At 38.3% G+C, this 144,179-nt stretch overlaps 4 protein-coding genes across 5 annotated transcripts; 2 read left to right on the top strand and 2 right to left on the bottom strand.

The window, feature by feature from the left end:
- Positions 1-15,159: 15,159 nt before the first annotated feature.
- Positions 15,160-22,794, bottom strand: LOC121376701. The gene is made up of 5 exons (XM_041504495.1): positions 22,668-22,794; positions 20,110-20,326; positions 18,290-18,405; positions 17,022-17,118; positions 15,160-15,427 (listed from the first exon to the last, which is right to left on the bottom strand). Exons 1-5 carry the CDS (start codon positions 22,705-22,707, stop codon positions 15,265-15,267), a joined length of 633 nt encoding a protein of 210 aa, XP_041360429.1. The 5' UTR covers positions 22,708-22,794; the 3' UTR covers positions 15,160-15,264.
- Positions 22,795-29,042: 6,248 nt separating this feature from the next.
- Positions 29,043-50,017, top strand: LOC121380914 (geranylgeranyl transferase type-1 subunit beta-like). Of its 2 annotated transcripts, none has more exons than XM_041509948.1 (10): positions 29,043-29,140; positions 31,729-31,847; positions 32,404-32,528; positions 40,070-40,137; positions 40,696-40,847; positions 41,639-41,771; positions 43,012-43,057; positions 43,720-43,904; positions 45,902-46,010; positions 48,210-50,017. In XM_041509948.1, exons 2-10 carry the CDS (start codon positions 31,750-31,752, stop codon positions 48,365-48,367), a joined length of 1,074 nt encoding a protein of 357 aa, XP_041365882.1. In that variant the 5' UTR covers positions 29,043-29,140; positions 31,729-31,749; the 3' UTR covers positions 48,368-50,017. The 2 variants fall into 2 exon arrangements, with proteins under 2 accessions (XP_041365882.1, XP_041365891.1); XM_041509957.1 differs by lacking the exon at positions 48,210-50,017 and adding an exon at positions 47,486-47,863.
- An 11,126-nt stretch (positions 50,018-61,143) lies between these two features.
- Positions 61,144-66,836, bottom strand: LOC121380905 (40S ribosomal protein S15-like). The gene is made up of 5 exons (XM_041509936.1): positions 66,788-66,836; positions 64,774-64,877; positions 64,086-64,218; positions 61,775-61,876; positions 61,144-61,288 (listed from the first exon to the last, which is right to left on the bottom strand). The coding sequence occupies exons 1-5, from the start codon at positions 66,788-66,790 to the stop codon at positions 61,175-61,177; spliced, it is 456 nt and encodes a 151-aa protein (XP_041365870.1). The 5' UTR covers positions 66,791-66,836; the 3' UTR covers positions 61,144-61,174.
- A 2,126-nt stretch (positions 66,837-68,962) lies between these two features.
- On the top strand, positions 68,963-137,034 carry LOC121379397 (band 4.1-like protein 4). Its single transcript, XM_041507998.1, has 29 exons — positions 68,963-69,341; positions 78,866-78,970; positions 80,674-80,716; positions 85,214-85,295; positions 89,988-90,085; positions 91,394-91,514; positions 92,704-92,791; positions 93,902-93,990; positions 94,695-94,758; positions 96,276-96,367; positions 99,705-99,776; positions 101,775-101,893; positions 104,359-104,434; positions 105,456-105,542; positions 106,701-106,805; positions 108,207-108,269; positions 108,917-109,027; positions 110,251-110,289; positions 112,601-112,660; positions 113,150-113,209; positions 114,559-114,627; positions 117,086-117,166; positions 117,958-118,104; positions 118,878-118,953; positions 119,319-119,393; positions 127,264-127,433; positions 134,973-135,086; positions 135,480-135,732; positions 136,521-137,034. Exons 1-29 carry the CDS (start codon positions 69,198-69,200, stop codon positions 136,785-136,787), a joined length of 2,970 nt encoding a protein of 989 aa, XP_041363932.1. The 5' UTR covers positions 68,963-69,197; the 3' UTR covers positions 136,788-137,034.
- Positions 137,035-144,179: the final 7,145 nt, after the last annotated feature.

Below are 144,179 nucleotides of genomic sequence, written 5' to 3'. Positions count from 1 at the left end.
TTTGTTTTTGTTTAACGAGACCACTAGAGCACATTGATTTACTAATCATCAGCTATTGGATGTCAAACACTTGTTAATTATGACATAGTCTTAGAGAGGAAAACCAGCTACATTTTGTTCCATTAGTAGCAAGGGATCTTTTACTTGCACAATCCCATAGACAGGATACCACGACATTTGATATACCAGTCATGGCACTGGCTGGAACGAGAAATAGCCCAATGGCCTTACCGACGGGAATCGATTTTAGAAGGACAGCGCATCAGTTGAGAGATTTACCACTGCTGTGTCCCGTCCCCTGGGACCAAAGATGTCAACTGATAGGGAAGCAGTATACACTAAGATGTCATGCTCATCCACTTTATTTCGCATCGTTATGAAATTCATTCTTAATTTCAGTATTAACTCTGACATTTAACGTAGATATAACTATGCAGGTATGTATACCCACTTAAACTGTTTATTATAATAATACAGATAACAGCTGTTGACAATTTATACAGATTTTACATTGATCTTCAAGGTCTCGAGTCGAATGTATTTCCAGTAAGCTGAGAATGGGCGGATTTGGGTGGAGTATTTTATATATGCGAGTCTTATGGAATTAATGAATGTTTAACGACACCCCAGCACAAACCACACAAATACATGAATATGATGTTATATGGATGCAAACCGGCATCGGTGGTATAATGGTTAAGCAATCGGACATAAGGCTGGTAGGTACTGGGTTCGCATCCCGGTACCGTCTCCAATCCAGAACGAGTTTAACGACCCGGCAAGTAGGTGTAAGGCCGCTACAACGACCGTTCTCTCATTAACTACTAATATACTGTCCTGGACAGACATATAGTTTCAGTTAATTGAGCAAAAATCAGCCTGCCCCTCTGAAAACAAATGGGAGTCCGTACGTACGCCTATACGAAACTATCAATAAGTGCAATAAAATTTATGTATTTAGATATAATACTTGAAAACTATGTGGCAGTCGTGGACTAATTTGTCATGTAATAAATCTTCGTATTACATGCTATAAAATGTTTTAAATGTAAACTTGTTACAACAGAAAACAAATTTGACATTCCCATTGCCTCATTTATTTCAAATCTTGTTTTACGATTGGAAGAAAACAAAATGGTTAACTACGAAATCAATGTATTCAAAAATCCATATTGATTTACTGTGACCAGAAATGCATTGAACACAAATATTCATATTCTAGGCAAAGACACGTTTATTGTTATGTTTAGTGGTCATAAAATGGCCTTATTGGCGGGAAATGTCTTACAATGAACACAAGATCGAAAAGACTCAAATTCTTGCATATATGTTTAATCATATTGTCCCATTACTCTGCATCTTTCTTCAGGTGGGTCGATAATGACGTCAACAAATCCTCGAACAAAAGTCGCTTGAACGTCGCCACATCCAGACATCTGAGTGGCGATGTAGTCGTGAAAGCATGATCGAAATTTATAGAAAACCCTGAAACACAAATACAGTACTATTAAATAGTATGTATGGTAAAAAGAGTATTTACAGCAAACGTTGATTCTATGGTCAATGGATCTCAGTCATAAATACTACAGGATTGTATAGTGAAAGGAGTGTGTATAGTTAAACAAAAATACAAAAACAGTGTCTATGGTCAAGGAATCTCGATGCTGAAGGTTTCTGTAGCAAATGACGTCTTTTATAGTCAAATGATTTTGACGCTAAAAGATTTTATGGTAGTCTGTATGCCTATAATTATGAAAACATGAATGTTTCTCCAAAGAGATGCAAAGACATGCACAAGTTCAAAATATGAAATAGAGTTAGCTATCAATTTGGTCAGTGATGCATCGTATTTAGTAAATATAGCAATTCTTTCACAATTGCACAAAACAATAGACCATTTTTAGACCAAAACGCTTGTCCTTTCCTTTTTTGCGTGAAGATAAACTAAATTTATTCCGCACACACCACACACACCATACACACCACATCACACACCACACCACACCACACAACACCCCCCCCCCCCCCCCCGCCCCCCAAAAAAAATTGCTACATTTATTTTTGTGCTGGAGTGTCGTTAAAACATTCATTCATTCATCCGACATTAACGCCACTTAACACATACGCGGTGGGTTGACTTACTTGCATGTTGTGAAAGTTTCAAATTCTGATATCGTACAATGACCTGTTGTACGTGGTGGGTTGACTTACTTGCATCTTGTCACAGTACTCAAATCTGATCCATGACACTGATGTATTGCCTCTCGCATGGCATCATGTTCCCAACAGTTCAGTGCTGATTCTAGTACTGCAAAACATGATAAATCAGGTCAGTTCAATCAGTGGTAACAGGGAGCGGGGATGGGAAAAGGAGGGACATGGGAAGCAGCTTTGTAGAATGTTGTTTTGCAAGAAAGTGTCGCATTGTGATAAAATTTGTATTTTATTTCCGAGTCAAACCTACTCGAACATGATCTCCATTCTCAGTTGGATACCCGCAAACCAATTTTGGCATAACTATTTCAGGTACGGCGGAGGCAAGTAAATATTTGGGGTGTGGTGTGGTGGTGGGGGGGGGGAGCTAACTGAGATCGAGGACGAAAAGGAAAGTTTCTAGGGGAATTCGGGGGTTATGCTCCCCCGTAAAACAATTAAAACTATATGTCTTGAAATGCAATTTCCTGCATTATACAAGTAAAATTCATCTTTGCCATAGAATTAACAACCTATAATATTTTTTTTCCGAATTATTGTGGACTAGCTCCACACACACACACAGTCCCCCACCCGGTTCCGCCGTGCCTGTATTTAAACATTTGTCGACTTTGGACATTTTTGTATTTATTTCATTGCTTACTGCAAACCGACATTCTACGGAGCTTCTCATAAGCGTAAGAGACGCGGGGGGGGGGGGGGGGGGGGGGGGGGTTGAGCATTGCAATAAACAATTTTTATTTTATTTCTGATTCAAGCCTACTTAAATGTATGTTTCAGCATATTATTATTCTGAGCTTTCAAGTCCAGTGATTGGTAATAAAATTAATGTGAGTGTGTTGGGTGTAAAAAAAAATAGCTTCATCTGGGCAAAACAAAAAAATGTATGCAATTGAGCTTGAAACATGTGAGGGTACCTGTAAACAAAAGTATTCAAATTTTGTGCGGAACTAGGATAGTCATAGACGCTACCCGTTACCTCTGAAATGAGCAGCTTCACCCCTAATGTTTTCTGATTTACTTTAAGAGTGAGGGGTGGTAGTTTATGTCGATTAATACGCTGCAGTTAGGAGTTTTAGCCACATATTGTCATCAATAGGATTCGCTTTGGTAGTATACATATATGACATGATGAGGTATTTACTACATAACGCAATCCTTATGGTTTGACGTGGGTAACTGCTATCACTCACTTGTGCTTACGCAAAACGATTTCTGCGTGGACGTAACAATGCTCGCCATGTCAGACGCTGATATCTCTAAGTAATTGCCCATCACCGATTTTAAAACCATAAGAACTGCATAACGTTACAATAAAAGAGGCTGACTCTACCTTGCCTGCTGTTACAAAAGTAATTTCTGAGGAACACAACTGGGTTTGGATGTCTGGTGGCGAATATGTCTTCGCAGACATCGGTTCCTGTACACGCGTCTCCTAGGTAATCATCTCTGAAAAGAAAGGAAGGCTTTGTTTAACATTTTTTTTTTTTTTTTGGGTGTGTGTGTGAAAAGAGTACACACATTTTAAATGAAGTAAAAACTTCGGGGGGGGGGGGGGGGCTTTTTCTTTTTAAAAGCCGACCTATCCTACCTAATGTTTTTCAGTACGTTCTCGGAAACAAACAATGTTTTTAGGCCTGAGTCTCTAATATTTAAAAACACAAAGTGTCTTATTGGAAGAATATTATACAATTAGACCATTAGTTGTCTAGCATTACGTAAGTGTGACACATGGACTACTAGGTGTCTAACATTAGGTAATTATCGTACTTGTACCTCTAAGTATCTTATATTAGGTAATTGTGACATGTGGCATAATTGTGACATAGTTTAAAATAAACACCAAATATGTGTTATACATATATCAGGTGTAACTAATGTGAACATTAATCTCTCTCTCTCTCTCTCTCCACATATTCTTACGTCATTTGAATATCGCATAATGGCTGACTGGAATTAAAGTTACGTACACTGTTTACAAAAACATTTTGTATTAAGCTTGAGATTATATGATAAAGAGATTATTACCCTCATGTGTTTCGGTATCGTCAATATCATATATTATGAATAATAATGCCAGAGGCTCGCATAATATTTTTTTATTCCCAATATATGATACTGACTAAACTGTAGATACTTACCCGCAAAACGTATCTAGAAAGTCAGAATTGGCGAGCGCTGTGTAATTCGAGTCCAAGAACCTCTTCAAGAAGGTCTTCATTTTAGCTTCACAGCGAGGATGGGAGTGACAGAAATGATGTCCACTTCCGTCATGCTCCTGTGTTTCTCCTGCTGTTGTCTCGTTGACTTGCAACTCAAAGTCATCTCGTCTGAACAACGCATTACCAAGTGATACATTTGTAAAATAAATTGTAGTTGATGATGATAATAAAGGTGTTGGCGATGATTATGGTAGTGGCGAATATGAGAATGTTTGTGATAATATTGGCGATTGTAGTGATGGTTATTATGTATATATTATATGTTAACCGATCTTGGTTGCTGTTTTGTTAATAATTTCATTTTCTTTATAAAACGTAATCATTAAAATTAAAATTGTTACTGGTTATTGCATAAAACGTAAGCATATGTTGTTTTGACGCCAATATTTTCTAACCCAAGAAAGGAAAATATCACAAAATTACAGTTTTTGATACGAAGGTTAATACATAAAACATAAGAATATGTTGTTTTAACGCCAATATTTTCTAACCTAGAAAGGAAAATATCATAAAATTATAGCTATTGACACGAAATTTAATGCGTAAAGCAAAAGAATATGTTTTTTAAAGCCAATCTTTTCTGTCCAAAGAAAGCGAAATATCACAAAATTATAGCTTTTGACACGAAAGAAAGAACTTAGAAAAAGCAAAATTGCCCACCGATGGTGATCGATCCCAGACCGACCGCGCATCAAGCGACCACTTTACCATTGGTCTACATCGCGTCCCCAGAGGTAATATTTCATACTCTATGGTGTATACTACCAAATCAAATCCCATAGACGACGACTGTTAAAAAACCCGGCCCCAAAACCCCACAATAGAACAACAACAAAAAACTAACAAACAAATAAAATAAAACAAAACAAAACAAAACAATAAAGAAAAGGAAAAAACATGATATTTTCAACAAAATTAATTTTCGGCGCTTCAATTTGCTTGGTTAACCTAAACGTCAAAGCCAACAATCAGTTTCGATAGTCTAAATTTTAGTGCACGGTTTGAATCTAACTCGCGTATGTTGTGTGATTTTGTCGCTCGGTTTTATTTGATTTCTTCGAAGCAGCTTCTTCTCATTCGATGACGTAGGCAGATACAACATTTGGACTAATTTACCAATAGCACCACAATTAAAGGGACATTCCTGAGTTTGCTGCATTGTAAGATGGTTCCGACCAATAAAATATTTCTACGATTAAATTTACATGTTAAATATATTTTCTGGTTTAGAATATCAGTGTCTGTATATTCAATGTGTTTCTGGTCGTCTTAATATTTGTAAGAAGCCCAAACTGGATTTTGTCTTCAAATAATTTCGTACGTATGAAAAAAAACCCAATATTTTAGGATATAAAATGAAATTTAACCTAGTACAAATATTAGAATGATCAGAAACACGTTTAATATACAGCCACTAATATTTTGTGCAGAAAAATATATTTGATATGTAATTACAATCGTTACAAAGTCCCTGTTAGTCGATAACATCTTTAAAAAATTGCAGCAAACTCAGGAATGTTTCTCCCTTTAATACTGGTACATTTCTCCCTCAAACTCAAAATCTTTTCTTTTCTTTTTAAGCTTTAATAATAACGGCTCAGTGACGTTCTCATTTGGTCTGTCTGGATGTTCTTAACTGAATCAGGGCCCGTATCAATACCTATCTTGGTATTCATGGAGTTATTGATGGGTAACCCAAAAGGAATATTTTGAGATTTTTGTTTTTGATAATTTTAATAGAAGATTTTCAGTGTTTTTCACAAAACGTTGATGTCTATTTAAATGAAAATCTACATATACATTGTATTGTACTGTATTTCGATTCAGAGACTGAAATGATTGGACTGCCGGTATTAAATGACATGCTAATATCGAGTCATGTATTGACTGACATGGGCATGTGTGACTGAGACCTGGCTTTTAGATAGTTTACTTGTTTTGGCGGGGGGGGGGGGGGGGGGGGGTTTGGAGGGTTTTGGGTTTTGTGGGGGGTTTTGTTGGGTTTTTTTAATTATGTGTCCCTGGTCTTTTAGACATGTGATGATTCCGTTGACCTTTTTTACTATTTTCAAGCCAAATAGCTATATATTTAAAATACTATCAGAATTAACGTTTTTATTCAAAATGGCTGCCATATTTCCAGCAAACATAGTCACCAGCTACAATAGAAGAACATAATAGGCCTATACCGTGTTGCATAACGAAACGACTTTATGATCAAACACACACAGATGATAATCCTGAGGTGTTCTTCAAATCCAATCAATGAACCACTTGGATTTTCAATATGGCGGCCGTTTTTCAAGATCGCTGCTAATGTTCATGATTAATATGGGGTATATTATTTTCATATGTTTAGAGACATTCTTAACCTATCGTCTGATATGTAAAAAAAAAAAAGTCAATGTATGACAATCTCCATAAAACATGGTCACCTACTATTAGCATTATGGCATAGCAGATAACAAAAATCACATTTCAAATGATGATCCAATCATGAAACTGTGCATAAATGGTCTCATTAGTGAGTTCTTAAGTTCCAATCCATGATTCACTTCACATTCTAAAATTACCATATATATATACTCTTCAAAAAAAGAAACGCAAAAGGGTACAAATGGGTTATAACTCCGATTTTATGTTTCCTACCGGTTCATGCTTTGTGAATATAAGGTCATTGCATGTCCCAAACACATTCCCACGGTTACATTCGATAAAACGCAGCTACTGTACAATAAAGTTCCAAAATGTGAATATTCGCAAAAACGCAGCCACGTGCAAACCATGTCACCGCTGCACGTGCGTTGTCTGCACGTGCAACATGAACACCGACAGTATAAAAGTGCAGGGTGTTCGCTTGCCTGGCCTCTGTATCTGGCCGACAGTTGACAATCCAGGACTAGCCACGTCTCAGTGAACCGCAGAGAAACAATGCCATCGGCCGACTAGACGCAGGCGAATCCAGAACGGCCGTTGCCAGGGCATTCCATGTGTCCCCAAGCACCATCTCCAGACTGTGGGACCGTTACCAGCAACATGGATCAACACGTGACCTCCCTAGATCCGGTCGACCACGGGTCACTACCCCCGGGCAGGACCGCTACATCCGGGTACGCCACCTTCGGGAACGATCGACTACTGCCACCTCCACAGCCGCAGCAATACCAGGTTTGCGCAGGATATCCGACCAGACCGTACGGAACCGCCTACGTGAGGTAGGAATTCGTGCCAGACGTCCAGTTCGAGGTGTCATCTTAACACCACAACACCGTCGACTCCGACTGCAGTGGTGCCAGATTCATCGACAATGGCCTCAACTGCGATGGAGACAGGTGTGGTTCAGTGACGAGTCCCGATTTCTGCTCCGACGTCATGATGGAAGATGTCGCGTGTATAGGCGTCGTGGTGAACGTTATGCGGCAAACTGCGTGCAGGAAGTGGACAGATTCGGCGGGGGTAGTGTCATGGTGTGGGCAGCCATCTCACACACTGGCAGAACTGACCTGGTCCACGTGCAGGGCAACCTGAATGCACAGGGCTACATTGACCAGATCCTCCGGCCACATATCGTTCCAGTTATGGCCAACGCCAACGCAGTGTTCCAACATGACAACGCCAGGCCTCACACAGCACGTCTCACAACGGCTTTCCTACAGAACAACAACATTAATGTCCTTCCTTGGCCATCGACATCACCGGATTTGAACCCAATTGAGCATCTATGGGACGAGTTGGACCGACGCCTCCGACAGCGACAACCACAGCCCCAGACCCTGCCCGAGCTGGCAGCAGCCTTGCAGGCCGAGTGGGCCACCATCCCCCGAGACGTCATCCGTACTCTGGTTGCTTCAATGGGCAGGCGGTGCCAGGCAGTTGTCAACACATGCGGAGGCCACACCCGGTATTGACTCCAGATGACCTTGACCTTGGTGGTGTGTCCTATCACTTACTCACAATGGACTAGAGTGAATTGTGAACAATCCTGCAACATTTGGTAATTATCGGACTCGCCATTCAATAATTAAATCAATTCTCCAAATGTTACGACAATGTGGTTTTGCGTTTCTTCTTTTGAAGAGTATATATTAAATGTATAATTCGTTTTTAGTTGCTTCTTAACGAATATATTCCTATACCTCTAATATTCAGTTTGTTTTTATCATTTCTAATACGAATACGTCACTCTGTACTATCTTTCTTCACCTCAAAATAACGAGAAAACAATGATGAAGGCTACAGACACTATTCACTTATCCCCATCATCATAGCCATCACGGGAATATGTGTTCTTTAAAGATACCAAGAGGGCAAATAATTAATAGGTGGATCCGACCAGACGTGTTATTATTAGCATGGTCATGTGGGTACTTTCGATTGGACCCTAGTAATAACATAGCCTTGTATAATCCTTTCATTTTGTATCATGGCTCGAAATGTAAATCCAATATGTCTGCCCATTCATTTATCAGAAATATCATCATTTCAGGAGAATTTATTGTTGAAAAATGTGCGAGCCTTCACTCCTATGTCATTAAACACCATACTTGTTTTTTGCTGAATACATGCATAGCAGGTTTGCTTCAGTGGTAGGAAAAAAGAAGGAAATGGTTTATTTAACGACACACTCAACACATTTTATTTACAGTTATATGGCGTCAGACATATGGTTACAGACCAAACAGATATTGAGGGAGGAAACCCGCTGTCGCCACTTCATGGTCTACTCTTTTCGATTAGCAGCAAGGGATCTTTTATATGCACCATCCCATATACAGGATATCACATGTCACGTCCTTTGATGTACCAGTCGTGGTGCACTGGCTGGATCGAGAAATAGCCCAATGGGCTCACTGACGGGGATCGATCCCAAACCGACCGCGCATCTAACGAGCGCTTTACCACTGAGCTACGTCTCGCGCTCTTCATTTGTAGGTGTCTTAAAATCTATAATCAAGTAGGGACAAGTTGTATATTGCTATATGACAACAATGAAGATTTTTCTGATAAATCTTATGGCTGTCATCTACCATTTACGTTTTAAGGTCATGACAAGAAACTGCCACGGCTAAACCAGGCCGTAGCTAGTGGGCCGTAGCTCAGGGCCGTAGCTAGTGGGAGGGGGGGGGGGGCAAGGGGGGCAGTTGCCCCTCCCCCAAAAAAAATTCCGGAAAGCATTATAGAAACTTAAAGAAAATTCTCTTCTTAACTGTTTATGGAGTTTTAGACTATTAACTACTCAGTTGCCCCCCCCCCCCCCCCCAACAAAAAATCCTAGTTACGGCCCTGATGTTCCAATAAAAATAACCACATGGTAAAACAAACGATAGCACACGAGGTGGAGTGCATCTATCATTATCTACCCCCCCCCCCCCCCCATTCCAGTCGTGGATGAAGGAGGTATTATGGCAGAATTACACGCAATATGAGTAGTGAATAGAGTCTGTAGCCTTCTTTATTTTATTTTTTTAGTTTGGTTGTAAAAATAGTGCAAAATATCATCTTTATATTAGAAATTATAAACATTAAAATATCAAATCTAGCTAATTAAGAGACACATTAAACAGGCTGTTGACAAAAGAAGGTATTGGTTTATATCCATGATATGGTAATGTAGCTTGGTTATGGAACAAGGTATACTGGTACCAGCTTATGTTCTTTTATTGTAGCTGGTGACTATGTTTGCTGGAAATATGGCAGCCATTTTCAATAATAAAAATAATAAAAAATTCTGATAATATTTAAATATCAGAACTACTTTCAAAATGCTTTTAAATACTAATATATAAAAAGTCGCCGAGATAGCTAAAATCGGACACATTTGTTATTATACATACAACTAATGGACAATGGTTAGAGAAAAAAATTGGCGGCCATCTTGAACAATTACCATAATATTGACATTTCAAGTTGCTTATGGATTGAATTTGAAGAACTCACCAAAGAGATCATCTGTGCAAAGAGTCATGATTGTATCACCATTAAGAAACGTCATTTCCGTTACCTGCCCTGCCAATAGTCCTAGTAGTACGTGCCCATGTTGTGGGGAGGTTGTCATATATTGACCCCAAATATTTGCCACACCCACCATCAGAGACCTATTATGCATTTCATACGTTAGGTTTAGTATGTTTTTAAACATATAAAATAATATAAAATGACTAATATTGAAAACACTCAAGTGGTTCATTGATTGGATGTGACGAACGCCCCATTGAGAACATCTGTGCCAAGTTTCATGTTTCTATCATCATTTGAAAGGTTCTTCCGAGTATCTGCTAGCCTAGTAGTGTTATTAGTAGTTGACCCTGTTTTGGGGAGAGGCGACCTACTTCGACCACCGTATTTGCCACACCCACCACAAAAAGCCCGTTTACGAACACGTTTCTGTTAACATATATGATGAGGAATACAAAAAAGCAGGTCTACATAATGTCCTTTCCGGGTGGCACGTAGCTCATTCTGAAGCCAGTTTATATGTATTAAATTTAGCGAGGAAACCCGCTACATTTTTCCATTAGTAACAAGGTATCTTTTATAAGCACAATCCCACAGACAGGATAACACATACCACGGCCTTTAATATACCAGTCGTGAAGCTGGAGCTACCACTCGAGAGCAAATCTGACATTTGGACGGTTATAATCGTTCTCTGTCAGAGAAAGCTCTGTTGTGAAAATATTGAATTTCTGCCTACCACGGCAAAGATTCCCGCTCAAAAAACAAAACCACACAAACGTTAAATATCATTACAGCGATAATTTTCGAGATCGCCGGTAACAAATATTTTACATATTGACCACTAATACACATACTACAGAAAGAAACCCTACAGCACCCACTCACAACAATGTCCTGGCTAAATACGTATGTGCTGGCGGGTTTCTTTCTGTAATGTGTGTATAGTGATTAATATTGAACTCGAAAATGAACAATGTAATGGTATTTAACATAAAACATTGAGTTATTTATGCATTAGAATTTCTGGATATCTTTTTGCGTTATCGGTGCTAAGCACACATTCCGTATTTTCACTATAGAGTTGTCTCTGACTGAGAGAGCGATTATAGCCGTCTAAAAGTATGTCTACCTCTCGAGCGGCAGAGTACTTGAGTTAGCAGTCTTGGTGCACTGGCTGGTACGAGGTGTAGATCCCAGACGCATCAGTCAAGAGCTTTACCACTGGACTGTGTCCCGCACCCTGGGGCCAACGATGTCAACTGATAGGGAAGCAATACTGCAACCATGCGTTGGTGAAATGCCAAGGTCAGTGTGTGAATCTGATGCGAAGTTCCCAATAGTTTACATCCGTATTGACCTTTAATTTCCTGTCACAATCAACCTTAATGTACACTGAGATGTCAAGCTCATCCCCGTTACTTATTATATTATTTATATTCTTAATTGTAGTATTAGTATTAACTCTGACATTTAACGTAGATATAATTATGCAGGTATGTCTACCCACTTAAACTGTCTTACACGTATAGTAATACAGATGACAAGTTACATGAAAAGGTTGCATGTGGGCAGCTGTTTGACAATCGAATTATATTTCCAGTAAGTTGAAAATGGGCAGAGTTTACATCGAGGCCTCGAGTCGAATTATATTTCAAGTAAGTTGAAAATGAGCAGATTTTACATCGAGCCCTCGAGTCGAATTATATTTCCAGTAGGTTAAAAATGAGCAGATTTTACATTGAGGCATTAAGTCGAATTATATTTTCACCGAGTTGAAAATGGGTGGATGTGGCTGGAGTACTTATGTTGGTGTATCATATGGATGTAAACCGGCCTCGGTTGTACAGTGGTTAAGGCATCGGACACGAGGCTGGTAGGTACAGGGTTCGCATCCCAGTACCGGTTCCCACCCAGAGCGAGTTTAACGACTTAGTGGGGAGATGTAAGACCAATGCACTGATTTCTCTCTCACTAACCACTAAACCACTGTCCTGGACAGACAGTCCAGATAGATGAGGAGTATGCCCAGAACAGCGTGTTTAAACCGTCACTGGATAATAAGAATATAAATAAGTATGAACGAATGGATACAGATATGATATTAAAATTATCTCTGTTATTATTATAACTAGTTTGTTTGAATGGGAAAATTTCATCTTAATCAATGTAGACATACATAGTCCATGGGTCAGATACCGAAACCCCCCCCCCCCCCCCCCCCACCCGGGATTTTTGGAGACAAGTATTTTTAGATACCTCATTATATATGAATTTAATATCTGCTTGTCTGCAGCAAAAATTTTGGTAAATTAAAAAAATATCGCCATTTGAATGGGGGTACCGTTGCACATTTTGTGTTCTGAAAACACTATATTGAAAAATTAAATATAGTGATAAATTTGTCATCCATATAAATTTTTAACAGATATAAGGCCAAAATGAATGATATTCATCCTATACTAGATGTTAATAGTAACAAACCAAATAACAATGCAATATGTGGTATGAATAATGATATACTCATCGGCAAAAGTTAAGCAATGCCTGAAATGCACTATTTTCTATATTTACACATATTTTGGGCTGCTTGAACCTTTTACTATTAAAAATTGCACTGTATTTAATATATTGAGACAGCATTATTCAAATATGGTTCAGTATATCTGCCTATACTATACTCAACAAAATTAATTAAGGTCCAATAGATATTTTAGATTTTCCTTTAAATATGGGGGAAAATACAACTTCTTCCGTTGAAAGTTGTCACCATTGTGGCATGTTCTTAAACTTAATGACTTAAATAACAATTTTGAGGGAACACAATGACAAAAACCATTCTGAACAAATGTGTAACAAATACTTGCCTAATGCTCATTTCAATATTTTTCATAAGTATGTGAAATATCCAGTGTTTTTTGCGTGTATAACCAGTAAAAGTTTACTAAAACAATGTATAGAAGATATATATATGACCAAAACATGGTAAAATAATATGACAGTAACAAAGAATTATATTATAATATAAGAAAGTTTACTAGCCCTTAATTAATTTTGTTGAGTATATATGTACGTGCATCAATATTATGAATATGTCCCTCTTTACTAAACACCAGTGTTAAAAATTTAAAGCATCAGTTTTGTGTACCTACCATAATTTCTTTTGCCTTACATGTACAAGTCATCTATCTCACAGAAGTTCATCTTATACTAGTCTGTGTTTGTAATATTTTTAGATTTGCCTTTATATTTACATTGTGCTTAACTTATGCTCAAGTGTATATAATTAGTTTCTACATCAAATATGTCAAGGAAAGTTTTGACTTCCTTTCATATTCCTTTGCATTTTCATGCAATTAAAATATGCCTGTCATGTTCACAATTTCTGGTATTCTCCTTCTCCAGACTCTACTCTGGTTCCTCCATCAGTATGTCCATCAGCTCTCATGGTATCATATCACTATTTCATCTCTAGTGTGCCTTCTAAAATTTCTCAGCCATATGACAATTTGGTTGGGGAATAGCCTGGTATGCATGACCGATACCAAATGACAACTTGGCAATTTGTTCTCTTTATGTGCACTCTTAGAGCATTCTCAGTGAATACATACATGTAGAGTGGAGAAGGCTAATTTATACTCTATTGTAGTTCAATATTATCATCCTTGGTTTGGCAACAAACATTTCCAGATATTTCTCAAGTCATGATGTTTTTGTATGTTATTTGCACCTGCACTCCCATAGAGAAGGTATATGAAATTATCTGCTTCTTAAATATATGAACATCAATATGAATAAGTAGTGTTATTCAGATTAGGGCATTTTCATTTAATTCGGGCAAAAATCAGCCTGCCTGCTCGTTTGCCTTATAGAAGAAACCGATAAATGCAATAAGGTTTACGTATTTAGATATAATACTTGAAAACTATGTGGCGGTCGTAACTTTTGCATGTTCCTTATTACACTGAGTTAGTAGCCATTAAAACTGTAAATACATTTGAGATTCCCACTGCCTCAGTTATTTTAACTTTTGTTTTACGAGTGGAAGATGAAGAAGAAGAAAAAGGTTACATAGTATGTAAAAACGGCGCGTGCGTGCGGTCCGACTGTTGCTTATGATGCGTCTGCGGCTTGCGTTTTGGGCAATATATACTATAGTCGATTATTTCGTTGCGGCTGGCCGCATGCGTTATGCAGCCGTGCTCATCGTACGCATCCAGTCTACCGGCCTCGGTGGCATCGTGGTTAGGCCATCGGTCTACAGGCTGGTAGGTACTGGGTTCGGATCCCAGTCGAGGCATGGGATGTTTAATCCAGATACCGACACCAAACCCTGAGTGAGTGCTCCGCAAGGCTCAATGGGTAGGTGTAAACCACTTGCACCGACCAGTGATCCATAACTGGTTTAACAAAGGCCATGGTTTGTGCTATCCTGCCTGTGGGAAGTGCAAATAAAAGATCCCTTGCTGCCTGTCGTAAAAGAGTAGCCTATGTGGCGACAGCGGGTTTCCTCTAAAAAAAAAGGTGTAAGAATGATCATATGTTTGACGTTCAATAGCCGATGATAAGATAAAACATCAATGTGCTCTAGTAGTGTCGTTAAATAAAACAAACTTTACTTTTACTTTGCATCCAGTCTAGACGCTTTCATTGAAACTAATGTATTTCGATTGTTTGGGGTGTTTTGTCCGGACCGCATGCACGCACCGCATCCAATCTATATGAGCCTGAAGGGTAACCAGAAATGCATTCAACACAAATATTCATATTCTGGGCAAATGTACGTTTATTTTCTTTTTTACTGATCACGAAATGGCCATATTGGCGGAAAATGGGCTACAATGGCTACCAGATCGACGAGACTAAAATGCTTTCATTCATTTCGATGCATGCTTTCCATGAATGTGCACATCTCTTCAGGTGGGTCGATGATGACGTCGACGAATCCTCGAACAAATGTCGCTTGAACGTCGCTACATCCAGGAATCCGAGTGGCGATGTAGTCGGGAATGCATGCCCGAAATTTATAGAATCCGCTGAAACACAAAGTACTATTAAATAGCGTCTATGGTACAAAGAGTCTTTATAGCAAAATGCTGCCTCTATGGTCAAGGGATCTCAATCATAAATACTAAACGTTTTTATAGTCAAAGGAGTGTGTATAGTAAAAACAATGTACAAAAACAAACAGTTTCTATGGTGAAAGAATCTGGAAGCTGAAGGTTCCTTTGGTAAATGACGTATTTTATGGTCAATGGATCTCAATCATAAATACTAAAAGTTTTTATAGTCAAAGGAGTGTGTATAGTAAAAACAATGTACAAAAACAGTTTCTATGGTGAAAGAATCTCGATGCTGAAGGTTCCTTTGGTAAATGATGTCTTTTATGGTCAAATAATCTCGATGCTAAAATATTTTTATGGTAAAGATAGTCTGTATGTCTAAAATTATGAAAACAAAAATGTTTCTTTAAAAAGATGAAATAGTATGCACAAGTTCAAACTATGGAACACCTTCAGCCATCATTTTGGTCAGTGATGCATCGTATTTAGTAGATATAGAAATGTGTTCACAAACTGCACAAAACAATAGACCATTTTAAAACCAAAACACCTATCCTTTTTATTTTACGTCAATCCAAACTAAATTTATTGATAACACACACACACACACACATACACACACACACACACACGCACACACACACACACACACACGCACGCACGCAATAAGAAAAATAAGGAAAATCGTATCCTAGGATTGCTACATTTATGTGACACCCAATAGCCGATGTGTAATTTTGTGCTGGAGAGTCGTTAAACATTCATTCATTCATTTATTCATGCATTCTACATTAACGCCAGGTAACACACTTACATGTTGTGAAAGTATCAAAATCTCATCTTATAGAATGATCTGTTGTACGTGGCGGGTTGACTTACTTGCATATTGTGAAAGTATCAAATTCTGATCCCGTACAATAATCTGTTGTACGTGGTGGGTTGAGTTACTTGCATGTTGTGAAAGTATCAAATTCTGATACCGTACAATGACCTGTTGTACGTGGTGGGTTGACTTACTTGCATGTTGTGAAAGTATCAAATTCTGATACCGTACAATGACCTGTTGTACGTGGCGGGTTGACTTACTTGCATGTTGTGAAAGTATCAAATTCTGATACCGTACAATGACCTGTTGTACGTGGCGGGTTGACTTACTTGCATGTTGTGAAAGTATCAAATTCTGATACCGTACAATGACCTGTACGTGGCGGGTTGACTTACTTGCATGTTGTGAAAGTATCAAATTCTGATACCGTACAATGACCTGTTGTACGTGGTGGGTTTGACTTACTTGCATGTTGTGAAAGTATCAAATTCTGATACCGTACAATGACCTGTTGTACGTGGTGGGTTGACTTACTTGCATGTTGTGAAAGTATCAAATTCTGATACCGTACAATGACCTGTTGTACGTGGTGGGTTGACTTACTTGCATGTTGTGAAAGTATCAAATTCTGATACCGTACAATGACCTGTTGTACGTGGTGGGTTGACTTACTTGCATGTTGTGAAAGTATCAAATTCTGATACCGTACAATGACCTGTTGTACGTGGTGGGTTGACTTACTTGCATGTTGTGAAAGTACTAAAATCTGATCCCGTACAACGATCTGTTGCCTCTCGCATGGGACCGTGTTCCCAACAGTTCACTGATGATTCTAGTACTGCAAAACATGATAAATCAGGATAGTTCCATAAATGGTAATAGGGAGCGGAGAGGGGAAAAGGAGGGGCATAGGATGCAGATTTGTAGAGTGACTTTTTTGTAAGAAAGTGCCGCATTTGCATTTTATTTCCGATTCAAGACTATTCGAATATGATGTCTGGTCTCTGCTGAATACCCGCAAACCAATTTTGGCATTTCTATTTAAACATTTGTCGATTAACGGACTTTTGAACATTTAGTATTTTTTGCACAGCTTCTTATTTATAAATGCCCGACAAACGACAGGTCAGTGGGTTTGGCCCACTACTCCACCGTGCTCTCTCCTCCTCCATGCCAACTCCTCCCCCATGCCCACTCCATGTGAGTAGGGAAATGAACATCTGTCAGTGCAAATATTTAATTTTACCTTTAAATATTTCAAAGCAAATTCCTTCCGACCCCGCCCCTCCCCCCTCCTTCCCAATTGCAGTAAATTGTCATCATCCCATACGCATAGTCATCCCATACGCATATATACGCATATGTATATATATACACACACACATATATATATATATATATATATATATATATATACATATATATATACATATACATATACATATACATATACATATACATATACATATACATATACATATGCATATACAGATACAGATACAGATACAGATACATACACACACACACACACACACACACACACACACACATACATATATATATATATATATATATATATATATATATAATTATAACATGTTGCTGCTGGTGCTACTGTTTCTGCTGCTGCTGCTGTTGTCCTTCTTCTTTTTCTTTTTCTACCTTGGTATATTGAATTGACAATGCAATTCACACAAAAATGTATGTTTCCGCAAATTATTAATCCAAACTGGAAGAAGATGGATGATGATATGATGAGGTATTTACTACATGACGCAATCTTTATCGTTTGACGTGAGTGACTGCTCCCACTCGCGTGTGCTCGTGCAAAACGATTTCCGCGTGGACTAAAACATGCTCGCCTCACCATATGCTGATATTGCTAATTATTTTACACAAAATTTATTTGAATTTGATACTGAGACAAAGAGACCAGTTTATTGCCCACCATCGATTTTCAAACCATAAGCACTGTATAACGTTATAATGAAATGAAAAGCTGTCTCTACCTTGCCTGTTGTCACAAAAGTAATTTCTGAGGAATACAATTGGGTTAGGATGTCTGGTGGCGAATACGTCTTTGCACACATCGGTACCTGTACACGCATCTCCTAGGTAATCATCTCTGAAAGGAAAGGAAGGCTTTGTTTAACATTAAATGAGTGAAATACGGCGTTAAATATGTTACACTATTAGGTATCTAGTATGTGGTAATTGTGACACTTAGGTTACTAAGGCCTAAAAGAAACTGTGTTTTTGGTAACTCGACCCCATTTAGAAAAAGAACCAATACAATTTTGTTTAAAGCCGACTTATCCTACCTAATGTTTTTCAGCACATTCCTGGAAACTAATAATGTTTTTAGGCATGAGTCTCAAATATTTTAAAACACAAAGTGTCTAGAGGAAACATATTATGCAATTAGACCATTAGTTGTCTAGCATTACTTAAGTTTGACACATGGACTACTAGGTGTCTAATATTAAGTAATTATGGTACTTGGACTTTTAAGCGTCTTATATAATTAGGTAATTGCGACATTTGCACTTTTAAGTGTTATATTAGGTAATTGTGACATTTGGACTGTTAAGTGTCTTATATTAGGCAACTGTGACACTTGGAATTTTAAGTGTTATATTAGGTAATTGTGACATTTGGACTGTTAAGTGTCTAATATCAGGTAATTATGGTACTTTGACTTTTAAGATTCTAATATTAGGTAATTGTGACAAGTTGACTATTGCGTGTCTAATATTGGGTAATTGTGACACTTGGACTGTTAAATGTCTAATATTAGGTAATTAAGATACTTGGACTTTTTAGTGTCTTATATTAGGCAATTGTGACATGTGAACTGTTACGTGTCTAATATTAGGTAATTGTGACACGTGGACTGTTAAGTGTTTAATATTACGTAATCGTGACACTTAGACATGTCATAATGGAATGCACAAAACAACATAATTTAAATATGTGTAATACTGCAATGTAATTGAAGATGAATACCATCATATCACAATATGTAAGAAATATAATAGTCAACGTGTCAAATTATATGCATATCTAACTTTCCATAATTACCAATTTACAAGTATGAGTATGCAAGATTTTTTTTTATATATTATGCAAAACCAAAATCCAGCCTGTGCTGGTGCGGTATGCAAATTTGTTCACGATTATACATGTATTGCCCATAATTAGACTAATACTTAGTCCTTATTTAGTCATTTTGTTTCTTTCTTGTTTATGCATATGTTTTGCATCCAGTTCCGTATGTGGAATGTTTATATGCAATAAAGTTTTTATCTTTTATCTTTTATCTTATATCCGGTGTAACTAAAGTGAACATAATTCCTGTTCGTTCACTTGAAAGAATAAATAATTTAATGTAAACTTCCACATGTACAAACATATACTTATACTCATTCAGGATATGTCTGTCTGTCTCTCTGCCTCTCTGCCTCTCTCTCTCTCTCTCTCTCTCTCTCTCTCTCTCTCTCTCTCTCTCTCTCTCTCTCTCTCTCTCTCTCTCTCTCTCTCTCTCTCTCTCTCTCTCTCTCTCTCTCTCTCTCTCTCTCTCTCTCTCTCTCTCTCTCTCTCTCTCTCTCTCTCTCTCTCGTGTGTGTGTCTCTGTGTGTGTGTGTGTGTGTGTCTGTGTGTGCGTGTGTCTGTGTGTGTGTGTCTCTGTGTGTGTGAGAGAGAGAGAGAGAGAGAGAGAGAGAGAGAGAGAGAGAGAGAGAGAGAGAGAGAGAGAGAGAGAGAGAGAGAGAGAGAGAGAGATCGTAAAGCATCTACATTCATATTGTGAAAATAAAATATAGATACGTACGCGCAAAACGTATCTAGAAAATCAGAATTGGCGAGCGCTGTGAAATCCGGTTCCGAGAAACTCTTCATGAAGGTCCTCATTTTAGCTTCACAACGAGGATGCGAGTCGCAGAAAGGATGTCCACTTCCGTCATGCTCCTGTGTTTCTCCTACTGTTGTCAGGTTGACTTGCAACTCAAAGTCGTCTCGTCTGAACAACACATTACCAAGTGATACATCTGTAAAATAAATTGTAGTTGCTGATGGTAAAGGTGTTGGTAATGATTGTGGTGGTTGTAGGGGTGTTGGTGGTGGTGAAACGTGTGTGTGTGTGTGTCTCTGTATGTATGTCTGTGTGTGTATGTGTGTGTGTCTGTCTGTCTATGTGCGTGTGTGTGTCTGTGTGTGTGTGTCTGTGTGTGTGTGTGTGCGCGCGTGTGTGTGTCTATGTGTGTGTGTATGTATGTGTGTGTATGTATGTGTGTGTGTCTGTGTGTGTGTATGTGTGTGTCTGTGTGTATGTGTGTCTGTGTATGTGTGTCTCTGTGTGGGTGTGGGTGTGTCTGTGTGGGTGTGTGTGTGTGCCTCTGTGTATGTGTGTGTATGTGTGTGTGTCTCTGTGTGTGTGTGTGTCTGTGTGTGTGTGTCTGTGTGTCTCTGTGTGTGTGTGTATGTGTGTGTGTGTCTGTGTGTGTGTGTATGTGTGTGTGCGTGTCTCTGTGTGTGTGTCTCTGTGTGGGTGTGTGGGTGTGTCTGTGTGTGTGTGTGTATGTGTGTGTATATGTGTGTGTGTGTGTGTCTGTGTGTGTGTGTCTGTGTGTGTGTCTATGTGTGTGTGTGTGTGTCTCTGGGTGTGTGTGTGTGTGTGTGTGTCTGTGTGTGTGTCTGTGTGTGTGTGTCTCTGTGTGTGTCTGTGTGTGTGGTGTGTGTGTCTGTGTGTGTGTCTGTGTGTGTGTGTGTCTGTGTGTGTGTGTGTGTATGTGTGTGTGTGTGTCTGTGTATGTGTGTGTATGTGTCTGTGTGTGTGTATGTGTGTGTGTGTGTGTATGTGTCTCTCTGTGTGTGTGTGTGTGTGTCTCTTTGTGTGTGTGCGTGTGTGTGTCTCTCTCTCTCTCTCTCTCTCTCTCTCTCTCTCTCTCTCTCTCTCTCTCTCTCTCTCTCTCTCTCTCTCATTTTCATTATCATATTACATTTTCATTATCTTTATAAAACGTAATCAACAAAATTAAAATCAGTTACTGATTAATTCGTAAAACGTAAGCATATGTTGTTTTGACGCCAATGTTTTCTAATCCAAGAAAGGAAAATATCACCAAATTATAGCCATTGACACGAAGGAAAGATCTGTGTAAATAAACTATAAAATCCAAAAGATGGGATCACACCACTTCAATGTAGGAATCTTGTTCCATCAAAAAGTGTACATCTTTTCTTTATTTTGTTTTGTTGGAAGCAGGACTGAAGTTATTGTTAGGTTATTCAATGTTGAAATAGGGGTTAATTCCTGTAATTATGGTGTAAAAAGAGGGTTCATTCCTGCAACTAGAAATGAATATCGTGTCATGCAGTGTGTTGTTACTGAGTTTTAATAAGAGTTGTTCCCCTTTTAGGACCTATCGAGAGTCGTAATACAGTTTCTTTTGTTAAACTAAACCACCAGAGCGCATTATTAATCAACGGCAAACATTTGGTAATTTTAAGATAATCTTAGATAGGAAGCCCGCTATATTTTGCTATTAGTAGCAAGGGATCTTTTATATGTACTATCTCACAGACAGAATAGCACATACCGCGGCCAGTCGTGGTGCACTGACTGGAACGAGAAATAGACGAAGAGGCCCACCGACTGGGATCGATCCCAAACCGACCGCGCATCAAGCGAGCGCTTTACCACTGGGCTACGTCCCGCCCCAAGAAACCACGAGAGAACATTATTAATCCTCGGCAAACATTTGGTAATTCTGAAATAGTGTTAGACAAGAAGCCCGCTACGTTGTTCGATTAGTAGCAAGGGATCTTTTATATGCACCATTCCATAGACAGGAATAGCACATACCACGGACTTTAATGGTCTAAGATCGATCCCTGTCGGCGGGCTCATTGGGCTATTTATCGTTCTAGCTAGAGCACCAGAAACTTAAAGAAAAACCTCTTCTTGGTTTTAAGTATGCAAGAGCTGCAACATGGTATTTCAGAGCCTCTAGATTTCAAAATTTTCAGGGGAGCATGCCCCCGAAACCCCTAGTATCCTGGGCCTTCCATACTCGTTTGTTGCAAGAATTGATCTGCCGTCCCCAACCCCCCCCCCCTCCCCCACACACACACACACAATCCTAGCTAAGGCCCTGGCACCACGACTGGTATATTAAACGCCGTGGTATGTGTTATCCTGTCTGTGGGATGGTGCAAATAAAAGATCCATCGCTGCTAACGGAAAAATGTAGCGGGTTTGCTTTCTGTGACTATACGTCAAACCTACCAAATGTTTGACATTCAATAGCCGATGATTAGTCCATCAATGTGCTCTAGCGGTGTCGTTAAACAAAACAAACTTTAAACAACTGTTCTGCGATGACTTACCTGAAAGGAAAACACAACCCACAAACCACGCCAAGATCATGATCCAGCTGTTTTTGTCCGGTCAGTATAGTTCGAGATTTTACTAAATGTGTGGCGAAACTCACTTCGCTGCTGAGTGGTATCTGAGCCCATTTCCGCTCTTTATCATACAATGCGTGCTACTTATATTCAATTACAATTTGGGCTAAACGTGGGATGATTAATGCATAGATCCACAGGGATCGAAATTCTGCTGTTGCGACGGGATTTTTTGACCGGTCAGTATCAATTAAAAATTAATTCGGGGTGGGGGTTGGTCTATCGTTCCGGATCACTGGTAATTATTTTAAGTTTATATTCACACATTTGTTTGGGTCCAGTAACAGTGCCTATAGTTAGAGGCAGTACTCGTCATTCAGCAGAACTGATCTCCCATTGTCTACTACTCTCATAGTAGAACTACCTTTTTCCTTGAAAAACAGGTGATCATAATGACTGGATTATCAAATGAATGTGAACCAGGTAAAAAAAAAAAGTCATTGAAAAAAAGAGAAAAAAAAGTCACATGAAAAAAAAGTAACAACTTTTAATTAAAAAATATTGTTTCAATCATAAAAAGGAATGTTTTATTTAACGACGCACTCAACACATTTTATTTACGGTTATATGGCGTCAGACATATGGTTAAGGTCCACACAGAGTTTGAGAGGAAACCCGCTGTCGCCATTACATGGGCTATTCTTTCCGATTAGCAGCAAGGGATCTTTTATTTGCGCTTCGCACAGACAGGATAGCACAAACCATGGCCTTTGTTGAACCAGTTATGGATCACTGGTCGGTTCCAAGTGGTTTACACCTACCCAATGAGCCCTGCGGAACACTCACTCAAGGTTTGGAGTCGGTATCTGGATTAAAAATTCCATGCCTCGACTGGGATCCGAATCCTGTACCTACCAACCTGTAGACCGATGGCCTAACCACGACGCTACCGAGGCCGGTATATTTGCAATGAAAGACAGATCAAACACATTTTGTCACTGAGAGCTTTTGTCAATGTTCTTTGGTTTCAATGTTGCATGATGTTTGATGTTTGTTTTGCGAGTTGCATGTTTGCTATACAAGAACCCCTAAAACAGATTTTGTTACCGTTCGTATTGCTATGAAAACAATTCCATACTAAAGATACTTTTTATAGTGAAACACATTTTAATCTGGGAATTACATGCCGGTGACTTGAAGCCATTCCCAGGGTTATTATCAGATAAAATCCCAAATTCAGGTTTGTACTTTCAAAAATAAAAAGTCACTATTTTTGTTTAAATTATTACTACTGAAATGTTGTCTTTCTTAAATTAAAAAAAGAAGAAATTTGGCAAATTAATTCTTGAACCAAACAACAGCAAAATAAGTAATATATATATATATACATCCGCTGTAAACATGCCTACCTGTACAATGCATGTCCCATATAGGGAGATCCGCGAAAATAGTTACCTCACATATGCATTTGTATTCAAAATTAACTAGGGGTGGGACGTAGCCCAGTGGGAAAGCGCTCACCTTATGCGCGGTTGGCCTAGGATCGATTCCCGTCGGTGTGCCCATTTCGACTATTTGACCGTGGTATGTACTATCATGTCTGTGGGGTCATACTTATAAAAGATTCCTAGCTAATCTGTATTCTGTTTGTATGCAGGGGTGTCGTTAAACAACCATTCATACATAAAAGATCCCTTGCTGCCAAATGATAAAAAGGTAACCCTTCGCATGGCGACAACGGGTTTCCTCTCTCATTATATGTGTGGTCCTTAACCAAATGTCCGACGCCATATAACCGTATTTAGATTGTGTTAAGAGCGTCGTTAAATAAAACATTCCATCCGTCCTTAAAAGTTAACTAAGTTAATGTAAATGTATTTGTAGCTTACTGTTATCATGCATAGAGTCCATTGGTCTAACTCCACAATGGAAGAGTCAATTTGAATATCCTACCCTATTTCTCCAGCCAGTCGATGGCAAAGAGATAATGCACTTAAATTAATAGAGTTAATGCGCGTTGGCCACACACACAAAAACAAAGAAAAAGAATAAAGAAAAAGAAAAAAGAAACAAAAAGGAAATCGATTATCACCAATTTCAAACACCTCGTCAGCATCAACAATCTGCCTCATTGTGTTATAATACGTTAAGATGAGCTCCCACTAAAACCACTTCTAAAACGTCCCCAAAACGGTTAGGTCATAGGGCTTTACGTGCACATTCAGAGCAAGCTGTTGTAGCGCACGCCTGTCCTGGGTACAAGAGCCGGCCTTAGCCGGCTCCTCCGTCCAGGACCAAACTGTTTCATGAAAAATGTTTTTATCAATATTCATTAGCTGTTCCCTCATGCCTTTTTATATCGTTTTGAAAGCGTTTTAACGTTCAAACTCATTACGTTGTTAGTATTAAGTCATATTTTATTCCAAGATGCAAACGACTTAGTTAAAACACAATAGATCGTTCACATTTAATACCTAAACTTTTTCAGCTTATCCGTTTTAGCTGAAACGGTCTGAAAATTGTCCAGACACTCTTTGGTTGAAACGTTTTCACAACGTTATACTCGTATAACAGCACTGTATAGGAACGACCAAACATTTGTGTCGTTAAACACTTCCAAAACGGTTATCAAACGTTTGAAGACGCTTGTCACGGGGATTCTATAATACCCGTAACTGAATAAAACACGATTGTCCAAATATCTCTCCTAACTGTATATCTATTAGATCTCTCTGTAACGGGCAGTTCAAAACCGCTTTGGCTCGTCTAGGTATGATCAGAGATACGATCTTATATAAAGTATATATTATTATAGCACGTTTAGTTCACTACAAAACACAACAAAAACACAATACACTTTGGAATCTGTATTAACCTACGCTGATAAATGTACTGACGCAGTAGTTAATTAATAACAACAATAATAACAACCCAGAACTGATCACTTAATTAGTTAATCTCTAGGTGTCTAGTTTACACAACATGCTAATCATTTCACCGTGACACAACACCCACGCGTATGATAATTGAGAAACGCTTCCAGGGGAACTTAATTAATAAAGGAATTACAGCTCTATTCCTAACTGGTTAATTTTTAATTAACCCTAACTACTCATTCAGTAACCTTGTAACACAGAATTAATACTGGTACCTATTACAATAAAGACAATAACCTACAGTTTACCTAGGTCTTCTAGGATGACTGGCTAAGCTTTATATTACCAAATACTCGTATAATGTCTACGATTTACTTCGTCAGATGACCGAAGACACTGTTTAAAGAATATTGGTATAATACAGTATTAAAATATTTAAAGTCACATCAATCACATCAAGGTTATACAACAGAGCAGAAATAATATATTTACCAAAGTCCGGACGGACAACGTTCCCCCGGGATACCTTCCTATGGTTCTCCTAGATATCTCTAAACCCTAGCTATTTATTCAAAACTCTCAGAGACAGCGAATATTGCCTGGGGGTACAACGCGGTACCTCACCTATCATCTGATATTCCACCTCTTCCAGAGTCGGTATATTTTCCTCTGATCGTCAGACTGGCTGTCGCCATCGTCGTCAAATCACGGTTGTAAAAAGCGCACTCGCGGAGGTATTACGTAACTACTCGCCACATGGCCTCCGCACCTGGCTGGGTGTGTATTAGAAGGTACAGCTCGAGGACCGTCGCGCAGAAGTATTACGTAACAAGTTGCCCACCTGGGCTAAGTGCATTTGGAACTGCATACGGCCTTCTAAAACAATTAATATCGCCACAGGCGAAAAGAAATTAAGAGCATGTACCGTCACAACGCTGATGGGAACACCGCTTCAAAATGCTGACTGACAAACACAACCTCAAATACGTGTTCTGGTTTCAAGTGGTATGTTATGTAGGCACTATTGAGGACCATATACAAAGTACGTATGTGTCAGCAGAGTGCGATCAGTTTGGTGAATTAGCAGAATTCGCCAGAAGTGAAAACAATCAAAGGTACCCTTCGGTTAGATATTCAGAGGTCCACATACTTCATTCTTTGTTTTCATCATCTCTATTTTTTATTACATTATGTCACACGTAACGAAGTCGTGTACTTTTGTAAAACTGCTGTATTTCCTCGCCACATTTTCTCTTTATCTCGAACGCGTAAGCATATTTTGCTTGTCACAAGAAAGTTGATCTAGATGATCTCAATGCTTTAAAAACATCAAAACATAGTATTAAAATAAACAAAACAGTCAAGCTTGGATATTTGCTATTCTGTTTGTCGAGAGTTTTATCTAAGAGTTCAGCATTTCCGTTATTGAAAAATCGCGTGAATATAAAGTTGCTTGGCCATCATGGTTAAACAATGTCAGTGTGACATGAACAAAAAATCTTCCTATTAATATTCCACAAGAGGAGTTGAGCGAGTATGGAGGGGATATTACACAATATCAAAGATTTTGGTACAGTGGGTGTATGCTACTTAAAGTTATGACGTTTTGCGAACGTACTCTGTATTTGGTGTCTTGTGTCAGTAGCATGCTGACTAACATTAGGCCTACCATAGATTTTATTGGCCCTCGCAGGAAAATTAATTTCACAACCATGAATTTAAACGCTTGCAACTGCCACAGTCACTTAAGCACAATCAGTTGATTCACCAGTATATATCGGTAACCTGAGTAGAAACGATGCAATAGCAGGACACACGTTAACGTCAGCGTTTTAGATGTACTAATCAAAGACCCAGAACAGCGCAACATTTGTGATTCCTAGAGTGCCCGATATTTTTTATAGTACTACAAAACACTTATAGCAAAGCACAAATACATCTCAATAATTCAGTGATAGCTGCAATTTGTAATGAGAGGTTGCAACATCAAACATGCCTTTTGTCGTACCGGTACTGTAAGTTAAACAAACATACATTATGCGTTGACGAAAGCAATCTTCTTTAACAAAAAGAAAATAAATAAATAAATAAAGGAACAAAAACACAAAACAAAAATACACACATACGCAAAAACAAATAAATAAACAAACAATAAAGAAATCAACAACCGACTAAGAAATTACATTTTTAACTACTAAAACGAACTCCATCTGTTAAACATTGAAGTTTAAAGTCATAATATTTATGTTTGTCAGTGGTTTGACCAAATGTGGGTCTTTTTAATGTTTAACTAATTCTGGTGCCTATTTGTACTACAACTGCACAAACTTCTATTTATGAGCCACAAATATTCATCAATACTTGCATAGCTTGCTTTAAAGTTTAAACACACACACACACACACACACACACACACACACACACACACACACACACACACACACACACACACACACACACACACACACACACACACACACACACGCATGTGACCGGCCTCGGTGGCGCCGTGGTTAAGCCATCGGACATAAGGCTGGTAGGTACAGGGTTTGCAGCCCGATACCGGCTCCCGCCAAGAACGAGTTTTAACGACTCAATTGGTGTAAGGCCACTACACCCTCTTCTCTTTCACTAACCACTAACCAACTAACAACTAACCCACTGTCCTGAACAAACAACCCAGATAACTGATGCGTGTGCCCAGACAGCGTTCTTGAACCTTAATTGGATATAAGCACGAAAAATAAGTTGAAATGAAATACAGTCACAGTTTATCATCAATGATTGATGGCAATTAAACGTTTGATGTTTTGTTCTGTTCATGTCCTTCCGTACGTATCCGTTTTAATGGACCAGGAATCACCAGTTGACGCATAAATACTCTTTTATTTAGTATACAACTGTTATGCGGTATACACTAGATGTTAAAACCAGATAAGAATACACCCAATTTAAACGAAAGTTACAATTGTTAACGTTGACAATAAGAACATTTATGAAATCTCTTAAGTGGCGTGTGACCATGCACCTAGTAGACTACATGTTACTGTATTCAAAATTATATCCAATTTGTTTATTTCAACTTATTTTCGTGCTTATATCCAATTAAGGTTCAAGCGCGCTGTTCTGGGCACACACCATAGCTATCTGGGCTGTCTGTCTAGGACAGTGGGTTAGTTGTTAGTGGGTTAGTGGTTAGTGAGAGAGAAGATGGTGTGGTCTTACACCTGCCCATTCACCATTGAGTCGTTAAAACTCGCTTTGGGTGGGAGCCGGTACCGGGATGCGAACCCTGTACCTACCAGCCTTATGTCTGATGGTCACTTAGATTAAAGGTTAGGTGGGATACTTTTCACTGGCGTACTGGCTAGTGTCTTGATGTGCTGCTTATATATCAGTTTTATTAGTAAACGTTACCATTATCGGTAGGCCTACATTGGATTTAAAGTGTGTAGTAAGACCTAACGGGAGAGAACCCGTGCGACTTCCTGAAAGTGACAGAATGAAAGTTGAAAAAGAGGAATTAAACCAAACTTAGTTCAGTTTTTCCTCTTGAAAATTTAACCAAGAAGCATTCAAGTACGATGGGTTATTTAAAATGTTTTATTGATGGTATTAAGTGTCTAATCAAATTAACCTTTTAAAGAGATTGGCAATAAATGCTAGATACTACTGTAAGTTGCTCTATATTCAACTATGACCTAATTTCGAATTATTCTGTATTCATGGTAAACCGTAAAGTAATGGTAAACTATCTGTTTTAAATTTTTCTTGTGTTTTTCTCAACTATTGTATACCAAATAAAACAATCCACACTTATAATAATTACTGGATTTTGAAGAAAGTTTTACCTATAGTCCGTCCCAACCTCCATGAACAATGTTTCCTGAAAATAATTTCAGTTTGATTTGATGTAAGGAGAAAAGTAAAAGTGTTTTGCAAATAACAATTTTTTTTAAAAATTTTTTGTAATTATGAAAACAATATGTCCAGAAATAAATAACTTGTAGTACAAACACCATAGTAAGAAAATGGCACTTCCTGACTATACATTTATAGAAATTATTATTATTAGTTTGCAATTCTGTGTTTTATCAATAAATACATGTACTTATTTCTGGCTGAGAGAATGATCATAACTGTCCAAATGTCCATCTAGCTGTCCAATGGCAGAGTTCTCAGCCTAGAGTTAGTTTGTATTTCTTTAACGACATCACTAGAACACATTGATTTATTAATCATCGGTTTTTGGGTGTCAAATATTAGGTAATTTTGACATATGGTCTAAGAAAGAAAACCCATTAAATTTTTCCATTAGTAGCAAGGGATGTTTTATATGCACCATCCCATCTATAGACAGGATAGCACATAGTGACATACCACAGCCTTGATATACCAGTTGTGCACTAGCTGGAGCAAGAAATATTTCCCAGTGGGCCCAGACCAACTGTGTATCGAACGAGCGCTTTACCACTGGTCTACATTCCGCCCACGTGGGCTCTAGAGAGTGATCTGCTGCTCATCACCTTGATTTTACTCCCGGTTAAGACTGCAATGTGTATGCTGCTTCTTGTTGTGGTGCTGGAGTGAAAATCTCTCATGGGTATCTGCTGGTTTTCCTTTGAGAATGGTCATAAATACATGTACATGTAATTGGCATGTATCACTTGTGTATGGAATAAATTGAAATATCTTTTCAAAATGATTAAGATGACCACTTATGGTAGTCTTTTCGGCAGTAAAATATATCCTTAAAGAGACTGTCCTGAATTTGTTGCCATTATTTAAAGGGACATTCCATTTTAAGATGTTAATGACTAACATAGACTTTTTAACCATTGTAATTACATATCAAATATATTTTTCTGCATAAAATATTAGTGTTTCTGATCGTTCTAATATTTGTACTAGGTTAAATTTCATTTTATTTCCTAAAATATGATTTTTTCATACATACGAAATTATTTGAAGACAAAATCCAGTTTGGGCTTCTTACAAATATTAAGATGACCAGAAACACATTGAATATACAGACACTGATATTCTAAACCAGAAAATATATTTAATATGTAAGTTTAATTGTAGAAATATTTTATTAGTCGGAAACATCTTACAATGCAGAAAACTCGGGAATGTCCCTTTAAGATGTTGCAGAATAACAGAGATATTTATAATAGATCATACTTCATTTTATTCATAATATATATTTTGTTTTGTAAGTATGAAATTATTGGGAGACTAAGTCCAGTTTGGGCTAGTTAAAAACATTTGGACAATCAGAAACACACAGAATATAAGACGCCAGGCTTTCTGCTATAAAATAATTTAAGGGTACATTATTAATGAAACAAAACAGACAATAAGTGCCCCTATTAGGTGGTTATGGGTTTCAAATGTTTTACAATTGGACACTGAATATTTCTCATACCAGACAGCTAGTGCACCACGACTAGTATATCAAAGGCTGTGGGATGTTCTATCCTGTATGTAGTATGGTGCATATAAAATACCCCTTGCTACTAATCAAAAAATGTAGTGGGTTTCCTTTCTAAGACTAAATGTCAAAATTACCATATATGTTTAACATCCAATAGCCAATGATTAATAAATCAATGTGCTCTAGTGGTGTTGTTAAACAAAACAAACAAACATACCTGACCATTGGTCATGCCAGAGACGGGGTGTGAGACCTATAGACGTTCATGAACCTTAAATGGATGTAGGCACATTAATAGAGTTTAGGTTAGGATTAATTGTGATAATAAATTGAAAACACATATAATTGATCTCCATATACTGTAAACCAGATTAATATTGCGACATATTTTATTCGCGAATATGTACCTTAGCACTTTTTCGCAATGTTTACATTTCACGAATGATTGTTGTCATCTGTAAAAAATAATATGTCTGAAAATAATTTGTGAGTATAAATTTTGCAACTTAACATAAGGTTGGGCGCAAACGAAGCAAAATTAATACGCACACAATTCTTTCCTGGTTTACAGTATACCACTTACCGGTACATTATATTAAATTGGAGTAGATGTAGATCAGATATTGTCATTTGTTAATTTTGATATTTAATATAGGGTCTTATTTTATTTCTGTTGGTTATTTTAAATACCAGGTCTTGCAATTATTTTATTGGCTTGTTTCTGTTGCAGAATTGGAACAGTCTTCTCATCATGACTGAAAAGGATTTTTTGCGAGACAAGCATGTAAAGTTTTTTATACGCACTTTAAGAGTTCTACCATCCAGCCTATCATCACTAGACACTAACAGGTACTCGTAGGTCCATCATGTGAGAGCAGGTTATTTCTAGGTGATATTTTACATTTAACGAATCCTCTCTGGAAGTCAGTCGAGAACGGTCGTTCAGGTTACCAGGAGGTTACCAGGAGGTTACCGCATGTCAAGAAAGTCTTGAATGGCACTTACTTACAAAAACTATGGATACCACCTAAATTTCTATAATTTATGTGTTGGATTTTTTATTTTTTTTAAATATACATTTATTATCCCCAATGCTGTCAGACCATGTTGTGTGAAAGAACATCAGTGTGTTGTTAAAATGTATGCATACCTGCAGATGTACAATAATCAATGCAATCTGGTTACATTCATTACAATATAACGCCATCCCATCGGTCCAGATGTAGTAACAGGAGTTTGTTCAGTTCTCGATGAATGTAAAAATTACATCGTTAGGGAATGTCATATATATATATATATATATATATATATATATATATATATATATATATATATATATATATATACATACATACACACACACATGTATATAAAAATAATTGTGTAATCTCGTTTCATTTTTCAGAATGACAGTGGCCTTCTTTGCTTTGTCCGGGCTGGACGTCCTGGGTGCAATCAATGTACTGGAGGAAGAACACAAACAGATGATTGACTGGATTTACTCACTGCAGGTTTTACCACACGCCTCAGGTTAAACTGTTAAACACATCATCTTACTGCAGGTTTTACCACACGCCACAGGTTAAACTGTTAAACACATCATCTTACTGCAGGTTTTACCACACGCCACAGGTTAAACTGTTAAACACATCATCTTACTGCAGGTTTTACCACACGCCACAGGTTAAACTGTTAAACACGGCATCTGACTGTATTATTACTTGCTGCAACACTCCACAGATGGAACTGTTAAACACAGCATCTAATTGTAATAAATATTACTGACTGCAGGTTTTACCACACGCCACAGGTTAAACTGTTAAACACATCATCTTACTGCAGGTTTCACCACACGCCACAGGTTAAACTGTTAAACACGGCATCTGACTAGGTTTTACCACACGCCACAGGTTAAACTGTTAAACACATCATCTTACTGCAGGTTTTACCACACGCCTCAGGTTAAACTGTTAAACACATCATCTTACTGCAGGTTTTACCACACGCCACAGGTTAAACTGTTAAACACATCATCTTACTGCAGGTTTTACCACACGCCACAGGTTAAACTGTTAAACACGGCATCTGACTGTATTATTACTTGCTGCAACACTCCACAGGTTGAACTGTTAAACACAGCATCTAATTGTAATAAATATTACTGACTGCAGGTTTTACCACACGCCACAGGTTAAACTGTTAAACACATCATCTTACTGCAGGTTTTACCACACGTCACAGGTTAAACTGTTAAACACGGCATCTGACTGTAGGTTTTACCACACGCCACAGGTTAAACTGTTAAACACATCATCTTACTGCAGGTTTTACCACACGCCTCAGGTTAAACTGTTAAACACATCATCTTACTACAGGTTTTACCACACGCCACAGGTTAAACTGTTAAACACATCATCTTACTGCAGGTTTTACCACACGCCACAGGTTAAACTGTTAAACACATCATCTTACTGCAGGTTTTACCACACGCCACAGGTTAAACTGTTAAACACATCACTGTTAAACACATCATCTTACTGCAGGTTTTACCACACGCCTCAGGTTAAACTGTTAAACACATCATCTTACTGCAGGTTTTACCACACGCCACAGGTTAAACTGTTAAACACATCATCTTACTGCAGGTTTTACCACACGCCACAGGTTAAACTGTTAAACACATCATCTTACTGCAGGTTTTACCACACGCCACAGGTTAAACTGTTAAACACGGCATCTGACTGTATTATTACTTGCTGCAACACTCCACAGGTTGAACTGTTAAACACAGCATCTAATTGTAATAAATATTACTGACTGCAGGTTTTACCACACGCCACATGTTAAACTGTTAAACACATCATCTTACTGCAGGTTTTACCACACGCCACAGGTTAAACTGTTAAACACGGCATCTGACTGTAGGTTTTACCACACGCCACAGGTTAAACTGTTAAACACATCATCTTACTGCAGGTTTTACCACACGCCTCAGGTGAAACTGTTAAACACATCATCTTACTGCAGGTTTTACCACACGCCACAGGTTAAACTGTTAAACACATCATCTTACTGCAGGTTTTACCACACGCCACAGGTTAAACTGTTAAACACATCATCTTACTGCAGGTTTTACCACACGCCTCAGGTTAAACTGTTAAACACATCATCTTACTGCAGGTTTTACCACACGCCACAGGTTAAACTGTTAAACACGGCATCTGACTGTAGGTTTTACCACATGCCACAGGTTAAACTGTTAAACACATCATCTTACTGCAGGTTTTACCACACGCCACAGGTTAAACTGTTAAACACATCATCTTACTGCAGGTTTTACCACACGCCACAGGTTAAACTGTTAAACACATCATCTTACTGCAGGTTTTACCACACGCCACAGGTTAAATTGTTAAACACGGCATCTGACTGTATTATTACTTGCTGCAACACTCCACAGGTTGAACTGTTAAACACAGCATGTAATTGTAATAAATATTACTGACTGCAGGTTTTACAACACGCCACAGGTTAAACTGTTAAACACATCATCTTACTGCAGGTTTTACCACACGCCACAGGTTAAACTGTTAAACACGGCATCTGACTGTATTATTACTTGCTGCAACACTCCACAGGTTGAACTGTTAAACACAGCATCTAATTGTAATAAATGTTACTGACTGCAGGTTTTACCACATGCCACAGGTTAAACTGTTAAACACATCATCTTACTGCAGGTTTTACCACACGCCACAGGTTAAACTGTTAAACACGGCATCTGACTGTAGGTTTTACCACATGCCACAGGTTAAACTGTTAAACACATCATCTTACTGCAGGTTTTACCACACGCCACAGGTTAAACTGTTAAACACATCATCTTACTGCAGGTTTTACCACACGCCACAGGTTAAACTGTTAAACACTGCATCTTACTGCAGGTTTTACCACATGCCACAGGTTAAACTGTTAAACACGGCATCTGACTGTATTATTACTTGCTGCAACCTGCCACAGGTTAAACTGTTAAACACATCATCTTACTGCAGGTTTTACCACACGCCACAGGTTAAATTGTTAAACACGGCATCTGACTGTATTATTACTTGCTGCAACACTCCACAGGTTGAACTGTTAAACACAGCATGTAATTGTAATAAATATTACTGACTGCAGGTTTTACAACACGCCACAGGTTAAACTGTTAAACACATCATCTTACTGCAGGTTTTACCACATGCCACAGGTTAAACTGTTAAACACGGCATCTGACTGTATTATTACTTGCTGCAACACTCCACAGGTTGAACTGTTAAACACAGCATGTAATTGTAATAAATATTACTGACTGCAGGTTTTACCACACGCCACAGGTTAAACTGTTAAACACATCATCTTACTGCAGGTTTTACCACACGCCACAGGTTAAACTGTTAAACACATCATCTTACTGCAGGTTTTACCACACGACACGGGTTAAACTGTTAAACACGGCATCTGACTATATTATTACTTGCTGCAACACTCCACAGGTTGAACTGTTAAACACAGCATGTAATTGTAATAAATATTACTGACTGCAGGTTTTACCACACGCCACAGGTTAAACTGTTAAACACATCATCTTACTGCAGGTTTTACCACATGCCACAGGTTAAACTGTTAAACACATCATCTTACTGCAGGTTTTACCACACGCCACAGGTTAAACTGTTAAACACGGCATCTGACTGTATTATTACTTGCTGCAACACTCCACAGGTTGAACTGTTAAACACAGCATCTAATTGTAATAAATATTACTGACTGCAGGTTTTACCACATGCCACAGGTTAAACTGTTAAACACATCATCTTACTGCAGGTTTTACCATACGCCACAGGTTAAACTGTTAAACACGGCATCTGACTGTAGGTTTTACCACATGCCACATGTTAAACTGTTAAACACATCATCTTACTGCAGGTTTTACCACACGCCACAGGTTAAACTGTTAAACACATCATCTTACTGCAGGTTTTACCACATGCCACAGGTTAAACTGTTAAACACATCATCTTACTGCAGGTTTTACCACACGCCACAGGTTAAACTGTTAAACACGGCATCTGACTGTAGGTTTTACCATATGCCACAGGTTAAACTGTTAAACACATCATCTTACTGCAGGTTTTACCACACGCCACAGGTTAAACTGTTAAACACATCATCTTACTGCAGGTTTTACCACACGCCACAGGTTAAACTGTTAAACACATCATCTTACTGCAGGTTTTACCACACGCCACAGGTTAAACTGTTAAACACGGCATCTGACTGTATTATTACTTGCTGCAACACGCCACAGGTTAAACTGTTAAACACATCATCTTACTGCAGGTTTTACCACACACCACAGGTTAAATTGTTAAACACGGCATCTGACTGTATTATTACTTGCTGCAACACTCCACAGGTTGAACTGTTAAACACAGCATCTAATTGTAATAAATATTACTGACTGCAGGTTTTACAACACGCCACAGGTTAAACTGTTAAACACATCATCTTACTGCAGGTTTTACCACACGCCACAGGTTAAACTGTTAAACACGGCATCTGACTGTATTATTACTTGCTGCAACACTCCACAGGTTGAACTGTTAAACACAGCATGTAATTGTAATAAATATTACTGACTGCAGGTTTTACCACACGCCACAGGTTAAACTGTTAAACACATCATCTTACTGCAGGTTTTACCACACGCCACAGGTTAAACTGTTAAACACATCATCTTACTGCAGGTTTTACCACACGACACGGGTTAAACTGTTAAACACGGCATCTGACTATATTATTACTTGCTGCAACACTCCACAGGTTGAACTGTTAAACACAGCATGTAATTGTAATAAATATTACTGACTGCAGGTTTTACCACACGCCACAGGTTAAACTGTTAAACACATCATCTTACTGCAGGTTTTACCACACGCCACAGGTTAAACTGTTAAACACATCATCTTACTGCAGGTTTTACCACACGACACAGGTTAAACTGTTAAACACGGCATCTTACTGTATTATTACTTGCTGCAACATGCCACAGGGTGCAAAGCAGCACTTTATATTTACTCCCCAACTGGCTAGTGAATGAAAAAAAATACTAGCCAACTAGAAATTGTTACTCCACCAGATTCATCGTCTAAAACACGTTTACTTACAGGCGTAATGGAATTTCTCTGGAAATATGCAGTTATAGTCGCAGGTTTCTTGTTTCAGGTCGACATAACTCCTAAAAAATCCGTTTCCAAGAATCCAGAAACAAATCATCAATTAGGCCCTATTTTGTTTTACTTTCCTTTGTAAACCGTTTTTTAATTGGGTTACGCGATTCCGACAAGTATACCGACGGCTACAGTTACCGAAACTAGGACGTATTTTATTTATTTATTTATTTTTGTTCACGATATGCTATCGTTACCAACAACTTTCTCGAAAGTTTTTTTTAAATTTATTTAGCATATTCCCGCCATGTAACATTTAGCTTAACTTTAGGTGCAAACAAATTGGCTGTGAAGCAATTGGTCCAATGCTTTGTGAAAACTCATTTACAATCGGAAAACCCCGATGTGTCACGAGGCTTTCCAAACACCTCGATCGTCAAGTCGGCTGGAGAGCTCCGAGTGTGATATCCGCAAACAGAGCAAAATGCGGAAGTGTATGTTTACAGTTTCAATCATTAGTGTATGTGTCATCTGACTGATTAGTGAAATAAATGTTCCAGTGACAGCTTCATTCTGAAAAAATAATCTACTCGCCAAAAGGCTAGTGTTTTGCTAATTTAAATCGCCATAACAGAATTTCACTCGCATAGGCGAGTGTTTCACTCGCAGTATTGCGCCCTGCGCCACAGGTTAAACTGTTAAACACGGCATCTGATTGTAATATTACTGCCTGCAGGTTTTACCACACGGCACAGGTTAAACTGTTAACCACAGCATTTGATTGTTAGTCCCCTACCAGTCCAACCATGAACTTAAGACATAATTATGTAAATTTGTTTTCCAGATTTATTTTTTTAATTATTTTTAAATGACTCAAGGTATTGAGCTGAAAATGTTTGACTTTCATGACGCTTTACCCATTTTTCAAAGAGTTATGGCCCTTTAACTTAGGAGAGATGAAAATGTTTTGTGTCCATTAAGGGACATGTATTGATTTATTTTATTATTTTCCATTTCAACTTATTTTCGTACTTATATCCATTTAATGTTCAAGCACACTGTCCTGGACACACCTCAGCTATCTGAGATGTCTGTCCAGAACGGTGGGTTAGGTGTTAGTTGGTTAGTTGTTAGTGAGAGAGAAGAGCGTGTAGTGGTCTTACACCTACCCATTGAGCCTTTAAGAACTCACTCTGGGTTGGAGCCGGTACCAGGCTGCGAACCCGGTACCTACCAGCCTGTAGTCCGATGGCTTAACCACTGCGCCACCGAGGCCGATCATATTGCTTAACAGACAGGACAGCAGCATACATGTATACCCGTCATGAGCCACTGTTTGGAATGGAAGAAACCAATGGGTCCACTGAGGAGATTCAGTGCTATAGTCCTTGCACCTCAAGCAAGCGATTTGCCCACTGAGCTAAATCCTGTCCCTAATATTTTGAAAGTAAAACTAAATCTCACAAAATAAACAACATACATGTACCAAATTTTGCAGCCTATTACATGCACTGGTGTATAAACTGCACCCCTTGTTTTTAGACAAGTTCACACCTTCATTTGCACATAAACCGTACCTTTAAATAAGCCGCAAGTAAAACAAAGCCACAAACTTAATTACAGTTAATTGTTGTTTATATTTTAAAATTAATAATAATAAAGAAATCCATTCTCCCTTAAATTCAGACAATAAATAATTGTTGATTGTGTGGCTTTCTGTTTCATTTCACCTAATGGGTAAGTTTTGTAAACAAAACATGTTGACAAACCCCATTATTTTCACGAAAATATGAACAAGAACTTGGTAATGCATTTTTTGTTATCTTATATTGCTTATAGGCTGAAAAACACGGTAATAACCTAATATTTTATATTTATCATATAATATCTTACATTTTCAGTGCAATCAAAGTATGTGATATTTTTCAGATCACATACTTTGAGAATTTGATAACTTTGCAAATTAGATGTAAATTAGTCGAGGTCTTGGCACTAGGTTTATTGACCTTTAAGCAAACGTACTTGGGTAACACTCCATGATTGACGTATGCATTCATAGTCATCAAATAAAAACATTTCAATGGCAATTTGACACTGAAAGCTGTCCAGCGTTCAGAAAACAAAAAACATTAGGCATAACTTTATTTTGATGTAAGGACATCCAGAATGACGTCATTTGAGTTTGACGTCATTTCCATTCAAAAATACACCGTGCCACATATTCTTCCGTCATTTGAATATCTAGTAATGGCAGACTGGAATTAAAGATGCGTGTACAGTTTACAAAAACATGTTGTATTAAGGTTGAGATTATATGATAAAGAGATTATTACCCTCGTGTATTTCGGTATCGTCAATATCATATATTAGGAATAAAAATAATGTATTATGCTCGCCAGAGGCTCGCATAATACAATTTTTATTCCTAATATATGATATTGACGATACCGAAAAACACTGGTAATAACCTCTATTTCCTGTCCATTTCTTTGTGATGTGAGGAACGTTGTTTCATATTTATGGGGTGCGGCGTAGCCAAGTGGTAGAATGCTCGCCTGATTTGCAGTCGGTTTAGGGTGGGCTCATTGGGTAATTTCTCATTCCAGCCAGTGCACCACAACTGGTATGTCAAAGGCAATGGTATTTCACATAATGTGATATCCTGTCTGTGGGATGATGCATATGAAAGGTCCTTTGCTACTAATGGAAAAATGTAGCGTGTTTTCTCTCTAAGACTGTATGTCATAATTACCAAGTGTTTGACATCTAATAGCTTATGATTAATAAATCAATGTGTTCTGGTGATGTTGTTAAACATTTTTACAAACTTGAACTTTTGTTTTCTGTTTTTGTTTTTAGGGTCAAATCGACAGCAGTGTGGATTCCGTGGTTCGTCAACATTAGGTCACAGTTATATTCCCGAAACGGTAAGTATACGTTTCAATTTTTGCTCTATTTCTCACAAATTATAAATCTTAGATCAGTTGAAATTTGGATTATTGTTGCAATTACGGATGTTCGTCACAACTCATGTGAAAAAAACCACTAAATAAATATTTTAAGTAAAATTTTAATTGAATTTTGTTTTAAGTTTATTTATTTACTTCTTTGTTTTTCTTATCTTTCTTTTCTTAACATGCACTAAGATGGACCTCTTTTGATGCAACTGTCAGCAATTTTTATGATAGGCTAATCAATATTTTGAAAACAAAATGTTCCCTGAATAAAGTTCCAGTGCTTTGTACATATCGGGCACTTCATCTAACCTTTGCTTTGTGCCCAGTAGCTCATATTTTTGTTCATACATGGGAGTTGTGCTCTTTCATTTTATGCAAAATAGCATTGAACATTGGAAAATATGCATTTACCGTTCTCGATGGTAAAAAAAACCCACCAAATGTTTCATTAAAGCAAAATATTTAATGTTTTTGAAAAGTTTGAAAAGCACTGAATTTGTTGACCATTATTTATTTAACATATTCCAGGCTCGGGAAAAGCTCATTCCATATGACAGCAGTCACATCGCCATGACGTACACTGCTCTCGCCTCACTGCTCATTCTTGGCGACGACTTTTCACGCGTAGACAGGATGGCGATTGTTGATGGACTGGGCGCTCTCCAGCAAGATAATGGCAGGTTGGTTCCAGCTCGTTAAGATGCCTGGGTGTGTTCCAGACATTTTGTTGTTTTTTTATAATTAATGTGCGACTTTTTATTGATTACTTTTACTGGGTTTTTTTTTTCAGTCAACATCCATTAGAGACACACCATACATTTTTATGATCTCACACTGCAATAAAACGTGTGTTATCGATTTAAAGACATGCGATTGGCTGCTCCTAGGTGATGATTCTGTTGCCACAACCATACCATCCAATGAAATAAACATGATTGGAATGGATTGCTCTGTGATGTTTAAGTTAATCTGAATCTGTCTGCTATATGATGCATAAGTTACCAAGATAGCTTAACTGACAGCAAGCGTGGAGTACGACCATGTCAGAATGGAAATACTGCAGCTTCATTATTCATCTCAGTACCATCTTCTGTATATGTTTGTGATATCATAACAAAAATGCCTTTGTCTCTATGTTAAATGTTTGTGGCTAGCATATTTTTAAAAACAAAGACAACAGAAAAACAGAATAAAATTGTGTGAGTCTTTGAGGCAACATTCTGGCGCCAGAAAACCATGCAATAGAATCAGACATAGGCAAAACCCAGTGTCTGACACTGAAAGTAAATTATGTACAATTTTTAGTTCTCCTGTTATTTAATTCATATACATCGAAGTAATATTTAAAGTTGAATTTAATATGGTCAATGAAACCTACATGTTGCTCCTAAATCAGTTATTCCATGCTAAAATAATATTGTCACTTGATCACAAATGGTGAAACCTTCTTTCTTTAATTTCTTTTCTTTAGTTTCTGTGCCATGCCTGAGGGGAGTGAATGTGACATGAGATTTGTTTACTGTGCAACGTGCATCAGTTACATGCTAAACAACTGGAGTGGAATGGACGTAGAGAAAACCGTCAAATATATTCAAGCTAGCTTGGTTAGTGACGTACATGCAAACGTGTGTTTAGCAGTCAAGTATCAAAATGTGTCCTCTCTACTTGTTACAGATTTATACAGTATTAAATAAACTTCCATTTCTTATCATATTTATGTCCCTCGTGAAATAATTTTCAATTTTCACGAGCTTTAACAAGTGTCAATGAAAATTATTTCATGAGGGACATATCCTCTTTATTACCCAGGGGTGCAGAAAGTAGTCGCCCGCTCGCCAAATGCAAGCAAAAATTCTGACGGACGAGTTAAAAATCCAAAAACCAGTCCGACGGGCCATCCGTCTTTTTCTGACCAACTTTAAATTTATTTATGTATTTATTTACTTTAAGTTTGTAAAAACTGTAAATTTATTTATATCTTTATTTATTTTTATTTAATTTTTTACTTTGAATCCGCGACTCCGCATCAGCCATGTAAAATTCCAAAACATTCAAACATATGGCTCGGAATGATGACCAAATAGTTCAAATACACACCAATACGTTGCTGACTTCGGACTTCCGAACTGCGCATGCGCGACATTCTGGAAACAGGTTATAGCTAAAACGGAACCGTGTCAAAACGGCCCTAAACAAAAACATATTGTCCAAATTGGACAAAACTGAACCAAAATATTCTACCAGCCATCGGACTACAGTGTGGTAGGTACAGGGTTCGCAGCCTGGTTCTGGCTCCCACCCAGAGCGAGTTTTAACGACTCAATGGGTAGGTGTAAGACCACTACACCCTCTTCTCTCTCACTAACCACTAACAACTAACTCACTGTCCTGGACAGACAGCCCAGATAGCTGAGATGTGTGCCCAGGACAGCCTGCTTGAACTTTAATTGGATATAAGCACAAAAATAAGTTAAAACAAAATATATGGTTCTGCCTATGGGAAAGTGCATCATGTAAAACGACTCCTCACTGCTTTTTCGGTTCATTTGGCCTATTATGCAACAGCTGGCTTTCTCTCTGTTTCTCTCCCCTCCCTCAAACTAATTATACATTAGACACAAAATAGCCGTGGTTTAAAAATGTACTGAAGCATCGGTGAACAAATATTTGTTTTCTTGAAATTAAACCTTTTTCGTTTCATTTGTTTTGAACACTACTTGGTGAAGACTGATTTACATACCTTGTGACCATGTAAATATGTGAAATGATTAAAAGACGACAAATTTTTACATTTTCAAACCACATGCTAATGTAAGCTAACATCGCCCTCTTGTTTTTTTACAGACATACGAAGGTGCCTTGGCTCAGGGTCCAGGATTGGAAGCTCACGGTATGTTTTACATTTCTTTACACTTCCAATAAATTACAAGGGCAGATCACAGGGAGGAGACCGCGAGGATCTGCCACTTTAACAAAATCGAAGTGTTTCTTTTTTTAACCATTTATTTACAATTTTTATTTTACGTATGTCAAAAGCTTTTATTGAAATGCCATTTTCAGGTAGTCTATCTGACCGTTTGCCCTTGGTCCCCTCTGTAGAATATTTCCTTGGTCTGCCCTTGAAAGAACCATTTCAGCAATTATCTATCTCTATAAATTGGTTTGTTCACTTTCATACTTGTCAAGCACGGTGGAGCAGGCTCTAGCCCCCCCCCCACCCCACCCCCAGCATAAATTCTGAATCAAAAATATTAGTAGTAGTAAATGTTCACGCAATGATGAATTTTACTTGTAGAATGCAGAATTTTACTTGTAGAATGCAGGAAATTGCATTTCAGAACATCAAATTTTGAAAATTGTACGGGGGAATTTACCCCCAACCCCCTAGAAACTTTGCTTTGCACCCTGGATCTCGGTCATCCTCCCCCAATGCCTACTCAGCGCCCCCCCCCCCCCCATGTCTACTCAGCCACCCCCCCAATGTCTCCTTGCTTCCACTGTGCCTGCTTGTACTTGTATTTAGGGACTATTTGATATTTTGAATACCTGTAGGTGGCCCCACATTTTGCGGCATTGCCTCTCTGATCCTGATGGACCGACTGGACGTTGCCTTTACCCCCAGACAGCTGGAGCGGCTGAAACGGTGGTGCGTCTGCAGACAGCAGAGTGGCTTTCAGGGAAGACCCAACAAACCGGTGGACACGTGCTACTCATTCTGGGTTGGGGCTACGCTGCAGGCAAGTACATGAGGTTACCTCCCACAGACAGAGCAGGACATACCACGATCTTTGACGTATCGGTCATTGTGCACGTCATTCCTCGGTTGGTGTTTTATTTAATGACACATACCGGTACTCAACACGTAGCCCAGTGGTAAAGCACTTGCTCGATACGCGGTCGGTTTGGGATCGATCCCCATCAGTGGGCCCATTGGGCTATTTCTCACTCCAGCCAGTGCACCACAACTGGTACATTAAAAGGTTGTGGTATGTGCTATTCTGTCTATGGGATGGTGCATATAAAAGATCCCTTGCTGCTAATCGAAAAGAGTAGCCCATGAAGTGGCGACAGCGAGTTTCCTCCCTCAATATCTGTGTGGTCCTTAACCATATGTCCAACGCCATATAACCGTAAATAAAATGTGTTGAGTGCATTTTTTAAATAAAACCTTTCCTTCCCGCAGACAGACCAACACATACCACTATCTTTGACGTATCGGTCATTGTGCACATCATTCCATCAGCCTCAGTGGTGTTTTATTTAATGACACACACTCGACACATTTTTATTTACGATTATATGGTATCAGGCATAATTATGGCTAATGAGTCAACCACACAGATTAAGTGGCATTCTCACTATGCGATTTGTTGCACTGACTTGTCGCATGGGGTTTGTCGTAGTATGTATGGGGAGACATTATGTCATAAAATTTCATGACGTCAAACAAAGATCGTCAGTTTAAACATAGTTTGCATGAAATGTAAGTGCATACAAATTTCCACTGAAATAAAGAAAACATGAATGTAGACAATTTATTATGTAACAAAACAAATTACTGACCACATATAAACAATAATAGTTTTATGGACCCATAAAATCCAAACATTTTGACAGGTTCATAAATAAAAACCTGCGAGGTAATAAAACTGAACTGTTGAAGTTTAAATATGATTTGATTGGCTGAGGGTGTAGAATTTGTCATGCGAAATAGGACGTTCTAATCAGTACGACTCCGACATGACCTGTCATATAAGACTAAAGTATTTCCAATTGGGGTGTTCTCACAGTATGATTCAATCGTTTTCGACAAGTCAGTGCAACTAATCGCTTTATGAGAACGCCTCGTAATTCGAATTCGACAAGTCAGTGCGATTAATCGCTTTATGAGAACGCCTCGTAATTCGAATTCGACAAGTCAGTGCGATTAATCGCTTTATGAGAACGCCTCGTAATTCGAATTCGACAAGTCAGTGCGACTAATCGCTTTATGAGAACGCCTCGTAATTCGAATTCGACAAGTCAGTGCGACTAATCGCTTTATGAGAACGCCTCGTAATTCGAATTCGACAAGTCAGTGCGATTAATCGCTTTATGAGAACGCCTCATAATTCGAATTTGACAAGTCAGTGCGACTAATCGCATTATGAGAACACCTTGTAATTCGTATTCGACAAGTCAGTCCGACTAATCGCATTATGAGAACGCCTTGTAATTCGTATTCAACAAGTCAGTGCGACTAATCGCATTATGAGAACACCTTGTAATTCGTATTCGACAAGTCCGTGTGACTAATCGTATTATGAGAACGCCACGTAATTCGTATTCCACAAGTCTGTGCAACTAATCGCATTATGAGAATGCCTCGTAATTCGTATTCGACAAGTCAGTGCGACTAATCGCATTGTGAGAACACCTCGTAAAGAGAGAGGAAATCTGCTGCCGCAATGCCATTGTTTTCTCCTTGAAGAATAAAATTATATTTGTGAAGCTCGCATCCATAAAAGTTTTTATTAATCTCAGATCAGGCAAAGATTCATCAATTTTGGACAGCTCAGTTGAAAAATCTTAATTTGTTACGAGGACAGTTAGCAGGTGAAAACACAAAACATTTCATTTCATCATAATCATTTGTCACTTTATTCCATGTAGTACAGTACTAATTTTGAATTTTCACATAACACTACAAATAAGTTTTAAAAGAAGTAAATTAGCGTGTTTGATTTTGTTTCAGTTGTTAGACATGTTTGACAAGACTGATGCCAGGTTCAACAGATCGTACATCTTAGAAACACAATCAGACATCACTGGTGGATTCGCTAAGTGGCCTCAAAACAGTCCAGGTAGGGGTAAAGTATTTACCACAAGGTCACACTGGCACACCTTAATATTTCAATTCAGAAATAGTTTTAACTTTATTTGTTCATAGAAAATGACCAATTACGTTTTTGTAATGACTAGCTGTCAGGAATGAAAATGATATTGGAGATCTGAAACAATTTGCAGGATCTTATTAATATAGGGGTGGGGAAGTATTCGGAGAGATTATTGTGATTTGGGTGGGTTTTTTCAAAGAACACTGATATGAAAAGTTTTAACTTAACTTAGCTTAGAGTATTTTTACATGCCCCTATACTACGAAGGTTTCAGGCATGTCGATCCCGGGTCCGTTCTCTGGATAGCCAATGAGATGACCTGGGCCAGTTTTAAGGTAGCATTGGATAACATAATTCTTGAGAAATCCAAAGGTTCAGAATTTTTGTTGTACCTTACATTACATAACTATAAGGCCCACTTTCCATCAATGTGTTTTATCCAGGCACAGTAGAAGCTAGTAGACATTGGGGAGGCTGACAAATCGAGGGTACAAAGCTCCTAAGTTTCTAGGGGCGGGGGTTACTACCAATAATAAGATTTATTACCATTAATATTTTTGATTCAGAATTATTGTGTGGCTAGAGACCACCCAGCCTCCCTACCCTGCTCCGCCGTGCCTGTTACTGTGCAAAAAGTGTTCCCCTATCTATCTTCCTAAGTGGATTTCCATACCCAGTTTGATATTATTGCTGTATACTTCCCTAGAAAGGAAACAACTTCTATTACCGACGTTGGCTTACTGTACGAGATTATTAAGAAGAATATTTTCCTCGACAATGTTTATCCACATGTCTTGTCGTTCTCTTGTGAGCCTTGCGACTCTCTTTCCAGTAAAACCATCCATGTAATGTCCCTGTACATCAGATTGTACAAATACCTGCGAACATTCTGTGTTATGACGAAATTTTAATTGGTCAACTTTATTCCTGTACACAGAAGGCCCACATATGAAAAAGATGCTATGTATATGCACTGTCAGTTTGTGAGGAATCATGTTGATGGAAATTGAACCTAATGCAAGGTCTTGAAAGATGGGGTTTTACCATGAGCTTTTCTTCAAGGTTGCATGTAGGAACAGTTTTCAGAGGGCATTGAAATAAGTGAATTCTGATGAAATACAAAGGTGTTTTGTTGTTTGTTTTTGCTTTCTCTTGGGCATCATTACTATTAAATGTTTCCATTGCATAAATCTAAAGCTTGCACACATTCATTTCACTATTTTTGCAAATGCCCTGCATGGTTATTTTGGAGTTTTCAATACATAACTCTAAAGCTTGGCCACTTTGTGGCACTGTTTTTGCAGATACCTTTCATGGTTATTTTGGAGTTTTTATTAAATAAATCTAAAGCTTGTACCCTGTATTTGCAGATGCCCTGCATATATACATATACTTTGGAGTTTTTATTACATAAATGTAAAGCTTGTACTCTATTTTTGCAGATGCCCTGCATGGTTATCTTTGGAGTTTTCATTACATAAATGTAAAGCTTGTGCCCTATTTTTACACATGCCCTGCATGATTTGGCATTTTTCATTACTTAAATGTAAAGCTTGTACTGGTTTTGCTGATGCCCTGTATGGTTATTGTGGAGTTTTCATTACCAGTACATAAATATGTAAAGCTTGTGTCCTATTTTTGTAAATGCCCTACATGATTGTTTTGGAGTTTTCATTAAATAAATTTAAAGTTTGTACGCTATATTTGCAGATGCCCTGCATGGCTATTTTGGAGTTTTTCAAGGATTGTTATTTTCTTTTACGTTCATCATGGGGTATGAACAAAAAAAATCATACGCAAACTTATGTGAGAACAGCTTCACCGATTCACGCAGTTTGCAGATTTTTTTTTTTTTCATACCCAGATGAACATAAAAGAAATAACAGACAATACTTATAATTAAATTTGAATCATACTTGCTAATAATAACATTATGTTTGGTTCATAAACAATAACGCTAAGTAAGACAACTTGCCCATATAAAATGACATCATCAGATATGACATTCCCCGACGACATAATTTTTACGTTCATCGAGAATTGAACAAACTCCCATTGCTACGTCTGGACCAATGTGATGACGTTATGTGGTAATAAATGTAATGGAAATTTAATTATCATTACATAAATCTAAAACTTGTACACTTTGTTGCCCTGTTTTTGCAGATGCCCTGCATGGTTATTTCGGAGTGTGTGGATTGTCACTGATAGGAGAAGCAGGACTCTTACCTCTACATGCTGCTCTCAACATCAGTCAGAGAGCTGCTGATCATCTTCATGTCATCCAGAGAAACTGGTCAAATCCATCCTGTTTTCTCATCTAGCGATAACAAACAACAACGAAACCTCTATGAGGAAGGGTTTTTTTTGTTCAGTATCACATTGCGATTCGCTTTGTTCACAAGTTTATGAAATCGTTATACAAAGTTCTAAATCGTTGCATTTTAAAATTGATTACAAATTTGTTGCTAATCGGTTTTGAATTGAAAATGTTCTCCCACCTACAGAGAATAAATGACAAGACTCATCTGTTCATATTTTAAGAGCACCCAATGAGCACTTGTCGTTGGTTCTGTCGTCAAGTTCACGCCCTGGTAAAATCATGGTACTAAGAACTGTATAGATAACTAGTGGCTGAGGCATTGATACGCACACACTTAGGGCACAACACAAAGCACCAGCAATCACAAACTGCCTTGTTAAAATTCTTCGTTAAACTATGAAATTGTTCAGTTGATGTTGATGAGTTGTGACACTTCGTTTTTATGTTTCAAGTTTAGGCATTGTTAAAAGCTTTCTTGTAGGAAATTGGATAAAGTTTACTTGACCGAATGTAGAAATATTTCCACAATTGGATTGCAACTGTTTTATGTGTAACACATTTTACTATGTTTGTACTATCGAAAGATAGGCAGCAGGGGTGCAGAAATGGAAAATATTTCACTAACCCGCTGGACCAGAACTAACTAAAACTCACCAGAATTTCTACTAGTCCGGCAGCCTAGAAAATATACTTTTGTTTAGCAATATTTTAATATATATTTAATGACAAAAACATTAAGGACACTTCGTAAGTTATCAACATCACATGGCAAAAGAAAGAAATCAAACCCTAAAAGTTGATTGACAAATCAATACATGTTGAAATATTCTGATCAAGACGTTATTCACATTTCTTTCATATAGATTTACAAAATTTACTTATCGTTAACATACTTTCAACGTAAACGACAAATTTTTAGGAACTATTGACCTTTGACAGGCCCCGTTTCCTGGGAATTAGGCTAAATAAATAACTCATCCATCATAATTTTGACTTGCATTTGCTGAGCGCGGCAAGTACTTTCTGCACAGCCATAATTTTCTTCTCTCTTTGTTTTCATCCATTGCTTCCCAGCTGGCTGGGATGTTCGGATGGTGTATTCTAAACAAATGTTCAATTAAAACAACTTGTTTTGGATTAGCAGTTAGTGTTAAGTTATTAGTGGTTAGTCATTTTAAATTTATATAAAAAACCCACCTAATATTAGAGGTAATAAAAGTCACACAAATGGGATATTGCATTTAGCCTAGTTGCAATATGATTTCTGTTGTACGGTACCCATCTCACGGTAAGCTGTTATGGAAGTAGAACAGTTTTATTGTACACAACAATTTCTAGGGGTGAGAAGTCACTGAATGATCTCTATTTTACTGTGCCTGTCTTCAAAGTGATTGTAAACTGGATTACTATAATTGTGACATTCTTTTCACAAATTAGAACCATAGCCCATGTTTTCAACATGTAAATTTTGCGAACAATCGTTGGTATCTGCATGTAACAAAATGTACATATAAATATTTATTACCCATATGGTTAAAAATATTTTGGTACATATCAAAATGATACGTCCCACTAGAATGCCAAGTGGGACGTTACACTTTTGACGTCATACGATGACATCATTGATTGGCGTACTGCAACCTTACAGGAACGTCTATAGACATTACCTGTCCTCAAACAAGTGCACCTCCCCCCCACGCAAGTGGTCTGGTCCGAACATCCCAACAGCCAATGGGATGGCCTAAATTCTTCTACTGCATACTGCTCTCTAGTTCCGGTCACATGACTGTAACTTCCTTCTTTTTCTCTTCGCTAAAGGGTCTGGACGTCCTTTTGCTTGGCTCTGTTTGGAGTCAACTTTTATAAGACCTTTGGTTTTGTATTAGTGTTTGGGTGAAATGTTTTTCACCTTCGTTTTCATTAGCTTTCGTATGTTCTTTTCGCGTATTTCACTTGACTTCCAAGCGTTTAATTACATGAAATGTTGTTTATATTGCCGGTTGTCGTGTCGGACGCCATTTGCAAAATGGCGTCTGTGTTGACTGGCTTTGTGTTTGGGTGAAATGTTTTTCACCTTAATTTTCGTTAGCTTTCGTTAGCTTTCATATGTCTTTCGCGTATTTCGCTTGACTTGCCAAGTGTTAATTACATGAAATGTTGTTATATCGCCGGTTGTCGTGTCGGACGCCATTTGCAAAATGGCGTCTTTATTTACCGGCTTTGTATTTGTGTTATGGTTGGTTTTTCTTTCTTTTCACAGATTGAAAAATTACTATTATCATATCTGATAATGTTCAGGCGACTAGTTCGAGCGTGTTACGCTGGAAGAAGTTAGCCGGCGGCGACCCAGGTTGTCGTGTTCGTGTGGCCTCACTTCTAGATGCGACCTTTGTGCGGGCTTGTCTGATGTCGAGTTCGCGGCTTACCTGAAGGTGGTGTCAGCGAGGACCAAGAAGGTGGAATCTTCGAGGACCAAGAAGGTGGAATCTTCGCCTTCGATTGCTGACTCCGTGGCGGAAGAGTTACGTTCAATTCTACCGACCATGCTGGAAGAAACAATGGCGTCAATGGCGACCTTACCTAAATCGGCGAGTTCGGGGTCAGGTCCGGTTCCAGTCCCCTCTTCAGGGGGTGCGGCTTCTTCAGCTCCACCGTTACTTAAGACTTCGGATGACAGGCCTGCGGTCTCTACGCAGCCCTCTAAGAAGCCGGCTCATTCAGATAGACGCTCCACGGATTCCAAGGCTCACCGATCTTCGGCGGGGAAGTCCCCTTCGGCGCATCGGAGCCGGGACCGTAGCCGTTCCACATGACCTGTATGGCTCCCTACGGGTTCCATAGATCGTCAGCGCCAACCTTCAGTTGATGTGGCTTCCAAGGCCTCCGAGGGCTAGACGGGACCATCCACGGTCCGGTTTAACCAGCGGCTTCCATTACGGTACATCGATTGGCCTGTGCTCGAGTTCTACGAGACTTTGGTGATGAAGCGCCTGCGGCATCTGTCATTGAAGAGCCCGACTCTACGGACCATATGACTATGAGGGATTGCTTGGCGGCTGTCTACGACATGTTGCCGTCCTTGCCACATCCAACGACGATGTGGTCATCCGTTCCTTGGTATCCACACGGGACCGCCCACGGTCCGGTTCTCCGGTATCTCCATCGGGCCATGACCAGAGCGACTGGCCTGTTCACGGGTGCTACGTGACTTTCTGATGATGTATCGGTTCATGCGGTGCTGGAAGATCTGGATGCGGCGGACCACTTGTCACTGAGGGATTGTCTGGCTGTCATATCTGATATGCTACCGCCGCTGGCCCATCCACCGGTTTCAGCCAAGAAGGGTCCGGGTTCGATGATCGCCACGGAGGTTCCACCGGCAGATATCGGCATTCGATCGTTGGCTGCCACAGGCCCCCGTCGGTTTACACGGCTACCAGTAACTGGCCCGTGCGTATCGTTGTTCCAGCAAGCAGACGGAGCCCTGTAACGAATTGGAAAATTGCGTCATCGGCTCACCGTTCGGTACCGTCGTCCCGTGATCGATCGAAGTGGTGCAGTGTCCAGGGTTCCACCGGCTCCTGCCGGTCCGTGTACATCGTACCGTCCACACCAGTCGGCAGCTGATTCGGCGTTCAGGGTTACACCGGCTCCTGACGGGACCGTCCACGGTCCGTGTTTCCGATGCAGCCAGTACATTGGATCGAAGTGCCTGTGCCAGGTTACTGACCGATTTTCCAGATGATGCGTCGGCACCTTCCGTTATAGAAGATCCGGACGCAGTGACCCACATGGCTGTGACTGTTTGTCTCGCTGCGGTGTATATGCTTTCGTCACTTCACAGTCCACTCGCACCATTCTAGAAGGTTTCCGTTTGAGGACTGATCCGATGTCGGTTTACTTGAGTAGACTTCGTTTGTGCCGTTCCCCATTCGTCACAACGAACGTTGATCCCGTCTTCAACCTATCCTTCAACGGTGTGACGCCGGCCTTGGATGACGCTGTTTCCGGCGGGACCAGACGTCTTCCTAGAACTTACAGATTGGCACGTCCTGTCGATGGCTTCAGTTCAGCGTACATGTTGTACATGGCGACCATAACTCCTCATGTGCAGGATGCCAGAGGATATGCCTTGTTCTAGCCGTCGACTTTGATGTTGGTCTACCTTATATCTTCCGTGACGTCGATGTGCACTACGATTGCACACTATCGTCAACCGACTTGCCTGAAGCGATCCATTCTTGACTTTCAGCACAAGCCGGTAATCTTGGCAGACCTGTGGTCTACATACGGCTCTTTGCCGTGAAGGGGTCGACGTTACAAGCGTTCCGGGTTGGTGACGAAGAAAGTCTACTGGTCCGGTCACTTGTGTTGAGATCCCGTGCACCGATATTCTCTTGTTCGAGGAAGGTTCAGCGACATTCGGCAGATCGTTCTCTCTATATCCGGTGGCGATGCAAGACAGTCGCTACTTCCGCTGGTTCCGGAAGTTATCCAGTTGCCATCACGTGGTACGGGGGTTTTACCGTCACCGTTTTCCTATGGTTCATTGCGGCTTATCAACTCACTGACGTTTACTGTTGTTACCGCCAGAGTTCGTGACCGATGCTGTCTAGATGGTCTCTGCTGCTGTTTCGCACCGGGTGGTGTGACGGCCGTGGATTTTAGCCGGTTGCTGTTTTGCGTTGCTTCACTTCCAGGTATATCGGGCATGTAGCGTAGCGAGTTGCTACGCTGTCTTGGCTCTTGCCTGTATCACGGGGGTCGCTGTTTCCGATGTCTTGATTCCTGAATCACTCTATTACTGTTTCATGAAGTATCATTGCAAGAGTAATTTTGACGTCGGCGCAACATTTTATGCTTAGAGGTCGCGGTATCCAGTTTGTTTCTGAATCCATGCATTCAGTACAATAACGCAGATTTGCTGATCCGGTTACCAGTCGCCTTGCAGTCCAGTCCCTGTTGGTGGCTGTGGTTTCCAGATGAAGCCGATCTACACATCAACCTGTTGGAGATGTTGTCAGTTACGTCATCTTTCATTGGCGAGAGATGCTGTCAGGCGCCTCTCTCATGGTAGCCACAGACAGTACTACCGCGGTGGCTTATATCAACCGTCAGGGCGGAACCCACTCCAGCAGTCTGCTGCAGTTGACTTATCGTCTCTACAAGCTGGTTGACGAGATTCCGTTGCAACTTCGGGCTCGCCATATTCCAGGGGTTTCCAATGTACTAGTCGACACACTGTCTCGGCCGTCGTCTCCACAGCCGACGGAATGGATGCTCCATCCCGAAGCGTTTCGATGGGTGTGCGACAGACTTTGGACACCAAACATCGATCTCTTCGCCACACGATTCAACCATCAGCTGAGGGTTTACGTGTCTCCGGTGCTGGATCCCGAAGCTCTGGATCTCGACGCCTTGGCCATCAGCTGGGAACAGATGGACGCGTACGCTTTTCCTCCACGAATCCTCCTTCCAAGGGTGCTTCAGAGGTTTCAGCTGTACCATTGTCGCCTGTTACTCATTGCTCCAATGTGGCCATCCAGGATGTGGTATCCAGATCTAATACGTCTTGCCGATCCACATCCTTTACCGCTGCCAGACTGGGATCATCTGTTGCTGCATCCCACGTCAAGACTATACCATCCACGTCCGCAGTTGTTCCAACTGCACGCGTGGACTTTATCGCCAAGAGTTTGAGAAAGAAAGGTTTTTCTTCACAGTCTACGGCGGCCATTTTGAAAGCGCACAGATCATCTACTACTAAACGTCAGATGGCTTTGCTTTCACCGAGGGTGTTTCCGGCAAAACCTCAAACCTCAGACGATCCAGATACTTCGTCTTGCTGGGTTTTTTGGCTGTATCTGCGGACCACTTTACGATTAAAGGGGTCTACCATCGCTGGGTACGTTTCGGTCATCGCTACTGTTCGTGATGTCGCTACTGGAACGAAGTTATCGGGTATTCCTGAGATCCATAAGATGATCAAAGGGTTTCGCCTTGATGATCAAGTACACCGGTTTCGGCCACCAAGATGGGACCTGAATCTGGTGTTACGAGCGTTATCGACCGCACCTTATGAGCCGATCGAATCCTCTTCCCTGCAAGACTTGATGCGGAAGACGGTGTTTTTACTCGGTTTTGCCACGGCTGCCCGTGTCTCAGAACTCCATGCTCTTGATGTAGACTTGGTACGTTTTCACCAAGATCGGCGTGCAGTCAACTTGGGGTTACTCATGAACTTTGTTGCAAAGAATCAGTTACCAGACCAAGCGCCTCGTTCGTATGTTGTGCAGGCCCTCTCCTCTATCGTTGGTCCGGCGGACGTTGAGGACTTGGCGTTGTGCCCTGTCAGAGCCCTGCACCAGTACATCGAGAGGACCAGATCTTTTCGACAACATCGCAAAAGACTTTTCCTTTCCTGTAACCAGAGTCGGTTGAGGGACCTTACCAAGAACACGGTGGCCACCTGGATCCGGTCTTCTATCCTGACCGCCTATCAGAAGGAGGGTTTACCTGCTCCGTCTGCTTCTAATCCGCATGAACTCCGTGCCTTGGCTGCCACGATGTCCCTGCACTGCAACACACCCATTCAGCACATTATCACTGGTTGGTTCTGGGCTACGGACTCCATCTTCGCCAACTATTATCTGAGGGATGTCACCACAGAAGACGTTGAGGGGTTCCATCATCTGGGTCCGGTTGTTGCTGCACAGACTCTGTTGAATACAAGCCGTCCTCGTCGCCGTTGATGTCTGTCTGATTCTGGGCTGCATACCGAGATGTCCATCGAATAGACAGATGAGGATTGCTTAGACTTTTGTTCTTTTGCACAGTTCACGTACTGGTGCCGGAACTTTTGTCTCGATAACCTTTACCCTGCACTGCATGTGGTTATTGGTTGTCGTTATTGAACTAACAGATCTTTGGTGTACTAGACAGAAAACACTCGGGGGTCTTGTTTTGTTCAATGTTCTGACGGATGCACCTCATTAGGTTGTCGCTTGTTATTGAAAAACTATAACACTTCAATACGTGAGGGTTACCTAACACCTGCATCCCTGGTGGCTACGTCTTCCCACCCTGTCAGAACCAGCATGAGATGTGGCTTCCGCCTCCTGGTCCATGTGTTCTAGGAGCCGTACCTGCCACTGCTGACGGATGCCACCATTCTGGTTGTTGTTACTAACATCACCTGCATTGGTCTGTGACGGGCATCCCTAGGATGAGGGCTTACCAAGGTTGGCCTTATTCTTCCACTAGTCAGCCTCTTTCCGGTTGGGGAGTTATCACAAGCATCTACGGATCTCGGCACCCACCACCATCTGTTGAATGCTGCACTTGTTTGAGGACAGGTAATGTCTATAGAAATGGAGAAAACTTGAGTGTTTTCTCTTTTATAGATACATTACCTGTCCTCAAGATTCATCCCGCCCGGGCCTCCCCGCTTCCTGTTCTCCGTGCGATGCGCTCAGGGAAAAAGAAGGAAGTTACAGTCATGTGACCGGAACTAGAGAGCAGTATGCAGTAGAAGAATTTAGGCCATCCCATTGGCTGTTGGGATGTTCGGACCAGACCACTTGCGTGGGGGGGAGGTGCACTTGTTTGAGGACAGGTAATGTATCTATAAAAGAGAAAACACTCAAGTTTTCTCCAATTCCACAACTTGAGGTTTGATGTGAAAGATGCAAAATTTATTAGTCTTGGTTTACAGTAAGCTGTAATGGAAGTTGAAATATTTTATTGGACATTATTTTCTAATTATCAAAAGTCATTGAATGGGTTTTTTATTTTAAAAAAACCCACTATTCATGATTAGTTTACTGATTGTAGAACACAATGAGTTTCCGTTTCCACTTTATGATTTTATGCTGTTTTCTCTCTGCATTGAACATGCTAGCAAAGCATCTTTTTTGCTGTAATGGACTGTGAATGACATTAAAAATACACACTGTGAAATGCCTGAAATGCTGGTACTTTATAAGGACATGAAACGGGTAATAAAAATGTAAAACTGTAAAAATCCTATTCTCACCATAATGTGTTCACGTAACAAAGAAGTAAAACCAGAGACAAAGTATGTAGAACAAGGCTGAAACATACAAAGGATTCAGCTACAAAAATGAGATTTTGTCTGTGTATTTTGTTTAGTTGCAGCGAAGAATTCTAAGAAGTCTAAGGGAAATAACTTATTTTGCCCAGTGGCAGCTCATTAGTTTTAATATTCTCAAGTTATTATGCAAAGATTGTCTTAAATGTCACCCCCACCCCCACCCCCAGTGCTGGAGTAAATACTCAAATGAGGGCAAAAATTAGATATTCTGGCAAAATGTACTAACCTGAAGCTTTTTACCATGTATATCCATCATTCTACCATTAAAATTAGTTGTAATCCATGTAAAAATGTGTTTGCAAGCCATTTGCTAATGTAAAAAAAAAAAAGTTATGCAGATTCTGACATTTTCATTTAATTCGGGCAAAAACGTGCCTTTCCCCTCCAAAAATGGGAGCCTGTATGCCTATGAAGATTGTGTACAGAATCTGTTCATTCAGGTGCTTGTACAGTTGAACCCCCCCCCCCCCAAAAGTTTCTCCCCCCCCCCCCCCATACATTTAACGGGGAGCATGTGTTGACCCCCGCTATAAAATTTTATCGCCTGTCTAGACCCACCTGCTAAAATTCCTGCACAAGCACCTGTAATTTTTATTTATTAAAATAGAAACAACAAAGTGAGCACTATACATGTACTTGTCACTGGATTTAAAGCTGCTGAAGACTAAATCCCATTATTGGCTTAGACTTTCATTCAACTTTCTTATTTATCACTTTCTATCATTCTCATTGTCTTTATATAGGTTGGGGTTTTGGGGTTTCGTTAGGGTTTTTTTTAAAAAGACTTGAATTTCTCCCATGATGTTGCACGATTTTGATCCTGTTATATCAGTTTACTTTAACAGTTTCCTGTGCTGTCCATGACAAAATCTCGACATTCTCCACAGTTGCAGTTTCTGTGTACTTTCTTCAACCCACCTGGCATCCTCATCCTCATCCACTAATAAAGGTGGTCTACTCACACCATTAACTAATGGATCACTGGTAGGAGAGCAGAATAGTAATTGGTTAGTTGTCTTTTAGCAATGCCTGAACACTTTCTGATGTGGTGTGCCTGAACCTTGAAAGGATATAGGTATGTAAATAGTTTACATGTACGTCCAAGTCAGAGTCTTAAGTCTGATGCGGTGAGACGAAGTCCAGAGACAAAGCTAGTGAGAAATGGTAGGCCCAATGCCCACATATTAAAAAAATTATAATAATAATAAAACAAGGAACAAGATAAGGAAGATGACCAAAACAAAAAAACGTTCGAAGATAAATAGCTGCTGCCAGATTTGGAAGAAACAAGATAGAATTCAAAGGGTAGCAAGGCCATGAGAACATTCATGGATATTTGCCGGAAAGAAAGAAAATTATATATTATAAACTCCGATATTGGATCTTTCACGGTCTCTGTTGGTGTTATTTTTGTTTTATCTAGGCCAAAATCTGTAATTACTTTCACAATACATGTGACATTACCTACACAAGCTGACTATTGTTGTGCATTCATGTTTGAAAGGATGCCGTCTGTCCAAAACTGGCCTTGGTAGCGCAGTGGTTAGGCCTATGCCATTGGACTACAGACTGGTAGGTACAGGGTTCGCAGCCCGGTACCAGCTCCAACCCAGAGTGAGTTCTTAAGGACTCAATGGGTAGGTGAAAGTCCACTACACTCTTCTCTCTCACTAACCACTAACTAACCCAGTCCTGGATAGACAGCACAGATAGCTGAGGTGTGTGCCCAGGACAGCGTGCTTGAATCTTAATTAGATATAAGCATGAAAGGAAGTTGAAATATCTGTCAAAGGTAATTATAACGGTCCCCTACTGGACCACCTTGAAGGGCCTATAGGTTTTGTTTTCATCAGTCTATTCTATACAGCTTCCCAAACTGTTTTTTTAATGCAATGACTCAAAAATGTTACGCTGACGTTTTATATGTAGTATTATCATGTAAAGTTAAGACATCCAGTTGGAACGATTCCACATAATGATGTCCCAGACTTTTTCCTCTCTCACATTTTGTGTATATTAAGTTTATCATGTAGTTGTGCAGTGCCTCTAGATATCGAGCTGAAATTTTGAATATATCTTCATCATGTAGACTTATACATCTGGTCTCTGAGAATTGAAAATCTGCATGACCCATTTATCGGTTACGCAGAAATAAATCCATGTAACCCATTTCCTTTTTGCCTAACTAGTTATATACATGTAAATGGTGCTCGAAATTGTGTGTGAACCAAAAATAGGTTATGCAAAATTAGATTTGTGCGAGCAACGCGCGTAGGAAACCATGCTCCCAATTTTCAGAGGCTTGCACATAAAGTTGTTTTATGTAGATTTACCCATTTTTCAATAGTTTTGTCCCATGCTCTTGCCATGTTTCAAGATATTGAACTGACGTGTATCTACACATGTAGCTTTTATCACAGAGCTACAGATCAAGTTTGTTTCTTAAAATGTGGCCCCATTTTGACAGCACAATTGGTTGCGTACTGTAACTTCAGAGTGATGCAGTCCGCGTTACATTTCATCGAGGGCAGTAGAGCAAATGCATTATCACCCTCTCAGAAAGGTTATATTCATGTATTACAGATTCACATGAAAATAAAATGGACCCGGTAGGGGACATGTATTGATTTGGCAGTACTTTCAGAATGTTCACTATTGTCAGATGCAGTCGTAACTTATTAATATTAATTAGCGGTTAGTTTCTTTGCAGGTCTTTTTTCTTTAAGTTAGAACACATATACTTTAGCCATTGGATTCATGATCGATATTACTTGAATATTAAAATGTAAAAAGTAAATGTATATGACAAATTAAATATATTTTTATGAATTTCTGTTGGTTTAGTCTTTTTTCCAGACTGTCTAGCGTTAATGTATTTGACATTAATCACCAAACAATAGATATGTTAAAAAGTAAAGTTTGTTTTGTTTAACGACACTACTAGAGCACATTGATTAATTAATCATCTACTATTGGATGTGAAACATTTGGCAGTTTAGTCTTAGATAGGAAACCTGCTACATTTTTCCATTAGTATCATGGGATCTTTACAATATATGAACAATCCTCCAGACAGAACATACCATAGCCCTTGATATACAAGCCATGGGACACTGGCTAGAATTGGAAATAGCCCAAAGGGCCCACAGACTTGCGGGGGAGTGTCAATTTCAGACAGCACTTGACCCCGATATGTGTGCAAAAGGTTTAGGCAATCTTTTATATGAACCATCCCAGACAGGATAGCACATACCACGGTCTTTGATATATCAGTCGTGATTCACGGACTAGAGAAATGGCCCCACCGACATAAATTCTAAATGGACTGCATCAGGCAACCGCTTTACCTCTTGGCTACATCCCACCCTTTGTATAAAAGAAAATGATTTAACAATGCATTCAACACATTTTATTTACCCTTATATGGCATTGGACATACGGTCAAGGACCACATATTGAGGGAGGAAACCCGCTGTCGCCATTTCATGGATTACTCTTTTTCGATTAGCACCAAGGGATCTTTTATCTACACCATCTCATAGAGAGGATAGTACATACCATGGCCATTGATGTACCGGTCAGGCTTTGTATAGTCAGTATGTAACCAAGTGGTAGAGTGTTTGCCTGAAGTGCGATAGGTCTCAGGATCAATGGACTCTTGCAGCTTATCAGTAGGAATAACCTAGTAGCAGGTTTCCCAAATAGCTAAAGATTAATATGTGAGGTGGTGTCACTGAACAGCTCATCCTTTCATAAACCCCCCCCCAATGGATTGACAAAATGGATCAATCAGTGTGTGATGTTCACGAAACAAATAAACTGGAATTTTAGCACTTGAAATTGGCAAATGCTTCTACTCCCAACAATGTGGACACGTCTTTCCATCAGAGTTGGACAAATCCACTAGCCCGACGCTAGTGCTTTTTAACACAGGGCTAGAGACAAATGCATTTGATGGTTGAATGCATGGTGGCAGAATTTTTTTTAATAAGACTTCAAAAGTTTACATTATGCAATGCAATGGGGGATTTAAATGTACCAATCTTTATAAAAAAAATTGGCATAGGAGCATATCAAACATTGGAGTACATGTAAACAAAATTTTTTCAATAGGAGTCAAATTTATAAAATGGATCTTTCTGCCCAAATTGATTTAATAATCCATACATGGCATTGTAAACTTGTTTTTTTGTTGTTGACAGAATAGTGCAGCCATACCAGTGTCATCCTTTGCATGTTTAGAGATGCCTGAAAGTTGTTCATTTTAAATGGGTGCTGTGTTACATTAAGATACTTGCCTTCTGGCAATAATGCCATAAATGAAAAATCTCCATCAGTTTCAGCCAAATGGCCTTGCCCTTTAACCTGGCAAGACCTGCCACCAATGAACTAAAATGGTATCACAGCAACAAGCACATGACCGTGAAATCAGCAATGCAGTGGAGATTGATGTGGAGTTTTTAATAAATTCTCCATAGCATTTTTTGCCTTGGACTATGATCGATTTGGGGGTTTTGGGGGTTCCTTTTACAAAGGAAATGTTTTGGGTTTGTTTTTTTCACAACAGCATGTTTTTTGCCGTAGACATTTTCTTAATTGCAGGGGTTGTCACACCAACCAATGCATCATGGAACAAAACAAAAAAAAACACCACCAAAACAAAGTGACACTGAATGTTTGTTTATTTACATTCCTCTATTTGAGAGGGATGAACCGTGAGGAGTGGGTGGCTCCAATACCTGGTCGACCATGCTTCACCGGTTTGTAGGTGATGCTGAACTCCCCCAGGTAGTGACCAATCATTTCAGGCTGAAAATAAAACAACTCACAATATCAATAACCAGAAATGAAAGCACATACTGAACAATGGCTAACAACCTCATTTAACATCACGGCAAGATTATAAAACCCAAGATAAAAGGAAGTGTCAACTTTTTTTCATCAAAATACATATTTATTTTATTGCCGATAAAGTCTGCATCTGTAATGACACCATCACAATTAATTCTATATTGGTACAAACAAAAGGTTTATACAGAAATTACTACCTGAAACCAGCAAACAATATCCTAAGAATGGTCAACCAACACCAATTTTTTGGTGAATTCATGAATTCTTGATAAATCCCCTGGATACATATGACTCGAGCACTTACAGTTTTCAAGTAAAATTTTATTTATTGCTAACAATTGACATAAAATAAATATAAAACATTCAGATATGGCCACACAGGGAGCAAAAAAATGTATTTAAGAGGGCTAGGTTAAAGATAAAACTGATTACATAAATACCTACCTTAATTTCCACCTGATTGAAAGTCTTGCCATTGTACACGCCCACAATACTGCCAATCATCTCTGGAACGACAATCATGTCCCGCAAGTGAGTTTTGACAACCTGAAAATAAATAAAGTTATTGTTAACTAAGAATATTGTGAAATAAGACAAAACTATTGTTCTGAAAGTGCTGTTGTTTAAACCTGCTGCCCTTGATCATCTTTACATGACGAGAGTCCCTATTTGGCACTGTAGACACAAACAACCAGGTCTTCTGATGTTGCAAGTTACATCCTATACTGGCTAATGATTTAAAAAATTGATTGTGACTTTTGCATAATGACATTTCTGACCTATCACAGCTGTGTTAATATATAGAAAGACAGTAACATATCACAACATAATATCTTCTTCAAACATAGTTTGATACATTTGTAATCGACAAACAAAAATTCATTTATAATTTTGAAAAAACAAAAACATTATCAAAGCGTGGCAGTTTTGGTCAACAGCTAGGCAAAATTACTGACACATCCACCAATGGAAGGAGGAGGAAATATTTTATTTAACGACGCTTTCAACACACTTTATTTATGGTTATATGGTATTGGACATATGGTTAAGGACCACATATTTAGAGAGGAAACCTGCCGTCGCCACTTCATGGTCTACTCTCTTCAATTAGCAGCAAGGGATCTTTGATAAGTACTATCCCACAAACAGGATAGCACAAACCACGGTCTTTGATATACCAGTTGTGGTGCACTGGATCCACCGACAGGGATCAATCCTAGACCCACTGTGCATCAAGGCAAGTGCTTTACCACTGGGCTAAGTCCCGCCCCCCATATCCACCAATAGTTACTGTAGCACATTTAATCTCTAATCTCGTTTTCTTTGTGTCCTTGCCCATGTCTTACACTATATAAACATAAATGTGTTCAGTAAGTTATTAAATAAAACATTTCTTTCGGTCATCTCAAACAGGACATCACTGGATATAAATTGTATCCAACGGGAAAGAAAATAACAGATTCAGACCTTTGATTACCATTTCTATTTAATGTTGATAAACTTTGCGTAGACTGCACTAGATGTCAGCTAGTACAGAAGGATTGGATTATCATTTCTGTAGCAATATTTTTATAATCAGAGATATTTACGACAAAATATCACCAACTCCAAATTGCAATACCTTCAATAGTTATTCAACATGAAGTTACATTAAAGCCTCAAAATTCTCGAGACTTCATGATCCACAAGAACCCAGATATTAGCTTTAAACATACTTACTTACTAAAATCTAAAAATTCATAATGGAAATGTGTCATGGTTTGTACTAAACAATAGCCACTGTTGAGATACAAATTGCCATAGATCGGGAGCATCATTGATGGCACTTTTGTGCAGTCGGTAAAGCTCCTCAATGATAGCAAAATGTTTACACCTGGTGTACATTATCTACCCGTACATAACATTAGTACATAGGAAAATGATGTCTACATATAGCAAAATAATCTTTCAGGCGTTTATTTGTGGAAAAAGTCGGGTTTTAAAAATTGACGTGGCCTGGTTTTAAATTGCTGTTGGTGCATTGCAGTGATCATTTAATACTAACTCTAAACCACTGGCCTCAGACTACTGTAGACAAGTCCCCACCAATCTAACATAACATTATTTTATCTGCCAGCTTTATCAGAAAGTCAATATTGTTAACTTGATCCTGCACAAACAGCTCTTACAACATGACCCACCTAGTGTGTATAACCCACCACATTATATTCTTTGCAATTAACATTAACATGTCTTGTGGTTTTAATCAGTGAAGATATTTATTTACATGCACGCAAACTGATCAGAGTAATACAATTATTGATAACACTACGAGTAGTCAATATAATTGTGGATAGTCTGATATATTATAAATGTTGATAACCTTTGCGTAGACTGTACTAGATAAAAACTTGTACAGAAGGATTGGATTATCATTTCTATAGCAACATATTTTTTATCGATAATATTTACAAACAAAAATATTACCGACTCCTAGTTGCATGATGGGTAGTGTTGTACAAATACATTCTACACTGGAAAAAAGTTTGTTCATGTTAAGAAAATGATTTAAAATGGTTACTTGAAAGAAAATGTATTAAATGAAGAATTTGTAGTAGACACTGTGTAAAAATAAGCAACTGGCTATTTGGCAATGGACAGGGTGAGCTATGCGGTCTACAATCTGAGCTAAATCTCTATCCATAGAAAGCATTAAGATCAGTCTGGCAACTATTGTAGTCATATCCTACTTGACTATGACCACACCAAATATTACCTCTGGCTTTTCAAGTGGACCAGCTTCTTTCTTTGCCTTTCTCAGTCGCTTGATTAAAGCCAGTGGCTTCCTCTTGAGTCCGCGAGCAAATCGCCGGCGGGCACGGCAATGAAACAACTCCATTAGCTGCTCACTGGAAAAAAAAGTTCAAACTCAAAACAAATTTACAAGAAGGAAACCCTAAACCTAACCCACTTTCTTTAGGGGGGAGGCCCTATACCCCCTATTGCATTCAGCACACACATTGCAAAGATTTAATTTCACAGTGCCATACCCAAAAATTGTCTTTCTCGCAGAAACACTGTTACGGTGTACACCAAAAAGAAAACTTAACCCTAAATTTGAAGTGTAGGGGAGAAAAAATAGCAATTGGCAAACAAAATGATTGTTCTCGCAATTTTCATAGACCACTCTCATGAAATTTGAACGTGTTAACAGTTGCGGAAGACCATAAAGCTAAATTATGTCCCATTAATATGTGGTACACATTCATACCTCGACATATCGAGCAACTGGTTAAGATCAACACCACGGAAGGTATTTACAGAAGTAAGTAAATTGTTTATTTAGCGACGCACTCAACACATTTTATTTACGGTTATATGGAGTTGGGAGTGTTTACAGAAAGTCCTTGCGGAAGACCATGAAGCTAAATTATGTTCCAATAATATGTGGTACACATTCATACCTCGACATATCAAGCAGCTGGTCGAGATCAACACCGCGGAAGGTGTATTTACGGAAAGTCCTCCTCTTCTTCTTTTCAGCCAACTCTTGGGGATCGAGGTCGGCCTGAAAATATGTTCTTAACTTGTACACAGCATATAAAATAACTCAATAAATATGGGATCTAAACTGATAGGACTACATAGTTGGCTAATGTTCCAAATGAAAATCACAGAGGGATATTCATCCGGAATGACTTTGGAATATTCCTTCGAAATGACCCAACCCTCAACGAAGTGTTGGATTTGTTTAATTTGGAGCTGGATTCTGCCAGTCTCTGTTGGTAGAATTCATGTTTAAAGGGGTACCACACGTTTCGCCCCCACGTGCATAACCAGTTCACTCCCACAAAAGTACCAGTTATCCCCCCTAAAGATACCACTGTGTCGATGTGAATGTGTCATCTGGACCCATCTGTGTGTGCCAAGCTTCCTCTAGTGCAACCCTATATGAATTAATTAAAACTGGTGATTATATCGGTGCCCTGACTGATTCATGATCCGTCCAAATCGTGGAAAGACAACGATCCCTCCCCTTTAAGAAAAAAAACACATACGCATTTTAACATGCCTCTAAAGAAACAATACAATATTTAAAAGTAACATAACTGGGAGTTGGGGGTGAACGGACAAAAAATTTGGGGCAAACAGGTACATGAGGCGAACAGGTCAAACTGGGGGCAAAACGTCATGGATTCATGTTTAAGTGGCTAGGAAAAAGAAATAGCCCAGTGACTGACTGGGATAGATCCTAGACAAAGTGCACATCAAGCCAGTGCTTTACCACTGCCATTGGGCCACATTCCGCCCTAGTAGAGGGTGCATATTAAGTCACTACTTTTCTTGTCCATGTCCATTCGGACAAGTTCCGCCCTTTTTCCTCATGTGCAGTTTGTTGGGATGTACTTTAATGCAAACAAAAGCAGGGATTTACCGGACGCACAAAACTTGTGTATAGGACGCACTAAAACTTAACTGGACCCGCAAAAATAGAGATACTGCGTCCCGTGGGACGCATAAAATATCTGACATTTTCAGTAACCCTGTCCACTATCAAAGATCGATCCATTCTGTGTAACACACTATTTCTTTTCTACCTATAAACTGCGTATTCAAATGGGGATTCCCCATATCGAAAACAAAAAGTTTTAATCTCTGGGAACACTGCGTCTTTATCCTTTGCTGCGCTTAATCGGGTAAAGTTGGTAATTTCCGGAAAGAGATCGCAGATTTGTGATCATTCGGAACTTCTCGTCAACAGGCCGAACACAATCGGAAATTCCCAGACGAATAAAACAAATTGGTTAAATGTTGTGATTTGCATTAGCAAACAAGTAGCACAATTCATAAACATGGTATTGAGTGTCATTTAGCTTGCAGGAAATGGTTCAAATAATTATACAGATCAAAGTGAAATGTTGATTTTGAAAGAATAAACAATGAATACCGACACTGATTTCCCGAAAGGAAAAACAACAACACAGCTCGTTAAATTTACTTTAATGAAACATATAGTATACACATGATTTGTTGTCTGCAGCTCTCTGTCGTTTGTGTGGTTTTGGGACCCTTTGTATTTAGGTTAGGACCCCCAGAAAAGAAAGAGGGGTATAATATCCGCCTGTTCTCCCCCCCCCCCCCCCCACCCCTTATTATTTTTAGTTAGGAGTTAGGGGAGGGGGTACCGGGTGGATATTTTTCCGGTTTATGCATGTGCATTTTTTTTTTTTTTCATGTAAACAAACCGGTTTATGGGGTAGCCCGTTTTTACACGTTAAGCGATAATTGCTGTCAAGAACTAAGCAGTAACTAGTTTCCCATTTTAAACACCAAATACAAAATTTTTATATTAAAATATTTGCACGAACTTAACAAATAACATATATACATTAACTTTATTGATATAAAAATTAAATAATTTCATCGATTACATTAGATATTAAAACAATTAGTAAAGACTGTGGACTGAATTCTCACCATGTTGAATGTTTTTACCGGAAAGGACAATATTTAGCGGAACTCCTTGATGCGGCTGCGCGCAGGTAAGATACTGCATGAATACATTGATCTTATTTATTTATACCGTCTTCTTTTGTTAATAAATAATAAAGTTTTTTTTTTTTTTTTTGTTAACGACATCACTAGAGCACATTGATTTATAATAATAATAATAACAACAACATTATTATAATTATTGTTTTTGTGGTTGTTGTTATTATTATTATTATTATTATTATTATTATTTTAAACTTCACAGCAATTACACCCAGTTTAAAAAACAAAATACCACACTGACTAAACTTGCATATCGCCATTGCTCATTTCAGCCAGTATTCCAAACGGTGTAGAAAGGTCATGGTATGTACTATCTTGTTTGTGAGATGGTGCGTATAACAGATCCCTTGCTGCCAATTGAAAATAGATAGTAACCCGTAGTGTGCTGGCAGCGGCTTTTCTCAAATGTATCCTCAGCCGGATGATGATATGGTAAACATGTATCAAGTATTGCAATATTAGCAGATTGGGGAAGATGTGATCTTTATGTTGATTAGTGGCGGGATTTAGCTCAATCGATTGAGTGCTCGCTTGAGGTGCTTGCGTCGCAGGATCCAACCACCCCGGTGGATCCATTCAGCTGATTGGGGTTTTTTCTCGTTCCAACCAGTACACCATAACTGGATAAAGGCCGTGGTATGTGCTATCCTGTCTGTGGGAAAGTGCATATAAAAGATCCCTTTCTGCGTTATGACAATTGTAGTGGGTTTCCTCTGATGACTACGAGTCAGAATGACCAAGTGTTTGACATCCAATAGCCGATGATTAATTAATCAATGTGCTTCAGTGGTGTCGTTAAACAAAACAATTTTATTTTTTTATTTCATGTTGATCATTATATAAGTGTGTTAAATATTGATGTAAGCTATCTACTCATGAAAAAGCTTGATATTGCTGGAAGAGTTATTTGGGTAACCGGGATAAGAACACTGTTAAATGCATATGGTTTTGGATTTTTCCTGGGCAAGTCAAGGATGTTGGTGGTACATCCCAATTTGTATTTATGTCTAGACTGAGATTAGAAGATTGTGGGGGAAACAAAGAATTTTAGGAAAATTTAATGATTCAGCTAGATTGTTTTTCTATATACAGTGTGCGATTTTGAGGAGAGTTCGGGAGCCCGAGGCTCGCAAAAATCATACAGGACTCTCTAGCTTGGTTAGCATACCAGCCCACATAGCTCGTAAAATTATTTGTACAAATTAGATTGATTTTTCGAAATGGCACAGTCGACATATATCTCAAAATCCTGGGAAACCTCAGTCTTGAATAGCGATATTTTCCATGGTTTCATGCAAAACATTTAGTGTATCTTCTGTTCTACTGGAAACGCACGACAGGGCTCGCTTGGTTGGTGGCGGGCTCTAAAGATTTACAAACAGGAAGTCCCTATGACACTTACATTTTTAAAACCCAAATCGCACACTGTATTAGATGTTGAATATTATATGGCACATCAGTGCAAGAGAAAATAGACGTATACTATACCTATTGAGAATTCATGAATTACCTTTACGTTGTAATATTAGAACAAAACCTGAATCTTCAGTAGAAAACAAAATATGTCATATATGTAATAACAATTTTATTGAAGATGAGTAGCATTTTATGTTACTATCATAAATGATTTCTTGGATACGTCGCTCACATATTTAATTTTGCGTAACCTATTTTTCTTTCGCGCACTAAATTAATGACATCATTTACATTTACATAACGGGCTGCCACAAAACTGATTACTGAATTAGTTTTTGCGTAACCGATAAATGGGTTATACACATTTTTAATCCTCGGAGGTCTGCGTAAAGGGGTACTACTGGCTCTCAACAAGAACTTTGAGAGGTAGTTTTAACGGGTCAATGGATAGATGAAAGGCAACTACACTAGATGGCACTGTCTTACTAACAACTAATAGTCCAGATAGCTGATTTATTTATTTATTTATTTATTTATTTATTGTTAAATGAAATTTGATCCATAACATTTCAATAGACGTTTGTTTATAGATAAAACCAGAATGCGGGGTTTAGCCATCAGTATTTTATGAAGTTGCAAGGTGCGAGAGAACTCTCGTTTTGGAATTTACGGTGACAAGATTACGTTGATTGATCTCTGTTTACAATGATTAAAGCCGATTTTTGAAATCTGCACTCTGAAGTCAGGTTTAAAACATGATAAAACATTTCTGAGGTTTGAGTCTTACGAAATGGGTATAACTGACGATTCTCCAGAGAAACATGATAAGTTAAAGCGATAGTATCTGGCGCGGTTTTTGATTGTATGGAATTCTGCAATTTCTGGCCCATAGAATCGGTGACAGATTGTCCGTGCAATGTCTCGCCTAGCAAGACTGTTTCCTCGGTTATTCAGAAGCAACAAGGACAAAACAGGATCAAAAGATACAAGCAGCGACTCGAAGAACCCACAGTGTCTGGTTTTGTTCCTCGATGAGACGAATATTAACATCCCTTTCAAGGTTTGTAACTTTGTTGAAAGTTTGTAATAATTATTGTAGCCTGATAACTACTCTGCCATCTGAGAGCTAGAATGACATTTGGACGGTTACGATCACTCTCTCAGTCAGAGATAACTCGATAAAGAAAACAGAATTTCTACCTACCAATGTGTATGCAAAGATTTCCGCTCAGCCATTCGGATTTCATGTTAACAATCGTTTCCAGTACCATGTCGGTAAATTCACGGAACCAAAATTTTGTTTCCCATGATTATTACAATGTATATCGAGTACGACTATTAAATAATCAATAAAAAAAATTGATATATATTAATCACTAGTGTGTACACTCAATTAATACAGGAAGAAACCCACCAGTACGTACGTAGTTACCCGGAAGATTGTTGAAAGGGGATGCTGTCAGGTTTCTTTCTGTAGTGTGTATATTAATGGTTAATATGCGAAAATTTGTTGTTGGTAAACTTGAAAATTATCAATGTAAAGGTATTTATCGTCAAACATAGGGTTATTGCTGTGTTAGAGCAGTAATCTTTGCCTTAGTACCCAGTTGTAGGTATTAATTCCATGTTTTCACTTTAAAGAGTTATACATGTATATCTGACTGAAAGTGATTATAACAGTACAAATGTCTTCTAGCCTCTTCTGTCACTGTTTATAAATGGGGATAGGCCTAGAGCTAGACCACACAGGAAAAATAAAAATTGTGATTTCTTACTTAGAAATTCTAAAGATGAATCGATCAGTGTAATATACATTATTACTGGACAATTTGGTGCTTTCGAACCAGTCCAATGATCTTGTTGACCAGTTCTAAAAATTCAAATATGACACCCATGATTTGGCAACTTAGACATAAATGACATTGATAGAGTTTGCCAAAGAACATTTGCTACAGATCTATGCAAGTTTCCAAAATCGCTACACCTAATTTTTGCCCACACTCCATAACAATATTTGTTAGAATTAGTGTAAGTTTAGGGTTAGTGTTAGTTTTGCAGGCAGAAATCATTCCGGGCCGGTTGTCTGATGGGATTGAAAAAAATTGTGCAATTTAATCAAAACAGGCCATTATTAAAGTAATTTATTACAATAGACATAATTACAAAATAATAATTACACATCAAACTGGGAAGTTTCGGTGCAACTTGCATTTAGGATGGAACCCATGCCAGGCTTACCGTACACTTTGCCAAATCAGCCAAAATGCTAATTTTAATACAAAATGGCTACAACATTCAGTATATGGCTAATAAAATTTTCTTTAAATTAGCCACTTTTAAATAATTTTGAAGGAAATACTGTGCGTACATTGTAATACAGTGTATTTGAAAATTGGCTAAACCAAATCTGTTTCCATTGTGATCCGTGCAATGTTTATTATCACAGAATTAATCCTCGGCTAATTGAAATTTTTAAAACCAAAATGTCAAAATATTCCTTGATTGCATAAATTCTGTCTGTTTTCACTATTAAATTGTGTAATTCATTATAGATTTTGGGTTGGGTTTTTTCACAGAATAAATAGAACCGTGGTTTTTGCTAAGTTATGTACATTGTGCAGTATACTCTGAACACTACATTAAAAACTATAATCTTTTGACATAAATGCCAAAATGTAATACATATTTAAATCGGTGAATTTTTTGGCGAACAACCCCCCCCCCCCCCCCACCCCCCGGCAGTTTACAGACAAAGTTTGTTTTGTTTAACGACACCACTAGAGCACATTGATTAATTAATCATCGGCTATTGGCTGTCAAACATTTTCTGACTCATAGTCATCAGAGGAAACCCACTACATTTTTTCTAATGCAGCAAGGGATCTTTTATATGCACTGTCCCACAGACAAGATGGCACATACCACAGCCTTTGATATACCAGTCGTAGTGCACTGGCTGGAACGAAAAAAAAAAAACAATGAGTTGAATGGATTCAGGTGGTTCAATCCTGCGACGCAAGCACCTCAAGCGAGCACTCAACCTACTGAGCTAAATCCCGCCCCTGACAGTAGACAGAGAAAATATATACCGACATATGCATGCTTATGTCAATATAGGTCATTGTCTATGATGTCACGTGGTGTTTCCACATTAAAACTGTATTTTTAATTCACTTCACCTGAGCTTCAACTTCTTGTTTTACTGTGAAAACATCATGAATCAGGTATTGTGATATGTATCGTATCGTGAGATAGGTGTATCTAAAACCCCAAGTAGTAGTACTAAACCAAATAACTTCCGGCTGGGTCAAAGTTCGTTTGTGCACCAAACTTTTGATAAAGAAGTGAACACCACAAGTTGGTGATTGGTGATAAATGTGAGTGTATTGGTTGTAAAAAAAAATAGTTTCTACTTGTCAAAAATTTATATGCAATTTTATTTCATCTAGTACCACTTTGTCGAGTAGCCTTGTGCTTGAAACATGTATGGGGTACCTGTAAAGAAAATACTCAAATTTTGTGCGGAACTAGGGTAGTCATAGACATTACCCGTTATCTCAGAAATGAGCAGCTTGACCCCCAATTGTTTCTGATTCACTTTAAGGGTGAGGGTTGGTAGTATTTATATTTGTGGCGTTTATGTCAATTGATATGCTGCAGGTAGGAGTTTTAGCCACATATGTTACTATTGTTGTCAATGGGATTTGATTTGGTAGTATACACCCTATAGGTGATCTAGCTCAGCTAGCTAGTAGAGCATTGCTGAGGATCTTGAGTCATAATGATCAGAGTGAACCTAGTTGGTAGACCCATTCACTGATTGGAGTTTTTTCCCCTCCCAACCAGTGCCTCACAACTGGTAATATATCCATAAAAAGAAGTTTGTTTTGTTTAACGACACCACTAGAGCACATTGATTTATTAATCATCAGCTATTGGATGTCAAACATATGGTCATTTTGACATAGTCATAGAGATGAAACCTGCTACATCTTTCCATTAGTAGCAAAGGATCTTTTATATGAACCATCCCACAGACAGTATAGCACATGTATACAACAGCTTGTGATATACCAGTCATGGAGCACTGGCTAGAGCGAGAAATAGCCCAATAGGCCCACCGACGGGGATCGATCCTAGACTGACCGCGCATCAAACAAGCATTTTATCACTGGGATACGTCTCACCCTGGTAATATATCAAAGGCCATGGTATGTGTTGCCTGCCTATATGATAGTACATATCAAAGATCTCAAGATTGCTGCCAATGGCCAAATATAATGGGGGTTTTTAAGACTATTTGTCTGAATTACCAAATGTTTGACATCAAATCTGAATTACCAAATGTTTGACATCAAATCTAGCTAATGATTAATAAATCAATGTGTTCTATATATATACTGGTGTTATCAAACAAGACAAACTTTGAACATTGCAGCCCTCATAATTTGCGACAGTAATCAGCAGTGCATGTTGCTACAAAAAGCTGTTGCAAAATTAATCTGCAGCAGCTTTTTTATCATCAAATAAATTTACTTTCTTATTATTAAAATTTATACAAAATTGCCATCACCAGATGATCTGAATTTCGAAGGCTGACACTGAGACTGATTACAGTGGATAATTTACACGTATCATCGTGTATTCATCCAGTGTCTCAGATGCACTTGAGTCACTGTAGAAGTATTGAAATCTTATAAGGTACAATGTACAAGAATGCCTTTACATCAAGAACATGTATGTCCACTAACCCAGTTACAAAGCTAACCATGCATTTTATGACCCGTGTGTGAAAACAAATACAGAATAGGTTTAATGACCAGACCTCCCGCTAGCAAGTAGGGAGGTCATTTAATACAGTACTGTGTCATCCTTAACAGGATTCCTGTCCTGCCAACATTGGAAACTCTCCGAACATAAGTACCATATTTATAGTTTGTTTTATTTAACGACACAACTAGAGCACATTGATTTCTAATCATCGGCTATTGGACTTAAAACATTTGGTAATTTCGACATATAGTCTTAGACAGGAAACTGGATCTTTTATATGCACCATCCCACAGACACAGTGTTTCTGCCAGATGGTAAAATGGGTATGGCACTGCACCCAATTTTTTTGGCAGATTTGTTTTTTAACGTTAACCTTTTTCAAAATGAATTACTCTTTATCATTACTATATAATTTTCTTAACTCTAACCCTGAATTTAACCCATTTTCTTTCTGGTGGCTTCCCCACATACCCCCTGTTAACTGGTTGTATTTCAATTCCATAGCGCCATACCCTGAAACAATTTCCGGCAGAAACACTGAGACAGGATAGCACATACCACAGCCTTTGATATACCATTTGTGGTATACGGCTGGAACAAGAAATAACCCAATGGATCCACCAGTGAGGGTCGATCCTATTCCGACTGTGCATTAGGCAAGCACTTTACCACTGGGCTACATCTCACCCCCAAATAAATACAATATTTAACTAATCTTTTAGTTTTAATTAGGGACTGTTTGAACAGTTACATTTTAATGAGCATACATACACACCAATTTAAACACTTAAAGTTTGTTTTCTAAGTAACAACACCACTAGAGCACATTGTTTAATTAATCATTAGTTGTTAAATGTCAAACATTTAATAATTATGACAGTCTTCAGAGAAAATCTGCCAAATGTTTCCGTTAACAGCAAGGAATATTTTATACATGTGTGTATTTTCTCATAGCAACCTACATACATGTAACATGTTTCCTATGGGACAAACTGTAGTTCAGTGTTACGCCTTTTACAGGGATCACACTGGGACAAACTGTAGTTCAGTGTTACGCATTTTACAGGGATCACACTGGGACAAACTGTAGTTCAGTGTTACGCATTTTACAGGGATCACACTGGGACAAACTGTAGTTCAGTGTTACGCATTTTACAGGGATCACACTGGGACAAACTGTAGTTCATTGTTACGCATTTTACAGGGAACACACTGGGACAAACTGTAGTTCAGTGTTACGCATTTTACAGGGATCACACTGGGACAAACTGTAGTTCTGTGTTACGCATTTTACAGGGATCACACTGGGACAAACTGTAGTTCAGTGTTACGGATTTTACAGGGATCACACTGGGACAAACTGTAGTTCAGTGTTACGCAATTTAGAGGGATCACACTGGGACAAACTAGTTCATTGTTACGGATTTTACAGGGGACACACTGGGACAAACTGTAGTTCAGTGTTACGCATTTTAGAGGGATCACACTGGAACAATTGTTTTTCTTAAATAGCCAATTTTCAGATATTTGGAGTATTTCCTTGAACAGGGGCGGTGCAGGCAGTACAGCCATGGCCGCACCACTTTTCAAAGAGATACGGCATGGCCGTACCACTTTTGTATGTGTGTGGGTTATATTTGTTGTATCTGTGAAAATGTCCTTACAAGTAAGTTGAAAGGCGAGTCTGGCAACCATGAGTTGTAATTTTTTACACTGTGCTGCCCCTGTTGAAAATTATTAAAATGTGGGTTAATGTTGTACATGTAGCTACTTAATATATTAGCAGTTGGCTAATTTGGCAATATACAGGGTGAGCTGTGACTTTAATGCTCACCTGCAGGCTTTTAAGTTGTATCAGGGTATGTGGTGAGCCAGATGGGATATTTTTTTAATTTTAAAATAAATTGTAGTAAGAGAACTGCTGTTTAAAATTTGACAAAAGTGCATGTCCAGTTTCAAAAGATTTCAGACCCATCACCACCTGGTAGGGACACTTATAGTCTATATTGTTTGTTTTTAGTTTATACCCCTAAATTATTTTATGCCAGAAAGCCTGACATTAGATTTAAAAATAAAACAAACAACATGTTATATTTTCTTAGAAACGGTGTTAGTTCTTTTTACATGCTTAAAGGGACAGACCCTAGTTTCATCCCGTTTAGTTTAGTTAATCTACAAACATGTATCACATTTGAATAAAGTAGTGTTTTCCCTAGCTTGTTTTAGCATGGTGCAGCACCATGCCTCAATAACTAGTCTAACACCATCTTGCCTTAATCAGCACCATGCTGTCCTGAGATTAAAGGAGCCTTTTTCACTAATTAATTCTAAAATTGCCTTTATAAAATACCAAAAAAAGGTATTATTAATGAATAAAATATGCCTTTTATATCTTTTGCCATTCATTTATTAAAGCAAGCACATAAATTACATTAATGTTATTTCAATTAATTTTTGTGTATTTTTAATGAAAAACAAGTGCCCCGAAAATGGTGAAAATGCCCCAAAAGTGTTTGGTCTACCATGCCGTGCCTAATTTCTAGGGAAATCACTATAAAGTTACAATTGAGTAAAACTTGAGTCTGCATGCACGCGTGTGACTTTGAAATATTGAGATACCGACTCCATAATTGTTACTTCTCAGATGCACGTGCATTTTTAAAATTATGAGAAATGCATTTTGTGATATTAAACACCAGGATGACCAAAAACACTTTGAATGTACGGAAATTAATAATCTAAACTATAAAATATAAGTAAAGTATGATTTCTATTATCAAAAATGGCTATAATAATAAAAAATATGCCTAAGTGTTTAAAAACTAGGGTATATCCCTTTAAGAGCATGCAGAAGACATGAAGCTGAGGTAGATTTGTAAATACGGGCTGTGTCTGTTGGATTTATAAGTGACAGTTCCAAGTGGCGACCTTGTGTACATTTGTATTTCATGCCATTTAAAAAGTAATGGCTAGCTAAAATGTGTTTTCTTTGTGTATTCAGCAACTTTCGGAAAAGGTCATTGGTATAGAAGCAGCCAATTTTGCATACGTGTACATTTTCTGCTATATGTTTAGCAAGACCAAACTAATTGTAAATTATTTAATTGTATACATGTATATTATGTACATACATGTATACATTTGTATGTACACATGTCATTCCTCCTGAATAAAAAATTTGCATAACCAGAAAATTTAGCATTCTGTAACCTATATACATGTATATTGTTCTCTGTACACATGTATACAAATGTATACATGTATACAATTGAAGTAATTTACATTAATGTATACCAAACCAAACACATTTACACCTATTCCATCATCCTAGCTGGAGGACAATTACAGTTTACCTTTTCCCAAACAAACGGTTGAGCCAAATCGATAAATTAAAAAAAAGTATAGTCAATAATTGCAAGGTTTTTAGATTGGACCACAGGTCAGGCGATAAAGGCTGTGCCCAAAATAAGTACATGTATGACCAAAATAAGTACATGTATGACCAAAATAAGTACATGTATGCCCAAAATAAACAAGCCCAAAATAAGTACATGCATGCCCAAAATAAGCAAGCCCAAAATAGGTACATGTACATGTATGCCCAAAATAAGCAAGCCCAAAATAAGTACATGTATGACCAAAATAAGTACATGTATGCCCAAAATAAGTACATGTATGACCAAAATAAGTACATGTATGCCCAAAATAAGCAAGCCCAAAATAAGTACATGTATGACCAAAATAAGCAAGCCCAAAATAAGTACATGTATGACCAAAATAAGTACATGTACATGTATGCCCAAAATAAGTACATGTATGCCCAAAATAAGCAAGCCCAAAATAAGTACATGTATGCCCAAAATAAGTACATGTACATGTATGCCCAAAATAAGTACATGTATGCCCAAAATAAGCAAGCCCAAAATAAGTACATGCATGCCCAAAATAAGCAAGCCCAAAATAAGTACATGTATGCCCAAAATAAGTACATGTATGCCCAAAATAAGTACATGTATGCCCAAAATAAACAAGCCCAAATTACCCGGTACGTACAAACATGCTAACCTCAAGACATTTCACCTCAACATTTATGGAATGTAAAGCTATAATTAGATTAAAATAACTTGCATTATGCATTTCTTCACAAGCAATTAATAATTAACATTACTGCACCTAAAAGACCTACATGTAGGTGTGCTCAGAACAGACAAAAACCTGTTGTGCCCAAAGAAGTGAAATCTAAAGCCCTGTATTGGAACATCACTAAAATGTAGGTCAGGTCAGGTCATAGGGCTTTACATGCACATTCAGAGCAAGCTGTTGTAGTGCATGCCTGTCTTGGGCACAACAGGTTTTTGTCTGTCCCCCCACCCCTGTCCAGGTCAGGAAAGGGGGGGGGGTGTAATGGTGCTATGGAATTTTGAATGGAGCAAGAATTATGCCAAAAGAGAAAAGGTGCGCAAGTTTGATTGAGGAATTTGGGTGCAATTTTGAACGGTCGGTCAAAAAGAAAGTTCCGGAGTTAATAGGTTTTGACATTAGTTAATCAAGAGTAGCTCGTTAATTAGACCTCTACTAAAATATACATATATACATATATATATATTTACATACATTTGCAGAAACTGCATATATACATAAATGTGTGTGTGCGTGTGTATGTATATGTATACCGGTATGTATATGTATATACATGTATGCATGTACATACGTATATATATATATATATATTCATATATAAATATATATATATATATATATATATACACACACACACACACATGTATATATGCAGTTTCTGCAAATGTACATGACACTACATATAGTTAAAACGTTTATTTTGTTTAATGACAACACTAGAGCACATTGATTTTTTAATCATCAACTGTTGGATGTCAAACATTTGTTAATTTTAACATATTGTCTTGGAGAGAAAACCTGTTGCATTTTTCCATTAGTAGCAAGGAATCTTTTATATGCACCATCCCACAGACATACATGCGTATTAGCACACAAATACCATCTCCTTTGATATACCAGTCATGATGCAATGGCTGAAATGAGAAATAGCCCAATGGGCTCACCGATGGAGATTGATCCTAAACCGACCACGCATCAGGCTGATGCTTTACCACTAGGCTACTTCTTTCCGCTACATGTAGTTATTATATACATATGTATGTATTAATTACTGAATGGGGTGAGGTACCTGTATGTGTTAACTGTAAACATCAAAACAGTGTTTCTGCCAGAAAGAATTTTTTGGGTATAATGCTGTGGAACTGAATGCAACCACAGTCAACAGGGGGTATGGGGGGGGGGGGGGGGGCTCCCACAGAAAGACAATGGGTTAAGTTTAGGGTTAGGGTTAAGAAAATCATACAGTAATGATAGTAATTAATTTTGTCAAAAGGTTAACTTAAAAAAAATATTTAAAAATGCAACAAATTTGGGGTATGGCGCCATACCCATTTTACCCTCTGGCAGAAACCCTGCAAAACTAGGCAGTGATGCTGGCAGCAGTATAGGGAGTGAAACCTGGCATCTGTGTTTGCACTCACTTTTTTAACCATATTGTGCTCTCTCTCTTTTTTAAATTGTCTTTCTCCTTTTCTCACTATTAATTCCAATTAAAAAAACCAGAACAATAATGAGCATTAACTTCATTCAATGTCTGTTAAAGTCAAATTAAATCCTTGCTGAATTGGTGTGCTGTTATTACATAGTTTTTTTTTTTCTGTGGATGTTGTTTTTGTTTGGGTTTTTTCAATTTAAGTTAATGTAAAATGTTTGTTGTGGTTTCTTGTACAGGGAGGATGCAAGGGACAGTTTATCTTGGACCGAGTGATGGATCATCTCAATCTCGTGGAGAGAGAGTATTTTGGATTACGATACGTCGATTGTTCAAGTCAAACAGTAAGTGATTAATCGGCAGAATGTGACTGTATTATTGGCAGTATACACAGATCTACATTAGTGGCTTACAATTGCCTCGTACCAATTGTTAATTTTCACCAAAATTTACAACGATAGTAAGCTATGCTGTTTAGTGGAACGGGATGGCGATCGTAGAAAAAAAAAATTAAGGACACTATGGTTGGTATTTACAGCAATAGTAGTGCTAATATTACTTCGTGGAATGGTGCCCAGATGCTTAATGCACATATAGTATGATTTTTCTTTTCTTTTCTTTTAAAGGGACACACCCTAGTTACGGCTATTTGTTAACCATTACAGTGTTGTTTTTCACTATTAAACCCCATTTTTCACAAATAAAATTGCACTTTACTTACATTTTATTATTTAGAATACACATTTCCATTCACCTGAAGTGCTTTTTGGTAATCCTGATGTTTGTAAAACCACGAAATGCATTTTTTGCATTTTTTCACAAGACGTTCTGTCGAGGAAAAAACCGTTAAGCAAGCGAGGTCCAATCTATTTTTAGAGGGGATATTTCCATTTCAATGTCACAGATGTTGGTATATCACGTGACCGTTATCATTTTGGTTCGGTTTGTTTTCTCGTGCACGGTTCGCGCAATCAACATCCGATTTGTTGTTGTTCATTTGTGAGATTTTTCTTCACAATTCGTGAACATTTTCAGTAACAATAAAGTTCAGACAAGTAAGTGTCTCAATACAAAACGTTACAAACCCTTAAAACCAATAATTTTGCTAAGTCTAACCAGGACAGAACAGTTGGAACATGTCCAGGAGAGGTGAAACGAACGCACCCCAAGTCTGAAATTTGTCGTGACGTAGGCACTGTTGTGCTTCGAGCGACATCTACCGGTGACATCAGAATACTAACTTTCAAAAATTATTTCAAGCAATTGGGACATGGGGATTCCCATGGTATTTATCGATATAAAACCTGCTTTTTCATTCCATTTGATAAAAACGTGATCTAAGTGTGTTATAGGTTTGTAGATTAACCAAATTATAATTTATTTTCGCTGGATGGAACTAGGGTGTGCGGCTTTAATAATAGTCACACATTTTTTTCTTCTTCTTCTTCTTATATTTCAGTACATATGTGAATATTACCTACTACTAGTGTACTAGATCACTGCTGAAATAAAAAATAACTGTACATGTAGCGTTATATAACTATCAATTTTTTTTAACAGTATATATATTCAAGCATTACATTTTAGGAAGCGACGTCATAACATGATGTTGCTTCCCCAGTCCTAGCTCAGAATGTGCCTGTGAAATATGACGTTAACCTTCTAGTTGTGGGTAAAACACTTTGAAACGGTCCTTGTTATTCATAAAAAAAAATAACAATAAAATTATTACACTCGCGTGTGAGTCGGACTGATTTCACGAAACTCTTGTCAGTATTCATGTATTACCTTCGCTCTCGCTCGGGCAATACAGTAATCCTGACACTCGTTTAGTAAAATCAGTACAACACACAAGCTTGAATAATAATCTATGTATCGCATTGCAATTGTTTTTTCAAGTTTCAGAGATCGTTACAAAATGTTAAACAGTACAATGTAGTTGCTAATCAATTTTCAGTTGGTTAATAACTGTTGCTAATAAAAAAAATTAGAAAACAAAATATTCCCTGATGTTGTTTCAAAATGCATGTGTCTGTAAATGTTTCAGCATTGGTTGGATTGTAACAAGTCTCTCGCATCCCAGCTGAAAGGTAAGATGAAAATCTTCTTACTTAATTGTACAGTGAAACCTCTCGAAACTGGACCCGCTGTAAACCAGAATACCATCAAAACCGGACATTTTATCAGAGTTCCCTTAGTTTTAAGAACCAGTATATAACTGAACTTCTCTAAACCGGATCCCTCTTAATACCGGACATTTTCATTGGCCCCAAGGGTGTCCGGTTTATTGGGGTTTCACTGTACATGTAAATAGAGTGAAAACTGTCTAAACCAGATCATGTCGGGGACCTAATATTTGTTCCACATTTAGACAGGATCCGTTGTTTAGAGGGTCGTGTTTTAGACTAGAACATTTAGGATCATGAAACTTGGTTGGTTTTGACAGGATTCTGCTTTGATCAGGGTCCAGTTGTGGGTGGATGTGGGTAACTTTTGGCATGCTTCCATCAGAGAACTGTTCAAGCTCGCCTGTCGTGGGCACAACCTCTGACCTCACCAGAGTGTTCTGTCCATGACAGGGATGGGTCCAGGGTCACGTTTTAGAATTTAGAACATTTGGCATCATGAAACTTGGCCAGTTTTTACAGGATTCCAGTTATTTCAGGGTCCAGATTAGACAGGTTTAACTGTATAATGTGGGGTTTTTGCATAGGTCTATTCTTTTCTCTCTGTCTTTTTTTTTTTTTCTTTCAATTCTTAACTTCTGAAATCACTGGAACCTGGCAAAGCTATACTCTGTAGTTACTTACTGTACTTACACAATGTATCTGTATATAATGCAGTGGATGTTATATACTTTCAAACCCGGCCTTGGTGGTGTCGTGGTAGGCCATCGGTCTACAGGCCGGTAGGTACTGGGTTCGGATCCCAGTCGAGGCATGGTATTTTTAACCCAGATACCGACTCCAAACCCTGAGTGAGTGCTCCGCAAGGCTCAATGAGTAGGTGTAAACCACTTGCACCGACCAGTGATCCATAACTGGTTCAACAAAGGCCATGGTTTGTGCTATCCTGCCTGTGGGAAGTGCAAATAAAAGATCCCTTGCTGCTAATCGGAAGAGTAGCCCATGTAGTGGCAACTGCGGGTTTCCTCTCAAAATCTGTGTGGTCCTTAACCATATGTCTGACGCCATATAACCGTAAATAAAATGTGTTGAGTGCATCGTTAAATAAAACATTCCTTTCTTTTATATACTTTCAAAGTCGAGGCCTCTGAAATTTGAAAATCTCCGTGACCTATTTATCGGTTACGCAGAAATAAATCTGTGTAATCCATTTCCTTTTTTGCGTAGCCCATTACATCCATGTAAATGGTGCTTGAAATGTTACGCAAACAAAACATAGGCTACATGTATTCAAAATTAGATTTGCGTGAGCAACGCGCGAACAAAATGACCCTTCTTGTAATTTTCAGAGGCCTGAATTACATTTATGTATGTTTATTCTTTGGATTATTAATGTTATAGTGGTGTTAAAAACGGTTACCTCACCGTTTTATCATTTTGTTCAATGGCCATACGTACATGTAATATCATGTATATATATATCACACAGCAGACCTGATGTGTTCTTCCGTGAATAAATCAAAGATACAGAACACTGCTTGTCACTGGAGCATTCTGTGTTTGTGAATTATTTCTCAAGTCTGGATTACAGGTTAACAGTTCATGCATTGGACAGCTGTTGGATGCTGCTATACCACTTTTTACTGTACATTATCAGCATACCTACATGTGCACAAGTGAGGTTTTTTGGAGGTTTTTTTTTTTTTTCTTTTTTTTTTTTGCATAAAAACTCTTTACTGTCTGTGAGAAACAAGGTTTATTTACAGATTCTAATCTGGTTATCTACCATAAAAAATTTGACCGTTAGTTTCCTCCACAATGATTTGCATCATGTTCTTTTTTTTTCTTTTTTTGTTGTCAGTTTTTTTTTGTGGATTTTTTTTTGGTGTGTGTGTGTGTGGGAGGGGGGGGGGATTTTTGTTTTTATTGAATTTTTGTTTATTTTTGATTTTACTGGGAAACATCTGTGACAGTTGTAATATTTAGGAACACAAGGAAAATAATGTTTAATGATAGTCCAGCATATTTTATACTTCAAGAGAATTTTATATTATGAGAAACAGATATGATCTTAGAGAGGGGGGTGTCAGGGAGATGGGTGAGAAATACACAGATGTAGTGAGAGATATAGAGTGAGAGATACAGAGTGAGAGAGAGGAAGAGATAGATAAATAGAGAGAGGGAGAGAGAGAAACAAAGTGACATTGAGAGAGAGGGAGAGAAAAACCCCCACATAGTGACATTGAGAGAGAGAGAGAGAGAGAGAGGGAGAGGGAGGAAGAGAGAAACAGTGAGATTGAGGGAGGGAGGGAGAGAGAGAGACAGAGACAGACAGACAGAGACAAAGGGAGTGAGGGGGAGAGAGGGTAACAGACAGACAGAGGGGAGAGAGAGAGTAACAGATAGATAGAGGGTGAGAGAGTAACAGATAGATAGAGGGTGAGAGAGAGAGAGTAACAGATAGATAGAGGGGAGAGAGAGTAACAGATAGATAGAGGGTGAGAGAGAGTAACAGATAGATAGAGGGTGAGAGAGAGTAACAGATAGATAGAGGGTGAGAGAGAGTAACAGATAGATAGAGGGTGAGAGAGAGTAACAGATAGATAGAGGGTGAGAGAGAGTAACAGATAGATAGAGGGTGAGAGAGAGTAACAGATAGATAGAGGGTGAGAGAGAGTAACAGATAGATAGAGGGTGAGAGAGAGTAACAGATAGATAGAGGGTGAGAGAGAGTAACAGATAGATAGAGGGTGAGAGAGAGTAACAGATAGATAGAGGGTGAGAGAGAGTAACAGATAGATAGAGGGTGAGAGAGAGTAACAGATAGATAGAGGGTGAGAGAGAGTAACAGATAGATAGAGGGTGAGAGAGAGTAACAGATAGATAGAGGGTGAGAGAGAGTAACAGATAGATAGAGGGTGAGAGAGAGTAACAGATAGATAGAGGGTGAGAGAGAGAGTAACAGATAGATAGAGGGTGAGAGAGAGTAACAGATAGATAGAGGGTGAGAGAGAGTAACAGATAGATAGAGGGTGAGAGAGAGTAACAGATAGATAGAGGGGAGAGAGAGTAACAGATAGATAGAGGGTGAGAGAGAGTAACAGATAGATAGAGGGTGAGAGAGAGTAACAGATAGATAGAGGGTGAGAGAGAGATAACAGATAGATAGATGAGAGAGGTAACAGATATATAGGGTGAGAGAGAGTAACAGATAGATAGAGGGTGAGAGAGAGTAACAGATAGATAGAGGGTGAGAGAGAGTAACAGATAGATAGAGGGTGAGAGAGAGAGAGAGTAACAGATAGATAGAGGGTGAGAGAGAGTAACAGATAGATAGAGGGTGAGAGAGAGTAACAGATAGATAGAGGGTGAGAGAGAGTAACAGATAGATAGAGGGTGAGAGAGAGTAACAGATAGATAGAGGGTGAGAGAGAGAGAGAGTAACAGATAGATAGAGGGTGAGAGAGAGTAACAGATAGATAGAGGGTGAGAGAGAGTAACAGATAGATAGAGGGGAGAGAGAGTAACAGATAGATAGAGGGTGAGAGAGAGTAACAGATAGATAGAGGGTGAGAGAGAGAGAGAGTAGAATAACAGATAGATAGAGGGTGAGAGAGAGTAACAGATAGATAGAGGGTGAGAGAGAGAGAGTAACAGATAGATAGAGGGGAGAGAGAGTAACAGATAGATAGAGGGGAGAGAGAGTAACAGATAGATAGAGGGTGAGAGAGAATAACAGATAGATAGAGGGGAGAGAGAATAACAGATAGATAGAGGGGAGAGAGAGTAACAGATAGATAGAGGGTGAGAGAGAATAACAGATAGATAGAGGGGAGAGAGAGTAACAGATAGATAGAGGGTGAGAGAGAGAGAGTAACAGATAGATAGAGGGGAGAGAGAATAACAGATAGATAGAGGGGAGAGAGAGTAACAGATAGATAGAGGGTGAGAGAGAGTAACAGATAGATAGAGAAAACACTGCTGCTACACAGGCTACTCCTACCGAAAAAGCAATTTTAGGTGTATTGCACTTTACCAAACCATATTTTAATTGATTGTTAATTGATCATTGATCAGTTTGTGCAAACTGATGATTGATCACAAAATTTAAAGTGATTCCCAATGCTACGTAGTGTATTGCTCACTTAGTACACTGGATAGCTCACAACTAGCTATAATTAGGTTTTAGGAAAAAAATGTAGTTACATTAAAATGGCCCGCAGTGTACATGCAACAGCCATGGTATGTACTATCATGTGTGTGGGATGCTACATATAAAAGATCTCTTGCTGCTAATCGGAAAGAGTAGCCCATGCTGTAGCAGCAGTGGGTTTCCTGTCTTATTATCTGTGGTCTGATGCCATTTAACTGCAATAAAATGTGTTGAGTGCATCATTAAATAAAACATTGATTTCCTCCTCCTTCCTTGTAGTTATGTAATGTTCAATGCATGCTTTGCAGGTTGTAGTTTTCCCTACACCTTGTACTTTGGTGTGAAGTTCTACGCAGCTGATCCATGCAAACTGAAAGAAGAAATAACCAGGTACTTTTCTTGTTGTACATGTGTGTATTCTGTGCTTTTAAAATGAAATTAAAAGACAAAAGACTTAGGAAGGGGTTCAAAACAAAGGGTGTCGGTAAAAGATGCCTCATTTTATTTTTAGCAGTAGGATGTTTTGATATATATTCAGTACACCATACAAATTAATGTAAATTGATTGATGCAGTGTTACTGTAAGTGTATTAACACAAGTTGGTCTATTTTTTAAAACTCTGAAAGTTATGTTTACACCTGTGATGGCTTTACCCACACTCCACCACCAACTCACCACCACACCATCACACAAACATGATTTTTGTCCTATTTGTGAGCCATTTTAACTCATTTTAGTCTCCCACCAGTCTAACCGGAGGGGACCATAGGTTTCATCTCCGTTCCATCTGTCTGTCTGTCTGTATCTCTTTTCCACATATTATTTTCCAGACGTTTTTTTCACAGTGCCTTGAGATACTGAGCTGAATTTGTGTGTATATGTTTATTATGTACTGTTACAGATTAAGTCAGACATTCATCCATGGAGATTTATCAATTTTTGACAGTTATGGCCTTTGAACTTGGAAGATGTGAAAATATGTTTTCTGGTCTTCTTTTTCCAATTCCTCGAGATAATGAGTTAAAATGTTGTATATATAGCCTTATCATGTACTGTTGCAGATCATGGCAATTTACCCCATTTCCCCCTGAAGGTAGGGGATAAAAAATGTGTTGGGCCCAGCAGAGGACATGTACATTATTGCTTTAGCAGTACACTCGGAATGCATGTTTAGTTTGAATATTATATTTTAGACTTTGCCATTTAACGGCAATTATCACACTTGCTGTCCATCACTCCCTGAGACTAGTTCAAGAAGAGTACTTTTTAACTCCTCTTAATTAGCATGTGAAGAGTACTCTTTTTTTCTTTTTCTGGATAACAACATTTATTCATAAATTAGCATTACTACTAAACAGCTAGATATGGGTTTGCAAATTAACCACTACACATTTTTACATGGATTACAAATAATTTTGAGAGTAGAATGATGTAAATAATTTTTTATTTTTTTAAATTTATAACCCCAGATAAAACAGACAATATCCAGGTTGAAAAACAGTTTTTAACTTCTTTGAGCATGTTAAATGTTATGGTCAGTATCAGGGGCGTAGCCAGACAAATTTTAGTATTATGCACACCGCTTTATTGGGGAAACTTAATTACTGAAAAAGGGAAGAGGATATTTTATAGAAGAATTACCTCGACCTATTCCCAGATTGTTTTTTGCATTACGCACGTGCATACTGTGCGTAATGGACGCGACACCTTTGGGTACATGGAAGTATCTTAAATGGCTCTTCATAATCTTACGGGAGCAATTAATCACACCCATCAACTGTTTTTCATATCGACATCTGATTTTGTAAAACATTGATTGGACTATGGTATTGTATTCAGAGAATGAAAATGGTCGCATGTGAAATTCGTCTGTGGTTGTTTTGTTCCTACATACATGTATGTATATATCTACCTGTCATCCTTTGTTCTGTTGTAGTCTAAGTGGGGCCACTGTAACTGCAGGGTTTCCATTACAGTTTGTTTTTGTGAAGAGGCCATAATGCTAATCTTTCCTATCAAACCTCCATTTCCTTTTGTTGTCATTATCCCACACAGTTTGACAAATGTTTATTCACTGTGTGCAACTTCAGAATGGTGAATTTCTCACAGTCGCTCAGTATGAATATCTTCTATGGTAGTATAGACCTCACAATGAAAACAAATTGAGGGGAGCCAAAATGAATGCTCCCCATAAGTGGCAAGGTCTTAGTATCCAGGAATAGGAATATTTAGAGGGTTAATAAAACCAGCCTTGGTGGTGTCGTTGTTAAGCCGTTGGACATAAGGCTGGGAGGTATTGGGTTCGCAGCCCGGTACCGGCTCCCACCCAGAGCGAGTTTTAACAACTCAGTGGGTAGGTGCAAGACCACTACACCCTCTTTTCTCTCACTAACCACTAACAACTAACCCACTGTCCTGGACAGACAGCCTAGATAGATGAGGTGTGTGCCCAGGGCAGTGTGCTTGAACCTTAATTGGATATAAGCACAAAATTAAGTTGAAATGAATGAAAGGGCTAACAAAACCAAAACTGGTTATGTTTACTTTTGGCAACCATATGTAGAGGCCACTATTTTGCTTTTTTGTTTCTGATTTTGTTTTGCTGTTTTATATGCAGTTTTATTTGTGGGGGACATTTATGTACATGCCAGTGGCAGTGATGAAAATCTATAATATAATTTGAATAAATAAGCATAATTGCTCTCTCTTTTTTTTTAATAGTCTAGCTGTCCTAAGTGTGCTGCTATTGTAAAATGTTTGTGACTGACAGAAAATTTTAACGACTAAAAGTACATGTGAAATGCATGTTCTTGTTTAGAATATCAGTGTCTGTATATATACATACACAAAGTGTTTCTGATTGCCTGAATGTTTTCAGAAGCCAAGACTTTGAAAACAAATTGAGAAATCATCACATGAAAGAATGACAAGTTAATATTTTTTTACATATCTACCCAAAAATAGAAAAAAGAATGAAAAATAAAAGGTTTAATAGTTAAACCCAAAATATGCATAAAAAATAAAACAGCCGACCCATATTCTGCCTCTCTTCACCCACTCCTCAAAGTTTGTTTGTTTTTGTTTAACGACACCACTAGAGCACATTGATTTATTAATCATCAGCTATCAGATGTCAAATATTTGGTAATTTTGACATAAGGTCTTAGAGAGAAAACCTACTACATTTTTTCCATTAATAGCAAGGGATCTTTTATATGAACCATCCCACAGACAGGATAGCTCATACCACAGCCTTTGATATACCAGTCATGATGCACTGGATGGAACGAGAAATAGCCAAATGGACCCACCATGGGGATCGATACTAGACCGACAGTGCATCAGGCGAGCGCTTTACTACTGGGCTACATCCCACCCTTCCAATACTATAATTTACCTCCCAATAATTATGTATGTATGAAAAAAATACTTATTGGGAAACACTGAATATATTTATACACCTGTATTCTAAATAAGAAAATGTATTGAATATGTAATTTTAGTCGCCAAAAAGGTTCTGTTAGTCTGCAACAATTTATAATGTTAGCATTCATTCATTCATTTGAACTTATTTTCGTGCTTATATCCAAGTACGGTTTAAGCACGCTGTCCTGGGCACACACCTCACCTATCTGGGTTGTCTGTCCAGGACATTGGGTTAGTTGTTAGTGATTAGTGAAAGAGAAGAGGGTATAGTGGCCTTATTATTTCATTTCAACTTATTTTTGTGCTTATATCCAATTATGGTTCAAGCACGCTGTCCTGGGCACACAGCTCAGCTAGCTGGGTTGTCTGTCTAGGACAGTGGGTTAGTTGTTAGTGATTAGTGAAAGAGAAGAGGGTATAGTGGCCTTATTATTTCATTTCAACTTATTTTTGTGCTTATATCCAATTATGGTTTAAGCACACTGTCCTGGGCACACAGCTCAGCTAGCTGGGTTGTCTGTCTAGGACAGTGGGTTAGTTGTTAGTGATTAGTGAAAGAGAAGAGGGTATAGTGGCCTTATTATTTCATTTCAACTTATTTTTGTGCTTATATCCAATTATGGTTCAAGCACGCTGTCCTGGGCACACAGCTCAGCTAGCTGGGTTGTCTGTCTAGGACAGTGGGTTAGTTGTTAGTGATTAGTGAAAGAGAAGAGGGTATAGTGGCCTTATTATTTCATTTCAACTTATTTTGTGCTTATATCCAATTATGGTTCAAGCACGCTGTCCTGGGCACACAGCTCAGCTAGCTGGGTTGTCTGTCTAGGACAGTGGGTTAGTTGTTAGTGATTAGTGAAAGAGAAGAGGGTATAGTGGCCTTATTATTTCATTTCAACTTATTTTTGTGCTTATATCCAATTATGGTTCAAGCACGCTGTCCTGGGCACACAGCTCAGCTAGCTGGGTTGTCTGTCTAGGACAGTGGGTTAGTGGTTAGTGAAAGAGAAGAGGTTATAGTGGCCTTACACCTACCAACTGAGTCGTTAAAATTCATTCTGGATGGACTCTGGTACCGGGCTGCGAACCCAGTACCTACCAGCCTTATTTCCGATGGCTTAACCACTGCGCCACCGAGGCCGGTAATGTTAGCAAACTCAGGATAGTCCCTTTAATCGAACTGCTTTCCAACAGTAGTGAGTGCAGCCAGTTTTACCTACATGTGTTTCTGCCACAAAGAAATTTTTGGGTATGGCACTATGGAATTGAATATTTACAATGTGTGTACTGAATGCAACCACAGTCGACAGAAAGAAAATGGGCTAATTTTAGGGTTAAGGTTAAGAAAATCATACAGTAATGATAAGAGTTATTAATTTTGTCAAAAGGTTAACTTAAAATAATAAAATCTGCAAAAATATTTGGGTATGGCGCCATACCCTTTTTACCCTCTGGCGGAAATCCTGATAGTAATTATTACTTACATGATTTGTGTTGTAGATATCTGTTCTTCCTTCAAGTAAAGCAGGACATTGATATCTACATGTAGTAATTATTAATTACATGATTTGTGTTGTAGATATCTGTTCTTCCTTCAAGTAAAGCAGGACATTGATATCTACATGTAGTAATTATTACTTACATGATTTGTGTTGTAGATATCTGTTCTTCCTTCAAGTAAAGCAGGACATTCTACAAGGCCGACTACCGGTGTCGTTTGAGGAAGTCGTCGAACTGAGTGCATATGCTGTGCAGTGTAGGTCTAAGTATATACTTTCATGTATGGGTATAAAAGAAGTTAAAGTTAGTTTTGTTTACTGATACCACAAGAGCACATTGCTTTGTTATTGGCTATTGTGTGTCAGATATATTAGCCACAAGAAGTTATGGGCCCATATAAAATTTTACCTTTTTAAAAAATTCAGCATACCCATGAGACCCCTCACCCCCCCCCCCCCCCCCCCCAAAAAACCCAACAACACAAGTTCCAATATATTGGGTGTCAAACATTTGATATTTCTTACACTGTTATTAAATCCCTACTGGTCCAAGCATCTGTCTGTCTCTGTCTGTCCCTCTGTCTGTCCCACATATAGTTTCCCAGTGTCTTGAGATATTGAGCTGAAATATTGTGTATAGCGTTATCATATATACTGTTACAGATCAAGTAGGACTTTCAGAGTGATTTTCCCATTTGTGACAGAGTTATGGTACTTGAACTTAGGAGATAGGATAATTTGTCTTGCAGATTTTTTTTCAGCACTGCATGAATATATTGAGCTGGAATTTTGTGTATAGCTTTATCATGTTCTGCTATAGATCAAATTCAACTTCCATGGCAATTTACCCATTTTTCATAGTTATGGCCCTTCACATGTATTGCTTTTAATTAGCAGTACTCTCAGAATGCTCAGGGGGGGTTTCCAGTTCATACTGGCATGAACCAGAGTTTAAATTGGACTCAAAATATTGTTAGCAAGTTGGCAAATTTGGTCAAAAAATGTGTAGCCAAATATAAATTTTAATTAATCAGACGGCCAAAATGGCTTTTGGATCTACAAAGGGCATGTGATTTTTTTAAAGTAGCTTTCTGAAAAAAATAATATGAACCAGAAATAATTGTGGTCAATTCTTAAACAAAAGTATACATGCGTGTTTTGCTAATACTGTGAAACCCCTCTAAACTGGACACCTTAGGGACCAAGAACAATGTTCATTTTTAGAGGGATCCGGTTTAGAGAAGTTTAAGTTCTGTACTGGTTTTTTAAAAGGGACTGGGTAAAATGTCTGTTTTTGAGGGAATTCTGGTTTACAGATAGTCCAGTCTTGAGAGGTTTCACTGTACTAAGTGAGATACTGTATTACTTTTTCAGGGCTGGTTCTGTGTGAGCAGAAAATATCACACATCAAGCTTGAGCAGAACCTAAGTCACTGTCCACTGGTAGACAAACATCACTGCATAAAATCATTTAGCTAAACTCGACTAAATTTCCCCAGTTGTTTAAAAATTTGCAATTGGTGAATTTGGCAAGTGCTTCTTACAATAGCGTATATATTTTTTCAGCTGAACTCGGAGATTTCGACCCAAAGCGTCACACAGCAGGGTATGTGTCGGAGTTCCGGTTCGTGCAAAACCAGACGCAAGAACTAGAGGACCGAATCTGTGCAATTCATCGGAGGCTTGCGTACGTACATCTTAACCTTCAGGCTACTGGATTAATTTTTGACAAAAACCATGTTGAGGGGGGTACAAATTTATAACTTTTGCTCACATATTTTCACTTAAATGTTTATAAATACATAAATTATATTTTATATTTGAATCGGTAAGTATTATTTTTGTGGGGGTTACACATTTTTATGACATTTTAGATCAGTTATTGTTGATTAAAATTAGTCAAAAGAAAAAAGTTGTGTTTATTTTGGGGCATTTGTGGCCAGATGTCCAGTATTTACGTCCATCATTCCCAATAACTTTGTTTATCTGACCAGAATATTTTTGGGAAACGAACTACGATTCATATCCCAATATTTCGTGATTTTCATTGTTGGTAAAACGGTCAAATTTATTATCACAATCAGCTATTGATTCCTGAAAATTACTGTGACGTTCCGCAAATGTTGTCAAGTAACAATACTTGCCGAAAACTAAAAACCTAAAGGTACCATACTCTCAATTAATCTATTCAGTAGTCAGAAGGTTAAGTGAACTTTATCCAACCGTAACATGGTCAATCTTTTCTGGGGATAGTAAATATGTATTATTTTTTAAAAAGGAACAAGAAGCATTTCTAAAATGAAATATATAATAAACTAATATACAGTAATTTAAAAATTAAAATAATCATTAAAAATTAAGAAATAAACCTAAATGAATTTGATGCATGAGATTCAATATACATGTCTAGAATTAAGCTGTGTCAATGTGATTGAAATTAAAGGTGTGAACATTGTTACTTTACAAAGCTGTGTTTAGTAAAATGGCTTACACAGACTATTTCAATCTTTAACAAAAGTTTGATGGACTTCTTTTTAAACAGCAACCAAAAAGTGCCAATTCCTATACATGTTAAGTGAAAATAGGGATTATTTATGTACATAATATTATTTATCATATATTTAGCTAGCATATCCAGTGTAATCTAAGTATGTGATAGTTTTCAGATCACATACGTTCAGAATTTGTTAACTATAAATGAGATGTAAATTAATTGAGATCATGGCACTATGTTTATATCTAAAATATGATATTGACGATACCGATAAACACTCTGGTAATAACCTCTATATATTAGCTATATTTAAAAATGTAATTAGAAAAGTATAAAATGTTGACAATTCTATGTTTTATGCTGATGTGGTTTTTCTTTCCAGTGGTCAAACCCCCGTTCATGTGGAATACCGCTTCTTAGAGAAGGTCAAGTGGTTAGAAATGTTTGGAGTTGACCTCCATCCGGTTGTGGTGAGACACGTTTGTTGATGTATACCATTCACATATTTTGCTTTTCAGTTGACATATATCACTGTTACAGTATTAATTCTGTTTGGTCGCTCCAGCCAGTGCACCACGACTGGTATATCAAAGGCTGTGGTATGTGTTATCCTGTCTGTGCGATGGTGCAGATAAAAAAATCCCTTGTTACTAATGGAAAATGTTGCGGATTTCCATTCTAAGATTTAATTTCAAACTTACCAAATGTTTGACACCCAATAACTGATGATGAATAAATCAATGTGCTCTAGTGTTGTTCTTTTTGGATTTGCCAATCTTAAGGGAAAATGTTTCTGTCTAACAGATTCTTTTTGATGACTAAAATCACATACATGTATTTAAGATATTTTCTTATTTAGAATATCAGTATTCATTGAAACAAGGTATTTATTGTTTGTAGTAGCCCCAATAGTAACCTGCCAATAATTTTACATACAAATATATATTAACAAGTAAAATTAGCAAATAGCACACGACTGCAAACCCACTCGATATAAAGATATTGATATTCTAAACAAGAAAATGTATTTAATATATTATTGCTAAAGTTAAAGTTTGTTTTGTTTAATGACACTACTAGAGCACATTGATTAATTAATCATGAGCTACATGTTGTATTGGATGTCAAACATTTGATAATTCGGATGCATAGTCATCAGAGGAAATCCACTACATTCCTAATGCAGCAAGGAATCTTTTATATGCACTTTCCCATAGCCAGGAAAGCACATAAAACTGAGTTTTTTATTCTAAAACCCCAAACCTTGTCTTTATTTGTCATTTAACATGCAGGGTGAGGGTGCAAAATCTTATATTGCATTAATTTTGTGAAAGTAATAATAAAATGAAAACATAGTCCAGTTTTAATTCTAAATATTCATCTCAAATATTCCTGTTTTGCTTTTTTGATAATACTTTATGGATTTGGTATTTTCAAACTGATTGAAATGTACATGTAAGCTCAAAGAAACCAACCAATTGTTCTAATAAGTAATAAAGCTGGGTTTTATTAAAGTGTAATTTCTTTTTTGTTTTTGTTTTTTGTTTTGTTACATTGTTGTATCTATTACATTTTTACAGGGAGAGGGCAATGTGGAATACTTCCTTGGTCTGACACCTACAGGAATAGTTGTGTACAAAAATAAAACAAAGATTGGAAACTATTTCTGGTAAACCTTAAACGTTTTACTGTATATAATGTATCGTTAAGTGTGATTCGTGTCAACAAGTAGCTGTAGATCTTAAAAGTCTTACTGTATATAATGTATCATTAAGTGTGATTCGTGTCAACTAGCAGCTGTAGATCTTAAAAGTATTACTGTATATAATGTATCGTTAAGTGTGATTCGCGTCAACTAGCAGCTGTAGATCTTAAAAGTCTTACTGAATATAATGTATCGTTAAGTGTGATTCATGTCAACTAGCAGCTGTAGATTGCTTTTAAAGTGACATTGTGAGATGCTATGTTTTGATAGCATTGCTTTTTATTAGTTCTGTTTACGTAGTTTAAGTTTTTAAGAATGATAAACATATAAGGCCATAGGATTTCAAATTTTATGGAAAATACTTTTTCAGTCCCGTGCCTTGTGATCAGGGAAACCCATCGGAAACTGTTTATATTATTTTCGTAGAGTAGTCATAGTCAATATAATAATCATGGAAAACAAAATTTAATTTATTAATATTATATCATCAGAAATTTATTAATTATTCTCACATGTAATGATTAAAATATCTTTGAAATTTATAAAGCAAAAAAAAGAAGGAAAAAAGAAGAGGAAATGCTCTTTTTTTTTAAAGTCAAAAAATGAGAAAAATCCATAATATTGATACATTACCAACTGTTGTATTTCCATGTGAATTTGTTTTGCAGGCCAAGAATAACCAAGTGTGATTTTAAAAGAAAAATATTTATCATTAAAGTTCGTGATAAAAATGTAAGTACTACATATATATGTTATGTATTGAAATGTTGAATTTTTGTTTAGAAAATTATTGTCAGAGATTTAGGATAACCAAATATGATTTTACCTAGAATGTGATAAGTTGAAAGTTGACAGTTATGGACTGGAATGTTGTCCTGTCTCAAAAATGTATATAAACGAGCCCTTGCTGCTAATAGATGAAAGTTGCCAATGTGGTGGTAGTAAGCTTCGTCTTAAATTAAAATAAATGTTTATCGTTTGTTTAATTCTATATAGTATGTACCATCATCACATGGAGAGGCATTTTTATAGGCCTATACACCGCCTGTTTACAAATCCATGTCATTTACTGAATAAATATAGTTTTAAAGTTATAGTTTATAGTTCCAGAGGTGAAGGGTCGAATCTCCCAAGCAGACCAATTGGGGTTTTTGCCATCCCAACGACTGTTATGTCAAAAGCATGTTATTCCTGTGGGATGGTGCATATAAAAGATCCCTTGCTGCAAATGGAAAAATGTAGCAGGATTCCTCTGAAGACAGCATGTCAGAATTACCAAATGTCATATCCAACAGTCGATGATTAATTATTCAATGTGCTCTGTGGCGTCAATAACCTTCCGACTACTGCAGGCGAGATATCTCACCTAACATCACGCAAATTGACACATTGTACACTGTATACAGTGCATTCCCCAATTCTTATTTCCCATCACTTTGTACACGGCACTCACTAGATATAATGATATACCAACCGGAAATACATTACTTGGCAATAATGCAGCTTTAGATTTTCATTTTTCAATGGAAAATACCTAGGAATTTTGAGTTAAAAAATTGTTTTCGTCAAGTGGTATGTCGCAGTAATTTTTAGGAATCAATAGCTGATTGTGACAGCTAATTAGATAATAAATTTGACCGTTTTATCAACAGTGAAAATAGATATGCACAGTTATTGTGAATAATGGACATAAATACTGGACATCTGGCCACAAATGCCCATAAATAAATGCGAATTTTTAGATTTTTTGCCTAATTTTAGTCAATAATAACTGATCTAAAATATAAAATTTTGAAAAACCCACAAAAATAATACTTACCGATTCAAATATGAACTTTATTTTATGTACTAGTATTTATAAAAACATGTAAGTGAAAATATTTGAGTAAAAGTTATAAGTTTGTACCTCCTCAACATGTTTTTTGTCAAAAATTAATCCAGTAGTCTAAAGGTTAAACAAAAACAAACTATTCAAACAGTAGAAGCAGCTTGGTTGCATGATCAGAATGGCCTGTTTGAAATGTAAATGAATGTAATTTGTCATTAGATGTGTGTCATATCACCAGTTTTGCTATTACAATGAAAGAACAGTGTTTTATGGAGAAAAATTAATCTAACACTTAAACAGGACCGGTACATAGTCTAATAATGGTTTCCCCCCTAGGTTTAACATCAGCTCAAACTAAAAGTGAATGAGTTCCAAAATTCAGACATGGTATGGTAACAGTTTTCTATGTTATCTGTTTTAGAATGACGAACATACTTACGCGTTTGAGCTTCACACCAAAGATGCATGTAAACATCTGTGGAAGTGCTGCATAGAACACCATGCTTTCTTTAGGTAATGTTGATTTAATTTCCACTATTTACATTTCCATACACTTATAATCAAATTGTTCATTTACTGGACAAATTCGTGTATGTTCTTGGCTAATAATTGTTTTGGTAATTAATGTTTTGATCATTAAACTTTTGCACTCATATCCTTAAACTGTTGCAAAAGCAATGCTATTTCTTTGAACACTAATGGACTCACATCAAAAGTCTCTTTTGTTTTACTCAATCTAATAAAGCTTCTACAATTTAACTTCAAATGGTTATGGGTGACTACAGTTTATTTCTGTCACAATTCACTCATATCATACATGTATACATTTATTTTATGCCTTTGTCATTTGCACACAAAGACTTCATAACACAAGTTTCTTCCTGTCTTTCTGGTTCTTAACAAATGAAATACTTACCTGAAAATATTATTTTTAACCTTACTTTACACTTACATACAACTTTTAGTAACATCCTGGTTTTCATCTAATATTATATTTATCAGTGTGCGATTTTGGTTAAAAAAAAGCAATCAAGTGTCATACGGTCTCCCTGTTCGCAAATCTTTAGAGCTTGCCACCAACCCAGCAAGCTCTGCCGTGCATCTCCAGTAGAACAGAAGATCACTAAGTGTTTTGCATAAAACCATGAAAAAGATCGCTATTCAAGACTGTGGTTTCCCAGGATATTGAGATATATGTTGACTGTGTCATTTCGAAGAATCAATGTAATTTGTACAAATAATTTTTATGAACCATGTGGGCTCGTATGTTAGCTAAGCTAGAGAGTCCTTTATGATTTATGCGAGCCTCGGGCTCCCGACTCTCCTCAAAATCGCACACTGTTTCAATAATTTTGTAATAATAACTACACAATGCATTTAATCAACAATATTACTTAACAAAGTCTTTATTTCATACTTACTGTACATCTTCTTTTGAAGTGTATCCTGGTGTCAGCAAAAATCCATTACAATGTTCTTCTATTAAGGACTGTTCAAGAAATGTTTACATGAGAGTGTGTAAGGAGGTGTGGAGCAGTTGCCGTCCAGTACCCAAAAGAATCAAATTAAATCATTTGTTTTCAGTTATTTTATGGCTGTTTTACCATTAATCACATTTGAGGAATGGGGGAGCGGGATTTAGCTCAGTCGGTCGAGTGCTCACTGGAGGTACTTGTTCCAACCAGTGCCTCACAACTGATCAAAGGCCATGGTATGTGTGTTCCTGTTTTGGGGAAAGTGCATATAAAAGATCCCAAATAGCCAATGTGTATTTTTGTACTGGGGTGTCGTTAAACATTCGTTCATTCATAAAAGATCCCTTGCTGCATTAGGAAAACTGTACCAGGTTTTCTTTGATGACTACGAGTCAGAATTACCAAACGTTTGACATCCTGATTAATTAATCAGTGTGCTCTAGTGGTGTTATTAAACAAAAACAAATAAACTTTGATGAGTGGGTGAAGGGAGGCAGAATACAGGTTGGCTGTAATATTTTTTATGCATATTTTTGTGTTTAACTAAACCTTTTATTTTTATTTCTGTTTTTTATTTTTGGTGGGGAGTGGGGTAGATATGTAAAAAACAATTAACTAATAATCCTTTCATGTGATAATTTGTCAACTTAATGAGAACGTATAAAAGAAACAATTTTTGTGTCTTCCACCACACTCCCCCATAATTATTACTGGAACAGTCCTTATAAATTATGTTATATTTCTATCTAAACTATTTCTTTCGGTCTTCTTCTAAATGGTATGCTGGGTTACATCAAAACAACTTTCAAAAACCTGCTAGATATATGCTAATTGTAGAACCTAATTCCATGGTGACTGATGTTTCATTTTCAGCCAAATTTTTTAAATTTCAGATACCTGTATTGTGGTCACTGTTAAAGTGAAACCCAACAAACCAGTCACTCAGTAAACCAGAATTCCCACAAAAACATGTTTTTAACAGTTCCTTTCTAAATATCATTACAGAACATAACCTTTATAAACCGGACACCCCTTAAAACCCCATGGCTGTCTGGTTTAAATGGGTTTCACTGTATATCTAAGCATCATTTTGCTGTGATGACCATGTTCTACTTAATGCTGCAGCAGGGGCAGGATTTAGCTCAGTCGGTTGAGTGCTCGCCTGAGGTGGTTGTGTTGCAGGATCGAAGCACCTCAGTGGATCCATTGAACTGATTGGAATTTTTCTCGTTCCAACCAGTGCACCACAGTTGGTCAAAGCCATGGTAAACGTCTTCCTGTCTGGGAAAGTGCATAAAAGATCCCTTGCTGCTAATGGAACAATGTAGTGGGTTTTCTCTGACTATGAGTCTGAATTACCAAATGTTTGACATCCAATAGCCATGGATTAGTTAATCGATTTGCTCTAGTGGTTTTGTTAAACAAATTAAACTTAACTTCAATGTTGCAGTAAAATTAATCAAACTACCACAGGTGGCCTAGGATGGCTGTTTAATTGAACATGACTGATGTTGGCAAAAATGAACACAAACAGTCACAGTAAGTTAAATGGCCACCAAAGTTTACCACAGGTAATCTGAGAAGTTATTTGTTACATGAGCATTTAGTAGATGTAGTTTATGAGCCTAACACAGCAAGAAATGCTTGGATGCAATAGGGATACAATTACAGGTGCAGTGAAATCTGTCTAAACCGGATCACGCTGGGGACCTAATATGTATCCGGTTTAGATAGGATCCTGTGTTTAGAGGTCGCGATATAGAATTTAGCAGGGGTGGGAATTCTCCTCGGATCAGCTGTTTTCCTCTCATGGAACATTGCGTTTCCTCGCATTTTTATTGTTCTTTCCTCCAAAATGTGTCAGATGGCACAGATTTTAACCTAGGATTTCAAGAATTTCCGGGACCCCTCTAGATTTCCTCTTTTTTTTTTTTACAGATCATCAATTTCCACCCCTGATCTATAAAACTATGGTTTTCACATAATTCCAGTTTCCGTTTTTTACAGAATTTTGGTTAGCTCAGGGTCTAGTTTTTACTGGATTCTGGTTAATTCAGGGTCTGGTTTTCACAGGATTCTGGTTAATTCAGGGTCCAGTTTTCACAGGATTACAGTTTGCTTAGGGTCTGGTTTTCACAAGATTCTGGTTTGTTCAGGGTCCAGTTTTCACAGGATTCTGGTTTATTCAGGGTCCGATTTTCACAAGATTCCGGTTTGTTCAGGGTCCGGATTTCACAGGATTCTGGTTTGTTTTGGGTCCGGTTTAGACAGGTTTCGCTGTATTTGAAATATGTAATGTCAGTTACCATGGAATTGCCCACCAGCTTGTAGTGTCCTGTTCCTTATCTAACCTCACACCATCTCATTCTCACCAGACTAAACCAGGTGAATGATGCTCACAATACGGCTGGGAAAATGTTCAGACTTGGCTCTAAGCACCGATACAGGTAAGAGATGGAAGAAGAAAAAAAACCCCAAGGCACAATATTTCATGAGAACCATTGTTCTGTTCGCATGTTGGTTACGCAACTTTAAAATCACGAGAACCACCAATCGGTTACATGGTGAACAATTACATTCTAAAATTAAAAGTACCATATATCAGTAATGAAAGAGAAAATGAGTTTGTTTTTAACTACATTTTAACCAACAATGTAGCACAGAACCGTAGTTCAAGTGTATTAGGATTAGGTAGACCTAACTCAACGGTTACGAGAACTTTATTCACATAACTGAACAATTGGTTACCTAAGTAAAACTTATGTGAACTGACTTCCGGTTTCCTAAGATTTTGAAATATTGTCCCCTGAAACCCATCCCTAAACAGTGTTTGATAAATGTTTGAGAAAGTCACTGGCCCTCCCAGAATCTTTGGCTTGTACCCTATTTGCTATAGTAATAAAGTTAATGATTTCCAGTAGCCCAGACCAAAAATTCACCGAATGAGACCAAGGGCTAGTGGATTTGTCGAACCTGAACCTTAAAGCTCGAAGAAGATGTGTCCAATTTTCCAGTTAATAAAAGGTTCGCACACACTTGAAAAGGCCCTATATTTGAAAGGGTGCCTTAAAAAGTCCCTATTTTGATGATCTAGCCCTAAAAAGCCCTATATTTTATGGGCAAGTTCACAAAAGACCCTAAATTGGGCCACATAAGCCCTGAAATCAATAGACATTTTTCTTCTTCCTGAAACCTTAGATAAATTGCCAAAAATACATCGATATCTACTTTCATTTGTTGACCTCTGTGCTCACTCGAACATTGGTGTGTAAATAATGCCAAAGTGATACCAAGGATTCATTCGTAAAACCTTGTCAATGTTCTGTATTGTTCGTAGAAGGATTCATTCGTAACTTTGGGGAGCGCTTGATTGGTCATTCTAAAATTAAACATGTTTCTAAAATACTAATCAAGAGTCTTAATCTCAGTGCAAAACGGAATATTCTAAAATTATCTGAACTGAATCAGACATTTATGCCTATGTGGATTCTACGTATTTATGTTTATGAAAATGTGTCGGACAGTTCTCTGTCGATTCCGATGGCCCTCTCGAATACTCCCATTATTTTATCGAGTTCGAAGGTCATTGCAAATGGCAGACAGCAAAGTTTTAGTCCCTAAATTTTACTTACATTGACCATAAAAAGCCCCTAAATTTTGGTTTGAAATTTCTGTATGAACTATGTAATATATTGTATTAGATGTACTAAAACAGTAAATGAAATCAAATAGTGGAACCATCTAGATTTAAAATTGATTTTGTGGAATGGGAAAGTCTCTGCTTCTGACATTTTAATCCACAAGCAGATGTTAGAAATTGAAAAGCAGTTCTGGGTAGTACTAGACCAAATAACATCCGGCTGGGCCAAAGGTGGAGATGCACCTAACTTTTGATAGAGCAGTTAATAGTACAAGTCCTGCCATTAGTGATAAATGTGACAGTGTCTGTTGTGATAAAATGTCAGTAAATTCCTGTAATTTAATTTCAACTAGTGACAATGTACCAACTACCATAATTGTGCTTGAAACATGTACAGGGTCTTACTAAAAAAAACCTAGAAAAACCCCCAACATGACAATTTTTGTGTGGAACTAGGGTAGTCATAAACTACCCATTATGTCTGAAGTGAACAGCTTAACCCCCAATTATTTTCTTATTTTATTTAAGGGTGAGGGGTGGTATTATTTATATTCATGGTTTATATGTCGGTAGACGTTTTAGCTACATATGTTAGTACTGTAGGATATGGGATTTTATTTGGTGGTATACACCCTATATACTGCATGTACTGATATAAACTTTTACTCTCAGTTCATTCAATGTGTTAACTTTCTCCATGTTATTTCTGTGTGTGTTATTTGACAGTGGGAGGAAATGACTTGTTACTTCTTTATGTTAATTGTGTGTAACTTCCTCCATGTTAACGGTGTGTGTTATTTGACAGTGGGAGGAGCGACAGACAGAGTCGGCGAGATGACCGAGTTAGAGCGTCGTCAGCGAGTGTTCTGCGAGTACCAAGTCGGCGACAACAGCGACGCATCCACTCAGACAGTCGGTTAAACTGTGAGTTATGCAGCTAGATGTTTGTTTAGTTCTCTTGTCACAGCTAGTAAACTTTAGTCCGTCCCACATTAAATGCCTTTTTTTATACTATGGAATTAATTTACTACAAGCTATTTATTTCTGAGCTGATTGTTTTCTAAATTACACACACACCAGGGCTGCCAACCATTACGATTTATGCGGAATCATTACGATTTTCCATCACTTATTACGCCATTACGCCCGTAATCTGAAAGATTACGGAAAATCTGAGTTTTCCTGGGTTTTTTTGTAATAACCTACCACCCCTACGAATCACATAAATTGGACTCGCCCAACTAGCCGCAAATGCGCACGGAAGGTTTTTTGTGCGCGCAACGCACTTCGGGATAGACGTAGCTTGGGTCTCACTACACAGATCACTTCCGGGTGAGAGTTGATTGATGACAATCCACTATAGTTCCTAATTGTGGCACATGTTATGGTCCACATATTCACTTCTAGGAAATGGTGAAGAATTAAAACAATATGTATGTTTAATGGTAAGCCTTCTGGCTGTATTTTGCCCATGTTATTTTGTAATATTGTGCATCGACCTTTTGGGACATGGGTATATAGCGCAAGTGACAGCCGGAGTGAATCGGTTAATGAACCACCTGTTCGGACCGGTACTACAGCCAGATGCGGTCATATAGCAAAAAACTGAGACGGAAATGTTCACAATTTTGGAGTGAATATAAATGCTTATATAATTCTGTTAGTAATACTAGTGCATTTTGCACTTTATGTCGTGTTGATTTTTTTGTTGCCCATGGCGGGAAAAATTATTGCCAAAGGCACATCAAAACGAAGAAACACCAGGACATCGTTGAGGCCAGCGATAAAACAATTCATAAACAAATATCTGGATATTTTACACAGCAAAAGGGTTTATACGACGGGTCATAATTCATGCGAAAATGATTACTCTTTCCCGTTTTAAAATGTTGGCAGCTATGACACACACGTGTGTGTGTGTGTGTGTGTGTGTGTGTATGTACGGATGTATGTATGTATGTATTTGTTATTTCCAAAACACTTTTACTTTTCTTCTTATGTCAAACCAAATTGAAATTATTTTCGAAAAACATTTTTGTATGAGGATGAGACGGACTATAAGCTTTAATTATCTGCTTTAAATAAAATTAATTTTGAGATAGTACAAACATCAGGATGGCCAGAAACACATTGGATTTTCTAAAATTGATAATTTAACCCAGCTGTTTTAAATAATATATAATTTAACGGCAAAACGGTGGTTGTAAATTGCTGAAAATATTTTACACTGCCTGGTAACTGGTGTTAGTGATATTAAGAATCGCAATCCAGGTATCGGATACATATCATATCGCGATCTAGCCTGTACACCTGTACTATTTAGTATAAGATCATTATTTTGACACTAACCCTAACAGAAAACTAAAAGGTGAAATTAACTGCTTCTATATAAGCTAATCCTGTTGAATGACAGCAACAGGACAGCACATACCATGGCATTTGATTGGGAGGTGGGGGGGGGCGAGACGTAGCCCAGTGGTAAAGCACTCGCTTGATGCGCGGTCGGTTTGGGATCGATTCCCATCAGTGGGCCCATTGGACTATTTCTCGCTCCAGCCAGTGCACCATGACTGGTACATCAAAGGCTGTGGTATGTGCTATCCTGTCTGTGGGATTGTGCATATAGAAGACCCCGTGCTGCTAATTGAAAAGAGTAGCCTATGAAGTGGTGACAGCGGGTTTCCTCTCTCTCAATATCTGTGTAGTCCTTAACCATATGTCCGACGCCATATAACCGTAAATAAAATGTGTTGAGTGTGTCGTTAAATAAAACATTTCTTTCTTTTGTGAAAACATGCAAAATTCCCTTGCTACATATAGCAGGTTTCCTACCTTGATTGGGATAGGAAAAACCCAGAAGGGTCCACTGAGGGCACTTAATTAACACCTGAGGCGAGTGCCCTACCAGTGAGCTACATCCCAGGCTTTAAAGTGTACACCAAAGGAAACATTAATATAATTTTCATAAAATTTTGTTTAAGAAGGGATTGACACATGTTATTGAGTTGATATATTGAATATCATTTCACAGAACTGAGTACTTGCAGTGGCGCATCCAAAAAATCCATTTGGAGTGGGGGCCCCAATGACATGAGGTGGAATGCCAAGGGAACTTTGTGGGAGCTTTGGAGGGGAATTGTAAAAAAATGAAAAATAATGTGTAATAAAATTACAACTATCGCAAAATTTAGGAGGGCCCAGGCCCCTGCAACCCCACCCCCCACCCCCGATCCGCCTCTGGTTTGTAATGAAATATTCTAATTAAAGACTAACCATAAACCTGATTTGCATTTCTTTAAGTATTCAGTATATTAATAAAGTCATCCAGCTGATTGCTATTACTGTAGAAGCATGTGTTAATAATATGTTGTTATTGTTGTATTTTCCAGCTATGTATACAGAAGGCCTGTATATCACTGAAGGTGGACCGGTCACCATGGTAGTTGCCCCTGAACCTGTTAGACCGTACGTTTTTATTTTACTTAAACAAATTTATGCTTTCTTCCTTTTTTATTATTTGCAGGATGGGATTAGCCCAGTGGAAAAGAACTCACCTGATGGTTATGGGATTGATCCGAGTCGGTGGGCCCATTGAGCTATTTCTTGTTCTAGCCAGTGCTCCACAACTGGTATATCAAAGGCTGTCATATGCACTACCCTGTCTGGGGGAGGGTGTATATAAAAGATCCCTTTTGCTAATGAAAAAGAGTAGCCCATGGAGTGGTTGCAGCGGGTTTCCTCTCTAATTATCTCTGTTGTCCTTAACCATATGTCCAATGTCATATAACTGTTATTAAAATGTGTTGAGTCGGTCATTAAATGCATGTTTATTAAACATAGATTGTAAACTTAAGGCATGTAAATTGTATCACAAAGGAAATTAACAATAAACACAGTATTTTAGTATCTAGTATTTAGTTTCCGTCTGCGACTAGCAATTGTACCGGGCATATATTTACACATCTTTGGCATCTATTTGACTCAGAAAATTATATCATGTCAGGTCAGGTCAGGTCAGGTCATAGGGTTTTACATGCTCATTCAGAACAAGCTGTTGTAGCACACGCCTGTCATGGGAACAAGTTCTTGTGAATCAAGCCCTTGCGTACAAGACCGGAAAGGACAACATGACAGAAGATGGAGCATTTTAAGGACAAAAGAAAATGAAATATGTGTATTTTTCACTACAGTGAAACCTCGCAAAACCGGACCCTCTGTAAACTGGACATTTTTCACGGTCCTTTTTTAAAAATCAGAAAAGAACTTAACCTCTCTAAACCAAATACCTCTTAAAACCTGACATTTTACGTGGTCATTAGGGTGTCTGGTTTAGAGGGGTTTCACTGTATATTTGTTGTACTATAATAGAAATAAAAATTGTGGTTTAGTCGTAAATTTACGTTTACGTGCAAAACAAGGCTTACGATGTTTAGTGAAATTGGGCCCTGATTTTAAAATAGTTTGAACCCTGGTTTGTGTGTTGCAGTCCTCGTCACAGAAGTCTTCCTGAGCTCCAGGGTCGAGAATCTCCACGCAGTGTGCAGTCGGCTCCCTGGGAACACAACTACGACGGGTTAGTCCGCGGTCTCGTCTCGGCTCTTTTTAAATTTGTTTCAAGTTAATAATAAGTCTAAAACTCTTTTGAAATTTCATAAACCACCTCTTGAATTTTTATATTGATGTTGATCATCACTTCCTTTTTGTATTTATCATAGTTTGACTCCCAATAGCTGATGTATTTTTCGTGCTGGGGTGTTGTTAAACATTCATTCATTCATTCATTCATTATTTTCGCAAACCCTTAACTTCAAAATCAAATTAATCTGCCATTTGATTTTAAGAACTTAAATGGTCTGTCCTGAGTTTGCTGTCATTGTAGCATGTTTATGATATACGAAGTTTGTTTTAATGACTGAAATTACAAATTAAAGATTTTGTCTTGTTCAGAATGTCGGTGTCTGTTTAAACAAGGTGTTTGTTGTCTACCTAATATTTGCAGTAGCCACAAACAGATTTTACCTTCGATGTATAAGTTAGAAGGCATTAAGAGGTTTCTTCAGAAATAAGAAGGGGCGGAGCGAAGCGGAGCCCGTTCTTATTTCTGAAGAAACCTCTTAAGCTTTCTAACCAATTTAGACGGCATTTCATAGGTTTATTACTTGATATGGGTGGGGCAAGCGTCATTGCGTGTTCGCGCCATTTGTTTTGACGTCATTCGTACAACTCTTGGTGATGATGTCTGGCCAATTGTGTCGAAGTAATTTTGGTCACGTGACTTGTTATTAAGACGGCTTTTTGGTGTGTCTTCACGATTAAGTCGATCGAAATGCTGATATCGATTGGTTGAATTGGAGAGAAACTGAGGAAATGCAGTCTAAAATTTCATACGTACAAAAAAATATATATATTACAAAGTCAAATGAAAACAGACTGCTACAAACATTAACACACAACCACAAACACATTGAATATACAGACATTGATATTCTTAACAAGAAAAATTATTTTATTCTGTTTAGCAGATCTATTTAAAACAAATATTTTCAATATTTAAATATAAGCATGAGTAATAAAATAAGAAAAGTTTGTAACTTTTACTTTCAAATTAGACATTTTTGTCTTCAAAATTAGGAATGAATAATGACAGAGCATTTTACAAAATTATTGCATTCTACCAACCCAGATGATAAAAGCATATATCATCATTACGAAATGTTCTTTTTTGTTTTAGTGGACTTTATACTTGTGGCAAGGAGTCTCCAACGTCACAACGAAGTGACAGGATGTATTCGCGACATCCGAGTGACAGTGAAAGCGGCATCAGTCACAGACGCAAGTGAGTTCTTCTGCCCTGTATTTCAATTTATCCCGCAATCACTGTATTCATTGGCAAGATGTGATTACTAGATAAATCTCTGTCACTTGACATAAGCCTGACTCGACTCTTGTATTTCAGACTAAATTTTCAATACCCATACTCTAAATAATTTCTTTTAGTACAGTAAATGGAAATAAATTTTAGTTTTGCAATAACAATACAAAACTTGTATATTTGTTTATGAATTGGAGTTTAGAAACGCTTTTTAATGTGACAGAATGTAGCTAGCGTCTTAAAAAGAATGACGTCATGTATCTTGTATGATGTCATATGGCAAAAGCCATGCTAGGTTGACGATACTCAATCTGCGTTAGAATGGCGAATGCAGCAAGGCTCTGCCAGTTATTTCCTATATATAGTGTTAATATGTTTTGTGAAACAATCCTCTATTGTATGGTGTATGTAATCGTTTGTCTTTATATTATATATTTGTTTGACACCCAATAGCCAATATATTTTTTTGTTAGGGCTTCTAGAATTTTTATAAAATCCACAAGCCATAGGATTAGTCATTTTAAAAATTGACTAGCCATGATTAAAAATCCACTAGCCCTACTTTACTTTTAATTAAATACAATTTTACTAATAGTAATAATCAGATATGTCACCTAGAGAGGGAGATAGAGCTTAAAAACACTAAGATTGAGAAGGTAGGAGTGGGGCCAAATTAGACCTAAATGCAGCATTTGACAACTTTTTTTCACTATCCGTCGGGCATGGTAATAGTAGTTATTTACTAGCCTATCACTAGCCACGGGTGTGGGGCTACCATAATCTAGAACCCCTGTTTATTCTGTTGGGGTGTTGTTAAACATTCATTCATTCATTTGTTGTACTACATATTGTTCATTGTATAAAATTGTAATGTGTACCAAAGGCATTACAAAAGGAAATAGTAGACATAATATTAATTTGAAAAGTTCCAATGACAAATTAATTCTCTGCAGGATTTGCTGCCCAGTGGAAGCACCTTATTTAAATTGCTGCCTGGCTACTATCATAATTAAAATCATGAATATTTAAGATAATTCTGTCTTTGGTAATGGCTAGGGCTAGGGTAGGTCTGTATTGATAGCTACAAACAAAGATTTTATCAATGACTGTGTGACTTGTTTTCAGATAGGGGCGGGATGTAGCCCAGTGGTAAAGTGCTCGCTCGGTCTGGGATCGATCCCCGTCGGTGGGCCCATTGGACTATTTCTCCACAACTGGTGTAACAAAGGCTGCCATGAAGTGGCAACAGTGGGTTTCCTCTCTCAATACCTGTGTGGTCCTTAACCATATGTCTGATGCCATATAACTGTCATTAAAATGTGTTGAGTGCGTCGTTAAATAAAACATTTCTTTTTTTGTTTTCAGATATTTCCCCAGTAGAAAAGGTTCTGACAACGAAAGCGATGTGTCGGCCCCAAGGAGACGAAGGCAAGTTGTTACACACTCAAGATTTCTGTTGTCTACCTTTTTGCTTTGTTCATTGTTCGTTTACACTTCACTGTCCTCAGTTACAAATTAATGTTAGCAATTGTGTAAACCAATGTTCGACAAATGTTTGAGAAAGTCACTAGCCCTCACAGAAGCTTAGGCTAGTACCCTACGTATTATAGTAATACAGTTGGTATTGTCCACTAGCCCAGATCAAACATTCACTAGCCGGGACCGAGGGCCAGTGGATTTGTCGAACCCTGTGTAAACTGGAGTTACCTGACTGTAATTCTACTTAAAGAAGCAGTTCCATGAAATTTAATCATTATTTGTTGGAAAGATGCATATTATAAATAGGAATAAGCACATTTTAAAATAAAAACAGGGTGTGACAATTTTAACTGTTCTATGATTAAATATACTAAAATGTATTCTTTGTTTTCCAGCTTTTGAAAAAAAATTTAAGTTCATCAATTCCGGTATTAATAATATATATTTAAAAAAATAAAGATGTAATTTAAGAAATAAATGGTTATGATTAGCATAATGTTTTAATAAAGATTAATTTAAACTTTTACATTTTATAAATATTAATTTTTTGATGTAGTTAAATTAAATGTCTTATGTTTTTGTATTACTGTTTGTAGACGTGATGACAGTGGGAGTGAATCAGACGTGTCATACAGAAACGTTCTTCAGAGTCGGCGCAATCGAACATCCAACGAAAACAACATGCAGGACAACAAACGGGTTCCTCTGTAAATAACTAACATACATTCATATGTTAAACATCACAAGCATTAAGCATCACAGGGCACGTATAATCCTTCCAACAGGGAATACTTTTTCTCATACTATGGAATTTAATACAAGCTGGGGCGAGACGTAGCCCAGTGGTAAAGCACTCGCTTGATGCGTGGTCAGTTTGGGATCAATCCCCGTCGGTGAGCCCATTGGGCTATTTCTTACTCCAGCCAGTGCACCACGACTGGTACATCAAAGGCTGTGGTATGTGCTATCGTCTCTATGGGATGGTGCATATAAAAGATCCCTTGCTGCTAATCGAAAAGAGTAGCCCATGAAGTGGTGACAGCAGGTTTCCTCCCTCAATATCTGTGTGGTGCATAATCATGTGTCCGACACCATATAACCATAAATAAAATGTGTAGAGTGCGTCGTTAAAAACCCCACTTCCTTCCTTAATACAAGCTATTCATTTCTTAGACGATTGTTTTCTAAATTGCACACAAACATACATGTAGTTGGGGTTATTTTTGTGTGATTTCCAAAGTACTTTTACTTTTCTTCTTACATCAAACCAAAGTGAAATTATTTACTAAAAACATTGTCATAGGAGGTTGGGATGGACTATAGACTTACTAGTGTCCACACAAATCTTAGCCTTAAAATGTAATATTATATATTTAATTTTGTCCCGAAATGTACATTATTCCACCTCCAAATAGTCATCATATCCCACATGTTACTGAAATATTTGGATGTAATTGAATATTGTTATACAGCAGTTATGGTGAAAACATAATTTGTTATAACACACACCTATAACACACATAAGAGTGGTAGGTAATGACTAGGTTGCCACAACCATACTATCCACTGAAAAAAGCACATTTGAAATTGATTGTTCTGTTACATATATAAGTTAATCTGAAATTGATTGCTCTGTGACACATACATTAACTGTAAAATAGCTTATTATAGCTATAAATGAAAATATATTTCAAGTCGTAGAACTGTTATTTGTAGGTCAACTTTCATCCTACCCGGTCTTTAAGTAGTGTTACCGACCAAACTTAGTAAAAAGTCAACAACATCTATATCTTGAATGTGTTTTGTATTAAAATAAATGCTATCTTTGTCCATAAGGATATTTTCATTTAGTAATTTCTTCTCTCTGGTTTTTTGGGGTTTTTTTTTGTATCTACCATGGTTTCACATTGTATATTATTTAATTTAACAGGTTGTATCCATTTGCTGACAAGGAGAATCAACCTAATGGGTGAGTATATGTTAATGTGAAGATTGTAAATTGCAGTATCTTGTATCATTGTTGTTGACTGATATAGCTATTTTAAACAAACAAGCTTAACTTTGTTCCCATTGTATATTTGTATTTTTGTACAGTTCTTTTTACACTGTGTTTTAATTTCACTATTGAATTTTTATATTGATGGTTATCATCACATTATTTTTGCATTTACTATAGTTTTGACACCCAACAGCTGATGTATTTTTTGTGCTGTGGTGTCGTTAAACATCTAATCTAATCTAATCTAATGTAATTGTTCCCATTCTAATATTGTTTTTGACTAATGATGACTAAAATTACATATTATACATTTTCTTGTTTAAAATATCTGTTTACACAGGGCTTCTAGAATTTTTATAAAATCCACTAGCCATGGCATCAGTGACTTTAAAACTTAACTAGCCATGATTAAAAATTCACTAGCCCTACTTCACTTTAAGTTAATACATTTTTACTAAATAATGGTAATAATAAGATATGTCACCTAAACACATAGATAGAGCTTAAACACACTAACATTGGGGGGTTGGGTTGGGGGCAGGATATTCATATTTACATAATAGACTTAACTGCAACATTTGACCAAAAGATTTCACTAGCCGTAATGGCATGGCAATAATAGATATTTACTAGCCCAACATTGAATATCACTAGCCATGGGAGTGGGGCTACCATAATCTAGAAGCCCTGTCTGGCATGGCAATAGTAGTTATTTACTAGCCCAACATTGAATATCACTAGCCATGGGAGTGGGGCTACCATCATCTAGAAGCCCTGTCTGGCATGGCAATAGTAGTTATTTACTAGCCTAACATTGAATATCACTAGCCATGGGAGTGGGGCTACCATCATCTAGAAGCCCTGTCTGGCATGGCAATAGTAGTTATTTACTAGCCTAACATTGAATATCACTAGCGATGGGAGTGGGGCTACCATAATCTAGAAGCCCTGTCTGGCATGGCAATAGTAGTTATTTACTAGCCCAACATTGAATATCACTAGCCATGGGAGTGGGGCTACCATAATCTAGAAGTCCTGTCTGGCATGGCAATAATAGATATTTACTAGCCCAACATTGAATATCACTAGCCATGGGAGTGGGGCTACCATAATCTAGAAGTCCTGTCTGGCATGGCAATAATAGTTATTTACTAGCCCAACATTGAATATCACTAGCCATGGGAGTGGGGCTACCATAATCTAGAAGCCCTGTCTGGCATGGCAATATTAGTTATTTACTAGCCCAACACTGAATATCACTAGCCATGGGAGTGGGGCTACCATAATCTAGAAGCCCTGTCTGGCATGGCAATATTAGTTATTTACTAGCCCAACACTGAATATCACTAGCCATGGGAGTGGGGCTACCATAATCTAGAAGCCCTGTCTGGCATGGCAATATTAGTTATTTACTAGCCCAACACTGAATATCACTAGCCATGGGAGTGGGGCTACCATAATCTAGAAGTCCTGTCTGGCATGGCAATATTAGTTATTTACTAGCCCAACATTGAATATCACTAGCCATGGGAGTGGGGCTACCATAATCTAGAAGCCCTGTCTGGCATGGCAATAGTAGTTATTTACTAGCCCAACACTGAATATCACTAGCCATGGGAGTGGGGCTACCATAATCTAGAAGCCCTGTCTGGCATGGCAATATTAGTTATTTACTAGCCCAACACTGAATATCACTAGCCATGGGAGTGGGGCTACCATAATCTAGAAGCCCTGTCTGGCATGGCAATAGTAGTTATTTACTAGCCCAACACTGAATATCACTAGCCATGGGAGTGGGGCTACCATAATCTAGAAGCCCTGTCTGGCATGGCAATATTAGTTATTTACTAGCCCAACACTGAATATCACTAGCCATGGGAGTGGGGCTACCATAATCTAGAAGCCCTGTCTGGCATGGCAATAGTAGTTATTTACTAGCCCAACATTGAATATCACTAGCCATGGGAGTGGGGCTACCATAATCTAGAAGCCCTGGTTTACATACAACATGTTACTGGTCATTCTAATATTTTTAGTAATCCTCCTAGAAACTTTTTATGTTCAAACAAATATATAATAGTGTCATAAAGTAAAATCAGCATTCCGAATTTTGAAAACTTGACAATTTGTTTTTTAAATTGATAAATTAATTTCTTATAATAATAGACATTTTATTGAAAAAAAATATGTGGGTTTCTGCAGCTTTTGAAGTATTAAAGATACTTTGGCCACAAAAATGAAAGACAAAAGTACGTTAAGTATTTGAATTGTTTTGTTGCAGATCAATTCCGTCTTTACATTCAGCACCAGCAGGCGAGTTAAGACAGCGCAGGAGACGAAGGTATTTATTAGTAAAGTGATTAAGAGAATAAAAATAAGTGATGTAATTTTTCCGATTTTAAACAGCGATTGAGTAGGCCATTTAATTTGATTCTGATTTCTGATATACAAAATAAAGTAGTTTATTCATTGTAAAGGTTTTGTTTTCTATTTAAAATAATTTGGCTAAAATCGTATTACCTTCTATTTATATATCCCAAGATTTCTTGCATGTTGTGAAAAAATAGATTTAAAAAAATCCTCTTTTGATTTCAGTGGATAAAAATCTACTTTTGATTTCAAAGAAGAGTAAAGTAATAAAGACAATTTAACTTCATCTGATTTCTGATGCAAACAAAAGTAACAGGTTTTACAAAAACATGTTTTATTTTTATTTTTTTATTTCGCTGAGACCATATTACATTCTGTTTAAAATCAACCACCCCGAAGTTGTTTGTAGTGTTTCTTGCGTGCTGTGATTTAATGGATAAAAATGCACCTATGATTTCAGAAGAAGCAAGTCTCCTGGCGTGGGTAAACATTTCCCGAACGAGCTGAAGGAACGCATAGAGTAAGTGAATGCAATCTAAGAGTTGATTCCCTAGTAATAATGATGGATGCTCATTAAAGGGACATTCCTGAGTTTGCTGCAATTTTTAAGATGTTATTGACTAACAAAGACTTTTTAACGATTGTAATTACATATCAAATATATTTTTCTGCATAAAATATTAGTGGCTGTATATTGAATGTTTTTCTAATCATTCTAATATTTGTACTCTTGTTAAATTTCATTTTATTTCCTAAAATATTATTTTTTCGGACGTATGAAAATATTTGAAGACAAAATCCAGTTTGGGCTTCTTACAAATGTTAAGACGACCAGAAACACACTGAATATACAGACACTGATATTCTAAACAAGAAAATATTTTTAATATGTAAGTTTAATCGTAGAACTATTTTATTAGTAAGAAACATCTTATAACGTAGCAAACTCGGGAATGTCCCGTTAATAGACATATAATTTCTGTAAGGGGCAGGTCGTAGCCCAGTAGTAAAGCACTTGCTTGATCTAGGATCAATCCCCGTTGGTGGACCCATTGGTCTATTTCTCGTTCCAACCAGTGCTGCACAACTGGTGTAACAAAGGCCGTGGTATGTACTATCCTGTCTGTGTGATGGTGCATATAAAAGATCCCTTGCTACTAATGGAAAAAGTAGCGGGTTTCCTTTTTAAGACTGTATGTCAACTTTACCCAAATGTATGATATCCATTAGCCGATGATTAATAAACCAATGTGCTGTTGTGATGTCATTAACAAAACACACTTTTTTTAATTTCTTTAATGGCAAACTTTTGTGTAAACGCCTGCACTGATTCACACAGTATGTACATGTTTTTGGTGGGGGGTTTTTTCTTCAAATCTCAGTGAACCTAAAAAAATTAACAAACAATTCTTAAAAACTAGTTTATTGCAGGATTTTTAATAATTTGTATAAAACTGAAATAGCCTTTATTGGTAATGAACACATATATAATGTCATCTTCTGATATTTGACTACAACTTTGCAACACATTTTTTGTCTGGTTTAACGTAAATATAAAGTTAACCTTCGAATAAAAGTAGTTAGATGACTGTATTAATTTACATCTAATTTTATGATCTGAAAAATATCACATAATTTGTTTTGATTCAATACTTAATCAATCATATGATAAAATGTAATTATTAATGTGTTAAGAAAAGTAATTTGTGTGTATACATGTAGTCTACATCAAATTTGCAGTTATCAAATTCTAAAATTTTATGATCTGAAAAATATCACATAATTAGTAATTATATTTGATTGTGTTATGACTGTGTTAAGAAAATTAATTTGTGTGTATAGTGTAAGCATATCACTTGTTTATTTCAGATACGACCTGGTTGATACGGCCGGTATGTCGGAAGAACAGCTCCGAGACATCGCTTACGTGACTGTGGAGTAAGTTGTTTATTAGTCTCCTACCAATCCATCCGGAGGGGACTATTAGGTTTCATCTCCATCCTTATGTCTGTCCGTCCGCCCATCTATCTGTCTGCCCATTTGTCTTTCTGTCCGTCCTTCTGTCAGTTTGTCTGTCTGTCTGCCTGTCAGTCTGTCCGCCCATCTGTCTGTCTGTCCACCCATCTGTCTGTCTGTCTGTCCGTCTTTCTGTCTGTCTGTCCGCCCATCTGTCTGTATGTCCACCCATCTGTCTGTCTGTCTGTCCGTCTTTCTGTCTGTCCGCCCATCTGTCTGTCTGTCCACCCATCTGTCTGTCTGTCCGTCTTTCTGTCAGTCTGTCCGCCCATCTGTCTGTCTGTCCACCCATCTGTCTGTCTGTCTGTCCGTCTTTCTGTCTGTCTGTCCGCCCATCTGTCTGTATGTCCACCCATCTGTCTGTCTGTCTGTCCGTCTTTCTGTCTGTCTGTCCACCCATCTGTCTGTCTGTCCGCCCATCTGTCTGTATGTCCACCCATCTGTCTGTCTGTCTGTCCGTCTTTCTGTCTGTTTGTCCGCCCATCTGTCTGTCTGTCCACCCATCTGTCTGTCTGTCTGTCTGTCTGCCTGTCAGTCTGTCCGCCCATCTGTCTGTCTGTCCACCCATCTGTCTGTCTGTCTGTCCGTCTTTCTGTCTGTCTGTCCGCCCATCTGTCTGTCCACCCATCTGTCTGTCTGTCTGTCCATCTTTCTGTCAGTCTGTCCGCCCATCTGTCTGTCTGTCCACCCATCTGTCTGTATGTCTGTCCGTCTTTCTGTCTGTCTGTCCGCCCATCTGTCTGTCTGTCTGTCCGTCTTTCTGTCTGTCTGTCCGCCCATCTGTCTGTCTGTCCGCCCATCTGTCTGTATGTCCACCCATCTGTCTGTCTGTCTGTCCGTCTTTCTGTCTGTCTGTTCGCCCATCTGTCTGTCTGTCCACCCATCTGTCTGTCTGTCTGTCTGTCTGCCTGTCAGTCTGTCTGCCCATCTGTCTGTCTGTCCACCCATCTGTCTGTCTGTCTGTCCGTCTTTCTGTCTGTCTGTCCGCCCATCTGTCTGTCCACCCATCTGTCTGTCTGTCTGTCCATCTTTCTGTCAGTCTGTCCGCCCATCTGTCTGTCCACCCATCTGTCTGTATGTCTGTCCGTCTTTCTGTCTGTCTGTCCGCCCATCTGTCTGTCTGTCCGTCTTTCTGTCAGTCTGTCCGCCCATCTGTCTGTCTGTCCACCCATCTGTCTGTCTGTCTATCCGTCTTTCTGTCTGTCTGTCCGCCCATCTGTCTGTCTGTCCACCCATCTGTCTGTATGTCTGTCCGTCTTTCTGTCTGTCTGTCCGCCCATCTGTCTGTCCGTCTTTCTGTCTGTCTGTCCGCCCATCTGTCTGTATGTCCACCCATCTGTCTGTCTGTCTGTCCGTCTTTCTGTCTGTCTGTCCGCCCATCTGTCTGTCTGTCCACCCATCTGTCTACCCATCTGTCTGTCTGTCTGTCCGTCTTTCTGTCAGTATGTCCGCCCATCTGTCTGTCTGTCCACCCATCTGTCTGTCTGCCTGTCTGTCCACCCATCTGTCTGTCTGTCTGTCTGTCCTTCTGTCAGTCTGTCTGTCTGTCCTTCTGTCAGTCTGTCCGCCCATCTGTCTGTCCACCCATCTGTCTGTCTGTCTGTCCGTCTTTCTGTCTGTCTGTCCGCCCATCTGTCTGTATGTCCGCCCATCTGTCTGTCTGCCCATCTGTCTGTCTGCCTGTCTGTCCACCCATCTGTCTGTCTGTCTGTCTGTCCTTCTGTCAGTCTGTCCGCCCATCTGTCTGTCTGTCCACCCATCTGTCTGTCCGTCTTTCTGTCTGTCTGTCCGCCCATCTGTCTGTTTGTCCGCCCATCTGTCTGTCTGCCCATCTGTCTGTCTGCCTGTCTGTCCACCCATCTGTCTGTCTGTCTGTCTGTCCTTCTGTCAGTCTGTCCGCCCATCTGTCTGTCTGTCCACCCATCTGTCTGTCTGTCTGTCCGTCTTTCTGTCTGTCTGTCCGCCCATCTGTCTGTATGTCCGCCCATCTGTCTGTCTGCCCATCTGTCTGTCTGCCTGTCTGTCCACCCATCTGTCTGTCTGTCTGTCCGTCCTTCTGTCTATCTGTCTGCCCATCTGTCTGTTCCACATATAGTGTTTTTGACTTTTTTCTGTAATGCCTCAAGATATTGAGCTGAAAATTTGTGTTTAGTTTTATTATGTTCTGTTACAGATCAGGCTTGACTTTCATAGTGATTTACACATTTTTCATAGAGTTATGAGTTTTTTGGATTCCCCCGCCCCTCAAAGCCTTAAAATGTTTTAGCATTTTTAGGGTAACCAGACGCCATGTTGTAGATCAGTATGTAACAGTTGATTTTTCCATGTTATATTAATTGATCCATTAAGGATCTAAATTATTTTTCTCTTTTCACTTCAGAACAAAGGGTGAGCCATTCAAGATTCGATATTCACCAAAAACACGCCACAAAATCAAGATGGTTAGAAGGAAGAGTTTGGGGTTAGTATTTTAGTGATTTTAGTTTTAATAGATTTCTAGATCTTCAAACCTTTTTACAGTTTTAATAATGCTTTTATTTGAATTATGTTTGGAATATTTTCATATATCTTCGAGTTTTGTGTAAATTTACAGTGAAGACATTTTCCATGTTTGTTGTAACTGTCAAAAAACATCCAACTGTACTATATTTTTAATTTTCATATATCATTAACCAATGTAATGTTCTTTAATTTGTTTTCTGTTTGTTCCCTTGACTTAATTATCAGATTTCAAAACTATTACTAACATGTTTGAGGAAAATACAGATAAAAAAATAATAATAATGTTTTATTTAACGATGCACTTAACACATTTTATTTACGGTTATATGGCGTCAAACATATGGTTATAGATGCACAGATAATGAAAGAGGAAACCCACTGTCGCCACTTCATGGGCTACTCTTTTCGATTAGCAGCAAAGGATCTTTTATATGCACCATCCCACAGACAGGGTAGTACATACCACGGCCTTTGATATACCAGTCGTGGTGCACTGGCTGGAATGAGAAATAGCCCAATGGGCCCACCGACGGGAATCAATCCCAGACCGACCGTGCATCGAGCGAGCGCTGTACCACTGGGCTACGTCCCGCCCGTGAAATAAAGTAAATTTGGGGGGGAATGTCCCTTTTATATTGTCCAAGTTATGTAAGCAAATTGTAGCCACATAATATAGCAAGTCTTCTGTTATCATATTTATTTTATCTGCTGTTATTAATATTTTCATTTTATTTGTGTTTTTTATTTCAGGGAGACTGACAGAAATAAGAAACCAGACATTGATCAGTATGAAACACGGTCAACAGGTGGATACCAGCCATCCAACCAAAACAACCAGACAAACAGAACCAGTTACTATGAAAATAGTATGAATGCACAAAACACAGAAAATAACAAGTTGGTATTTTTGTGTCTTGTATGGTGTGTGTTGTGTGTATGTGTGTTGTGTGTGTTGTTTGTGTGTGTGCATGTTTATGTGCGTGTTTGTGTGTGTGTGCATGTGTTTATGTGCGCATGTGTGTGTGTGCGTGTCAGATTTTTAGTAACAAATAATAGTGTTGAATTGTTTAGTTAGTATTTTGATAATTTTAATGTTTCTGTTGACAGATTGATAGAATAGAAAACATAAAAATTATATAACTGATATGCAGTATTAAATGATGCAGAGAACACCCTGAACTAAGTATTAATATATGTTAAACCTTTGCTGAGGTTTAATCATATCTTTTTTCTTTTTTTAGCTTGAGTTAATAAATAAAATAAAAACAACAGTATTCAGTTTCTTTGGTCCTGCCAACAAATTATTTACAGTTAAATTTTGGACCTTAATGATTAATGATGCTCCTCACATTTTTTTTGATTTAATTTATGCACCTTTATTTTAGCAGAGCGAATTTTAAAGTCAGGTGAGGCATACAGAGGCGGATCTAGGAGTGAGGGCCCTAAATTTTGAGATAGTTATAATTTTATTATATATTAATTTTCATTTTTTACGATCCCCCTCCAAACCTCCCCCAAAGTTCCCTTGGCATTCCACCTCATGTCACTGGAGCCCCTCCGTAAATGGATTTCCTGATCCGCCACTGGCATGTTCCTGAAAAAAAAAATCATTTTTTCCCCTCCATTTTCTGTATCAGTTACACCAAGACTATTTTATGGATATTTTTCAGGCGCAACTATGAGAAAATCTCATCATCACCAGTCGTTCAGGCTCCACCGCAGTCTGCTCAACAGACGCGGACATCAGTACGTAAAACATTTTGATATTCTTATATTTATGCAATATCAAGTCATTAGTAAATATGAAAGGCTAACAGCTAAATAAAGGATCATTTTATTTCTTCATTCTTTTTTTAATTATTAAATGGTGTGTTTTCGGGACATTATGGTCTTAGCCAGGTTTGGTTCTCAGCCTGAGACTATTACTATTGGGTTTTTGCTAGATTTTAACTTTGCTTACCATTTTTAATAAATTATAAAACTCTAAGAATTATTTCCACTGAAAATGCCATAAAATTCAATGTTTTTAAAAATATTTCATATTTCATCAGTATGTTTACTTGGGGAAGGAGTGATGAAAATGTGATGGTTTCATTTTCATTTGTTTGCAGAGTTCGTCAGTTCGGCAATCTAACTACAGTCACATACAGTACAGCAGAGAGGAAAGACGGGTGCCAGATTACGAGGTAATCACTAAATATACTCGAAACAATTAATTAAGGTCCGACTGATCTCGGTGGTGTAGTGGTCAAGCCATTGGACTTCAGGCTGGTAGTTACTGGGTTCATATCCCACCTGAGGCATTTCTATAGACATTACCTGTCCTCAAACAAGTGCACCTCCCCCCACGCAAGTGGTCTGGTCCGAACATCCCAACAGCCAATGGGATGGCCTAAATTCTTCTACTGCATACTGCTCTCTAGTTCCGGTCACATGACTGTAACTTCCTTCTTTTTCTCTTCGCTAAAGGGTCTGGACGTCCTTTTGCTTGGCTCTGTTTGGAGTCAACTTTTATAAGACCTTTGGTTTTGTATTAGTGTTTGGGTGAAATGTTTTTCACCTTCGTTTTCATTAGCTTTCGTATGTTCTTTTCGCGTATTTCACTTGACTTCCAAGCGTTTAATTACATGAAATGTTGTTTATATTGCCGGTTGTCGTGTCGGACGCCATTTGCAAAATGGCGTCTGTGTTGACTGGCTTTGTGTTTGGGTGAAATGTTTTTCACCTTAATTTTCGTTAACTTTCGTTAGCTTTCGTTAGCTTTCATATGTCTTTCGCGTATTTCGCTTGACTTGCCAAGTGTTAATTACATGAAATGTTGTTATATCGCCGGTTGTCGTGTCGGACGCCATTTGCAAAATGGCGTCTTTATTTACCGGCTTTGTATTTGTGTTATGGTTGGTTTTTCTTTCTTTTCACAGATTGAAAAATTACTATTATCATATCTGATAATGTTCAGGCGACTAGTTCGAGCGTGTTACGCTGCAAGAAGTTAGCCGGCGGCGACCCAGGTTGTCGTGTTCGTGTGGCCTCACTTCTAGATGCGACCTTTGTGCGGGCTTGTCTGATGTCGAGTTCGCGGCTTACCTGAAGGTGGTGTCAGCGAGGACCAAGAAGGTGGAATCTTCGAGGACCAAGAAGGTGGAATCTTCGAGGACCAAGAAGGTGGAATCTTCGCCTTCGATTGCTGACTCCGTGGCGGAAGAGTTACGTTCAATTCTACCGACCATGCTGGAAGAAACAATGGCGTCAATGGCGACCTTACCTAAATCGGCGAGTTCGGGGTCAGGTCCGGTTCCAGTCCCCTCTTCAGGGGGTGCGGCTTCTTCAGCTCCACCGTTACTTAAGACTTCGGATGACAGGCCTGCGGTCTCTACGCAGCCCTCTAAGAAGCCGGCTCATTCAGATAGACGCTCCACGGATTCCAAGGCTCACCGATCTTCGGCGGGGAAGTCCCCTTCGGCGCATCGGAGCCGGGACCGTAGCCGTTCCACATGACCTGTATGGCTCCCTACGGGTTCCACAGATCGTCAGCGCCAACCTTCAGTTGATGTGGCTTCCAAGGCCTCCGAGGGCTAGACGGGACCATCCACGGTCCGGTTTAACCAGCGGCTTCCATTACGGTACATCGATTGGCCTGTGCTCGAGTTCTACGAGACTTTGGTGATGAAGCGCCTGCGGCATCTGTCATTGAAGAGCCCGACTCTACGGACCATATGACTATGAGGGATTGCTTGGCGGCTGTCTACGACATGTTGCCGTCCTTGCCACATCCAACGACGATGTGGTCATCCGTTCCTTGGTATCCACACGGGACCGCCCACGGTCCGGTATCTCCATCGGGCCATGACCAGAGCCACTGGCCTGTTCACGGGTGCTACGTGACTTTCTGATGATGTATCGGTTCATGCGGTGCTGGAAGATCTGGATGCGGCGGACCACTTGTCACTGAGGGATTGTCTGGCTGTCATATCTGATATGCTACCGCCGCTGGCCCATCCACCGGTTTCAGCCAAGAAGGGTCCGGGTTCGATGATCGCCACGGAGGTTCCACCGGCAGATATCGGCATTCGATCGTTGGCTGCCACAGGCCCCCGTCGGTTTACACGGCTACCAGTAACTGGCCCGTGCGTATCGTTGTTCCAGCAAGCAGACGGAGCCCTGTAACGAATTGGAAAATTGCGTCATCGGCTCACCGTTCGGTACCGTCGTCCCGTGATCGATCGAAGTGGTGCAGTGTCCAGGGTTCCACCGGCTCCTGCCGGTCCGTGTACATCGTACCGTCCACACCAGTCGGCAGCTGATTCGGCGTTCAGGGTTACACCGGCTCCTGACGGGACCGTCCACGGTCCGTGTTTCCGATGCAGCCAGTACATTGGATCGAAGTGCCTGTGCCAGGTTACTGACCGATTTTCCAGATGATGCGTCGGCACCTTCCGTTATAGAAGATCAGGACGCAGTGACCCACATGGCTGTGACTGTTTGTCTCGCTGCGGTGTATATGCTTTCGTCACTTCACAGTCCACTCGCACCATTCTAGAAGGTTTCCGTTTGAGGACTGATCCGATGTCGGTTTACTTGAGTAGACTTCGTTTGTGCCGTTCCCCATTCGTCACAACGAACGTATCCCGTCTTCAACCTATCCTTCAACGGTGTGACGCCGGCCTTGGATGACGCTGTTTCCGGCGGGACCAGACGTCTTCCTAGAACTTACAGATTGGCACGTCCTGTCGATGGCTTCAGTTCAGCGTACATGTTGTACATGGCGACATAACTCCTCATGTGCAGGATGCCAGAGGATATGCCTTGTTCTAGCCGTCGACTTTGATGTTGGTCTACCTTATATCTTCCGTGACGTCGATGTGCACTACGATTGCACACTATCGTCAACCGACTTGCCTGAAGCGATCCATTCTTGACTTTCAGCACAAGCCGGTAATCTTGGCAGACCTGTGGTCTACATACGGCTCTTTGCCGTGAAGGGGTCTACGTTACAAGCGTTCCGGGTTGGTGACGAAGAAAGTCTACTGGTCCGGTCACTTGTGTTGAGATCCCGTGCACCGATATTCTCTTGTTCGAGGAAGGTTCAGCGACATTCGGCAGATCGTTCTCTATATCCGGTGGCGATGCAAGACAGTCGCTACTTCCGCTGGTTCCGGAAGTTATCCAGTTGCCATCACGTGGTACGGGGGTTTTACCGTCACCGTTTTCCTATGGTTCATTGCGGCTTATCAACTCACTGACGTTTACTGTTGTTACCGCCAGAGTTCGTGACCGATGCTGTCTAGATGGTCTCTGCTGCTGTTTCGCACCGGGTGGTGTGACGGCCGTGGATTTTAGCCGGTTGCTGTTTTGCGTTGCTTCACTTCCAGGTATATCGGGCATGTAGCGTAGCGAGTTGCTACGCTGTCTTGGCTCTTGCCTGTATCACGGGGTCGCTGTTTCCGATGTCTTGATTCCTGAATCACTCTATTACTGTTTCATGAAGTATCATTGCAAGAGTAATTTTGACGTCGGCGCAACATTTTATGCTTAGAGGTCGCGGTATCCAGTTTGTTTCTGAATCCATGCATTCAGTACAATAACGCAGATTTGCTGATCCGGTTACCAGTCGCCTTGCAGTCCAGTCCCTGTTGGTGGCTGTGGTTTCCAGATGAAGCCGATCTACACATCAACCTGTTGGAGATGTTGTCAGTTACGTCATCTTTCATTGGCGAGAGATGCTGTCAGGCGCCTCTCTCATGGTAGCTACAGACAGTACTACCGCGGTGGCTTATATCAACCGTCAGGGCGGAACCCACTCCAGCAGTCTGCTGCAGTTGACTTATCGTCTCTACAAGCTGGTTGACGAGATTCCGTTGCAACTTCGGGCTCGCCATATTCCAGGGGTTTCCAATGTACTAGTCGACACACTGTCTCGGCCGTCGTCTCCACAGCCGACGGAATGGATGCTCCATCCCGAAGCGTTTCGATGGGTGTGCGACAGACTTTGGACACCAAACATCGATCTCTTCGCCACACGATTCAACCATCAGCTGAGGGTTTACGTGTCTCCGGTGCTGGATCCCGAAGCTCTGGATCTCGACGCCTTGGCCATCAGCTGGGAACAGATGGACGCGTACGCTTTTCCTCCACGAATCCTCCTTCCAAGGGTGCTTCAGAGGTTTCAGCTGTACCATTGTCGCCTGTTACTCATTGCTCCAATGTGGCCATCCAGGATGTGGTATCCAGATCTAATACGTCTTGCCGATCCACATCCTTTACCGCTGCCAGACTGGGATCATCTGTTGCTGCATCCCACGTCAAGACTATACCATCCACGTCCGCAGTTGTTCCAACTGCACGCGTGGACTTTATCGCCAAGAGTTTGAGAAAGAAAGGTTTTTCTTCACAGTCTACGGCGGCCATTTTGAAAGCGCACAGATCATCTACTACTGTGGCTTACAACGTCAGATGGCTTTGCTTTCACCGAGGGTGTGTCCGGCAAAACCTCAAACCTCAGACGATCCAGATACTTCGTCTTGCTGGGTTTTTTGGCTGTATCTGCGGACCACTTTACGATTAAAGGGGTCTACCATCGCTGGGTACGTTTCGGTCATCGCTACTGTTCGTGATGTCGCTACTGGAACGAAGTTATCGGGTATTCCTGAGATCCATAAGATGATCAAAGGGTTTCGCCTTGATGATCAAGTACACCGGTTTCGGCCACCAAGATGGGACCTGAATCTGGTGTTACGAGCGTTATCGACCGCACCTTATGAGCCGATCGAATCCTCTTCCCTGCAAGACTTGATGCGGAAGACGGTGTTTTTACTCGGTTTTGCCACGGCTGCCCGTGTCTCAGAACTCCATGCTCTTGATGTAGACTTGGTACGTTTTCACCAAGATCGGCGTGCAGTCAACTTGGGGTTACTCATGAACTTTGTTGCAAAGAATCAGTTACCAGACCAAGCGCCTCGTTCGTATGTTGTGCAGGCCCTCTCCTCTATCGTTGGTCCGGCGGACGTTGAGGACTTGGCGTTGTGCCCTGTCAGAGCCCTGCACCAGTACATCGAGAGGACCAGATCTTTTCGACAACATCGCAAAAGACTTTTCCTTTCCTGTAACCAGAGTCGGTTGAGGGACCTTACCAAGAACACGGTGGCCACCTGGATCCGGTCTTCTATCCTGACCGCCTATCAGAAGGAGGGTTTACCTGCTCCGTCTGCTTCTAATCCGCATGAACTCCGTGCTTTGGCTGCCACGATGTCCCTGCACTGCAACACACCCATTCAGCACATTATCACTGGTTGGTTCTGGGCTACGGACTCCATCTTCGCCAACTATTATCTGAGGGATGTCTCCACAGAAGACGTTGAGGGGTTCCATCATCTGGGTCCGGTTGTTGCTGCACAGACTCTGTTGAATACAAGCCGTCCTCGTTGCCGTTGATGTCTGTCTGATTCTGGGCTGCATACCGAGATGTCCATCGAATAGACAGATGAGGATTGCTTAGACTTTTGTTCTTTTGCACAGTTCACGTACTGGTGCCGGAACTTTTGTCTCGATAACCTTTACCCTGCACTGCATGTGGTTATTGGTTGTCGTTATTGAACTAACAGATCTTTGGTGTACTAGACAGAAAACACTCGGGGGTCTTGTTTTGTTCAATGTTCTGACGGATGCACCTCATTAGGTTGTCGCTTGTTATTGAAAAACTATAACACTTCAATACGTGAGGGTTACCTAACACCTGCATCCCTGGTGGCTACGTCTTCCCACCCTGTCAGAACCAGCATGAGATGTGGCTTCCGCCTCCTGGTCCATGTGTTCTAGGAGCCGTACCTGCCACTGCTGACGGATGCCACCATTCTGGTTGTTGTTACTAACATCACCTGCATTGGTCTGTGACGGGCATCCCTAGGATGAGGGCTTACCAAGGTTGGCCTTATTCTTCCACTAGTCAGCCTCTTTCCGGTTGGGGAGTTATCACAAGCATCTACGGATCTCGGCACCCACCACCATCTGTTGAATGCTGCACTTGTTTGAGGACAGGTAATGTCTATAGAAATGGAGAAAACTTGAGTGTTTTCTCTTTTATAGATACATTACCTGTCCTCAAGATTCATCCCGCCCGGGCCTCCCCGCTTCCTGTTCTCCGTGCGATGCGCTCAGGGAAAAAGAAGGAAGTTACAGTCATGTGACCGGAACTAGAGAGCAGTATGCAGTAGAAGAATTTAGGCCATCCCATTGGCTGTTGGGATGTTCGGACCAGACCACTTGCGTGGGGGGAGGTGCACTTGTTTGAGGACAGGTAATGTATCTATAAAAGAGAAAACACTCAAGTTTTCTCCAATGGGGGATTTTTCATGCCAGTACTAACTCTAATCTAGAGTGAGTTCACTGCTACACTCAATGGGGAGGTGTAAAACCACATACACTGAGTTTCACCCACTTCTCGGGGGCAATTATGAGCCTCTCCTGAATGTATGACCCCACACGGGGGATAATTGCCCAGTATAGTACTGGCATAAAAGCATAATTAGATAAAAATAGTAGATACAAATGTGATGTATGTCTGAACAATTTTTTTGTTATGTTTTGCATGATAAGATAGAAATGGAATATAGAAATATGTTTTTGATGTCTCACTGTCATAAGATGGAAATGGAATATAAAAATATGTTTTTCATGTCTCACTGTAATAAAATAGAAATGGAATAGAAAAATATGTTTTTGATGTGTCAATGTAATAAGATAGAAATGGAATATAAAAATATGTATTTGATGTCTCACTGTAATAAAATAGAAATGGAATATAAAAATATGTTTTTCATGTCTCAATGTAATAATATAGAAATGGAATATAAAAATATGTTTTTCATGTCTCAATGTAATAAGATAGAAATGGAATATAAAAATATGTTTTTGATGTCTCAATGTAATAAGATAGAAATGGAATATAAAAATATGTTTTTGATGTCTCACTGTAATAAGATAGAAATGGAATATAAAAATATGTTTTTGATGTCTCACTGTAATAATATAGAAATGGAATAGAAAAATATGTTTATGATGTCTCACTGTAATAATATAGAAATTGAATAGAAAAATATGTTTTTCATGTCTCAATGTAATAATATAGAAATGGAATATAAAAATATGTTTTTCATGTCTCAATGTAATAAGATAGAAATGGAATATAAAAATATGTTTTTGATGTCTCAATGTAATAAGATAGAAATGGAATATAAAAATATGTTTTTGATGTCTCACTGTAATAAGATAGAAATGGAATATAAAAATATGTTTTTGATGTCTCACTGTAATAATATAGAAATGGAATAGAAAAATATGTTTATGATGTCTCACTGTAATAAGATAGAAATGGAATAGAAAAATACTGTATATTTGATTGTGAAAAGCATGCATATATGTGGATAACAGGGTTCGCACAGGCCTGGAAAAGTCCTTGAATTTTGACGTAGTACTTGAAAAGTACTGGAATTTTGCAAATTCAGAAAAGGTCCTGGAAAAGTACTGGAATTTCATTAAAAACTACTTGAAAATTGCCGAAATGTACTTGAGTTTTTTTACAAGCAGAATGTCCCTCTTATTGATTAAAATCTGGAAAAATAATAAGTATTTGTTGACGTATTTCTCGGGTATTTGCCGTAATCAAAACCCGGAAGTGATATGTGTTGCTGCCGATATAGATAGACTGGCATACAAGTCCTTGTTGCGCTTGCTATATGCACCACAGTGTGAAGATTAAAGTAGACTGGGCTGCTGTCTACTGGAAACAGCGCATTACTAATAGTTGAACCGGTTTATGAGCGAGACAGGTAGCTTGAATGAGCGTCTGGAACACCTGAAGAATGTGTAAATGTGTGCTGAGAAACGGTCAGCTATAGTTAACTAGTGATGTGTGTGTGTTAAACTGCTTGTAACATTGTGCTAAAGACTACTTGAAAAACTGAAAAATATACTTGCAAAGTACTTGAAAAGTACTGGAATTTCTGTTCACCAGGTCTGTATGAACCATGGATAATGTGTACAATATAATTTGTTTTTCAGGTTATACATGATAGTCCGAGATCACAAACTTATCACTCGGATGCTCATGATAGCCCCAAATCACAGAACTATGGTCCCAGGTCCCATCAAAGTCCCCAAATTCCGGCGTCCCATCGACGAACAGAATCCGGAATCGGTGTCTATAACCAGGACAACTATGTTGCTAATAGGTATATTTTTATTTATAATATGTATGTATGTAAGAGACTGTTCAAATAAAAACTGTTGAAAAGAATATGGTGTACAAAACCACATTTTTCATGTATGCTTATAGAACAGAAGAGGCCGGGAGTTAGGTCAGTCGCTTGAGTGCTAGCGTCGCAAGATCGAACCACCTTGGTGGATCTATTCAACTGATTGGGGTTTTTCTAATTCCAACCAGTGCATCACAACTGGTCAAAGGCCGTAGTATGTTCTTTCCTGTCTGTGGGAAAATGCATATAAAAGATCCCTTTCTGTATTAGGAAAAATGGAGCAGGATTCCTCTGATGTCAGAATTACCGAATGTTTGACATCCAGTAGCCAATGATTAATTAATCAATGTGCTCTAGTGGTGTCATTAAACAAAACAAGCTTGTTTTTCACGAGTGAGGAGGAGAGTACCAATACAGAAAGGTTTGTTAACTCATCATTATGTGAATATCATAAAAATTAATATTCCTCCGATTATTGTAGTTGATGAAATCAACATGGACATGACAGTATATTTTAAAATATAGTCCTTATCATATTTATCCCACTACATCATAGTTATATATTATTACTGTGAAAACGTTGCTTCATAACTGGTGTAACAAAGGCCATGGTATGTACTATCCTTTGATGCTAATCAGAAAGAGTAGCCCATTGTGTGGCAGCGGCAGGTTTCCTCTCGTTATCTCTGAGGTCCTTAAGCATATGACTTACGCCATGAAACTGTAATTAAAATGTGTTAAATAAAACATACCTTCTTTCCTTTTTATTTCCGTTAAAAGGATTAGGCTCTGTGTTTGTAAAACCTTTAATAGTGTCTTGTAATCATGGCAACACCTATAAATTGCATGTGTGTGATGTCATTAAAGAAGGTAGGTACTGGGTTCAGATCCCAGTTGAGGCATGGGATTTTTAATCCAGATACCAACTCCAAACCCTGAGTGAATGCTCCGCAAGGCTCAATGGGTAGGTGTAAACCACTTGCATCAACCAGTGTTCCATAACTGGTTCAACAAAGGCCATGGTTTGTGCTATCCTGCCTGTGGGAAGCGCAAATAAAAGATCCCTTGCTGCCTGTCATAAAAGAGTAGCCTATGTGGCGACAGCGGGTTTCCTCAAAAAAACAGTGTCAGAATGACCATATGTTTGACGTCCAATAGCCAATGATAAGATAAAAAATCAATGTGCTCTAGTGGCGTCATTAAATAAAACAAACTTTACTCTTTTTTTCATTAAAGAAAATCTAGACTAACTTTTTATAAGCATAGGCACAAATATTTACGTCTTCCCACCTTTTAGAAAACTATGTATTGTTCGGCTAATGTGTTTGTGTTTTGAACTTTAGATGGAAGATGTATCACAAATACAAGAGGTAAGCTTGTGTTGGTGTTGTCGCTATCGTGGGTACAAGTGTGGTGATTGGTAACATTTAAGTGCCAATGTGACTTTCGCAATTTTGTTTTTATTTATGTACTGCACTTCAGTTATACAACACCTACAGATCAGTCAGATCATTTCTTCTTTTTTTTTAGATTGAATTTTTCATCACTAGTTTTCATGTATTAAAGGAAACATGTCACGTAAACCATATTTGGCACCAACCATGTACAATTAATTATAAATTGAATCACCTAAAAAATGTTTTTATAAAAAATAAATTACTTAAAATATGTCCATAAAAGAACCCCAGATACGAGCTCTTAGCGGAAATTGCCGATCTTTAATGAGCAGGGCAATCACGAGGTCCGTGACGTCAGAGACGCATCGCTTGATCTGAAGCCTTACACTTAAAAGCTTTAGTCCGTACCACTCATAAAGAATCTAAGACTTGCACAGCTTACCAAAACAATGAGTGTTCGTTCGCAAAACGTTTTGCCGTATCAATATGAGCTGTTAGTAAATGAAGAAAGACACACATTTACTTACAACAGTGATACTGAAGACAAAACGGATAGCGAGTCGGAGGGTGGAGAAACTGATGGTGCCAGACCAGACCGGTCGACCAATTTACAGCCCGGAGACAAAACCAAAACTCTGATGCTAATGCCGAGGTGTATACTGTTCATATTTAGCATAAAGATACACCTCGATATGATGTATTTAAATATGTAAAAAATATAAATGTAGGACAAACATTTTTTGGTTGTTTTTTTTAGAAAATATCGCATTTTTTATGTTCGGGCTGTACATAATAAAATCTGTATGCACAGTGTAAACAAACGCTCTAATTTATGACAAGGCGCTTCACTTTCATTAACCTGGCTTGTAAAACAACATAAATGACTTGAGAGTATAATCAACTTTTAAACTAAATATATTTCTATTTGCATCAATAGAACGAAATGGGGTTATAGTATTTTTCTCTCATAAAAAAAAGTAGCATATTATTAGGCCTATTGGTAGGGTGCGTTAGAGTAAAAACGACCACTCACGTGATAATTTTCTTTTCTTTGGTACTACGTAATTGGTCAGTTTTGTAATTTTAGATGGGGAAAGTCTACTTAATCAAGGGTTTTACAGCATTATTTACAGTAATGAATCAGGGCGGCTGATAATGTCCATTAACATTGTACTATAGTCGCGACAGGTTACGCCACAATACCCTGTGATCTTAAAAAAACTGGCACGTATTTTGTACGTATGTCTAGACCGTGGTAATCACTTACCTGGTCGATACCCTGCAATATACACCTGCCAATCAGGAATCACATGTGCAGGCCACAGAAAGAAAGGACCAATTAACTAAAACAACACTCCGATTCTCAAGTCAGCCCGTGGATGAAACATAATAGTTATTTCGACACCGACAGTAGTGGTTTATTTTGTATTGAACTTCGTGTTGCTTTGGGGCTTAAAAACATTATTTAAAATTATTATTGTTTTCTACACGTTTTTTAAAAACATATTTAAATACATCGTACTGAGATTATATCCTCATGCCAAATCCCATGTTTGTATATATGCCATATTTAATTACTTATTGACGTTTCCTTCTTCGGACGGTGAATACAGATTTTGTTATGTAGGCCTACAGCCCTAACATGAAAAATCTTTTTTTTTCCAAAAAAATAAATAAATAAAAAATTCTACATTTTTGTTTTAACATATATAAATACATCATGCTGAGGTGTATCTTTGTGCCAAATATGTACAATGTACACCTCGGCATTCGCAACCGAGTACTGTTTTTGTCTCCGGGTAACGTTAGGGCTCCGGGCTGTAAATAGGCCGACACCAAAGTACTATGCGGTGTTGGTGTCCAATCTTTTCTTTTGCGATAAAATACACGCGTCTTTCTTCGGATACAATCCTTTGGAAAACCGTAAAAAGACAATCCCGATCGTTTAAACTGTTTATTTTTACACCCAAAGGCCGCGCCGGACGGCACTGTTGGACTGAAAAGATCGTAAGCCCCTTACTCCATATATAAACAGTTAACAACAATGGAAGAGTACAGCGGCTCTGACGTCACTTCCCTTTTTTTCCGAACGCTCACGAAGAAATATGCATAAATCGTACTTTGATACTGATGAGCGTAATTTCTTCATTTTAAGTTAACTACACGTATTTTATTGTTATAAAGTTATTTGTATATTATTTTTATATCATTTTTCTTTTAAAATGAGCTATAATATGGTTAATTTAATTTAATTTTTAAAATTAATTTTATTATTTGGGGTTTTTTTTAAACTTTCATTGAGTGCAACTATAGTTGATAAACATTTTATTTCATTAAATTTGGTGGGGTTTTTTTTTCATTTGGTGGAGAAGTTAAATTCTTTCCTTCTTATCAATTATGTTCGGTTTTTAATAAGACAATAAAGTTTTATTTTTAACTGAACAATTAAGAAAGTACTTTTTTCTTCTGCTGTTTTTTTAAAATTACATCACAACTTCTACGATTGTCCATTTGCTAGTGTGAGTGCTCTTACAACTCTATTCTTGTCATCGTATAACCCATTAGTTGTTAATCTGTGCTTCCCCGTCGCAAGTCAGGAGTTGGGGAAAGTACAACACAACCATCGAGTTGGCCAACTTTGTTGTAACAGTCGACAGTCTGACTCTAGTATTAGTCGCCCAAAAGGCTCTTGTTAGTAGAAAACATCTTACAACATATTGGACTGGTGGGGGTGGCACGCAGCCCAGTGGTAAAGCGCTCAGTTGATGCGCGGTCGGTTTGGAATCGATCCCTATCGGTGGGCCCATTGGGCTATTTCTCGTTCCAGCCAGTGCACCACGACTGGTATATCAAAGGCTGTGGTATGTGCTATCCTGTCTGTGGGATGGTGCATATTAAAGATCCCTTGCTACTAATGGACAAAAATGTAGCGGGTTTCTTCTCTATGACTGTGTCAGAATGACCATATATTTGCCATCCAATAGCCAATGATTAATAAATCAGTGTGCTCTAGTGGTGTCATAAAACAAAATAAACTTCTTTTATTGGACTGGTAGTGTGGGTCAGTCTGAGTATTTTGGTCTGTCTATCTGTATTAGAAAATAATAAAATTTGAATTAAACTAACTAGAAATGCCGGTGCAAATTAGGAAAATTCAAGAGTTTTAACTAGAATGTGCCAGCTAGTCAATAACAGAGTATTAAAAAAATAAGATATAGAGGATTCGTCACAAGTGTTTTTTTAATATGAAAAATATCAACCAAGTCTATGTTAATCGGTATTTATCGAAGCTCTGCCAAGACAAATACCAATCAACTAGACGAGGTTGATACTTTACATATTAAAAAACATGAGTAGTGAATTCTATTTATCTTATAACACATCAAAAATAACATTTTAATTAAATTTTTAGTAAATCACAGTAATATGACGTCATCACGATTAGCACAAATTAGCTTGATATCACGGATTTTGACTATATCTTTGAAAATGTTACTCTCAGGTATACATGTCTTGTTGGCTTGTAAGCAAATGATCCATCCACAACAACGCATTACCTAGAGACTTTGCAACTTTGCATACCATTATTAACTGCGTTAATACACTAAATGACCACATGGGTTTATGATATGGATATCATGGGTAAGTTATAGGATAAAAAAATATATGTTCTGAATAACATTGCTAACATTTTAGTTTGGCATACAATGAACTAGGGATGTTTGGGTTGTCCTGATGTTGAAAGTTATTCTTGAATGAAATAAAAATGGCTTCTTTTAAAGTTTTTATGGCATGTTTGCATGTTATCTTTTTGGGTTTGAAGTATTCAGTTTTGCCATTATTGGACAATATTTTAATAAATATAATTAATCTTAAGTTGCTTTTTTTGTAAGTTTTTATTGTGGCTTAGCATAGTGTGTAAAATTACTTTCTGTTTAAAGTTTGGTTGCTCATTTACTGGTGGCTTTTTGAAGTGGTGTTTCGGACCAGATAATGTGTTTATTTTAGATGCATGAGCTTTAATGGTGGTTGTGACTTTGGTCTGTCAGGGCTCAAAATTAAGAATCTGTTACCCATGGCAATTTTAGAAAACAAAATGCTGGAAGTGAAAGGATCCACCAACAACACTTGCTATTGTTTTTAAGTGGCTTTTGCAGCAAAGAAACATGATGCAAAGGTTATTTTGCTGTATGTAGACATATTTCGAGGGCAGGATTTAGCTCCGTCGGCTGAGCACTCACCTAAGATGCTTGCATCACATGATTGAGCCACCTCGGTAGATCCATTCAACTGATTGGGTTTTTTCTCATTCCAACCAATGTACCACAACTGTGAGATAGTGCATATAAAAGATTCCCATCCACCCCAAACCCTTTTCCTGTCCTGGACTGAGGAGCCAGCATGGGCCGACACCTGTGCCTATGCCGGCAGCTTGTTCTGAATGTGCATATTAAACCCTATGACATGACCTGACCTAATAGAAAAATGTAGCAGGTTTCATCTGCCGATGATTAATTAATCAATGTGCATTAGTGGTATCGTTAAACAAAACAAAAAACCTTTAACATATGTATTTCAAATGTGTAAATGTTAAATACTGGCAGATACTGTACACCAGGTGTGTATGAAGAGCTCAGGCCCAAAAAACGATAAACGCCATTTTATCCAAAAACCTACTTGTACTTCTACTATCATTACTCAGTTCAAAGCATTGTGTTCTGATTTTCATACTCAGGTTTTTTTAATTCTGTCCTTTATTTACGTTACTTATTTCAACTTAAGATCGCACATTGTGGACTTGATATGTTTTACATAGAAAGCATAACAAAAAAAACCTCTTTTGCGGAAAATTACTAAAATGAAAAAATATCAATTTTTGCATCTAAACTCTTCATATACTACTGTCATTGAGAAGCTTTACTGATGACAGTAATTTTTATTCAGCGGCACAAAAGTGCCATTGGTGATGCTTATGACCTACAGTAGTTTATAGCTCAGCGACGACAATTGCCGTTATTAAGTTCGAACCCTGGTCTGTCACATGTGAAATTGTTCCTAACATGAACATAACATATCAGGTTTCATATGTAAATCATATCTATTTTTGCCACCCAATAGCCAAGATGTATTTTTGTGCTTGGGTGTTGTGTTATTCTGCAAAGAGCTGGGATGTAGCCCAGTTGTAAAGCCTTCGCCGGAAGCGCATTCAGACTAGGATCGATTCCAATCGATGGGCTATTTTACATTCCAGTCAGTGCACCACGACTGGTATATTAAAAGCTGTGGTATATGCTACACTGTCAGTGGGATGGTGCATATAAAAGATTTCTAGTTACTAATGAGAAAATTTAGCGGGTTCCTCTCTAAGACTAAATATCAGAATTACTAAATGTTTGACATTCAATAGCCGATGATTAATAAAACAAACTAACTCTTAATATTGTGGAAAATATATCTATACATCTATTCGATTCTGGCATACCTGTATATAGGACAGGGTTTGCATGTCGGTATATACAACAATCAATCTGAATTAATAAAAATAATAATAGTAACCGCAAGAGAATTTAATTATCAATATAAGTGCTACATGGGTCTTCATAACATTACTTAATTACATGTAGCTGCTCGCCATGACATTACAGATGGGATTAATTCATGACATTACAGATGGGATTAATCCATGACATCACAGATGGGATTAATCCATGACATCACAGATGGGATTAATCCATGACATCAGTCAAGAATGAGTACTTGCCTGAGGTGCTTACAACATGGGATCAAATCACCTTGGTGGACCCATTCTCTGATTGGGTTTTCCCCCATCCCAACCAGACACCACAACTGGTATATCAAAGACTGTGGTATGTACTGTCCTGTCTATGGGAAAGTGCATGTAAAATATTCCTTGCTACTAATGGAAAACTGTAGCGTGTTTTCTCTGATGACTATGTGTCAGAATTACCAAATGTTGGACATCCAATAGCTGATGATTAATCAATCGGTGTGCTCTAGTGGTGTTCAATAAAACAAATTTGTAACTTTTGTCCAAGAACAGACATGAAGATTAAAGAATGCTCTGATGTTGTTAACTGTATGTTTCATATTTTTTCAGAACACATGGTGTTAATGATAGCTACATGACAGAATCTGCCGACAGTGAGAAATGGAGAACACAACCCCCTCCTTCACCGACACACCAACGCACGTCTCAGTACAACACTCAGAAGTAAATATGTCACAGGGTTCTAAATAAAATATCCCACCACCCACTTTCACACTATACACCAGCGCACATATCAGCACAACACTCACAAGTAAATAATATGTCACAGGGTTCTAAATAAAATATCCCACTACCCCACCACCTACACCCTTTAGATGACACTAGCTCACGTCTTGGTACAACACTCACAAGTAAGTATGTCACAGGGTTCTAAATAAAATATCCCATCACCCACTTTCACACTACACACTAGCACATCTCAGCACAACACTCACAAGTAAATAATATGTCACAGAGTTCTAAATAAAATACACCAACCCTCTTTAGACAACACACCAATGCACAGTAGATATGTAACAGGTTTCTAAATAAAATATAAAACTTTTGTATTTTCAGTTACCAGTCACCAAATTATGCACCTTCTAGGCAAACGGTGGAGGTTCAGCAATATTCCTCATCGCATGTGTCCAATTATAGTTACCAACATGTGCCCGAGGGTCCGAAACACACGCCCCCACAGATATCTCAGCATTCCTCTTCTCGGTATGTGCCAGAGGGGCCGCAGTACACAGCACCGCACACAGCACCACACACAGCACCGCACACAAGAAACTACAGCTCAGTGCAGCAGCAGTCATACAGGCAACAGGTGAGTCATATAGCTGTTTATATAGCTGTGCAAACATATTTTTAGTTCCCTGCCGGTTCTGTTCATCTGTCTGTCTCAAATATAGTTTTTCAGACTTTTTTGTTCGCAATTCCTCAGAATATTGAGCTGGAATTTTATATACAGCTTTATCATGTACTGTTACAAATCAAGTTAAATATTCATAGCGATTCCCCCATTTGTGACAGAGTTATGGCCCTTGAACTTAGGAGATATATATTTTTAAAAATCAGGACTCTTTTTTTTTCAGTGCCTCAAGATATTGAGCTGACATTTTGTATATAGCTTTATAATGTACCTTTATAAATCAAGTTTGACTGAAGGTGATTTACCAATATTTCACAGAGTCATGGCCCTTAAACTTAGGTGATAGGAAAATTTGTTTTGTGGACGTTTTTATGGTGCAATGTCTCAAGATATTCAGGTGAAATTTTGTGTGTAGCTTTATCGTATCCTGTTACAGATCAAGTTTTACTTCCATGGCAATTTACCCATTTTTTTACAATCATGGCCCTTGAACTTAGAAGATAAGAAAATTTATAGTGTTCAGTTGGGGGGGGGGGGGGGGGGGGACATATCTATTGCTTTAGTAGTACTCTCAGAATGCTTGTTAATTTATTTATTTATTTATATAAATTTATCAAAATCATAAAAATGGATTAATCATAGACTGCTGGACTGATTTTGCCAAATTATAGTGAAAAAAAACCCCACTTCTCAGACCTTTTGTTTATCTATTTAACATTTGTTTATTTTTATTTATTTTCCAGTCATCTGCTAGTATTGGAAACACGAGTCACAACAGCAGCACGGTAACCAGCCAGTACAGGTCACAGAATCAGTCGGGCATGACCACCAATCGCTACTCCTCGCCAAACATGTCATCCATGTCCCGCTACTCCGGACCGAACCGTCCGTCCCCGGCGACCAGCGACAAGTCGGGACAGAGGAGTCTGGGTGGTGGCACGAACTCTGAAACGATTAGTCAGCTCCTGCGGTCATCGGGGTACAACCCAGACCTGTGCACAGAGTTGTGATGTCTGCTAGTGGTTTACATATGTGTGTGTGTGTGAGGGGTGTGTGTGTGTGTGTTACAGTCGCAGGCCCACGGAACCAGGGGAAGGGGTGATGCTGGTGGTTCTCATTGTGTGTGTGTTGTTACAGTTGCAGGCCCATTGGAACTGAGGGGAACTGTGTGCCTCTCCCCATTTCACCAGGCTACAGTCCAGATCTATATACAGAGTTGTGATGTCTGCTAGTGGTTCACAACGTGTGTGGGATGTGTGTGTGCATGTTACAGTCATTGGGGGGGGGGGGGGGGGGGGGGGGGGGAGAGACACTGACCCTCTTCCCATTTCACCAAGACATAGTCCTGATCTAAACACCAAGTTGTGATGTCTGCTAGGGGAGGGGACAATGCCCCTCTGTTTCACCAGGATATAATTCTAATTTGTGCACACACTTGTGATGTCTGCTAACGCCAAGTTGTGATGTCTGCTAGGGGAGGGGACGATGCCCCTCTCTTTTTCACCAGGATACAATCCTAATTTGTGCACTCTGTTGTGATGTCTGCTAACGCCAAGTTGTGATGTCTGCTAGGGGAGGGGACGATGCCCCTCTCTTTTTCACCAGGATACAATCCTAATTTGTGCACTCTGTTGTGATGTCTGCTAACGCCAAGTTGTGATGTCTGCTAGGGGAGGGGACGATGCCCCTCTCTTTTTCACCAGGATACAATCCTAATTTGTGCACTCTGTTGTGATGTCTGCTAACACCAAGTTGTGATGTCTGCTAGGGGAGGAGACGATGTCCCTCTCTGTTTCACCAGGATACAATCCTAATTTGTGCACACACTTGTGATGTCTGCTGGTAGTTTTCAGTGTGTGTGCTGTTACAGTTGCAGTCCAGATATGTGCACAAGAGTTGTGATGTCTGCTGGTAGTTCTCAATGTGTGTGCTGTTACAGTTGCAGTCCAGATATGTGCACAAGAGTTGTGATATCTGCCAGTAGTTCACAATGTGTGTGCGTGTGTGTGTAGTTCACCATGTGTATGTGTGTCGTTACAGTCTCTGGCCCATAGGAACTGAGGGGGAGGGGGAGGGGGAGGGCTGCGTCATCTTTTACTTTCATTAGGATACAATCCACATCTGTGCTCGAGTTGTTATAGTTGCTAGTGGTTCACAATGTGTATGTTACAGTTGTGTGCCCATAGGAACCGAGTGTGTGTGTGTGTGACTGTGCCCCCTCCCCATTTCACCAGGATTCAATCTAGATATATCCACAGAGTTGTTCACATTGTGTGTATGTTGTTACAATCGCAGGCCTGTAGGAACCAAGGGTGGGTGGGTGTGACTGTGTCCCCTCCCCATTTCACCAGGATACAATCCAGATATATCCACAGCTGTTCACAATGTGTGTATGTTGTTACAGTCGCAGGCCTGTAGGAACTGAAAGTGTGTGTGTGTGACTGTGTCCCCTCCCCATTTCACCAGGATACAATCCACAGAGTTGTTACCAATGTGTGTATGTTGTTTCAGTCACAGGCCCATAGCAACTGATCCCATCTCCATTTGATGACCATAAAAAAAAAATATGTCTCTACTATATATAAGAACAGGTGAAAATTGTTATCCAAACACTATCATTTTGTTCTCTAGATGTGAGGATTCAATATTTGACATCGGTTCCAGGCAGTGTAAATGTATGCCATCTCTCGGGTGATACAATGTAATGAAGATTAATCCTATCTGTTGTTGGTACTCACTTCAAAGTTTTATCAGCAGTTTACTACAACAGTTATAGAAAATTTAACCTTAGACTTGCTTCAAACTATAAGAGAAAAATTAACCATAGTCTCATTTTACCAACATTACTTGAAAACAATATTGTCATTTACATGAATACATTTCCATCCACTCTGTAATACTGACAGTTCAGTATTCAATGACCATGCATTTGCTTGATATGCCCATTGTTGCTTTTTTAAAGCCACTAACACTGGATGAAAACTTCTTTTGAAACTTGCCTTTAAAGTTCTATTCACCATCTGAGATTATGCAGGTGTTTAGACACCGCACCAAATTCACAGTGATATTTTGAATGTGTCCAAAATCAGGACACTCCTATTATCACATTAAGTATAAACATATTAACTGTTATTTAAACCAATTCACCTCAAAACCATTGACATATTAAGCCTCAATTCAGCAGATGAGAGACTAGTTGCTACCCCCACCCCTCCACTACCAACTGTTCATTACCTTATTGTACTGCAAAAAAAAAAAAGAAAAAAAAAGAGGAAAAAGACCTTGCTGTGCTTAAAACAAAACTAAGCACTTTGCCCAAATTACTGAGATCTGAAGTCCTGTTATGATTCCAACACTTTGGTTAACAGTAGTGTAGCTGCATAATAAAGAATGTATTTGTGGCTTTAAGACCTGCAACAGATTTTCTCCAGCAATTGTTTACCTGTGTACTTGGTTCTGAGAACATGATGATGGCTGGGTTAAAATGTCTGGTGTTAATTGTGTATTGACACTAGTTCAGTATGCTTGTGTGTTTTTTTTTGTCTCATGGATAACATTGAAAATGGACGGAAGTAAATTGTAATGATAGAAGTTTGTCTCAAAGAGTGCTATATTTGTGTACATTGTCATAGCTTGTTTGTATTTTATAGACGTGGATGTATATGTGTAAATAATTAAATTTCCATTACATTAATTACAACATAATGTCATCCTATTTGTCCAGACGTAGCAACAGGAGTTTGTTCATTTCTCAATGGATGTAAAAATTACGTCGTCAGGGAACGTCTATCTGATGACGTCATTTATATGGGCAAGTTGTCTTATTGAGAGTTATTGTTTATGGACCAAAAATAATTCCAAATAAAGTATGAAGTTTTAGTGTTATTATTAGAAAGTATGATTCAAATTTAAGTATAAGTATTCTGTTATTTCTTTTACGTTCATCTGGGTATGAACCAAAAAAATCATCCACAAACTTATGTGAGAACGGCTTCAATAGATTCCCAAAGAAAAGTGTTAACATTCAGTTTTGAACATTGACCACAACCACGTTCCTTTGTTTTCTATAAAATTAATAAACAAAATATCATTCTTAAGAATTATTCACAATATGCCCTTGGCTTCAGTCAATATCAGTTTCTTGGGTCCATAAAATCTGATATTACCCTCACTGATAGTCGGTAATTCATTAATATACTTTGAAATTCAGAATGTTTTTAATTTTATTTTTTAATTTTTTAATTTTTATTTTTTGAAATAAAATTTTACTTTTTAAATATCTTGAAATATCTCAAATACAACTTGAATGCTATTTGCTCAATAAAATTATGAAGTCACTACTGCTGTTAAGATTCATCACTATCACTAGCGATCACTAGACATGTATGTCACTGAAGATAAAAACCAAATACAACCAAGTTGATGTAAACTTTTAAAGGTGCAGACGCTAGTTTCAACTCGTAAAAATGGACACTAAGTTTAGTTAATATACAAACCTGTAACACATTTGGATAAAGTTACAATAGAGTGAAACAAGAGTCTGTGACGTTAAAACTGGAAAATATCCTTAAAAAATTGATTAGAACTCGAATCAATAACCGTTACTTCTCGGACACACATGAGTTTTAAAAAATATGAAAAATGCATTTTGTGATATTAGAAACATCAGGATGACCTAGAACACTTCGGTTCTACGGAAATTGATAATCTAAAGAATGAAATATAAGTAATGTTTGATTTCAGTGATCATAAATAGCTCTAACAGTGAAAACTATGCTGTAGTGTTTAAACACTAGCATCTATCCCTTTAATGAGTGCACCTGGGTAATTATGAGACTGAGTGAGTTGTGTGTATGTGCAAGTGTATAGCCACTTTTTTTTTATTTCCTGTAACATAGAGCTCTATTCTTGCACTAGTTTTAGGTGCTAAGAATGTATTCTACAACGATACAAATTGTATTGTATCATAATATACTGATATGTAAAAATCGCTACACATGATGGGCACCCCTTTAAATATTTGACCAAAGCATATTCACATTTTTGTTGATCTCCAATTATTATGACTGTATTCACTGTGTGTATTTAATGTACTGGAAGTAATAATACTACATGTATGCAAGTGTAAGTCTGTACTATTTATTTAGTATTTATTCAGTGTAGGTTGAAGGCAAATGTTTGTGATGGACATTTAAAGAAATCTTGTAAAAAAAAAAAAAAATCATTTAATTTTCAAAGAACATTCAGCTTTTCTCACCATGCTAATTGCTTCCTGTAAAGTGCATGTATTAGAGATCTGTGGCAAATTTTATGGCAGAATTTTCAGATTTGTTTTGATTTTCATATGCAAATAACTGATATGTATGTTCAAAAGGGTATTCGATTACCAGTACAGTAATTGGTTTAATGCTAAACAGTTTTGGCAGCAGTATAATATGCAAATACCCATTGTATTCTATAAACCAGTTTGGCTATTTGAATTCGCCAGACAGTAATTAGTTTAATGCTAAAGTTTTGGCAGCAGTATAATATGCAAATACCCATTGTATTCTATAAACCAGTTTGGCTACAGTATTTGAATTCGCCAGACAGTAATTGGTTTAATGCTAAAGTTTTGGCAGCGGTATAATATACAAATAACCAATGTATTCTATTAACCAATACGACTATTCGAATTCACCAGACAGTAATAGTTTTAATGCTAAACAGTTTTAGCAGCAGTATAATATGCAAATAACCCATTTATTCTACAAACTGATATGCAATTTAGTGGATTTGACTGTATTTTAACTTTAACTGTGAAAGATTGTAATGTAATCATGTATTAATGTTTTTAAAGATGATTAATTAATCATATAATGATATATCATCAAACTACGTCTTGTTCTGCTTCTTAACAGAATTGTGTCCATTTATTATTTATAGCTGAGCAAGATCAAAATTAACATTTATAGAATACATATTCTCATCCCATTCACAAATGTGTTCATGTATACAAACAGAACAACAGTTTAACATCTGTACTATAAGTTCACACATTCGTATTTGCTTAATACTAAATAATTATTATGAGTATGAACATTCCGTGTCAGTGCTATTTGCAATTTACATTGGAGTTATTGGTATGAGGGGCAGTCAAAAAGTGTGTAAAACTAGCTAGCAAAAGCGACAATAAACCGTATAATTCTACATTACTTTTCAATAATATCATCCTTGATCTCAATGCATTTGGCTCGATTATCTTTCAAGCTCCTGAGGGGTGGGATTTAGCTCAGTCAGACGAGTGCTCGCCTGAGGTGCTTGCGTCGCAGAATTAAACCATTCAACTGATAGGGTTTTTTCTTGTTTCAACCAGTGCACTTTCCTGTCTCTGGGAAAGTGCACATATTAGATCCTTTTCTACAAATGGAAAATTTTTGCAGTTTTCCTCTTAAGACTAAATGTCAAATTAACAAAAAATTTGACATCCAATAGCTGATGATTAATAAATCAATGTGCTCTAGTGGTGTCGTTAAACAAAACAAACTTTTAACTTTTAAGCTCCTGATGCCAGCAAAATAGACTTCTTCTGGCTGACCCATCAACCACCATTTTGCAGCCTTCAAATGTTCATCTTCTTCAAACCGAGTGCCACAAAGGAAGGCTTCCAAATTCCGGAACAGATCATCACCAACCATATACTTTTTTTTTAGCGTTTTTCACCTTCCTTGGTGACAAGCTTGATGACAGTTCTGTGTTCTCATCATCGTCATTTCCTGTAACGCCTAATGGCATTTAGGGCAGTGACGACGGTCCTCCACGCCGGTCTATCCCTTGCCAATCTCTCGATGGTGCCCCAACTGTGTCCTGTCTCCTTCATCTCTATTTCCACTGTTTGGCGCCATGTTGACTTTTCTAGTCTTGTCAAATTCATGGTTTCAGAGGCTGGCTAGGTGAAGCCACAATGTGTAAAAATTCAAACAAGAAGAGTTGGTGTTACTGATAGGACAGTAACTGTTGAACAGCTATATGAAAGAACAATTTTTAAGCTATTAAAAAACCCCTCAAACATACATTTAGAATACTAAACGAGCTTGCCTGTCATACCATTTTTATGAAATGAGTGAACAGTTTTGGTATCTGACGAGTGAAAGCAAATCAAATACCAACACTGTTCAGAAGTTTCATAAAAATGTGTATGACAGGCAAGCTTGTTTAGTATTTTATTTATTACAGAATGCAAACAATTCGGAATGCAGAAGTATGCAGATGTTGGGACCTACTAGTACTACATGTTAGTTTTCTGCGAATTGGGTCAGGAAGTGATCTACGTCACACCAATATTACACTAGATATTGAGTAATTGTTGTGACATGAGCAATATCTTACACTGGTGTGTAATAAAATGGTGCACTAAACTTTGTTATCTAGTTCTATAAACCTTTTGACTGCCCTTCGTATATGTGGAATATTGAATATTCCCTCCAACTTCAGTATATTTAAACAAAACAAAATGGCTCACATTATTGACTTTTTTCATATTTTGGGTGCACAAGGCAAATATGAAGTATGATTTTTGGCAGATTTTTATTCTTTTTGCAATTTTTCTATTACTATCAGTGGCTTTAAGAGCATAAATGTGCAACTGCTTTAAGCTGATCTGTGAATTTTGACAATCCTGATGGATATTTAATTTTACACTTTTGTATGGCATTTTGTCTTGGCAATTATAAAAGACAAACTGTTGGATGAAGTTTACTTCACTACTATGTTCGGATGCAATAAAATAAAAAAGCAACATCATTTTATAGAATGTATTGAATATTTCCAGTGATTTTGCAAAACCAGTTGATTGAACTTGAATGATTGTCTGTTTATGGTCTGCCTGTATTACAATTGTCATACTCTTTTATTTATATACTACAATGCTTTAATTGTTGGTAAGGTATTATCAAGAACTTGTAAAATATTAGTTTTATACTGTTATACATGAAATAAAACAAATTATTAACTTGTAATGTTGGTTACATTTTTTGTTTGTGGTAAACAATTCGTTCCATGGTGTTGGTGTTTTGATATTGAATTTGTTTGATACTGACCATGATTAATATAAGTTGTAGAAGCATCACGAGGGGTATATGGCTTTTTATGTACCCTCTGTGTGTTCTTTTACCCCGAGCCGAAGGCGAGGGGGTAAAAGAGCACACAGAGGGTACATAAAAAGCCATATACCCCGAGAGATGCTTCTACAACGAATTTATCTTGCCGACATGTTAAACCATATAGCCAAATAATCAAAATAACGCCAGAAAATAATTGTTAACAATTTATTAACGGAGCCGTACCACGCGGACGCGAACGAAACCACTTGCCAGTGACGAAAAATAGTTCCGTCGATAAACGAGTTTTTAACTTCAAATGTT

The sequence above is a fragment of the Gigantopelta aegis genome, chromosome 2 (assembly GCF_016097555.1).
Source record: "Gigantopelta aegis isolate Gae_Host chromosome 2, Gae_host_genome, whole genome shotgun sequence".
Taxonomy (NCBI): domain Eukaryota; kingdom Metazoa; phylum Mollusca; class Gastropoda; order Neomphalida; family Peltospiridae; genus Gigantopelta; species Gigantopelta aegis.
The sequence above is the reverse complement of the archived record's forward strand: the minus strand, read 5'-3'. Positions and strand labels throughout refer to the sequence as shown.

What these genes read in the sequence shown, in the direction of transcription:
- LOC121376701 (XM_041504495.1), bottom strand. Translation starts at nt 22,707, where the DNA reads ATGATCTTGGCGTGGTTTGTGGGTTGTGTTTTCCTTTCAG. An exon ending in TTTCTAGATACGTTTTGCGC is followed by an intron (nt 18,406 to 20,109) that starts GTACGTATCTAT and finishes CTTTCCTTTCAG; the next exon opens with AGATGATTACCTAGGAGATG. An exon ending in CTTTTGTGACAACAGGCAAG is followed by an intron (nt 17,119 to 18,289) that starts GTAGAGACAGCT and finishes CATGTTTTGCAG; the next exon opens with TACTAGAATCATCAGTGAAC.
- LOC121380914 (XM_041509948.1), top strand. Translation starts at nt 31,750, where the DNA reads ATGACTGAAAAGGATTTTTTGCGAGACAAGCATGTAAAGTTTTTTATA. An exon ending in CTCCAGCAAGATAATGGCAG is followed by an intron (nt 40,848 to 41,638) that starts GTTGGTTCCAGC and finishes TCTTTTCTTTAG; the next exon opens with TTTCTGTGCCATGCCTGAGG. An exon ending in GTGGCCTCAAAACAGTCCAG is followed by an intron (nt 46,011 to 48,209) that starts GTAGGGGTAAAG and finishes CTGTTTTTGCAG; the next exon opens with ATGCCCTGCATGGTTATTTC.
- LOC121380905 (XM_041509936.1), bottom strand. An exon ending in GTCCACTTGAAAAGCCAGAG is followed by an intron (nt 61,877 to 64,085) that starts GTAATATTTGGT and finishes ATTTATTTTCAG; the next exon opens with GTTGTCAAAACTCACTTGCG. An exon ending in TCAATCAGGTGGAAATTAAG is followed by an intron (nt 61,289 to 61,774) that starts GTAGGTATTTAT and finishes TTTTATTTTCAG; the next exon opens with CCTGAAATGATTGGTCACTA.
- LOC121379397 (XM_041507998.1), top strand. Translation starts at nt 69,198, where the DNA reads ATGTCTCGCCTAGCAAGACTGTTTCCTCGGTTATTCAGAAGCAACAAG. An exon ending in TTAAAGTTCGTGATAAAAAT is followed by an intron (nt 94,759 to 96,275) that starts GTAAGTACTACA and finishes TATCTGTTTTAG; the next exon opens with AATGACGAACATACTTACGC. An exon ending in GACAACTATGTTGCTAATAG is followed by an intron (nt 127,434 to 134,972) that starts GTATATTTTTAT and finishes ATATTTTTTCAG; the next exon opens with AACACATGGTGTTAATGATA.